Source organism: Taudactylus pleione, unplaced genomic scaffold (assembly GCF_031769625.1).
Source record: "Taudactylus pleione unplaced genomic scaffold, aTauple2 ptg000225l, whole genome shotgun sequence".
Taxonomy (NCBI): Eukaryota; Metazoa; Chordata; class Amphibia; order Anura; family Myobatrachidae; genus Taudactylus; species Taudactylus pleione.
In genome coordinates, this window is record NW_028284627.1 from 7959156 (window position 1) to 8103334 (window position 144179).

Below are 144179 nucleotides of genomic sequence, written 5' to 3' on the forward strand. Positions count from 1 at the left end.
AAGAAAAGGAAAGAAAATGGTGAAGAAGGAAAAGTTAGAAAGAGACAAAAGAGCAAAAGGAAAAAAGAATAAATGTAAAGAATGGAGAATGTGTCGTGTACACCTGGTCCAGAACTCCATCACTAGTCATGAAGTGAAAGTAATTGGGAGGTCTTGAAGCAGCATCCTGGTCTCATACCACAATATGGATTTAAAGCACCACTGTATTTGTTTTTAAGATCATGTAAAGTGTCAATAAAACTTTCCCAAATGAAAATAAGTGTTCTGTTTTGTCAGTCTTATGAAAGGATGATTCAATCCAATCCATTCTAAAGATAAAATGTACTTTCTCTTTGAATATAGAAAGAAGGTGGGGTGGGCTGAATCCATTGTTGCAGAATGCATTGCCTAGCTACAGCAGAAAGGATCAACAACTTTTTACAAACAAAAAGTATGGCTGTTGCTCACATCAGCTTAATGACTTTGCACAGGTGCTTGTAAAGAGCGGGGTTTACACTGAACTACAGAAAAAAAAGGGATTTGCCCTCCAGCACACTGCAGCAATATCAACAAAAATACTTGAATCCTACTTAATAATAGAAATTCAGAGGTATTAGTTACATACATTTGCAAATATATGAATAAGCGCCAGGCCAGTGTCAAGGCTCCTCTATACTGGCATCCCTAACATTATGGGGTTCACGTCCGAAGCACAGGGAACCCCAAAGAATCTAGTCAAGGACCATCCCCAGGGCATCACACGAAAAAGGTTAAAAAGGTGATAGTGAAGTGTAAAGTATAGATGTGTAAAGATAAATCAATAAGTGTTAATACAATGAGAAAGAGTTAAAATTACATAAATAATAGAGAAATATAAAAGTGATGAAATAATATCTATGTGAATTAAGTGATGATGCCCTGAAAAAGGCCCAGCCAGAGCAACTCCGGGGGCCCCACGCCCAAATGCTCACCCCATAATAATTGTTGCTACCTAATAGTAGCACCCACTCTTGGTCATGTAATTGCAAATTAATGTACTGCATGATAACAGCACATGTATAAGCCGAGAGCTGAGTCACCTAGGAGGTACCCCAGAAACCACCAAATGGCACTATACGGACCAGCTGGCTCCCTTCATGCCTCACAGAACTGCAAACAAAAAGTACGCTCACATCAGCTTAATGACTTTGCACAGGTGCTTGTAAAGGGCGGGGTTTACACTGAACTACAGAAAAAAACAAGGTATTTGCCCTCCAGCACACTGCAGCCATATCAACAAAAATACTTGAATCCTACTTAATAATAGAAATTCAGAGAAATTAGTTACATACATTTGCAAATATATGAATAAGCGCCAGGCCAGCGTAATTATATGACCCAGAGTGGGTGCTACTATTAGGTAGCAACAATTATTTTGGGGTGAGCGTTTGGGCGTGGGCACCCCGGAGTTGCTCTGGCTGGGCCTTTTTCCAATTTTCAAAATTTGCACCAAGCTATCTGGCTGACTAAGCTAAGCGGCAGCAGTGGGCAGCACAAACACCTGGCAGTTCAGCTTTCAACATGGCACATCAGGAAACAAATGTTTTTATTATTCAAGAGAGGCCTGAGGGAGTTGGAGTATGTATGTAGTTGAAGGCATGGCAGGGACAGGAAGGGTTGATTGGTAGTAAATTTTATTTCATTTTTTGATTCCAAAGAAAATTTATGAGGGAGAAGGGGAGGGGAGGAGACATTTACAAAAAAATATTTGACACATTCACATCAGTCCTTGCCCCAGTCGAATCCTTGGGGGCCATGCCTGCTGCTGCTGTTGGGAGTGGATTTTCTCATCCCAGAAGGTGACCAGGAAGACTTCTAGTAGTGCTTTCCACATGAAAAAGCATTTCTCAACCTGTACAGGGATATTAAAACAACATAATTAGTTAGTGGCCTCCAAACTGCCACTTAACCAGCACAAAGATATTAAGGGGTAAATTTAATTTACTAAAGTGAGAGTTTTTAGAAGTGCGTTTTAGAAGTGATGTTGCCCATAACAACCAATCATATTCTACTTAACATCACTTTCTAGAAGATAATAGCTAGAATCTGATTATTTTCTATGGGCAAGCAATATCACTTCTAAAACTCCTAAAATTTCTCACTTTAGTAAATTAATTTTACCCCCTAAGGTCTTCCGTTGTGTCTTTCTTGAGAATCCTGCACCAACTTCTGCTGCTAGGAGTGGATTTTCATCCCAGAAGGGGACCAGGAAGACTGCTTTCCAAAACAATGACTGTAAAATAATCCTTTGCAGAGCTTCCACATTTCCCAACCTGTACAGGCACATTAAAAAAAACATAGTGGCCTTAAAGTGCCATTTAACTAGCACAGATATGTGGACAAGCGCAAGATCTATGATTTAACGCAGAAGTAGCCAACCCTGGTCCTCAGGAGCTTCCAACAGTGCATGTTTTCCAGGTCTCCTCACATAATCACAACTGTAATAATTAACTCCACCTGTTGATCTTTTCAAATGTGGTGCTGAGTAATGAATACACCTGTGCACCTGCTAGGTGGTCTGGAAAATGTGAACGGTTAGTAGCTCTCGAGGACCGAGATTGGCTACCTCTGATTTAATGCCTTACGTTGTGTCTTTCTTAAGAATCCTGCACCTGCTTCTGTGGCTAAGAGTGGATTTTCATCAAAGAAGGATACCAGGAAGAGTGCTTTCCAAAAACAATTTACTTAAATAATCCTTTGCAAACCTTCCGAAAAAGCATTTCCCAACCTGTACAGGGACATTAAAAAAAACATAGTTAGTGGCCTTCAGTTCAACTGCCATTGTACCCACTGTCCACTTAACCGGAGCAGATATTGTGGACAAGCGGAACAGAGTAGCAAATACAACATTTAAGCTTTAAGTCTTACGTTGTGTCTTGAGTGCCATGCCTGCTGCTGAGAGTGGATTTTCATGCCAGAAGGGATGAACACATTGTTTTTTCTTCCCAACGGACACAGATCTGAAGAGATGTAAATAACTACTAACAGGAAAAAGAGGCCATTGCTTTACTTGAGCTGCCCACCTTCCAGTCTGTACTCAAAGAGTTTTGAGCACAGCCGGGAACCTTGTCAGTGATCGGCCTGAGACTGCTTCCCCAAAATGTGGAAAAGATGATGTCCATCAAAATGAACTACAAATTCTATGAGAAAGACAATTACCGTCAATTCCATGCAATAATTACAGAAGCACCTCTAGTGGTGGATTCCAGCAGGGACAAATTAATATTGTGATACATTTACCCAGTGGGCTGTCACAGTCATATAGTCCTTAATCTGCCCTGTTCCGCTTGTCCACATGTCCGTGGTTAAGTGGACATTGGGTACAACCGCATTTTTCAGGACACTGAGGACACTTTTTCTGACGTTTCTGTACAGTCTCGGTATCGCCTGCCTAGTGAAGTGGAATCTAGACGGGATTTGGAACTGGGGACACACTACCATCAATTGTCTAAATCCCACTGCACTAATGGCGGATACCTGACGCACGTCTAACACCAACATAGCAGTCAAGGCCTCAGTTATACGTTTTGCTTCAGGATGACTGCTGTCGTACTTCATCCTCCTCGCTAAGGACTGTTGGAGGTCAATTGTTTAGTAAAAGTAGTGGTGTTCCTACTTCCTCTCTGGGATGATGAACGACTCCCAGCAGCAACAGCAGCAGTGGCAACAGTAGGCGTAGCAATGCAGGATCCTCCGGAGGAATCCCGGATAGGAGAGTCAGTCATGCCAGTGACATGGCCTGCAGGACTACTTCCGATCCTGACTAAGGAGGAAATTGACGAGGAGGGAGTTGATGGTGTGGTTTTTAGGCGCTTGGATACAACAGGACAGCTAGATTTAGGTGTCCCTGGAATGCTTACGGTCTTAGCCAAAGTTTCTGAACTTGACAGTAACTTTTTATGAACGCGCTGCAGGTGCCGTATAAGGGAGGATGTTCCTAGGTGGTTTACGTCCCTACCCCTACTTATTTCACCTTTACATATGGCACATATAACAAGACAGTTGTTGTCCGGATTTGGATAGAAATATTGCCAGACCAAAGAGGTGGAATGTTTGGTCTTCTGCCCAGGCATGACCGTGATGGGCTTTTTCATCCCATGGACAACAACTGTCTCCCCCGGAGCCTGATTTAAACAAACCACATCACCATCAGAATCCTCCTCGCCAACTTCCTCCTCAGCGCAGCTACACCAGTATCCTCATCCTGTTGTACTTCAACAGTGACATCTTCAATTTGCATATCAGCAATGGACTGTGGGTGCTCCTTTCAGCACTTGCAGGGGGCGTGCAAATGGTGGAAAGAGCCACCTCTTCCCGTCCAGTGCTGGGAAGGTCAAGCATCGCAACCGCCACCACACTTGGACTCTCCTTGGGGATTTGTGATATCTTCTTAGAAAGCACAGTTCTTCGCTGTGCTTTTGCCAGCTTAACTCGTTTGATTTTTTTAGCGGGAGGAGGGCGTCCATCGTCATGTGAAGCTGAACCACTAGTCATGAACATAGGAAAAGACCTTAGCCGTTCCTTGCCACTCCGTGTCGTAAATGGCATATTGGCAAGTTTCCGTTTCTCTTCAGATGATTTAAATGTTTTTTTAAGGTCATTTTCCTGAACTTTGTCATTTGGGATTGTATGTGCCCTCTACAATGACATTGGGCATCGGCCTTGGCAGACGACATTGATGGCATGTTATCATCTATGTCATGACTAGTGGCAGCAGCTTCAGCACTAGGAGGAAGTGGTTCTTGATCTTTCCCTATTTTATTTTTATCGGAGAAAGTTTGGTCCTCCATTTAAGTTATATTGATATATACGTGCGGCTAAGGCGCACACAAACACAGAAAATAATTTTTTATTTTTGTTGGAGACTAGTGCACTTTGTGGGTTACACCACCCTTTAAGAAATGAGCCAGCCGGCTCTTTACTTATGGGACACAGGCGCACGCTTGGCACTACTTTGTTGATGCACATGCGGCTACTGCGCACACAATTCACAAACACAGAAAATATTTTTTTATTTTGTTTGGAGTGTTCTTTGGGGGTTACAGCACCCTTTAACGGACAAGCCAGCTGGCCCTTTACGTATGGGACACAGGCGCACGCTTGGCGCTACTCCTTTGTTGATGCACTTGCAGCCACAGTGCACACAATTCACAAACACAGAAAATATTTATTTATTTGGTTTGGAGTGCACTTTGGGGGTTACAGCACCCTTTAACGGTCAAGGCAGCTGGCCCTTTACTTATGACACAGGCGCACGCTTGGCACTACTTTGTTGATGCACGTGAGGCTACTGCGCACACAATTCACAAACACAGAAAATATTTTTTTATTTGGTTTGGAGTGCACTTTGGGGGTTACAGCACCCTTTAACGGTCAAGCCAGCCGGCCCTTTACTTATGACACAGGCGCACGCTTGGCACTACTTTGTTGATGCACGTGCGGCTACTGCGCACACAATTCACAAACACAGACATTTTTTTTTTATTTTGTTTGGAGTGTACTTTGGGGGTTACAGCACCCTTTAACGGACAAGCCAGCCGGCCCTTTACGTATGGGACACAGGCGCACGCTTGGTGCTGCTCCTTTGTTGATGCACGTGCGGCTACTGCGCACACAATTCACAAACACAGAAAATATTTTTTTATTTGGTTTGGAGTGCACTTTGGGGGTTACAGCACCCTTTAACGGTCAAGCCAGCCGGCCCTTTACTTATGACACAGGCGCACGCTTGGCACTACTTTGTTGATGCACGTGCGGCTACTGCGCACACAATTCACAAACACAGAAAATATTTTTTTATTTGCTTTGGAGTGCAATTTGGGGGTTACAGCATCCTTTAACCGTCAAGCCAGCCGGCCCTTTACTTATTACACAGGCGCACGCTTGACACTACTTTGTTGATGCACGTGCGGCTACTGCGCACACAATTCACAAACACAGAAAATATTTTTTTATTTTGTTTGGAGTGTACTTTGGGGGTTACAGCACCCTTTAACGGACAAGCCAGCCGGCCCTTTACGTATGGGACACAGGCACACGCTTGGTGCTGCTCCTTTGTTGATGCACGTGCAGCCACAGTGCACACAATTCACAAACACAGAAAATATTTTTTTATTTGGTTTGGAGTACACTTTGGGGGTTACAGCACCCTTTAATGGTCAAGCCAGCCGGCCCTTTACTTATGACACAGGCGCACGCTTGGCACTACTTTGTTGATGCACGTGCGGCTACTGCACAAACAATTCACAAACACAGAAATTTTTTTTTTTTTGGCACTTGGGGGGAGCACCCCTGATGGACAGAGCACCCCCTGGACAACACTACAGCACCCCTTTAGGACTGGGACACTGCACAGGACTTTGGAGTGGACACAGCCCCTATGAACAACTGACTGTACAACACAGTCCAGCCAGCCCCTATGGACTTTGGAGGAGTGAACACAGCCCCTATGGACAACAGCAGCACAGCACAACACAGCCAGCCCTTATGGACTTTGGAGGAGTGGACACAGCCTCTATGGACAACAGCAGCACAGCACAATACAGCCAGCCCCTATGGACTTTGGAGGAGTGGACACAGCCCCTATGGATAACAGCAGCACAGCGTAGCACAGCACAGCACAATACTACACTGCACTACACTACACAGCCAGCCAGCCCTAACTCCCACCCTCCCTCTTCACTGTCCACAGCTGAGTGAGAAAATGGCGCCGACGCGGGTACCTTATATAGGATCCAAAACCCGCGAGACCCAGAAGGCGGGATGATGACGTTTTGCCTCGATTTCAGATCCGAGTCAGGCGGGAAAAGTCGAGCCTGACTCGGATCGGCCTCGGATCGGGAGGGGCTCGGGGGGGTTCGGATTTCAGAAATCCGAACCCGCTCACCCCTAATATACATATGTGTATATACACAACTAAGCACTGCAAAGGGGTTCCAGCGTCAGCACGTATCTGCAGGTTGGTGCATGCTGCTGTGATTATTGGGCGAGGGGGTGCTCCTGTGATCGTGGGGGGGGTCTGGTGTGATCATGGGAGGGGGGCACCCGCGGGGTGGTGGACTGTAGAGTGATCGCGGGAGTGGTGGGGCATCCGCGGGGTGGTGGGCTATTGTGAACGCGGGAGTGAGAGAAAGGTCGCACGTCTGAAAAGGGGGTGTGACTTGTTGAAAAGGGGAGGAGTTAATGTTTTCGCCACTTTGGGGGCATGCCAAGCACCCTCCGAGATGCTGGGCAGCCCCCAGGAAGGCCATAAACAAGAGAACAGATGCCGTGCGCACGGCATCTGTTCTCCTCCTGGACACCCTTTGTTCAGTTTGTGCTTTCCCCAACTTCCCCCCTACCGCGGGACACCTCGGCCCGCGGGTGGGACAGCGGGATTGTCCCAGAAAAATGGGACTGTCCCGCTGGAAGTGGGACAGTTGGGATTTATGTGCGGGGGTGGCTGTTAATATAGCGGGAGGGGGGCACTCGTGGGGGGGTGGCACCCGTGGGGGCTGGTGTGATAGTGGGAGGGGTGAACCCGCGGGGTGGTGGGCTGTTGTAATAGCGGGAAAACGGGCACTCGCGCGAGGGGGGCCTTGGTGATCGCGGGAGGGGAGGCACCCGCGGGGAAGGTTTGTGATCGCGGGAGGGGGGGCTGTTGTGATTGCGGGGGGGGGGGTGTTGGTGCTCTTGTGGTCGCCTAGCACCTATGATGGGCAGCAATAGCTCCGCCCCCGCCTCCAGACAAATATCTGCTGCTTTACAGACACTAGAGTAGTGCCCACTTATCACACGTGGTTACCTTATTAGGGAGTTATGCTCAGCCGACAGCCAGACCGGCCCATCTTGGCATCGGCCCTTCTGGCATTTGCCAGAACTGCCAGATGGCCAGTCCGGCCCTCCCCCCATGCAACGGCGTTGGAACGCACTGGCACGCCTGCATTTCGCCTACCACTCCCCATTGCCACCCACAAACTGCACTTCCTGTCAATCACTCTGTGAAGGGTCTGCGTAGTCGCTGCGATCACAGTCGTGATCGCAGTGGCCAGTTCTCTCACGCGCACTGCGATGCATACGCATGCACAGAATGCAACAATCGCCCATTGCGTGTGTATTAGCAACTGCGTTCCAATCTGAATCAGGCCCTGTATTCGGAGCCGAGTGCTGCACTTACTGCCACAGTGCAGCACCCAGCTCCTGTCACTGAGTGGGAGTCGGCACCTTGGTGTTACCCCTCGGCAGGTGACACCCGGGTGCAGCCCACCCCTTGTGATGCCACTGTGTATAGTCAGTGACAGAATCAGATTGTTTTAAACTGCTGGATGTGAACATGCTGCTGTCTTTGCCGTCCAGGAAAAAAGTACAGCAAAGGGGATCTGACAACCTGTGTAGGCATTGCCTGACTACTACTATATACAGTAAATATAATAAAGGGTGAGTGCTATAAGTGGGTTCTTTTATAGCCATATTGCTCATTCTAACGCCCGTATTCAATTTGAGCCGAGCCGCGTTAAGTTAACGCAGCCCGGACTTAACGCCGACTTCACCTGTTTTGTAGGCGTTAAAGTATCGCGTGCGTGCATGCTTTACCCCGTATTCAATTTCAAAGTATGCGTAAACGGCACCCGGCGATACTGTAACAAGCGGAAAGTACTGTCATTTTTGGGGAAATCAGGCTGTCACCCCCCAAATGATGCTCTGACATGGGGGTTCCCTATGGTACCCCCTGATTTGGCTTGCTGAAGGTATTTGGTGTTTTTAAATGGGCTCAATAGCTGCTAAATAGCATTATTCTATACCTGATGCAGAATAGTATTTAGGAGTATTTTTTCCACAAAATAACTTATCCCAGCAAATTTGGGGTACTTGAAAATGGGGGTCAGCATATTTAAAGTTGAAAAAGTGGATTTGAAAAAATCATGAAAAATCCACCTGCCGCAAACACCTGAATTCTAAAAAACACCATGGCCATACTTGGGGATCCCCCAGAGTCAAGGTCGCTAGTTTTTAACTTTGTATCCCAACATTCTTTTTTTTTGCCCCCTTTTTCAAAGTAAATTTTTGGGGTGTCCATAAGTTTTTATCAACATTTTTTGGACACAGATTATCTTTGGGGGACTGTCTGAAGGCTGCACGGGGGTTCCCGCAACATGGCACCCCAAAACCCCAATTCTGCACTTTTTTCCGCCTGCCATTCATAGGCGATACTTTACCGCCTATTACATTGCATTGACTTTCCGCCTAGGCGGAAAATCTTTCAAATTGTATACGGGGTAAAACCAAAGCAGGCAATAATGACGTCATCGGCGGTAACTTAACGCGGAACCTGACTTAACACTTCAAATTGAATACGGCCCTAAATTTGATAAGAACTTAAGAAGCAATGTTGAAAACTTGAATTGGTGTAACACAACTGACACTGACCCAGTAATTCGCTAACAGTTATATGGAAAGTTTAATCAGAATGGTATGTGCCATGATTAGGGATGGTGTATAATATTTGGAAGTGGGTCCAGAATTACCTGCAATCAGGGCTCCAAGCACCGGTGGTGAAATGAGGGGAGCAGGGAAGCCATAGTCTTTACATGTATGACAATAATTATAGGGCTGTCATTTGTTACATGGTTGTTACATTCATTCTACATATAAACATTATGTACAACAGTTATAGAGATGCCCAATACATATGTAACCTAGTAATATCACAATGATAGCTGTGTGCAGGGTGCTGAGACAGCAGCCCTGTAGTGTATGTGATGTCACCTCCATTCCAGTGTCTGTGGTGTCACCTCCATTCCAGTGTCTGTGATGTCACCTCCATTGTCATATTACCTCATGACCACTTGGATGTTACTCAGAGAGTGTAGTGGGTTTGCAGTGCGTGTAGTGGATTATTTATTAGTGATATTAGTATTAGCTTTGTAGTTATTAGCGTTAAGTATTTTATTTTGACTTACATTTAGGATTAGTATTATAGTTAGTATTATAGTTTAGTATTAGTATTATATTATTAGGATTAGTATTATATTATTAGGATTAGTATTATAGTTAGTATTAGTAATATATTATTAGGATTAGTATTATAGTTTAGTATTAGTATTATATTATTAGGATTAGTATTATAGTTAGTATTATATTATTAGGAATAGTAGTATTAGATTAGTATTATATTATTATTAGAATTAGTAGTAGTTTATTAGGACAGGGACCCACCACCACTGCTCTGCCAGAGGATGAAGAAGATATTCTCGTTCCTTTGCGGCGGTATCGCCTCCAGATTGGCCTTTCATCCTCCGACACCTACGTACACTCTGCGGGAGATTGAGGCCCCTCCAGCCCAAGACCTGGCACAAGATGAGCAGGTGGACCCCACAGTCTGCCTACCTCCCCTGTGCAGCCTGCACCTGACAAAGAAGGCTGACTGGAAATTCTCTCAGCGGGAGCTGGATATGATCGATGTATTCCGCTGCACCACCAAGCGGGGAAACAGCCTAGGCTGCATGTATGTCCGCTGTGCCCCTGGGAGCCGGTACACGCTGCTCTATTCGCACGGCAATGCATATGACCTAGGCGAGATGTGTCGCCTGTACATTGCCCTGGGCTCCAAGATCAAATGCAACATTTTCTCATATGACTATTCTGGCTATGGGGTGAGCAGTGGCATACCAAGCGAGAAGAACATGTATGCGGACATCGATGCTGCCTGGCATGCCCTGAGGACCAGGTATGTATAGATGGGGTATATGGGTTTTGTCCAGCCCTCACACAATCTCTGCCTGACACACTGCGGGTGTTGTATGGGTGACCTGTATGTATGTGGGGGGATATGCTACACTAAAGGCACATGTGTATAGTTTAGAGGTGGGCAATAAGCCCCCAGCTGTTGCAGGACTACAAATCCCAGCATGCCCTGCCACAGTTTAGCTATTTGGCCATGCTAAAACTGTTGCAAAGCATGCTGGGACTTGTTGAATCAACAGTTGGAAGGCCACTAATTGCCCACCCCTGGTGTAGTTACTACATGGAGTGTATATGCTGTGTAATGTGCTCTTATTAATCTATATACTCCACTTACACATAAACTACTTAAATAAATGTAAATGGTGTATTGGGGTCTGCTTATATAGAGACAGTGGGCATACTATTGCTGGCATTATAGTGTCTTAGCCAAAGGGCGTAACTACTGTACTGCATACTTGCCTACTTTTGAAAAAGCATTTCAGGGAGATTGTGAATGCAACACCTACAGTATGAGCGCGGCGGTAAATGTACGTTTCCAGCTACATCTGAGAGGCATGTCATAAAATTTATTTCAATACAAATGTAAACCAGCCCCAAAGCAGTCAGTAAGATCTATTTGCTGATGAAACACAGTGATACTTTTCAGAAAATGCATGTAGCCATAGGGATCATTGGCCCTGATTCAGACCCACTCGCAAGCGGCTGTCCGCTCGCAAGTGGGTCGATGTTGTGCACTGCGCATGCGCACGACGGCTGGAGCTCCGTCGTGCGCATGCGCCAGATGCGACGAGCGAAGGACTTTCCTTCGCTCGTTGTGTCTGATCAAAGGGGGCGTGCTGTCGATGTTGATTGACAGCACGCCCCCTTTGGTGGGGGTGCCGGGGGCGTGCCTCCCAGACGGGGGCGTTCCCAAGGGAACGCCTACCGTCAGAAGCCGGCCCACTGACATCACTAGTGATGTCAGTGGGAGTGATTTTGGCTCTGTTAGAGCCAAAATCACTCCGGGCCTTGCGCTTGAAAAACTCAACCGCATGCTCCGGCACGCAGTGGCGATGGTCGCGATGGTCAAGACCATCACGGCCATCAAACTGCACGCTCGTATAGGCTGTGGGTGGTGACCCACAGCTATACGAGCGTCCAGGAGAACGCTCCATAATTATGGAGGACGGCCCTCATTCAGAGCGTGCGCTCTGCTCAGAGCGTACGGCTCTGAATGAGGGCCATTGTGTCTTATAACACATGCAGAGAAATTATACTAATGATCCCATTTAAATGTATATATCTCAGGGTTTTTTTTAATATAACAGCTTCATAATGGGGGTAAGGTGCAAACAGGGAGATTGTTAGACTCTTCAGGGAGTCAGGGAGATTACTTCTATTTCAGGGAGTGTCCCTGACAATGAGGGGGAGTTGGCAAATATGCCTCCCCAGCTTATGTAGAACACATCCCAGCATGCCCTGCCACAGTTTTGCTATTTGGCCATGCTAAACCTGTTGCAAGGCATACTGGGATTTGTAGTTCTACAACAGCTAAAGGGCCGCTTATTGCCCACCCCTGATCTAGCAGCATACTTGCCTACTCTCCCGAAATGGTTGGGAGCCTCTAGAAAATAGGGTGTCGATCCCGGCCTCCCGGATGGTGCCGCCCGCCAGCACCACCCTGCAACTCTCGCCGATATCTGCTGCTACCTTTGATAATTGGTCGGTCTAGGGGCAGCTGATGACGCGATTTGCGGGGCTGCAATAACGAGTTTGCGCAGTCATGCCCCTTGCCCTGCCCTCAAAATCGTGCCACGCCCCCCTAGCTGTGTGCCAAGCTGGCTGCCTCTCCCGGAAGGACAGCGTAAGGCAGGTGCAATCTGACTGAGCCAGTTTAAACTAGGGGTGTGCACCGGCCACTTTTCGTGTTTTGTGTTTTGGTTTTGGATCTGGATCTTTCTTCGTGTTTTGGATCTGGATTGGTTTTGCCAAAACCACCCTTGCGTGTTTTGGGTTCTGGGTTTTGTGTTTTGGATCTGTATTTTTTTGAAAAAAAGCATAAAAACAGCTAAAATCACAGAATTTGTAGGTTTTTCTGCTCCTATGCTATTATTAACCTCAATAACCTTACTTTCCACTCATTTCCAGTCTATTCTGAATACCTCACACCTCACAATAGTGTTTTTATGTCCAAAAGAATATTTTTATTGTTTGTGGAGCACACTTTGAGGGTTACACCACCCTTTAACAGACAGACGCACGCTTGTCGCTGCTGCTTTGAGGATGCAAGTGCGGCTACAGCACACACAATTCACAAAGACAGAAAAAAGAAGAAGAATATTTTAATTGTTTGTGTAGAACACTTTGAGGTGTCACCACCCTTTAACAGACAGACGCACGCTTGTCGCTGCTGCTTTAAGGATGCAGGTGCGGCTACAGCCCACACATTTCACAAAGACCAAAAAAAAAAGAACAATATTTTAATTGTTTGTGTAGAACACTTTGAGGTGTCACCACCCTTTAACAGACAGACGCACGCTTGTCGCTGCTGCTTTAAGGATGCAGGTGCGGCTACAGCCCACACAATTCACATAGACAGAAAAAAAAAGAACAATATTTTAATTGTTTGTGTAGCACACTTTGAGGGTGTCACCACCCTTTAACAGACAGACGCACGCTTGTCGCTGCTGCTTTGAGGATGCAAGTGTGGCTACATCGCACACAAGTCACAAACACATTAAAAAAATAGTTTTTTATTTTTTGGAACACTTTGAGAGTTACACCACCCTTTGACAGACGCACGCTTGTCGCTGCTGCTTTAAGGATGCAGGTGCGGCTACAGCCCACACATTTCACAAAGACCGAAAAAAAAAGAACAATATTTTAATTGTTTGTGTAGAACACTTTGAGGGTGTCACCACCCTTTAACAGACAGACGCACGCTTGTCGCTGCTGCTTTAAGGATGCAGGTGCGGCTACATCGCACACAAGTCACAAACACATTAAAAAAATAGTTTTTTATTTTTTGGAGCACTTTGAGAGTTACACCACCCTTTAACAGACAGACGCACGCTTGTCGCTGCTGCTTTAAGGATGCAGGTGCGGCTACAGCCCACACATTTCACAAAGACCAAAAAAAAAAGAACAATATTTTAATTGTTTGTGTAGCACACTTTGAGGGTGTCACCACCCTTTAACAGACAGACGCATGCTTGTCGCTGCTGCTTTAAGGATGCAGGTGCGGCTACAGCCCACACAATTCACAAAGACAGAAAAAAAAAGAACAATATTTTAATTGTTTGTGTAGCACACTTTGAGGGTGTCACCACCCTTTAACAGACAGACGCACGCTTGTCGCTGCTGCTTTAAGGATGCAGGTGCGGCTACAGCCCACACATTTCACAAAGACCAAAAAAAAAAGAACAATATTTTAATTGTTTGTGTAGCACACTTTGAGGGTGTCACCACCCTTTAACAGACAGACGCACGCTTGTCGCTGCTGCTTTAAGGATGCAGGTGCGGCTACAGCCCACACAATTCACAAAGACAGAAAAAAAAAGAACAATATTTTAATTGTTTGTGTAGCACACTTTGAGGGTGTCACCACCCTTTAACAGACAGACGCACGCTTGTCGCTGCTGCTTTAAGGATGCAGGTGCGGCTACAGCCCACACAATTCACAAAGACAGAAAAAAAAAGAACAATATTTTAATTGTTTGTGTAGCACACTTTGAGGGTGTCACCACCCTTTAACAGACAGACGCACGCTTGTCGCTGCTGCTTTAAGGATGCAGGTGCGGCTACAGCCCACACAATTCACAAAGACAGAAAAAAAAGAACAATATTTTAATTGTTTGTGTAGCACACTTTGAGGGTGTCACCACCCTTTAACAGACAGACGCATGCTTGTCGCTGCTGCTTTGAGGATGCAGGTGGAATCTAGACGGGATTTGGAACCGAGGACACACTACCTCCATCAATTGTCTAAATCCCACTGCACTAATGTCGGATACCGGACGCACGTCTAACACCAACATAGCAGTCAAGGCCTCAGTTATACGTTTTGCTTCAGGATGACTGCTGTCGTACTTCATCCTCATCGCTAGGGACTGTTGGAGGGTCAATTGTTTAGTAAAAGTAGTGATGTTCCTACTTCCTCTCTGGGATGATGAACAACTCCCAGCAGCAGCAACAGCACTAGGAGGAAGTGGTTCTTGATCTTTCCCTATTTTATTTTTATCGGAGAAAGTTTGGTCCTCCATTTATGTTATATTGATATATATACGTGCGGCTAAAGCGCACACAAACACAGAAAATATTTTTTTATTTTTGCTGGAGAGTAGTGCACTTTGTGGGTTACACCACCCTTTAAGAAATGAGCCAGCCGGCTCTTTACTTATGGGACACAGGCGCACGCTTGGCGCTGCTCCTTTGTTGATGCACGTGCAGCCACAGTGCACACAAGTCACAAACACAGAAAATATATATTTTTTTGGTTTGGAGTGTACTTTGGGGGTTACAGAACCCTTTAACGGTCAAGCCAGCCGGCCCTTTACTTATGACACAGGCGCACGCTTGGCACTACTTTGTTGATGCACGTGCGGCTACTGCGCACACAATTCACAAACACAGAAAATAATTTTTTTTTTGGTTTGGACTGGAGTGTACTTTCGGGGGTTACAGCACCCTTAACGGTCAAGCCAGCCGGCCCTTTACTTATGACACAGGCGCACGCTTGGCACTACTTTGTTGATGCACGTGCGGCTACTGCGCACACAATTCACAAACACAGAAAATAATTTTTTTTTTGGTTTGGACTGGAGTGTACTTTCGGGGGTTACAGCACCCTTAACGGTCAAGCCAGCCAGCCCTTTACTTATGACACAGGCGCACGCTTGGCACTACTTTGTTGATGCACATGCGGCTACTGCGCACACAATTCACAAACACAGAAAATAATTTTTTTTTTGGTTTGGACTGGAGTGTACTTTCGGGGGTTACAGCACCCTTAACGGTCAAGCCAGCCGGCCCTTTACTTATGATACAGGCGCACGCTTGGCACTACTTTGTTGATGAACGTGCGGCTACTGCGCACACAATTCACAAACACAGAAAATAATTTTTTTTTTGGTTTGGACTGGAGTGTACTTTGGGGGTTACAGCACCCTTTAATGGTCAAGCCAGCCGGCCCTTTACTTATGACACAGGCGCACGCTTGGCACTACTTTGTTGATGCATATGCGGCTACTGCACACACAATTCACAAACACAGAAAATTATTTTTTTTTTGGTTTGGACTGGAGTGTACTTTCGGGGGTTACAGCACCCTTAACGGTCAAGCCAGCCGGCCCTTTACTTATGACAAAGGCGCACGCTTGGCACTACTTTGTTGATGAACGTGCGGCTACTGCGCACACAATTCACAAACACAGAAAATAATTTTTTTTATGGTTTGGACTGGAGTGTACTTTGGGGGTTACAGCACCCTTTAATGGTCAAGCCAGCCGGCCCTTTACTTATGACACAGGCGCACGCTTGGCACTACTTTGTTGATGCACGTGCGGCTACTGCGCACACAATTCACAAACACAGAAAATAATTTTTTTTTTGGTTTGGACTGGAGTGTACTTTCGGTGGTTACAGCACCCTTAACGGTCAAGCCAGCCGGCCCTTTACTTATGACACAGGCGCACGCTTGGCACTACTTTGTTGATGCACGTGCGGCTACTGCGCACACAATTCACAAACACAGAAAATAATTTTTTTTTTGGTTTGGACTGGAGTGTACTTTCGGAGGTTACAGCACCCTTAACGGTCAAGCCAGCCAGCCCTTTACTTATGACACAGGCGCACGCTTGGCACTACTTTGTTGATGCACATGCGGCTACTGCGCACACAATTCACAAACACAGAAAATAATTTTTTTTTTGGTTTGGACTGGAGTGTACTTTCGGGGGTTACAGCACCCTTAACGGTCAAGCCAGCCGGCCCTTTACTTATGACACAGGCGCACGCTTGGCACTACTTTGTTGATGAACGTGCGGCTACTGCGCACACAATTCACAAACACAGAAAATAATTTTTTTTTTGGTTTGGACTGGAGTGTACTTTGGGGGTTACAGCACCCTTTAATGGTCAAGCCAGCCGGCCCTTTACTTATGACACAGGCGCACGCTTGGCACTACTTTGTTGATGCATATGCGGCTACTGCGCACACAATTCACAAACACAGAAAATAATTTTTTTTCTGGTTTGGACTGGAGTGTACTTTCGGGGGTTACAGCACCCTTAACGGTCAAGCCAGCTGGCCCTTTACTTATGACACAGGCGCACGCTTGGCACTACTTTGTTGATGCACGTGCGGCTACTGCGCACACAATTCACAAACACAGAAAATAATTTTTTTTTTGGTTTGGACTGGAGTGTACTTTCGGGGGTTACAGCACCCTTAATGGTCAAGCCAGCCGGCCCTTTACTTATGACACAGGCGCACGCTTGGCACTACTTTGTTGATGAACGTGCGGCTACTGCGCACACAATTCACAAACACAGAAAATAATTTTTTTTTTGGTTTGGACTGGAGTGTACTTTGGGGGTTACAGCACCCTTTAATGGTCAAGCCAGCCGGCCCTTTACTTATGACACAGGCGCACGCTTGGCACTACTTTGTTGATGCATATGCGGCTACTGCGCACACAATTCACAAACACAGAAAATAATTTTTTTTTGGGTTTGGACTGGAGTGTACTTTCGGGGGTTACAGCACCCTTAACGGTCAAGCCAGCCGGCCCTTTACTTATGACACAGGCGCACGCTTGGCACTACTTTGTTGATGCACGTGCGGCTACTGCGCACACAATTCACAAACACAGAAAATAATTTTTTTTTTGGTTTGGACTGGAGTGTACTTTCGGGGGTTACAGCACCCTTAACGGTCAAGCCAGCCGGCCCTTTACTTATGACACAGGCGCACGCTTGGCACTACTTTGTTGATGCACGTGCGGCTACTGCGCACACAATTCACAAACACAGAAAATAATTTTTTTTTTGGTTTGGACTGGAGTGTACTTTCGGGGGTTACAGCACCCTTAACGGTCAAGCCAGCCGGCCCTTTACTTATGACACAGGCGCACGCTTGGCACTACTTTGTTGATGCACGTGCGGCTACTGCGCACACAATTCACAAACACAGAAAATATATTATTTTTTTAGCACTTGGGGGGAGCACCCCTGATGGACAGAGCACCCCCTGGACAACACTTCAGCACCCCTTTAGGACTGGGACACTGCACAGGACTTTGGAGTGGACACAGCCCCTATGGAGAACTGACTGCACAACACAGTCCAGCCAGCCCCTATGGACTTTGAAGTAGTGGACACAGCCCCTATTAACAACAGCAGCACAGCACAACACAGCCAGCCCCTATGGACTTTGAAGTAGTGGACAACAGCAGCACTACACTACACTACACTACACAGCCCTAACTCCCACCCTCCCTCTTCACTGTCCACAGCCGAGTGAGAAAATGGCGCCGACGTGTGTACCTTATATAGGATCCAAAACCCGCGAGACTCGGAAGGCGGGAAGATGACGTTTTGCCTCGATTTCAGATCCGAGTCAGGCGGGAAAAGTCGAGCCTGACTCGGATCGGACTCGGATCGGGGGGGCTCGGGGGGGTTCGGATTTCAGAAATCCGAACCCGCTCACCCCTAGTTTAAACCCCGTGGTTGTGGGAGCAGTATACCTATAAGGACTTTGATGTTGGTGTCAATCATTAGTCTTAGCCTATAGGGATCCTTGGGGGTTTGGCCTTGCTGGTATATTAGGTCGGTTATCCAAAGACTCCGCCTCTCTGCTTCTTGAAATTTTCAGCCCAGAGATCAGGGAAGTGGTCTGTACAATTTGCATCTATAAAGTTTGTGCATAGTCTGTTTTCCTTTCTTTTTATTTATTTTCTAACCTTTCTATTCTCTTAGTTCCTCTTGTCCCAGTCTTTATTGTTTCCTCTTTCCCTTACTCTACCTATTTATTACCTTTTAGTTTGTTGGAGCATATTGCATTAACTGACCCCTATTGTGCAGTCCCTCGTGATGCCCCGTCGTCCACTCAAGCGTGCAGCCCACTCGGAGCGGAGCCTGATGAGACCCGCGCGGAGTGCGGTCACGTGGCCCGGCGCGACTCTGGGTCGCATCGCTGGTCACCGCTTGTGGCATCTGCGCCGGGGTCGGAGGCTGCTTCAGCAGCCCTGGCTCCCGGCAGTGTTATACAGCAGTGATGTGCTCCATCGCGCCGCATATTGTTGAGGGATGCGCCCCGCGCGGCTGCTGCGGGCACGTCCCTGGTGGCTGGCTCAGGCATGGCGGCGGGGACAGCGGTACCACTGTGGGTACAGGGCATAGTGCTGGGTCCCTGGTGCTGCTGTCCCCGGTAGGGGTCAGCAGCGTTTTGGGCCGGGGGTGGGACTAGCAGCCACCGCTGTCATGGCGCATAAGGGTTTTTAAGCCAGAGAGAGGAAGTAGGGCGTCTGTCCATGGACCTGTTGAGCAACCTGCAGGTCAGGCTGGCTCTCTAGACTACACCCCGCAGTTAACGCAGCACAGCGTGTGCGGAGGGCCCGCTTGCGTGATTCCCATGTTAAATAATTGGCACCATATTTTTTAACATGTATCAGCATTAATAAATAACCTGTGCACCAGCTAAGAGATCTGGAAACCCTGCACTGTTAGGGATGTGCTGCTATAGAGCCAATATATACATGTATGTCCAGGGCAGTGCTAGGACCTTCTGCTGTTCCACCAGACCCCCAGACTTGCTCCAATGATCTGGAATGCTGCCCACCTATGAAATAAACATACAGCCCAGGCAGGATGGCCCTACTGCCTCGTGTAATGGCTTATTGTGATCGCTGGTCCTGTATGTTTTGGGGCAGTGGCACTCGGTACACTGTGTGTGACACATATAGTGGTTTAGTGTGATTGGTCCTGTATATGCTGGAATTATGACACACTGGGGTATATGTACGAAGCCCAGAAGCGGTATCAGCGCACGTTATGTGTGCTGATACTGCTTCTCCCCAATGTATGATCGGGGGTCTGGGCGGTAAATGACAGGGGCGCTATGAGCCCCTGTCATTATCGGCGCTGCTATCTATAAAATAGCAGCGCCGAGCGGCAGGGCCATGTACGAACGGTCATACCGCATGACCGTTTGGCAGGCTGTAGCTGTCCTATCCCCACAGCAGGGACAGCGCTGTCCCTGCTGGGGTGGCTGCCGGCTCCAGGCTGCGCGCGGGGATCTCGCGATACTTGCGAGATCCCACGCATGCTCAGTGGAGCCAGCTGGGACAGAGACACAGCGCATCAGCACTAGGCTGATGCGCTGCTGTCTCTAGCGGGTAGCGTCGGAGGGGGGAGTTAACGCTCCCCCTCTCCGGCCGATGAGATGTTCTTACATCTGATCGGTAGTGCTTCCTGCTTCGCCTCGGTAAAGAGGCGCAGCGGTATAGCCGCACGTTAAGTGCCGCAATAACACATCTACCCCAATACACTATGTATGACATATAATGGGTTACTGTGATCGCTGGTCCTGTATATGCTGGAATTATGAAATACAATACACTATGTATGACACATAATGTGTGCGTTACTGTGATCGCTGGTCCTGTATATGCTGGAATTATGACACAATACACTATGTGTGACACATAATGGGTTACTGTGATCGCTGGTCCTGTATATGCTGGAATTATGAAATACAATACACTATGTATGACACATATAATGGGTTGCTGCGATCGCTGGTCCTGTTTATGCTGGAATTATGACACACAATACACTATGTATGACACATATAATGGGTTACTGTGATCGCTGGTCCTGTATATGCTGGAATTATGACACAATACACTATGTATGACACATATAAGGGGTTACTGTGATCGCTGGTCCTGTATATGCTGGAATTATGAAATACAATACACTATGTATGACACATATAATGGGTTGCTGCGATCGCTGGTCCTGTATATGCTGGAATTATGACACACAATACACTATGTATGACACATATAATGGGTTGCTGTGATCGCTGGTCCTGTATATGCTGGAATTATGACACACAATACACTATGTATGACACATATAAGGGGTTACTGTGATCGCTGGTCCTGTTTATGCTGGAATTATGACACACAATACACTATGTATGACACATATAAGGGGTTACTGTGATCGCTGGTCCTGTTTATGCTGGAATTATGACACACAATACACTATGTGTGACACATATAGTGGGTTACTGTGATCGCTGGTCCTGTATATGCTGGAATTATGACACACAATACACTATGTATGACACATATAGTGGGTTACTGTGATCGCTGGTCCTGTATATGCTGGAATTATGACACACAATACACTATGTATGACACATATAATGGGTTGCTGCGATCGCTGGTCCTGTATATGCTGGGGTTATGACGCACAGTGCACTATGTATGACATATAGTGGGTTGCTGTGATCGCTGGTCCTGTATATGCTGGAATTATGACACACAATACACTATGTATGACACATATAAGGGGTTACTGTGATCGCTGGTCCTGTTTATGCTGGAATTATGACACAATACACTATGTATGACACATATAGTGGGTTACTGTGATCGCTGGTCCTGTATATGCTGGAATTATGACACACAATACACTATGTATGACAAATATAATGGGTTACTGTGATCGCTGGTCCTGTATATGCTGGAATTATGACACAATACACTATGTATGACATATAAGGGGTTACTGTGATCGCTGGTCCTGTTTATGCTGGAATTATGACACAATACACTATGTATGACACATATAATGGGTTACTGTGGTCGCTGGTCCTGTTTATGCTGGAATTATGACACACAATACACTATGTATGACTCATATAAAGGGTTACTGTGATCGCTGGTCCTGTATATGCTGGAATTATGACACACAATACACTATGCATGACACATATAAGGGGTTACTGTGATCTCTGGTCCTGTTTATGCTGGAATTATGACACACAATACACTATGTATGACACATATAGTGGGTTACTGTGATCGCTGGTCCTGTTTATGCTGGAATTATGACACAATACACTATGTATGACACATATAGTGGGTTACTGTAGTTGCTGGTCCTGTTTATGCTGGAATTATGACACACAATACACTATGTATGACACATATAGTGGGTTACTGTGATCGCTGGTCCTGTATATGCTGGAATTATGACACACAATACACTATGTGTGACACATATAATGGGTTGCTGCGATCGCTGGTCCTGTATATGCTAGGGTTATGATGCACAGTACACTATGTATGACATATAGTGGGTTGCTGTGGTCGCTGGTCCTGTATATGCTGGAATTATGAAATACAATACACTATGTATGACACATAATGTGTGCGTTACTGTGATCGCTGGTCCTGTTTATGCTGGAATTATGACACAATACACTATGTGTGACACATAATGGGTTACTGTGATCGCTGGTCCTGTATATGCTGGAATTGTGAAATACAATACACTATGTATGACACATATAATGGGTTGCTGCGATCGCTGGTCCTGTATATGCTGGAATTATGACACACAATACACTATGTATGACACATATAATGGGTTGCTGTGATCGCTGGTCCTGTATATGCTGGAATTATGACACATAATACACTATGTATGACACATATAAGGGGTTACTGTGATCACTGGTCCTGTATACGCTGGAATTATGACACAATACACTATGTATGACACATATAATGGGTTACTGTGATCGCTGGTCCTGTTTATGCTGGAATTATGACACACAATACACTATGTATGACACATATAAGGGGTTACTGTGATCGCTGGTCCTGTTTATGCTGGAATTATGACACACAATACACTATGTATGACACATATAGTGGGTTACTGTGATCGCTGGTCCTGTATATGCTGGAATTATGACACACAATACACTATGTATGACACATATAAGGGGTTACTGTGATCGCTGGTCCTGTATATGCTGGAATTATGACACAGAATACACTGTATGACACATATAGTGGGTTACTGTGATCGCTGGTCCTGTATATGCTGGAATTATGACACACAATACACTATGTGTGACACATATAATGGGTTGCTGCGATCGCTGGTCCTGTATATGCTAGGGTTATGATGCACAGTACACTATGTATGACATATAGTGGGTTGCTGTGGTCGCTGGTCCTGTATATGCTGGAATTATGAAATACAATACACTGTGTGTGACACATATAATGGGTTACTGTGATAGCTGGTCCTGTATATACTGGAATTATGACACAATACACTATGTATGACACATATAATGGGTTACTGTGATCGCTGGTCCTGTATATGCTGGGGTTATGATGCATAGTACACTATGTATGACATATAGTGGGTTGCAGTGATCGCTGGTCCTGTATATGCTGGAATTAATGGACACAATATAATTTGTATGACGCATATAGTGGGTTGCTGTGATCGCTGGTCCTGTTTATGCTGGAATTTTGACACACAATACACTATGTATGACTCATATAATGGGTTACTGTGATCGCTGGTCCTGTAGATGCTGGAATTATGACACAATACACTTTGTATGACACATATAATGGGTTACTGTGATCGCTGGTCCTGTATATGCTGGAATTATGAAATACAATACACTATGTATGACACATATAATGGGTTGCTGCGATCGCTGGTCCTGTATATGCTGGAATTATGACACACAATACACTATGTATGACACATATAATGGGTTGCTGTGATCGCTGGTCCTGTATATGCTGGAATTATAACACACAATACACTATGTATGACACATATAGTGGGTTACTGTGATCGCTGGTCCTGTATATGCTGGGGTTATGACGCACAGTACACTATGTATGACATATAGTGGGTTGCTGTGATCGCTGGTCCTGTATATGCTGGAATTAATGGACACAATATAATTTGTATGACGCATGTTAAAGCTGGATAAGTGCTAATTATACTCTCTTCATGGACTGGCTTCCTGCTTCGCCTCGGTAAAGAGGCACAGCGGTATAGCGGCAAATTAAGTGCCGCTATAACACATCTACCCCAATACACTATGTATGACATATAATGGGTTACTGTGATCGCTGGTCCTGTTTATGCTGGAATTATGACACAATACACTATGTATGACACATATAATGGGTTACTGTGGTCGCTGGTCCTGTTTATGCTGGAATTATGACACACAATACACTATGTATGACTCATATAAAGGGTTACTGTGATCGCTGGTCCTGTATATGCTGGAATTATGACACACAATACACTATGCATGACACATATAAGGGGTTACTGTGATCTCTGGTCCTGTTTATGCTGGAATTATGACACACAATACACTATGTATGACACATATAGTGGGTTACTGTGATCGCTGGTCCTGTTTATGCTGGAATTATGACACAATACACTATGTATGACACATATAGTGGGTTACTGTGGTTGCTGGTCCTGTTTATGCTGGAATTATGACACACAATACACTATGTATGACACATATAGTGGGTTACTGTGATCGCTGGTCCTGTATATGCTGGAATTATGACACACAATACACTATGTGTGACACATATAATGGGTTGCTGCGATCGCTGGTCCTGTATATGCTAGGGTTATGATGCACAGTACACTATGTATGACATATAGTGGGTTGCTGTGGTCGCTGGTCCTGTATATGCTGGAATTATGAAATACAATACACTATGTATGACACATAATGTGTGCGTTACTGTGATCGCTGGTCCTGTTTATGCTGGAATTATGACACAATACACTATGTGTGACACATAATGGGTTACTGTGATCGCTGGTCCTGTATATGCTGGAATTGTGAAATACAATACACTATGTATGACACATATAATGGGTTGCTGCGATCGCTGGTCCTGTATATGCTGGAATTATGACACAGAATACACTATGTATGACACATATAATGGGTTGCTGTGATCGCTGGTCCTGTATATGCTGGAATTATGACACATAATACACTATGTATGACACATATAAGGGGTTACTGTGGTCGCTGGTCCTGTATACGCTGGAATTATGACACAATACACTATGTATGACACATATAATGGGTTACTGTGATCGCTGGTCCTGTTTATGCTGGAATTATGACACACAATACACTATGTATGACACATATAAGGGGTTACTGTGGTCGCTGGTCCTGTTTATGCTGGAATTATGACACACAATACACTATGTATGACTCATATAAAGGGTTACTGTGATCGCTGGTCCTGTATATGCTGGAATTATGACACACAATACACTATGCATGACACATATAAGGGGTTACTGTGATCTCTGGTCCTGTTTATGCTGGAATTATGACACACAATACACTATGTATGACACATATAGTGGGTTACTGTGATCGCTGGTCCTGTTTATGCTGGAATTATGACACAATACACTATGTATGACACATATAGTGGGTTACTGTGGTTCCTGGTCCTGTTTATGCTGGAATTATGACACACAATACACTATGTATGACACATATAGTGGGTTACTGTGATCGCTGGTCCTGTATATGCTGGAATTATGACACATAATACACTATGTGTGACACATATAATGGGTTGCTGCGATCGCTGGTCCTGTATATGCTAGGGTTATGATGCACAGTACACTATGTATGACATATAGTGGGTTACTGTGATCGCTGGTCCTGTATATACTGGAATTATGACACAATACACTATGTATGACACATATAATGGGTTACTGTGATCGCTGGACCTGTATATGCTGGGGTTATGATGTATAGTACACTATGTATGACATATGGGCCCTCATTCAGAGCCGCACGCTCTGAGCAGAGCGCACGCTCTGAATGAGGGCCGCCCTCCATAAAAATGGAGCGTCCTCCTGGACGCTCGTATAGCTGTGGGTCACCAATTGTACAGACCACTTCCCTGATCTCTGGGCTGGAAATTTCCAGAAGCAAAGAGGCGGAGTCTTTGGATAACAGACCTAATCTAACAGCAAGGCCAAACCCCCAAGGATCCCTATAGGCTAAGACTAATGATTGACACCAACATCAAAGTCCTTATAGGTATACTGCTCCCACAACCACGGGGTTTAAACCGGCTCAGTCAGATTGCACCTGCTTTACGCTGTCCTTCCGGGAGAGGCAGCAAGCTTGGCACACAGCTAGGGGAGCATGGCACGATTTTGAGGACAGGGCGAGGTGCATGACTGCGCAAACTCGTTATTGCAGCCCCCGGTACACAATGCTGAGATTACCAGCACTGTATTGCCAGGGGCGGGGCCATGATGACGCGATTCAGCGCAAATCGCGTCATCAGCTGCCCCTAGACCGACCAATTATCAATGGTAGCAGCAGACATCGGCGAGAGTTGCAGGGTGGTGCTGGCGGGCGGCACCATCCGGGAGGCCGGGATCGACACCCTATTTTCTGGAGGCTCCCAACCATTTCGGGAGAGTAGGCAAGTATGCTGCTAGATCAGGGGTGGGCAATAAGCGGCCCTTTAGCTGTTGTAGAGCTACAAATCCCAGTATGCCTTGCAACAGGTTTAGCATGGCCAAATAGCAAAACTGTGGCAGGGCATGCTGGGATGTGTTCTACATAAGCTGGGGAGGCATATTTGACAACTCCCCCTCATTGTCAGGGACACTCCCTGAAATAGAAGTAATCTCCCTGACTCCCTGAAGAGTCTAACAATCTCCCTGTTTGCACCTTACCCCCATTATGAAGCTGTTATATGAAAAAAACCCCTGAGATATATACATTTAAATGGGATCATTAGTATAATTTCTCTGCATGTGTTATAAGACACAATGGCCCTCATTCAGAGCCGTACGCTCTGAGCAGAGCGCACGCTCTGAATGAGGGCCGTCCTCCATAATTATGGAGCGTTCTCCTGGACGCTCATATAGCTGTGGGTCACCACCCACAGCCTATACGAGCGTGCATTTTGATGGTCGTGACCATCGCGACCATCGAAACTGCGAGCCAGAGCCTGCGGTTGAGGTTTTCAACCGCAAGCTCCGAAGTGATTTTGGCTCTATCAGAGCCAAAATCACTCCCACTGACATCACTAGTGATGTCAGTGGGCCGGCTTCTGATGGGAGGCGTTCCCGTGGGAACGCCCCCGTCAGGGAGGCACGCCCGGCACGCCCACCAAAGGGGGCGTGCTGTCAATCAACATCGACTGCACGCCCCCTTTGATCAGACACAACGAGCGAAGGACTTTCCTTCACTCGTCGCGTCTGGCGCATGCGCACGACGGAGCTCCCTCCGTCGTGCGCATGCTCAGTGCAGAACATCGACCCACTTGCGACCGGACAGCCGCTCGCGAGTGGGTCTGAATCAGGCCCATAGTGGGTTGCTGTGATCGCTGGTCCTGTATATGCTGGAATTAATGGACACAATATAATTTGTATGACACATATAATGGGTTACTGTGATCGCTGGTCCTGTATATGCTGGAATTATGACACACAATACACTATGTATGACACATATAGTGGGTTGCTGTGATCGCTGGTCCTGTATATGCTGGAATTATGACACACAATACACTATGTATGACACATATAATGGGTTACTGTGATCGCTGGTCCTGTATATCCTGGGGTTATGACGCACAGTACACTATGTATGACATATAGTGGGTTGCTGTGATCGCTGGTCCTGTATATGCTGGAATTAGTGGACACAATATAATTTGTATGACGCAAGTTAAAGCTGGATAAGTGCTAATTATACTCTCTTCATGGACTGTCTCCACTCACTCTAAAATCATGCATTTGGAACCCCCCCCTCTAGAAATCCTGCATTTTCCACCGGGGGGGTCACTTGGCACGGGGTCACACCTACACCCCGCCATTAGCACAATGTTTGCGGCGGGCGCGCTTAAGCAATTCACGTGTTTTTCCCCGATGGCTTTTGCTAGGTGATGCTTGCTCCTCCCAGTGTTGTGTTTTCTTTGATACCTTTCTTAAATAAACTATATTATTTTCTTACTGGATTGTACGATGACTGGCTAGTCTGGATTATTGGCCATTCATTCATTTGGGCCGGTACGTCGGCCGCTGCACATGACTTAAGCTCTTTTGCTGCGGCCCATGGTTTAGGTGGTTAGGTGTTAGAGGAATGCTGTGGCGTGAATTGAAGGGGCGTCTGTTCAATGGGCAACATCTAATTTGATAGCCCAAATTCAATATTTTATTAATTAATTATTAATAATCTGATGTCAAATACATTTTTAAACCCAACTATGTTCTTGAGTTTATTTTAGATAAGTTTTTAGTTGTGTTAAGTCTGTAAGGTATAGTGCACATATCAACCATAGGGAGTTTAGAGGCAGACAGTTTTTCGACAAGCCTGTCTAGCAGCATAAAGGGGTTATGGCTCACAGCCCCAGGACGCCTGGATCCGGGCATGAGTGGGTTTTGTACAGCCCTGATATAAGGTAAATACAGTCACAATAGGAAATCTATTTCTAATAACACAATATGTACAGGCCTGGAGCTATACTACATAATGTACTTTGCTACTTTTCCAGACTATTGTGATAAGATGTTGAGTTTACTTCGGGTCTGACACCATTTATAGGGTCTTCAGACAAGTACACAGTACTGGTTTCCTCAGTGAGCAGACATTTGTCATTAAGTGGAAAATGTGTCCAAATTAGCTGTGGCTGGGTTGTGGCTTCTGCCAAGCCCAGTATTACTGGGAGGTTTTCCCATCCTTATTTGTCATATTATTTCACTAGTCATTCAGTCTCACAATACATACTATAGTATAACTTCTTCCCACCTAAGCCCATGCAGACCCTGCCCCATTTTGTCATCTGCCTCTGTATGTAAATCATACTGCTGGCACCCAACGTTTGGGAGTTTTCCTCCTGATGTGAATGGACACATGCTGCCCCCAGCTCCTTAGAGGTCCTTGCTGGCTGTAACTAGGTACATGTGCATAACCTATCATTCCGCACATATACTGTTTATCACTGGCAGGTTCTTATAAGTGACCCATTAAGATATAAAGCCTTTATATAGAAGTATCTTGTAAAGAACTACAATAGAACGAAGTGATGCAATTAGATTGTCCTACATTATCTGCTTTATCTCTACAGATACGGAGTCCCTGAAGAAAATATAATTCTATATGGGTTTAGCATAGGGACTGTAGCTGCAATTGACCTGGCCACCCGCTACAAATGTGCAGCATTGATTTTAGAGTCTGCGCTCATGTCAGGGCTGCGGGTATTTTTCCCAAATATACGGAAGACCTACTGTTGCGATCCCTTCCCCAGGTAAGACAATGCTCTGTTTTTATCCTAAGCTGTGGGTTACCTGTGGGGTTTAGTATGTGTTGGAAACAAGCCCTGCCGGGGGCAGCTGACGTATAATAGAATCAGCCATGATGTATGCTTTGTCAGACAGACACCAGCTGTGTAGGCCCAATCTGTTTGTATGTATTGAAATATCCCCACCCACTACATAGGCAAACGCAGGGGGGGTTTCCGTCTGCCTGGAAACCCCCTCCTCACCCCACACCATGACAACAATAGAAATAGTAATAAAATAGAATTTTACTAGTGCTGCAAGTTCTTCACAGTATCACAAATGAAATAATTAGCACCACCTGTGCAACTTTTAACATGTATCAGTCAGTAATAAATAACCTGTGCACCAACTAGGAGATCTGGAAAACATTCACTGTTAGGGATGTGCTGCTATAGAGCCCAATATGTACATATATGTCCAGGGCAGTGCTAGGTTATTCTGCTGCTCCCCCAGACTCCCGGACTTGCTCTAATACTCTGGAATGGTGCCCACATCTAAAATAAAAACATTCAGCTCAGGCAGTATGGCCTTACTGCCACATTTAATGGCTTACTGTGATTGCTGGTCCTCTATATGCTGGAATTATGACACACAATACACTTTGTATGACGCATATTATAGCTGGATATGTGGTAATTATGCCCTCTTCATGGACTGGCCACACTCACTCTAAAATCAAACATTTGGAAACCCCCCTCTAGAAATCCTGCGTTTGCCACTGCACTATCTGAGGACAAGTGCGACATAGTATAAATCAGGCTTTCCATTCTAGGCCAGTTAGAAATTTGTGTTCCATTTGTCACTACTAAGACTGCAGACACAGAAGTTCTCTGCTTTATCTGAACGTTGGCCACATTGGGCCTGATTCACTACAGTTCATCTGCGATAGCAAGCCAATCCACTGCAATGGCAATGCAAACTCAGCACTACATAAGGATGCCCACGTTACCATACGCTCATCCGTAATACCTAGCAGAATAGCAAAACCATTGGTACAATCGAGTACCATCGCAGCCCAGTACGCAACAATCGGCCAATTGCATGCGTATTAGCAACTGTGATCCTTGCTGAATCAGGCCCATTGTCAGGACTCGGTGTCAGATTGCTTGGCGCACAATGTTGTAGCTGTGGTGATCTGTCCACATACTGGACCTCATTCAGAGTCAGTTGTTGCGGCCGCACGGTCGTACGCCACCGATGTTAGCTAAACTGTGCATGCGTAAAGTTCGCAATGCGCGTGCGCAAACTAGCCGCTACGATCAGAAATTTCTCTCTCCTTGAACACAGCCAGGTCGGTAGTTTGAGTGACAGATTGAGGCGTTTGTGGGTGGTAACAGGGGAAGGTGCTTGAAACCGGGGGAGTGGAGATCCGAACGCAGGCGTGCCTAATTATGCGAACGGCGTTTTATGGGAGTGCATAATTAACAAAGTAGTGTCATGGCACATGTGACATGGGAGGTTTGTACACTGACATGATCGTAGAGCTTAAGAGAGGGTATGGTCAACCTTAAGCTCTACGACCAGTTCCGATGGTTCCCGATGGTCTCGATTAATCCTTATATGCCCGGAGATGCCGTGTAATGCGTACGAGAAGGGGGCGTATTTTTTTGTCTTCCGGCCGCTTCCTCCCCTTGGTCGGCCAGCTACCAATCCGATCTTAGGGACGCAACATGCGAGTGCATCATTTGCATATCCGGCCCCTTTTCCCGTACGACCGTGCGGCCGCAACGACCGACTCTGAATGAGGTCCACTGTGCTGTACATGGGAGGCAGAGTTGGCCATGGGAATGTTCCCAGCTTTTACAGAATGCTAACAGGATAATTCCCTACCTGAAACCTCACCCCCAGAGCTTACTTTCTGGGGGCTGTCACCCTGTTTATCCTGCCAGTCACCTAACACCCGCATCTGCTACTGCTCCTCTTGCTGCTGCATGCTCTTATTGGTGAGCAATGTGCTGCCTGTCCATACCTCCCAACTGTCCCACATCCATGGGACAGTCCCGATTTTCTGGGACTATCCTGCTGTCCCACCCAAGGGCCACAGTGTCCTGCAGTGGGAGGGAAGTTGGGGGAGCACAAGGTAGAATAGATGCTGTGCGTATGCATGTAGGGAGATCCTGGGGACTGCCCAGCATCTCAGAGAGTGCTGGACACACCCCTATTGTGACGCCAGCAAAGGTGATGTGAGGCTCCACCCCTTTTCATTGCAGCTCTGCCCCTTTACACCCCCTTTTTGGGCGCAAGCTCCTACGGCACCCAAATGTCCCGGATAGACTTAAAAGTTGTCTTTCTGAGGAACAAGGAGAAGCCATCGATGACTGTGTACTTGTCTCACTGATGCTGCCCCAATGTATTATCAGACAGGCAGCACATTGTTAGATTGCAGGACCTGGCGTAGCAGCAGCGGGAGCGTGTACAACATTGAGGCAACTCTGTAGTATTCCCAATATACCATGGCTATTTATAAATAGGAAATATTGCACTAGTTTTATATTGTATACTGAAAACAAAATAAGGCGTCCATTCATTTATTGTGAAAAACATTATAACCTCTTATGCTAAGCTTAATTTCTAAAAGAAATAACAACACTGACAACAAGTGCATTGGTTCAAATCAGAATTAATGTATTTATTAATTGCAAATTAATTTTAATAAAAGAGGGTGGCAAAAGAAGGCGCTATCACATCCCAGCTCCAGCCAAAATACCTCGTACCACAAAAATGGGGGACGACTTAAACGCCCCCTCTTTCATTATGCGTAACCTGCGCTGTGCGAGTCTCACCGCCCCTTACTTTGGCACAGTCCGAACGCTTCCACAAAGAAAGCGCCCAATCGTCCAACTCGCATAAGTAGGACACACACGCCGTCCTTCAAAGGGGCAAGTGCCCCACATCGACCACTTACGCCACTTGTGGCCGCTGGTTAGTAGCGCCTTCCCGCCTAGTGGTTTAAGAATGTTTAGTAAAGACAAATAAAAGCACAGACAAACACACGGTTTTGGGGAGGGAGGGAGCGGCTTCCAACTGAAAAAGAGGCTGATCCTATTCAAATTCAGCCTTAAATAGCAAAACCTAAATGTACCTGCCCATATAAACCCTAATTGGCTGACCGCAAACTAATGAAAAAAGACCTCACAGAGTAGAAAACTGCCTAGCAACAGATTCTCTAAAACTAACAATCACAAAAAATTGATGACTCTTATATAGCCTCATGCTTGTACAGCCTTCGTCTAGTCTAAGGTATTGTGCATGACTTATTAGGCAATTTGATAGCACTTTGCTCTTTACCAACAGTACATTAATTGTCCCATATAAGTTCTGCCAAAGTATGTGATCTTCTACATGGGCAGCTTTGAATGTTACATGATGTATTTTTGCATTTTTCCAGTCTTTAAATTTAGTGGCCCTATTACATGTTGTTTCTGTTGTATAATTCCGTTGTACCATGTCCTTTCCAGCATTGACAAAATTGCCAAAGTGACCTGCCCTGTGCTCATCATGCATGGCACGAATGACAGAAATGTGCACTTCTCACATGCACTGGCACTATACAATCGCTGCCCACAAGCTGTGTGGCCACTCTGGATAAAAGGCGGAGGGCACTGTAACTTGGGAAATTATGAGAGATACCGAATGAGACTACAGCAGTTTATTTGGGAGGAGCTACCCAATATATGAAGTTTCCTCCGTCCTTCCTCCGTGAAAAACCAGCATCACAGGTACATGAGATTTCACTGATATATACAGTGGTGGCCAAAATTGCGGACACTTTTGAAATTTGAATGTTTTTCAACTTCGAATGCTTATAAAAACTGTTACACTTCATGCAGTGCAATGATTCATATATCAAATGAAAGGAAATTTAATGCTGAATTCAACACAATAAACAGAGGTCAAATATTTGCATTACAAGGGAAGTTATGCAGTGAAAACAACACTTAGGGTGAAAATTCCTGTGTACTTATGATGATACTGTCCTATCAGTATTTCGTTTGGTATCCTTTATTTTTCAAGACAACAGCACAGTGACGTGGCATTGTGTCAACCAATGTTTGGAGCTCTTCCTTCTTTATTATGTGGTGCCATGACACAATTATAGCCTCAATTAATTGTCTTTTATTGGATGGACGCCTCAGATGTACCAGTTTTTTCAAAAGGATCCACACATGTTCTATGGGTTTCAGGTCTGGGCTGTTTCCTGGCTATCCCAGCACCTGTATGTCATCCACCGTGAACCCCTTTTTGCATATCCATGCAGTGTGGCAGGGAGCTGAATCCTGATGGGAAAACAATGGGGCATTATCTGGACAAAGATCCCTGATAGAAGGTAGAAGTTTTGGTTGTAGGATGGTGTCAATGTACTTTATGCTGTTCAGTGTCAATCTGGATGTACCTCTTCCCCAATTGGACGTCTCACATATTTTCTCCCATCACTGCCTAATATCGATATCTTAGTTTCGTCACACCATATCACTTGTTTCCACTGACCTTCTGTCCATGCAATGTGTTCTTTTACCCACTGTATTCGTTTTTGCCACTTTTTTATTCAGCAATGTATTTTTTCAGGGGGAATCCTACCTTTTAGGCCCACCTCCGTTAGTCTTTTCTGTACCATTCTTGCACTGACAAAAACACCAGTTGCACTCAGTTCACTGCTAATGGCCGCAGATGACATCCTTCTGTCCCTGACGCAAATTTGTTTTATTCTCCTATCATCAACAGCTGTTGTGCACTTTTTCCGGCCTTTTCCTTCTTTGTTTTGTATAGATTGTGTTTCCTGATAGCGTAAACAAAACTTTCGTACTCCTGATGTTGTCACATTCCCACCAATTTCTCTCGCAATTGCTGCATACGATAGACCATTTACACGTAACAGCACAATCCTGGATCTCTTCCTGGGTGACCAGTCACCACTTTGTTGGACGACATTGTTGTATTTATTTTTTACACCGTCGGTAGCACTAAACAATTCACACAAACACCCAACCGTAATTGCACTTCCATAACCAACTTTATTCTGCAAAATGAAACCGCCAAACTGACCTTTCCCACCTTTGAACATGACCTTGCACCTGCTTATAAACGACAGCTGATTGGTCCTCAGAACGACGATTCCGATTGGCTGGGAGAAGCTGTTACTACAATCCGCTTCTTGAATCTCACGCATCTGTGCTTCTTTGTCTGACTGAAAGTAGCATAACTTCCCTTGTAATGCAAATATTTGACCTCTGTTTATTGTGTTGTATTCAGCATTAAATTTCCTTTCATTTGACATATGAATCATTGCACTGAGTGAAGTGAAACAGTTTTTTTTATAAGCATTCAAAGTTGAAAAACATTCTAATTTCAAAATGTGTCCGCAATTTTGGCCACCAGTGTAATTGAAGGCACTTACTGTAAGCCAGGGTTTCTCACCCGAGCCATCAAGTACCACCAACAGGTCATATTTTGTGGATTTCATTAATCTTGCACAGGTGAGTTAATCTATTTATCCAGCCTGCTTCCACACAGAGAAATCCTTAAAACATGACCTGTTGGGTAAACTTGAGGATTGAGGATCAGAACCACTGCTATAGAGTAATGCAGACGACACATCTACAGCCATAATTCCCCATTCTTCCTATCCTGTTAAATATCCCCAACCCCAATAATTTTTCAGTCGGGATCAGTGAATCGAGGATTTCCAACATGATAAATTTTCCCTAATTCCCCGACCTCACCGTTGGCAGAATGGGAAATTGGGGCGATACATTGCAGATCTATGGACCCCATAACACTGATGTTTTTCTGTGTCAGTTATAGCATCATGTTGATATAAGACAAAATAGTATAGGATACAGCAACATGAGAATTGCAGTAAAACCCCGAAATGCAGGTGTGACTGCATTTTTCATATACACCAAGCCTCGAAATGCGATGCCGTCCAGAGCTTTGATGCAGTGGGTAATAGATAACGTCTGCAGCATGTGGCCGTGTGCATTTGGATAAGTCAATCTTGCAATTGGCACCCAACTAGATTTTTTTTTTTTTGCAAAAATGTTTTTATTGAAAACACAGTAAATATGGTACATTTATAAAAAGTATACCAAAAGTAAAGATATAAATACCAAGAAGATATACTGGTCACAATATAAAACGAGTATGCAGTCAGGAAGTCGGCGGTCGAAATGCTTACCGTCGGCTTCCCGGCTGTGTAATCCCGGCATGGGACTAATGATAGGCTTTTAATTCCCAACACCTATGATTATCCCCATGCCAAAATCCCGATGCCCGGCATCTCGAACGAAGGTAAGGCTGGCGTCTGTACCGTTTAGCCGTGGAAGTGGGGGGAGGTGTGTAGGTTTATGGACTCCCGGGGTGACTTAGGGTTAGGCACCCCCCGGGAGGGTTAGTGGAAGGGGGGTTAGGCACCCCCAGGGGGAGGTTAGGGTTAGGCATCCCCTCGGGAGGGTTAGGTTTAGGGTGCAGGGAGGGGGGGTTAGGTTTAAGCCCCCCTAAGAAAGGGTTAGGGTTAATACTTACCTGGGTCGGCATCTCCACCTGCCGAACTTCCAGCGTTGGTATTTCATCCGCCGAGCTTACGTCTGGTGGTATAAGATACAGATTCCTATAAAACTATCACATTGTACATAGAAGAAAAGTAATCATGTCACTTAATACAATATAAGTGAAATATCAGTATCTTGGTGAACCAATACATATAAAATTTCTGTATTACATTAATAGTATTACAGATTAACATAGATAATAAAGCATACAAAATATTAAAGAACATTCTGTATATAATAAATCTTATTATTGCCTAAGATAAACATTGTCGGTATCATATTTAGATTCGAATCGGTATAAGGTAAAATGGATAAAAGAGAGAAAGCAAAAAGAAAAGGAAAGAAAATGGTGAAGAAGGAAAAGTTAGAAAGAGACAAAAGAGCAAAAGGAAAAAAGAATAAAAGTAAAGAATGGAGAATGTGTCGTGTACACCTGGTCCAGAACTCCATCACTAGTCATGAAGTGAAAGTAATTGGGAGGTCTTGAAGCAGCATCCTGGTCTCATACCACAATATGGATTTAAAGCACCACTGTATTTGTTTTTAAGATCATGTAAAGTGTCAATAAAACTTTCCCAAATGAAAATAAGTGTTCTGTTTTGTCAGTCTTATGAAAGGATGATTCAATCCAATCCATTCTAAAGATAAAATGTACTTTCTCTTTGAATATAGAAAGAAGGTGGGGTGGGCTGAATCCATTGTTGCAGAATGCATTGCCTAGCTGCAGCAGAAAGGATCAACAACTTTTTACAAACAAAAAGTATGGCTGTTGCTCACATCAGCTTAATGACTTTGCACAGGTGCTTGTAAAGAGCTGGGTTTACACTGAACTACAGAAAAAAAGGGATTTGCCCTCCAGCACACTGCAGCAATATCAACAAAAATACTTGAATCCTACTTAATAACAGAAATTCAGAGGTATTAGTTACATACATTTGCAAATATATGAATAAGCGCCAGGCCAGTGTCAAGGCTCCTCTATACTGGCGTCCCTAACATTATGGGGTTCACGTCCGAGGTGCAGGGAACCCCAAAGAATCTAGTCAAGGACCATCCCCAGGGCATCACACGAAAAAGGTTAAAAAGGTGATAGTGAAGTGTAAAGTATAGATGTGTAAAGATAAATCAATAAGTGTTAATACAATGAGAAAGAGTTAAAATTACATAAATAATAGAGAAATATAAAAGTGATGAAATAATATCTATGTGAATTAAGTGATGATGCCCTGAAAAAGGCCCAGCCAGAGCAACTCCGGGGGCCCCACGCCCAAATGCTCACCCCATAATAATTGTTGCTACCTAATAGTAGCACCCACTCTTGGTCATGTAATTACAAATTAATGTACTGCATGATAACAGCACATGTATAAGCCGAGAGCTGAGTCACCTAGGAGGTACCCCAGAAACCACCAAATGGCACTATACGGACCAGCTGGCTCCCTTCATGCCTCACAGAACTGCAAACAAAAAGTACGCTCACATCAGCTTAATGACTTTGCACAGGTGCTTGTAAAGGGCGGGGTTTACACTGAACTACAGAAAAAAAACAAGGTATTTGCCCTCCAGCACACTGCAGCCATATCAACAAAAATACTTGAATCCTACTTAATAATAGAAATTCAGAGAAATTAGTTACATACATTTGCAAATATATGAATAAGTGCCAGGCCAGCGTAATTATATGACCCAGAGTGGGTGCTACTATTAGGTAGCAACAATTATTTTGGGGTGAGCGTTTGGGCGTGGGCACCCCGGAGTTGCTCTGGCTGGGCCTTTTTCCAATTTTCAAAATTTGCACCAAGCTATCTGGCTGACTAAGCTAAGCGGCAGCAGTGGGCAGCACAAACACCTGGCAGTTCAGCTTTCAACATGGCACATCAGGAAACAAATGTTTTTATTATTCAAGAGAGGCCTGAGGGAGTTGGAGTATGTATGTAGTTGAAGGTATGGCAGGGACAGGAAGGGTTGATTGGTAGTAAATTTTATTTCATTTTTTGATTCCAAAGAAAATTTATGAGGGAGGAGGGGAGGGGAGGAGACATTTACAAAAAAATATTTGACACATTCACATCAGTCCTTGCCCCAGTCGAATCCTTGGGGGCCATGCCTGCTGCTGCTGTTGGGAGTGGATTTTCTCATCCCCAGAAGGTGACCAGGAAGACTTCTAGTAGTGCTTTCCACATGAAAAAGCATTTCCCAACCTGTACAGGGATATTAAAACAACATAATTAGTTAGTGGCCTCCAAACTGCCACTTAACCAGCACAAAGATATTAAGGGGTAAATTTAATTTACTAAAGTGAGAGTTTTTAGAAGTGCGTTTTAGAAGTGATGTTGCCCATAACAACCAATCATATTCTACTTAACATCACTTTCTAGAAGATAATAGCTAGAATCTGATTATTTTCTATGGGCAAGCAATATCACTTCTAAAACTCCTAAAATTTCTCACTTTAGTAAATTAATTTTACCCCCTAAGTTCTTCCGTTGTGTCTTTCTTGAGAATCCTGCACCAACTTCTGCTGCTAGGAGTGGATTTTCATCCCAGAATGGGACCAGGAAGACTGCTTTCCAAAACAATGACTGTAAAATAATCCTTTGCAGAGCTTCCACATTTCCCAACCTGTACAGGCACATTAAAAAAAACATAGTGGCCTTAAAGTGCCATTTAACTAGCACAGATATGTGGACAAGCGCAAGATCTATGATTTAACGCAGGAGTAGCCAACCCTGGTCCTCAGGAGCTTCCAACAGTGCATGTTTTCCAGGTCTCCTCACATAATCACAACTGTAATAATTAACTCCACCTGTTGATCTTTTCAAATGTGGTGCTGAGTAATGAATACACCTGTGCACCTGCTAGGTGGTCTGGAAAATGTGAACGGTTAGTAGCTCTCGAGGACCGAGATTGGCTACCTCTGATTTAATGCCTTACGTTGTGTCTTTCTTAAGAATCCTGCACCTGCTTCTGTGGCTAAGAGTGGATTTTCATCAAAGAAGGATACCAGGAAGAGTGCTTTCCAAAAACAATTTACTTAAATAATCCTTTGCAAACCTTCCGAAAAAGCATTTCCCAACCTGTACAGGGACATTAAAAAAAACATAGTTATTGGCCTTCAGTTCAACTGCCATTGTACCCACTGTCCACTTAACCGGAGCAGATATTGTGGACAAGCGGAACAGAGTAGCAAATACAACATTTAAGCATTAAGTCTTACGTTGTGTCTTGAGTGCCATGCCTGCTGCTGGGAGTGGATTTTCATGCCAGAAGGGATGAACACATTGTTTTTTCTTCCCAACGGACACAGATCTGAAGAGATGTAAATAACTACTAACAGGAAAAAGAGGCAATTTGGAGGCCCTTACACAAAACTGCCTTTGCTTTACTTGAGCTGCCCACCTTCCAGTCTGTACTCAAAGAGTTTTGAGCACAGCCGGGAACCTTGTCAGTGATCGGCCTGAGACTGCTTCCCCAAAATGTGGAAAAGATGATGTCCATCAAAATGAACTACAAATTCTATGAGAAAGACAATTACTGTCAATTACATGCAATAATTACAGAAGCACCTCTAGTGGTGGATTCCAGCAGGGACAAATTAATATTGTGATACATTTACCCAGTGGGCTGTCACAGTCATATAGTCCTTAATCTGCCCTGTTCCACTTGTCCACATGTCCGTGGTTAAGTGGACATTGGGTACAACCGCATTTTTCAGGACACTGAGGACACTTTTTCTGACGTTTCTGTACAGTCTCGGTATCGCCTGCCTAGTGAAGTGGAATCTAGACGGGATTTGGAACTGGGGACACACTACCATCAATTGTCTAAATCCCACTGCACTAATGGTGGATACCTGACGCACGTCTAACACCAACATAGCAGTCAAGGCCTCAGTTATACGTTTTGCTTCAGGATGACTGCTGTCGTACTTCATCCTCCTCGCTAAGGACTGTTGGAGGTCAATTGTTTAGTAAAAGTAGTGGTGTTCCTACTTCCTCTCTGGGATGATGAACGACTCCCAGCAGCAACAGCAGCAGCGGCAACAGTAGGCGTAGCAATGCAGGATCCTCCGGAGGAATCCCGGATAGGAGAGTCAGTCATGCCAGTGACATGGCCTGCAGGACTACTTCCGATCCTGACTAAGGAGGAAATTGACGAGGAGGGAGTTGATGGTGTGGTTTGCAGGCGCTTGGATACAACAGGACAGCTAGATTTAGGTGTCCCTGGAATGCTTACGGTCTTAGCCAAAGTTTCTGAACTTGACAGTAACTTTTTATGAACGCGCTGCAGGTGCCGTATAAGGGAGGATGTTCCTAGGTGGTTTACGTCCCTACCCCTACTTATTTCACCTTTACATATGGCACATATAACAAGACAGTTGTTGTCCGGATTTGGATAGAAATATTGCCAGACCAAAGAGGTGGAATGTTTGGTCTTCTGCCCAGGCATGACCGTGATGGGTTTTTTCATCCCACGGACAACAACTGTCTCCCCCGGAGCTTGATTTAAACAAACCACATCACCATCAGAATCCTCCTCGCCAACTTCCTCCTCAGCGCCAGCTACACCAGTATCCTCATCCTGTTGTACTTCAACAGTGACATCTTCAATTTGCATATCAGCAAGTGGACTGTGGGTGCTCCTTTCAGCACTTGCAGGGGGCGTGCAAATGGTGGAAAGAGCCACCTCTTCCCGTCCAGTGCTGGGAAGGTCAAGCATCGCAACCGCCACCACACTTGGACTCTCCTTGGGGATTTGTGATATCTTCTTAGAAAGCACAGTTCTTCGCTGTGCTTTTGCCAGCTTAACTCGTTTGATTTTTTTAGCGGGAGGAGGGCGTCCATCGTCATGTGAAGTTGAACCACTAGTCATGAACATAGGGAAAGACCTTAGCCGTTCCTTGTCACTCCGTGTCGTAAATGGCATATTGGCAAGTTTCCGTTTCTCTTCAGATGATTTAAATGTTTTTTTTAAGGTCATTTTCCTGAACTTTGTCATTTGGGATTGTATGTGCCCTCTACAATGACATTGGGCATCGGCCTTGGCAGACCACATTGATGGCATGTTATCATCTATGTCATGACTAGTGGCAGCAGCTTCAGCACTAGGAGGAAGTGGTTCTTGATCTTTCCCTATTTTATTTTTATCGGAGAAAGTTTGGTCCTCCATTTAAGTTATATTGATATATACGTGCGGCTAAGGCGCACACAAACACAGAAAATAATTTTTTATTTTTGTTGGAGACTAGTGCACTTTGTGGGTTACACCACCCTTTAAGAAATGAGCCAGCCGGCTCTTTACTTATGGGACACAAGCGCACGCTTGGCGCTGCTCCTTTGTTGATGCACGTGCCGCCACAGTGCACACAATTCACAAACACAGAAAATATTTTTTTATTTGGTTTGGAGTGCAATTTGGGGGTTACAGCACCCTTTAACGGTCAAGCCAGCTGGCCCTTTACTTATGACACAGGCGCACGCTTGGCACTACTTTGTTGATGCACGTGCGGCTACTGCGCACACAATTCACAAACACAGAAAAAAATTTTTTATTTGGTTTGGAGTGCACTTTGGGGGTTACAGCACCCTTTAACGGTCAAGCCAGCCGGCCCTTTACTTATGACACAGGCGCACGCTTGGCGCTGCTCCTTTGTTGATGCACGTGCGGCTACTGCGCACACAATTCACAAACACAGAAAATATTTTTTTATTTGGTTTGGAGTGCACTTTGGGGGTTACAGCACCCTTTAACGGACAAGCCAGCCGGCCCTTTACGTATGGGACACAGGCGCACGCTTGGTGCTGCTCCTTTGTTGATGCACGTGCGGCTACTGCGCACACAATTCACAAACACAGAAAATAATTTTTTATTTGGTTTGGAGTGCACTTTGGGGGTTACAGCACCCTTTAACGGTCAAGCCAGCCGGCCCTTTACTTATGACTCAGGCGCACGCTTGGCACTACTTTGTTGATGCACGTGCGGCTACTGCGCACACAATTCACAAACACAGAAAATATTTTTTTATTTGCTTTGGAGTGCAATTTGGGGGTTACAGCACCCTTTAACGGTCAAGCCAGCCGGCCCTTTACTTATTACACAGGCGCACGCTTGACACTACTTTGTTGATGCACGTGCGGCTACTGCGCACACAATTCACAAACGCAGAAAATATTTTTTTATTTTGTTTGGAGTGTACTTTGGGGGTTACAGCACCCTTTAACGGACAAGCCAGCCGGCCCTTTACGTATGGGACACAGGCACATGCTTGGTGCTGCTCCTTTGTTGATGCACGTGCAGCCACAGTGCACACAATTCACAAACACAGAAAATATTTTTTTATTTGGTTTGGAGTGCACGTTGGGGGTTACAGCACCCTTTAACGGTCAAGCCAGCTGGCCCTTTACTTATGACACAGGCGCACGCTTGGCACTACTTTGTTGATGCACGTGCGGCTACTGCGCACACAATTCACAAACACAGAAAATATTTTTTTATTTGGTTTGGAATACACTTTGGGGGTTACAGCACCCTTTAATGGTCAAGCCAGCCGGCCCTTTACTTATGACACAGGCGCACGCTTGGCACTACTTTGTTGATGCACGTGCGGCTACTGCACAAACAATTCACAAACACAGAATTTATTTTTTTTTTGGCACTTGGGGGGAGCACCCCTGATGGACAGAGCACCCCCTGGACAACACTACAGCACCCCTTTAGGACTGGGACACTGCACAGGACTTTGGAGTGGACACAGCCCCTATGAACAACTGACTGTACAACACAGTCCAGCCAGCCCCTATGGACTTTGGAGGAGTGAACACAGCCCCTATGGACAACAGCAGCACAGCACAACACAGCCAGCCCCTATGGACTTTGGAGGAGTGGACACAGCCCCTATGGACAACAGCAGCACAGCACAACACAGCCAGCCCCTATGGACTTTGGAGGAGTGGACACAGCCCCTATGGACAACAGCAGCACAGCACAATACAGCCAGCCCCTATGGACTTTGGAGGAGTGGACACAGCCCCTATGGATAACAGCAGCACAGCGTAGCACAGCACAGCACAACACTACACTGCACTACACTACACAGCCCAGCCAGCCCTAACTCCCACCCTCCCTCTTCACTGTCCACAGCTGAGTGAGAAAATGGCGCCGACGCGGGTACCTTATATAGGATCCAAAACCCGCGAGACCCGGAAGGCGGGATGATGACGTTTTGCCTCGATTTCAGATCCGAGTCAGGCGGGAAAAGTCGAGCCTGACTCGGATCGGCCTCGGATCGGGGGGGCTCGGGGGGGTTCGGATTTCAGAAATCCGAACCCGCTCACCCCTAATATACATATGTGTATATACACAACTAAGCACTGCAAAGGGGTTCCAGCGTCAGCACGTATCTGCAGGTTGGTGCATGCTGCTGTGATCATTGGGCGAGGGGGTGCTCCTGTGATCGTGGGGGGGGTCTGGTGTGATCATGGGAGGGGGGCACCCGCGGGGTGGTGGACTGTAGAGTGATCGCGGGAGTGGTGGGGCATCCGCGGGGTGGTGGGCTATTGTGAACGCGGGAGTGGAGGCACCCGCGGGCTTGCCTCCCAACATTTTAAGACAGCAATGAGAGAAAGGTCGCACGTCTGAAAAGAGGGTGTGACTTGTTGAAAAGGGGAGGAGTTAATGTTTTCGTCACTTTGGGGGCATGCCGAGCACCCTCCGAGATGCTGGGCAGCCCCCAGGAAGTCCATAAACAAGAGAACAGATGCCGTGCGCACGGCATCTGTTCTCCTCCTGGACACCCTTTGTTCAGTTTGTGCTTTCCCAAACTTCCCCCCTACCGCGGGACACCTCGGCCCGCGGGTGGGACAGCGGGATAGTCCCAGAAAAATGGGACTGTCCCGCTGGAAGTGGGACAGTTGGGATTTATGTGCGGGGGTGGCTGTTAATATAGCGGGAGGGGGGCACTCGTGGGGGGTGGCACCCGTGGGGGCTGGTGTGATAGTGGGAGGGGTGCACCCGCGGGGTGGTGGGCTGTTGTAATAGCAGGAAAACGGGCACTCGCGCGAGGGGGGCCTTGGTGATCGCGGGAGGGGAGGCACCCGCGGGGAAGGTTTGTGATCGCGGGAGGGGGGGCTGTTGTGATTGCGGGGGGGGTGTTGGTGCTCTTGTGGTCGTGTAGCACCTATGATGGGCAGCAATAGCTCCGCCCCCGCCTCCAGACAAATATCTGCTGCTTTACAGACACTAGAGTAGTGCCCACTTATCACACGTGGTTACCTTATTAGGGAGTTATGCTCAGCCGACAGCCAGACCGGCCCATCTTGGCATCGGCCCTTCTGGCATTTGCCAGAACTGCCAGATGACCAGTCCGGCCCTCCCCCCATGCAACGGCGTTGGAACGCACTGGCACGCCTGCATTTCGCCTACCACTCCCCATCGCCACCCACAAACTGCACTTCCTGTCAATCACTCTGTGAAGGGTCTGCGTAGTCGCTGCTATCACGGTCGTGATCGCAGTGGCCAGTTCTCTCACGCGCACTGCGATGCATACGCATGCACAGAATGCAACAATCGCCCATTGCGTGTGTATTAGCAACTGCGTTCCAATCTGAATCAGGCCCTGTATTCGGAGCCGAGTGCTGCACTTAATGCCACAGTGCAGCACCCAGCTCCTGTCACTGAGTGGGAGTCGGCACCTTGGTGTTACCCCTCGGCAGGTGACACCCGGGTGCGGTCCACCCCTTGTGATGCCACTGTGTATAGTCAGTGACAGAATCAGATTGTTTTAAACTGCTGGATGTGAACATGCTGCTGTCTTTGCCGTCCTGGAAAAAAGTACAGCAAAGGGGATCTGACAACCTGTGTAGGCATTGCCTGACTACTACTATATACAGTAGATATAATAAAGGGTGAGTGCTATAAGTGGGTTCTTTTATAGCCATATTGCTCATTCTAACGCCCGTATTCAATTTGAGCCGAGCCGCGTTAAGTTAACGCAGCCCGGACTTAACGCCGACTTCACCTGTTTTGTAGGCGTTAAAGTGTCGCGTGCGTGCATGCTTTACCCCGTATTCAATTTCAAAGTATGCGTAAACGGCACCCGGCGATACTGTAACAAGCGGAAAGTACTGTCATTTTTGGGGAAATCAGGCTGTCACCCCCCAAATGATGCTCTGACATGGGGGTTCCCTATGGTACCCCCTGATTTGGCTTGCTGAAGGTATTTGGTGTTTTTAAATGGGCTCAATAGCTGCTAAATAGCATTATTCTATACCTGATGCAGAATAGTATTTAGGAGTATTTTTCCACAAAATAACTTATCCCAGCAAATTTGGGGTACTTGAAAATGGGGGTCAGCATATTTAAAGTTGAAAAAGTGGATTTGAAAAAATCATGAAAAATCCACCTGCCGCAAACACCTGAATTCTAAAAAACACCATGGGCATACTTGGGGATCCCCCCAGAGTCAAGGTCGCTAGTTTTTAACTTTGTATCCCAACATTCTTTTTTTTTGCCCCCTTTTTCAAAGTCAATTTTTGGGGTGTCCATAAGTTTTTATCAACATTTTTTGGACACAGATTACCTTTGGGGGACTGTCTGAAGGCTGCACGGGGGTTCCCGCAACATGGCACCCCAAAACCCCAATTCTGCACTTTTTTCCGCCTGCCATTCATAGGCGATACTTTACCGCCTATTACATTGCATTGACTTTCCGCCTAGGCGGAAAATCTTTCAAATTGTATACGGGGTAAAACCAAAGCAGGCAATAATGACGTCATCGGCGGTAACTTAACGCGGAACCTGACTTAACACTTCAAATTGAATACGGCCCTAAATTTGATAAGAACTTAAGAAGCAATGTTGAAAACTTGAATTGGTGTAACACAACTGACACTGACCCAGTGATTCGCTAACAGTTATATGGAAAGTTTAATCAGAATGGTATGTGCCATGATTAGGGATGGTGTATAATATTTGGAAGTGGGTCCAGAATTACCTGCAATCAGGGCTCCAAGCACCGGTGGGGAAATGAGGGGAGCAGGGAAGCCATAGTCTTTACATGTATGACAATAATTATAGGGCTGTCATTTGTTACATGGTTGTTACATTCATTCTACATATAAACATTATGTACAACAGTTATAGAGATGCCCAATAGATATGTAACCTAGTAATATCACAATGATAGCTGTGTGCAGGGTGCTGAGACAGCAGCCCTGTAGTGTATGTGATGTCACCTCCATTCCAGTGTCTGTGATGTCACCTCCATTTCAGTGTCTGTGATGTCACCTCCATTGTCATATTACCTCATGACCACTTGGATGTTACTCAGAGAGTGTAGTGGGTTTGCAGTGCGTGTAGTGGATTATTTATTAGTGATATTAGTATTAGCTTTGTAGTTATTAGCGTTAAGTATTTTATTTTGACTTATATTTAGGATTAGTATTATAGTTAGTATTATAGTTTAGTATTAGTATTATATTATTAGGATTAGTATTATATTATTAGGATTAGTATTATAGTTAGTATTAGTAATATATTATTAGGATTAGTATTATAGTTTAGTATTAGTATTATATTATTAGGATTAGTATTATAGTTAGTATTATATTATTAGGAATAGTAGTATTAGATTAGTATTATATTATTATTAGAATTAGTAGTAGTTTATTAGGACAGGGACCCACCACCACTGCTCTGCCAGAGGATGAAGAAGATATTCTCGTTCCTTTGCGGCGGTATCGCCTCCAGATTGGCCTTTCATCCTCCGACACCTACGTACACTCTGCGGGAGATTGAGGCCCCTCCAGCCCAAGACCTGGCACAAGATGAGCAGGTGGACCCCACAGTCTGCCTACCTCCCCTGTGCAGCCTGCACCTGACAAAGAAGGCTGACTGGAAATTCTCTCAGCGGGAGCTGGATATGATCGATGTATTCCGCTGCACCACCAAGCGGGGAAACAGCCTAGGCTGCATGTATGTCCGCTGTGCCCCTGGGAGCCGGTACACGCTGCTCTATTCGCACGGCAATGCATATGACCTAGGCGAGATGTGTCGCCTGTACATTGCCCTGGGCTCCAAGATCAAATGCAACATTTTCTCATATGACTATTCTGGCTATGGGGTGAGCAGTGGCATACCAAGCGAGAAGAACATGTATGCGGACATCGATGCTGCCTGGCATGCCCTGAGGACCAGGTATGTATAGATGGAGTATATGGGTTTTGTCCAGCCCTCACACAATCTCTGCCTGACACACTGCGGGTGTTGTATGGGTGACCTGTATGTATGTGGGGGGATATGCTACACTAAAGGCACATGTGTATAGTTTAGAGGTGGGCAATAAGCCCCCAGCTGTTGAAGGACTACACATCCCAGCATGCCCTGCCACAGTTTAGCTATTTGGCCATGCTAAAACTGTTGCAAAGCATGCTGGGACTTGTTGAATCAACAGTTGGAAGGCCACTAATTGCCCACCCCTGGTGTAGTTACTACATGGAGTGTATATGCTGTGTAATGTGCTCTTATTAATCTATATACTCCACTTACACATAAACTACTTAAATAAATGTAAATGGTGTATTGGGGTCTGCTTATATAGAGACAGTGGGCATACTATTGCTGGCATTATAGTGTCTTAGCCAAAGGGCGTAACTACTGTACTGCATACTTGCCTACTTTTGAAAAAGCATTTCAGGGAGATTGTGAATGCAACACCTACAGTATGAGCGCGGCGGTAAATGTACGTTTCCAGCTACATCTGAGAGGCATGTCATAAAATTTATTTCAATCCAAATGTAAACCAGCCCCAAAGCAGTCAGTAAGATCTATTTGCTGATGAAACACAGTGATACTTTTCAGAAAATGCATGTAGCCATAGGGATCATTGGCCCTGATTCAGACCCACTCGCAAGCGGCTGTCCGCTCGCAAGTGGGTCGATGTTGTGCACTGCGCATGCGCACGACGGCTGGAGCTCCGTCGTGCGCATGCGCCAGATGCGACGAGCGAAGGACTTTCCTTCGCTCGTTGTGTCTGATCAAAGGGGGCGTGCTGTCGATGTTGATTGACAGCACGCCCCCTTTGGTGGGGGTGCCGGGGGCGTGCCTCCCAGACGGGGGCGTTCCCAAGGGAACGCCTACCGTCAGAAGCCGGCCCACTGACATCACTAGTGATGTCAGTGGGAGTGATTTTGGCTCTGATAGAGCCAAAATCACTCCGGGCCTTGCGCATGAAAAACTCAACCGCATGCTCCGGCACGCAGTGGCGATGGTCGCGATGGTCAAGACCATCGCGGCCATCAAACTGCACGCTCGTATAGGCTGTGGGTGGTGACCCACAGCTATACGAGCGTCCAGGAGAACGCTCCATAATTATGGAGGACGGCCCTCATTCAGAGCGTGCGCTCTGCTCAGAGCGTACGGCTCTGAATGAGGGCCATTGTGTCTTATAACACATGCAGAGAAATTATACTAAAGATCCCATTTAAATGTATATATCTCAGGGTTTTTTTTTATATAACAGCTTCATAATGGGGGTAAGGTGCAAACAGGGAGATTGTTAGACTCTTCAGGGAGTCAGGGAGATTACTTCTATTTCAGGGAGTGTCCCTGACAATGAGGGGGAGTTGGCAAATATGCCTCCCCAGCTTATGTAGAACACATCCCAGCATGCCCTGACACAGTTTTGCTATTTGGCCATGCTAAACCTGTTGCAAGGCATACTGGGATTTGTAGTTCTACAACAGCTAAAGGGCCGCTTATTGCCCACCCCTGATCTAGCAGCATACTTGCCTACTCTCCCGAAATGGTTGGGAGCCTCCAGAAAATAGGGTGTCGATCCCGGCCTCCCGGATGGTGCCGCCCGCCAGCACCACCCTGCAACTCTCGCCGATATCTGCTGCTACCTTTGATAATTGGTCGGTCTAGGGGCAGCTGATGACGCGATTTGCGGGGCTGCAATAACGAGTTTGCGCAGTCATGCCCCTTGCCCTGCCCTCAAAATCGTGCCACGCCCCCCTAGCTGTGTGCCAAGCTGGCTGCCTCTCCCGGAAGGACAGCGTAAGGCAGGTGCAATCTGACTGAGCCAGTTTAAACCCCGTGGTTGTGGGAGCAGTATACCTATAAGGACTTTGATGTTGGTGTCAATCATTAGTCTTAGCCTATAGGGATCCTCGGGGGTTTGGCCTTGCTGGTATATTAGGTCGGTTATCCAAAGACTCCGCCTCTCTGCTTCTTGAAATTTTCAGCCCAGAGATCAGGGAAGTGGTCTGTACAATTTGCATCTATAAAGTTTGTGCATAGTCTGTTTTCCTTTCTTTTTATTTATTTTCTAACCTTTCTATTCTCTTATTTCCTCTTGTCCCAGTCTTTATTGTTTCCTCTTTCCCTTACTCTACCTATTTATTACCTTTTAGTTTGTTGGAGCATATTGCATTAACTGACCCCTATTGTGCAGTCCCTCGTGATGCCCCGTCGTCCACTCAAGCGTGCAGCCCACTCGGAGCGGAGCCTGATGAGACCCGCGCGGAGTGCGGTCACGTGGCCCGGCGCGACTCTGGGTCGCATCGCTGGTCACCGCTTGTGGCATCTGCGCCGGGGTCGGAGGCTGCTTCAGCAGCCCTGGCTCCCGGCAGTGTTATACAGCAGTGATGTGCTCCATCGTGCCGCATATTGTTGAGGGATGCGCCCCGCGCGGCTGCTGCGGGCACGTCCCTGGTGGCTGGCTCAGGCATGGCGGCGGGGACAGCGGTACCACTGTGGGTACAGGGCATAGTGCTGGGTCCCTGGTGCTGCTGTCCCCGGTAGGGGTCAGCAGCGTTTTGGGCCGGGGGTGGGACTAGCAGCCACCGCTGTCATGGCGCATAAGGGTTTTTAAGCCAGAGAGAGGAAGTAGGGCGTCTGTCCATGGACCTGTTGAGCAACCTGCAGGTCAGGCTGGCTCTCTAGACTACACCCCGCAGTTAGCGCAGCACAGCGTGTGCGGAGGGCCCGCTTGCGTGATTCCCATGTTAAATAATTGGCACCATATTTTTTAACATGTATCAGCATTAATAAATAACCTGTGCACCAGCTAAGAGATCTGGAAACCCTGCACTGTTAGGGATGTGCTGCTATAGAGCCAATATATACATGTATGTCCAGGGCAGTGCTAGGACCTTCTGCTGTTCCACCAGACCCCCAGACTTGCTCCAATGATCTGGAATGCTGCCCACCTATGAAATAAACATACAGCCCAGGCAGGATGGCCCTACTGCCTCGTGTAATGGCTTATTGTGATCGCTGGTCCTGTATGTTTTGGGGCAGTGGCACTCGGTACACTGTGTGTGACACATATAGTGGTTTAGTGTGATTGGTCCTGTATATGCTGGAATTATGACACACTGGGGTATATGTACGAAGCCCAGAAGCGGTATCAGCGCACGTTATGTGTGCTGATACTGCTTCTCCCCAATGTATGATCGGGGGTCTGGGCGGTAAATGACAGGGGCGCTATGAGCCCCTGTCATTATCGGCGCTGCTATCTATAAAATAGCAGCGCCAAGCGGCAGGGCCATGTACGAACGGTCATACCGCATGACCGTTTGGCAGGCTGTAGCTGTCCTATCCCCACAGCAGGGACAGCGCTGTCCCTGCTGGGGTGGCTGCCGGCTCCAGGCTGCGCACGGGGATCTCGCGATACTTGCGAGATCCCACGCATGCTCAGTGGAGCCAGCTGGGACAGAGACACAGCGCATCAGCACTAGGCTGATGCGCTGCTGTCTCTAGCGGGTAGCGTCGGAGGGGGGAGTTAACGCTCCCCCTCTCCGGCCGATGAGATGTTCTTACATCTGACCGGTAGTGCTTCCTGCTTCGCCTCGGTAAAGAGGCGCAGCGGTATAGCGGCACGTTAAGTGCCGCAATAACACATCTACCCCAATACACTATGTATGACATATAATGGGTTACTGTGATCGCTGGTCCTGTATATGCTGGGGTTATGATGCATAGTACACTATGTATGACATATAGTGGGTTGCTGTGATCGCTGGTCCTGTATATACTGGAATTAATGGACACAATATAATTTGTATGACGCATATAGTGGGTTGCTGTGATCGCTGGTCCTGTATATGCTGGAATTATGACACACAATACACTATGTATGACACATATAATGGGTTACTGTGATCGCTGGTCTTGTATATGCTGGAATTATGACACACAATACACTATGTATGACACATATAGTGGGTTACTGTGATCGCTTGTCCTGTATATGCTGGAATTATGACACACAATACACTATGTATGACACATATAATGGGTTACTGTGATCGCTGGTCCTGTATATGCTGGGGTTATGATGCACAGTACACTATGTATGACATATAGTGGGTTGCTGTGATCGCTGGTCCTGTATATGCTGGAATTATGACACAATACACTATGTATGACACATATAGGGGGTTACTGTGGTCGCTGGTCCTGTTTATGCTGGAAATATGAAATACAATACTATGGGCTCTATTTACTACAATCCGCATATTGAATGCGGATTGTAGTGTGATATTATCGAGTGAATTCGCATTGCGAAATCAGGTAATATCACAGGGATTTACTATAAATCCCTTGCAGGGACAGAGCTTGCGATAAAGCTCTGTCCCTGCGGATCCCATCCGCACTCTAGTCGTGGTATTTTCGGAAAAAATACCGCGACCAAGAGCACGCGTATGCGCCGACCGACCACCGCTACTACCCCCCCACCGATGCTAAGCCCCCCCCCGGCGCTAAGCCCCACCCCCCCGCGATCGCGGACCCCCGCGACCCCCCCCTCCCCCCTCCCTTCATTACACTTACTTGCATCCTCCTGGCCTCCGGTGATCTTCTCTGGGCTTCCCGATCAGGTGATCTCCCATACTGCACTGGGACCCGATCACCTGATGACCGGGCCCCAGTGTACTATGGGAGACCAGCTGACCGGAGAGAAGCCATCACCGGAGGCCCGATCACCAGTCCCTGGAATCAGGTAAGTGAAAAAAAAAATGTTTAATTTTTTTTTTTTTTTTTTACAGCAATCAGCTTGCGGTCTCTTTAGACCACATAGCTGATTTCTGGTACCGGCTCCCGCCTCTGCTCACCCCGTTAGAGCAGAGTGGGAGCCCGGCAACCGGGGGAGACCCTGGATAACGCCACCTCCAGGTGGCGTTATTATCACAGGGCTTCCCCCGGTATTTTTTTACAATTTATTTTTAGTAACTTGCACACTGATCACATTTCCCATTACAGTTATGGGAAATGCGATCTGCTTTACTAAAAATAAGTGATACTGGGGGTTGGAGTAGAATTTTACTAATTCTACTCCAATTGCCCTGTAATAAATACAGGTGAAACTAAAATAATGTGAAAAGGGTGTGAAAACACCCTTTTTCACTTTATTTTAGTAAAAATAATGTTAATAAATAGAGCCCACTGTGTGTGACACATATAATGGGTTACTGTGATCGCTGGTCCTGTATATACTGGAATTATGACACAATACACTATGTATGACACATACAATGGGTTACTGCGATCGCTGGTCCTGTATATGCTAGGGTTATGATGCACAGTACACTATGTATGACATATAGTGGGTTGCTGTGGTCGCTGGTCCTGTATATGCTGGAATTATGAAATACAATACACTGTGTGTGACACGTATAATGGGTTACTGTGATCGCTGGTCCTGTATATACTGGAATTATGACACAATACACTATGTATGACACATATAATGGGTTACTGTGATCGCTGGTCCTGTATATGCTGGGGTTATGATGCATAGTACACTATGTATGACATATAGTGGGTTGCTGTGATCGCTGGTCCTGTATATACTGGAATTAATGGACACAATATAATTTGTATGACGCATATAGTGGGTTGCTGTGATCGCTGGTCCTGTATATGCTGGAATTATGACACACAATACACTATGTATGACACATATAATGGGTTACTGTGATCGCTGGTCTTGTATATGCTGGAATTATGACACACAATACACTATGTATGACACATATAGTGGGTTACTGTGATCGCTTGTCCTGTATATGCTGGAATTATGACACACAATACACTATGTATGACACATATAATGGGTTACTGTGATCGCTGGTCCTGTATATGCTGGGGTTATGATGCACAGTACACTATGTATGACATATAGTGGGTTGCTGTGATCGCTGGTCCTGTATATGCTGGAATTATGACACAATACACTATGTATGACACATATAGGGGGTTACTGTGGTCGCTGGTCCTGTTTATGCTGGAAATATGAAATACAATACTATGGGCTCTATTTACTACAATCCGCATATTGAATGCGGATTGTAGTGTGATATTATCGAGTGAATTCGCATTGCGAATTCAGGTAATATCACAGGGATTTACTATAAATCCCTTGCAGGGACAGAGCTAGCGATAAAGCTCTGTCCCTGCGGATCCCATCCGCACTCTAGTCGTGGTATTTTCGGAAAAAATACCGCGACCAAGAGCACGCGTATGCGCCGACCGACCACCGCTACTACCCCCCCACCGATGCTAAGCCCCCCCCCGGCGCTAAGCCCCACCCCCCGCGATCGCGGACCCCTGCGACCCCCCCTCCCCCCTCCCTTCATTACACTTACTTGCATCCTCCTGGCCTCCAGTGATCTTCTCTGGGCTTCCCGATCAGGTGATCTCCCATACTGCACTGGGACCCGATCACCTGATGACCGGGCCCCAGTGTACTATGGGAGACCAGCTGACCGGAGAGAGGAGCCATCACCGGAGGCCCGATCACCAGTCCCTGGAATCAGGTAAGTGAAAAAAAAAATGTTTCATTTTTTTTTTTTTTTTTTTACAGCAATCAGCTTGCGGTCTCTTTAGACCACATAGCTGATTTCTGGTACCGGCTCCCGCCTCTGCTCACCCCGTTAGAGCAGAGTGGGAGCCCGGTAACCGGGGGAGACCCTGGATAACGCCACCTCCAGGTGGCGTTATTATCACAGGGCTTCCCCCGGTATTTTTTTACAATTTATTTTTAGTAACTTGCACACTGATCACATTTCCCATTACAGTTATGGGAAATGCGATCTGCTTTACTAAAAATAAGTGATACTGGGGGTTGGAGTAGAATTTTACTAATTCTACTCCAATTGCCCTGTAATAAATACAGGTGAAACTAAAATAATGTGAAAAGGGTGTGAAAACACCCTTTTTCACTTTATTTTAGTAAAAATAATGTTAATAAATAGAGCCCACTGTGTGTGACACATATAATGGGTTACTGTGATCGCTGGTCCTGTATATACTGGAATTATGACACAATACACTATGTATGACACATACAATGGGTTACTGCGATCGCTGGTCCTGTATATGCTAGGGTTATGATGCACAGTACACTATGTATGACATATAGTGGGTTGCTGTGGTCACTGGTCCTGTATATGCTGGAATTATGAAATACAATACACTGTGTGTGACACGTATAATGGGTTACTGTGATCGCTGGTCCTGTATATACTGGAATTATGACACAATACACTATGTATGACACATATAATGGGTTACTGTGATCGCTGGTCCTGTATATGCTGGGGTTATGATGCATAGTACACTATGTATGACATATAGTGGGTTGCTGTGATCGCTGGTCCTGTATATACTGGAATTAATGGACACAATATAATTTGTATGACGCATATAGTGGGTTGCTGTGATCGCTGGTCCTGTATATGCTGGAATTATGACACACAATACACTATGTATGACACATATAATGGGTTACTGTGATCGCTGGTCTTGTATATGCTGGAATTATGACACACAATACACTATGTATGACACATATAGTGGGTTACTGTGATCGCTTGTCCTGTATATGCTGGAATTATGACACACAATACACTATGTATGACACATATAATGGGTTACTGTGATCGCTGGTCCTGTATATGCTGGGGTTATGATGCACAGTACACTATGTATGACATATAGTGGGTTGCTGTGATCGCTGGTCCTGTATATGCTGGAATTAATGGACACAATATAATTTGTATGACGCATGTTAAAGCTGGATAAGTGCTAATTATACTCTCTTCATGGACTGGCTTCCTGCTTCGCCTCGGTAAAGAGGCGCAGCGGTATAGCGGCACGTTAAGTGCCGCTATAACACATCTACCCCAATACACTATGTATGACATATAATGGGTTACTGTGATCGCTGGTCCTGTATATGCTGGAATTATGAAATACAATACACTATGTATGACACATATAATGGGTTGTTGCGATCGCTGGTCCTGTTTATGCTGGAATTATGACACACAATACACTATGTATGACACATATAATGGGTTACTGTGATCGCTGGTCCTGTATATGCTGGAATTATGACACAATACACTATGTATGACACATATAATGGGTTACTGTGATCGCTGGTCCTGTATATGCTGGAATTATGAAATACAATACACTATGTATGACACATATAATGGGTTGCTGCGATCGCTGGTCCTGTATATGCTGGAACTATGACACACAATACACTATGTATGACACATATAATGGGTTGCTGCGATCGCTGGTCCTGTATATGCTGGAATTATGACACACAATACACTATGTATGACACATATAAAGGGTTACTGTGATCGCTGGTCCTGTATATGCTGGAATTATGACAATCAATACACTATGCATGACACATATAAGGGGTTACTGTGATCTCTGGTCCTGTTTATGCTGGAATTATGACACACAATACACTATGTATGACACATATAGTGGGTTACTGTGATCGCTGGTCCTGTTTATGCTGGAATTATGACACAATACACTATGTATGACACATATAGTGGGTTACTGTGGTCGCTGGTCCTGTTTATGCTGGAATTATGACACACAATACACTATGTATGACACATATAGTGGGTTACTGTGATCGCTGGTCCTGTATATGCAGGAATTATGACACAGAATACACTGTATGACAGATATAGTGGGTTACTGTGATCGCTGGTCCTGTATATGCTGGAATTATGACACACAATACACTATGTGTGACACATATAATGGGTTGCTGCGATCGCTGGTCCTGTATATGCTAGGGTTATGATGCACAGTACACTATGTATGACATATAGTGGGTTGCTGTGGTCGCTGGTCCTGTATATGCTGGAATTATGAAATACAATACACTATGTATGACACATAATGTGTGCGTTACTGTGATCGCTGGTCCTGTTTATGCTGGAATTATGACACAATACACTATGTGTGACACATAATGGGTTACTGTGATCGCTGGTCCTGTATATGCTGGAATTGTGAAATACAATACACTATGTATGACACATATAATGGGTTGCTGCGATCGCTGTTCCTGTATATGCTGGAATTATGACACACAATACACTATGTATGACACATATAATGGGTTGCTGTGATCGCTGGTCCTGTATATGCTGGAATTATGACACACAATACACTATGTATGACACATATAAGGGGTTACTGTGATCACTGGTCCTGTATACGCTGGAATTATGACACAATACACTATGTATGACACATATAATGGGTTACTGTGATCGCTGGTCCTGTTTATGCTGGAATTATGACACACAATACACTATGTATGACACATATAAGGGGTTACTGTGATCGCTGGTCCTGTTTATGCTGGAATTATGACACACAATACACTATGTATGACACATATAGTGGGTTACTGTGATCGCTGGTCCTGTATATGCTGGAATTATGACACACAATACACTATGTATGACACATATTACTGTGATCGCTGGTCCTGTATTTGCTGGAATTATGACACAGAATACACTGTATGACACATATAGTGGGTTACTGTGATCGCTGGTCCTGTATATGCTGGAATTATGACACACAATACACTATGTGTGACACATATAATGGGTTGCTGCGATCGCTGGTCCTGTATATGCTAGGGTTATGATGCACAGTACACTATGTATGACATATAGTGGGTTGCTGTGGTCGCTGGTCCTGTATATGCTGGAATTATGAAATACAATACACTGTGTGTGACACATATAATGGGTTACTGTGATCGCTGGTCCTGTATATGCTGGGGTTATGATGCATAGTACACTATGTATGACATATAGTGGGTTGCTGTGATCGCTGGTCCTGTATATGCTGGAATTAATGGACACAATATAATTTGTATGACGCATATAGTGGGTTGCTGTGATCGCTGGTCCTGTATATGCTGGAATTATGACACACAATACACTATGTATGACACATATAATGGGTTACTGTGATCGCTGGTCCTGTATATGCTGGAATTATGACACACAATACACTATGTATGACACATATAGTGGGTTACTGTGATCGCTGGTCCTGTATATGCTGGGGTTATGACGCACAGTACACTATGTATGACATATAGTGGGTTGCTGTGATCGCTGGTCCTGTATATGCTGGAATTAATGGACACAATATAATTTGTATGACGCATGTTAAAGCTGGATAAGTGCTAATTATACTCTCTTCATGGACTGGCTTCCTGCTTCGCCTCGGTAAAGAGGCGCAGCGGTATAGCGGCACATTAAGTGCCGCTATAACACATCTACCCCAATACACTATGTATGACACATATAATGGGTTACTGTGATCGCTGGTCCTGTATATGCTGGAATTATGAAATACAATACACTATGTATGACACATATAATGGGTTGCTGTGATCGCTGGTCCTGTTTATGCTGGAATTATGACACACAATACACTATGTATGACTCATATAATGGGTTACTGTGATCGCTGGTCCTGTAGATGCTGGAATTATGACACAATACACTATGTATGACACATATAATGGGTTACTGTGATCGCTGGTCCTGTATATGCTGGAATTATGAAATACAATACACTATGTATGACACATATAATGGGTTGCTGCGATCGCTGGTCCTGTATATGCTGGAATTATGACACACAATACACTATGTATGACACATATAATGGGTTGCTGTGATCGCTGGTCCTGTATATGCTGGAATTATGACACACAATACACTATGTATGACACATATAAGGGGTTACTGTGATCGCTGGTCCTGTTTATGCTGGAATTATGACACACAATACACTATGTATGACACATATAAGGGGTTACTGTGATCGCTGGTCCTGTATATGCTGGAATTATGACACACAATACACTATGTATGACACATATAGTGGGTTACTGTGATCGCTGGTCCTGTACATGCTGGAATTATGACACACAATACACTATGTATGACACATATAATGGGTTACTGTGATCGCTGGTCTTGTTTATGCTGGAATTATGACACAATACACTATGTATGACACATATAGTGGGTTACTGTGGTCGCTGGTCCTGTTTATGCTGGAATTATGACACACAATACACTATGTTTGACACATATAGATGGTTACTGTGATCGCTGGTCCTGTATATGCTGGAATTATGACACAGAATACACTGTATGACACATATAGTGGGTTACTGTGATCGCTGGTCCTGTATATGCTGGAATTATGACACACAATACACTATGTGTGACACATATAATGGGTTGCTGCGATCGCTGGTCCTGTATATGCTAGGGTTATGATGCACAGTACACTATGTATGACATATAGTGGGTTGCTGTGGTCGCTGGTCCTGTATATGCTGGAATTATGAAATACAATACACTGTGTGTGACACATATAATGGGTTACTGTGATCGCTGGTCCTGTATATGCTGGAATTATGACACAATACACTATGTATGACACATATAATGGGTTGCTGTGGTCGCTGGTCCTGTATATGCTGGAATTATGAAATACAATACACTGTGTGTGACACATATAATGGGTTACTGTGATCGCTGGTCCTGTATATACTGGAATTATGACACAATACACTATGTATGACACATATAATGGGTTACTGTGATCGCTGGTCCTGTATATGCTGGAATTAATGGACACAATATAATTTGTATGATGCATGTTAAAGCTGGATAAGTGCTAACTATACTCTCTTCATGGACTGGCTTCCTGCTTCGTCTCGGTAAAGAGGCGCAGCGGTATAGCGGCACGTTAAGTGCCGCTATAACACATCTACCCCAATACACTATGTATGACATATAATGGGTTACTGTGATCGCTGGTCCTGTATATGCTGGAATTATGAAATACAATACACTATGTATGACACATAATGTGTGCGTTACTGTGATCGCTGGTCCTGTGTATGCTGGAATTATGACACAATACACTATGTGTGACACATAATGGGTTACTGTGATCGCTGGTCCTGTATATGCTGGAATTATGAAATTCAATACACTATGTATGACACATATAATGGGTTGCTGCGATCGCTGGTCCTGTATATGCTGGAATTATGACACACAATACACTATGTATGACACATATAATGGGTTGCTGTGATCGCTGGTCCTGTATATGCTGGAATTATGACACACAATACACTATGTATGACACATATAAGGGGTTACTGTGATCGCTGGTCCTGTTTATGCTGGAATTATGACACACAATACACTATGTATGACACATATAAGGGGTTACTGTGATCGCTGGTCCTGTTTATGCTGGAATTATGACACACAATACACTATGTATGACACATATAGTGGGTTACTGTGATCGCTGGTCCAGTATATGCTGGAATTATGACACACAATACACTATGTATGACACATATAATGGGTTACTGTTAGGGGTGAGCGGGTTCGGATTTCTGAAATCCGAACCCCCCCGAGCCCCCCCGATCCGAGTCCGATCCGAGTCAGGCTCGACTTTTCCCGCCTGACTCGGATCTGAAATCGAGGCAAAACGTCATCATCCCGCCTTCCGAGTCTCGCGGGTTTTGGATCCTATATGTGAATTGTGTGCGCAGTAGCCGCACGTGCATCAACAAAGTAGTGCCAAGCGTGCGCCTGTGTCATAAGTAAAGGGCCGACTGGCTTGACCGTTAAGGGTGCTGTAACCCCCGAAAGTACACTCCAGTCCAAACCAAAAAATATATATTTTCTGTGTTTGTGAATTGTGTGCGCAGTAGCCGCACGTGCATCAACAAAGTAGTGCCAAGCGTGCGCCTGTGTCATAAGTAAAGGGCCGGCTGGCTTGACCGTTAAGGGTGCTGTAACCCCCGAAAGTACACTCCAGTCCAAACCAAAAAAAAAATTATTTTCTGTGTTTGTGAATTGTGTGCGCAGTAGCCGCACGTGCATCAACAAAGTAGTGCCAAGCGTGCGCCTGTGTCATAAGTAAAGGGCCGGCTGGCTTGACCGTTAAAGGGTGCTGTAACCCCCAAAGTACACTCCAGTCCAAACCAAAAAAAAATTATTTTCTGTGTTTAGCCGCACGTATATATCAAATCGATATAACATAAATGGAGGACCAAACTTTCTCCGATAAAAATAAAATAGAGAAAGATCAAGAACCACTTCCTCCTAGTGCTGAAGCTGCTGCCACTAGTCATGACATAGACGATAACATGCCATCAACGTCGTCTGCCAAGGCCGATGCCCAATGTCATAGTAGAGGGCACATACAATCCCAAATGGCAAAGTTCAGGAAAATGACCTTGAAAAAGACATTTAAATCAGCTGAAGAGAAACGTAAACTTGCCAATATGCCATTTACGACACGGAGTGGCAAGGAACGGCTAAGGTCGATCCCTAGTATGTTCATGACTAGTGGTTCAGCTTCACATGACGATGGAAGCCCTCCTCCCACTAAAAAAATCAAAAGAGTTAAGCTGGCAAAAGCACAGCGAAGAACTGTGCTTTCTAAGAAGATATCACAAATCCCCAAGGAGAGTCCAAGTGTGGTGGTGGTTGCGATGCCTGACCTTCCCAGCACTGGACGGGAAGAGGTGGCTCTTTCCACCATTTGCACGCCCCCTGCAAGTGCTGAAAGGAGCACCCACAGTCCACTTGCTGATATGCAAATTGAAGATGTCACTGTTGAAGTACAACAGGATGAGGATACTGGTGTAGCTGGCGCTGAGGAGGAAGTTGGCGAGGAGGATTCTGATGGTGATGTGGTTTGTTTAAATCAGGCTCCGGGGGAGACAGTTGTTGTCCGTGGGATGAAAAAGCCCATCACGGTCATGCCTGGGCAGAAGACCAAACATTCCACCTCTTTGGTCTGGCAATATTTCTATCCAAATCCGGACAACAACTGTCTTGCCATATGTACCATATGTAAAGGTGAAATAAGTAGGGGTAGGGACGTCAACCACCTAGGAACATCCTCCCTTATACGGCACCTGCAGCGCGTTCATAAAAAGTTACTGTCAAGTTCAGAAACTTTGGCTAAGACCGTAAGCAGTCCAGGGACACCTAAATCCCGTTGTCCTGTTGTATCCAAGCGCCTGCAAACCACACCGTCAACTCCCTCCTCGTCAATTTCCTCCTTAGTTAGGATCGGAAGTAGTCCTGCAGGCCATGTCACTGGCATGACTGACTCTCCTATCCGGGATTCCTCCGGAGGATCCTGCATTGCTACGCCTACTGCTGCCGCTGCTGCTGTTGCTGCTGCTGGGAGTCGTTCATCATCCCAGAGAGGAAGTAGGAACACCACTACTTTTACTAAACAATTGACCCTCCAACAGTCCTTAGCGAGGAGGATGAAGTACGACAGCAGTCATCCTGAAGCAAAACGTATAACTGAGGCCTTGACTGCTATGTTGGTGTTAGACGTGCGTCCGGTATCCGCCATTAGTGCAGTGGGATTTAGACAATTGATGGAGGTAGTGTGTCCCCGGTTCCAAATCCCGTCTAGATTCCACTTCACTAGGCAGGCGATACCGAGACTGTACAGAAACGTCAGAAAAAGTGTCCTCAGTGTCCTGAAAAATGCCGTTGTACACAATGTCCACTTAACCACGGACATGTGGACAAGTGGAACAGGGCAGACTAAGGACTATATGACTGTGACAGCCCACTGGGTAGATGTATCACCTTACGCAGCAACAGCAGCAGCGTCACCAGTAGCAGCATCTCAGAAATGCCAGCTCGTTACAAGGCAGGCTACGCTGTGTATCACCGGTTTCAGTAAGAGGCACACCGCCGACAACCTCTTAGAGAAACTGAGGGAAATCATCGCCCAGTGGCTTACCCCACTTAGACTCTCCTGGGGATTTGTGATATCTGACAACGCCACCAATATTGTGCGGGCATTACATCTGGGCAAATTCCAGCACGTCCCATGTTTTGCTCACACAATAAACTTGGTGGTGCAGAATTTTCTGAAAAGCGACAGGGGCGTGCAGGAGACGCTTTGGGTGGCCCAAAAAATTTCTGGCCACTTTCGCCATTCAGCGACTGCGTGCCGAAGACTGGAGTGCCAGCAAACACTCTTGAACCTGCCCCGCCATCACCTGAAGCAAGAGGTTGTGACGCGGTGGAACTCAACCCTCTATATGCTTCAGAGGATGGAGGAGCAGCAAAAGGCCATACAAGCCTATACATCCACCTATGACATAGGCAAAGGAGGGGGTATGCACCTGACTCAAGCGCAGTGGAGAATGATTTCCGTGTTGTGCAAGGTTCTCCAGCCCTTCGAACTTGCCACACGTGAAGTCAGTTCAGACACTGCCAGCTTGAGTCAGGTCATTCCCCTCATCAGGCTTTTGCAGAAGCAGCTGGAGAAAGTGAAGGAGGAGCTAAGACGGAGCGATTCCGCTCGGCATGTGGGACTTGTGGATGAAGCCCTTCATTCGCTTTGCCAGGATTCCAGGGTGGTCAATCTGTTGAAATCAGACCACTACGTTTTGGCCACCGTGCTCGATCCTAGGTTTAAAGCCTATGTGGTGTCTCTCTTTCCGGCCGACACAAGCCTGCAGAGGTGCAAAGACCTGCTGGTGAACACACTGTCAGCTGAAGCGGAACGTGACACGTCAACGTCTCCTTCTTCATTTTCTCCTGCAACTGGGGCTGCCAGGAAAAAACTTAGGTATCCTAAGCAACCCGCTGGCGGTGATGCAGGGCAGGCAGGACCAAGTTTGGACATCTGGTCCGGACTGAAGGACCTGGCAACAATTTCTGACATGTCTACTGTCACTGCATATGATACTGTCACCATTGACAGAATGGTGGAGGATTACATCGGTGACAGCATCCAAGTAGGCATGTCAGACAGTCCATACCTGTACTGGCAGGAAAAAGAGGCAATTTGCAGGCCCCTGTACAAACTGGCTCTATTTTACCTGAGTTGCCCCCCCTCCAGTGTGTACTCCGAAAGAGTGTTTAGTGCAGCCGGGAACCTTGTCAGCGAAAGGCGTAGGAGGTTGCTTCCACAGAATGTGGAGAAGATGATGTTCATCAAAATGAATTATCAGCTCTTCCAGGGAGACCAGCCTCCAGAAGGTACAGAGGGACCTGTGGTGGTGGATTCAAGTGGGGACGAGTTAATACTTTGTGAGGATGAGGATGTACACACTGAAGAGGGTGAGGAATCGGTGGATGAGGAGGATGAGGATGACATCTTGCCTCCATAGAGCCAGTTTGTGCAGGGACACATTAATTGCCAGCTTGTTTTGTGGGGGCCCAAACGAACCAATCATTTCAGCCACAGTTGTGTGGCAGACCCTGGCGCTGAAATGATTGGTTTGTTAAAGTGTGCATGTCCTGTTTATACAACATAAGGGTGGGTGGGAGGGCCCAAGGACAATTCCATCTTGCACCTCTTTTTTTTCTTTGCATTATGTACAGTTTGGGGCCTAGTTTTTCAAACTGCCATCCTGTCTGCCACTGCAGTTTCACGCCTAGATGGGTCACGTGTTTGTGCCGCCCACTCGTGTCGCTTAGCATAGTCATCCAGCTACCTCGGTGCAACGTTTTGGACATAAAAACACTATTGTGAGGTGTGAGGTGTTCAGAATAGACTGGAAATGAGTGGAAATTAAGGTTATTGAGGTTAATAATAGCATAGGAGCAGAAAAACCTACAAATTCTGTGATTTTAGCTGTTTTTATGCTTTTTTTAAAAAAAATACAGATCCAAAACACAAAACCCAGAACCCAAAACACGGAAGGGTGGTTTTGGCAAAACCAATCCAGATCCAAAACACGAAGAAAGATCCAGATCCAAAACCAAAACACAAAACACGAAAAGTGGCCGGTGCACACCCCTAGTTACTGTGATCGCTGGTCCTGTTTATGCTGGAATTATGACAGAATACACTATGTATGACACATATAGTGGGTTACTGTGGTTGCTGGTCCTGTTTATGCTGGAATTATGACACACAATACACTATGTATGACACATATAGTGGGTTACTGTGATCGCTGGTCCTGTATATGCTGGAATTATGACACAGAATACACTGTATGACACATATAGTGGGTTACTGTGATCGCTGGTCCTGTATATGCTGGAATTATGACACATAATACACTATGTGTGACACATATAATGGGTTGCTGCGATCGCTGGTCCTGTATATGCTAGGGTTATGATGCACAGTACACTATGTATGACATATAGTGGGTTGCTGTGGTCGCTGGTCCTGTATATGCTGGAATTATGAAATACAATACACTGTGTGTGACACATATAATGGGTTACTGTGATCGCTGGTCCTGTATATACTGGAATTATGACACAATACACTATGTATGACACATATAATGGGTTACTGTGATCGCTGGACCTGTATATGCTGGGGTTATGATGTATAGTACACTATGTATGACATATGGGCCCTCATTCAGAGCCGTACGCTCTGAGCAGAGTGCACGCTCTGAATGAGGGCCGCCCTCCATAAAAATGGAGCGTCCTCCTGGACGCTCGTATAGCTGTGGGTCACCAATTGTACAGACCACTTCCCTGATCTCTGGGCTGGAAATTTCCAGAAGCAAAGAGGCGGAGTCTTTGGATAACAGACCTAATCTAACAGCAAGGCTAAACCCCCAAGGATCCCTATAGGCTAAGACTAATGATTGACACCAACATCAAAGTCCTTATAGGTATACTGCTCCCACAACCACGGGGTTTAAACCGGCTCAGTCAGATTGCACCTGCTTTACGCTGTCCTTCCGGGAGAGGCAGCCAGCTTGGCACACAGCTAGGGGAGCATGGCACGATGTTGAGGACAGGGCGAGGTGCATGACTGCGCAAACTCGTTATTGCAGCCCCCGGTACACAATGCTGAGATTACCAGCAGTGTATTGCCAGGGGCGGGGCCACGATGACGCGATTCAGCGCAAATCACGTCATCAGCTGCCCCTAGACCGACCAATTATCAAAGGTAGCAGCAGACATCGGCGAGAGTTGCAGGGTGGTGCTGGCGGGCGGCACCATCCGGGAGGCCGGGATCGACACCCTATTTTCTGGAGGCTCCCAACCATTTCGGGAGAGTAGGCAAGTATGCTGCTAGATCAGGGGTGGGCAATAAGCGGCCCTTTAGCTGTTGTAGAACTACAAATCCCAGTATGCCTTGCAACAGGTTTAGCATGGCCAAATAGCAAAACTGTGGCAGGGCATGCTGAGATGTGTTCTACATAAGCTGGGGAGGCATATTTGCCAACTCCCCCTCATTGTCAGGGATACTCCCTGAAATAGAAGTAATCTCCCTGACTCCCTGAAGAGTCTAACAATCTCCCTGTTTGCACCTTACCCCCATTATGAAGCTGTTATATAAAAAAAAACCCTGAGATATATACATTTAAATGGGATCATTAGTATAATTTCTCTGCATGTGTTATAAGACACAATGGCCCTCATTCAGAGCCGTACGCTCTGAGCAGAGCGCACGCTCTGAATGAGGGCCGTCCTCCATAATTATGGAGCGTTCTCCTGGACGCTCATATAGCTGTGGGTCACCACCCACAGCCTATACGAGCGTGCATTTTGATGGTCGTGACCATCGCGACCATCGAAACTGCGAGCCAGAGCCTGCGGTTGAGGTTTTCGACCGCAAGCTCCGGAGGGATTTTGGCTCTATCAGAGCCAAAATCACTCCCACTGACATCACTAGTGATGTCAGTGGGCCGGCTTCTGATGGGAGGCGTTCCCGTGGGAACGCCCCCGTCAGGGAGGCACGCCCCGGCACGCCCACCAAAGGGGGCGTGCTGTCAATCAACATCAACAGCACGCCCCCTTTGATCAGACACAACGAGCGAAGGACTTTCCTTCACTCGTCGCGTCTGGCGCATGCGCACGACGGAGCTCCCTCCGTCGTGCGCATGCTCAGTGCAGAACATCGACCCACTTGCGACCGGACAGCCGCTCGCGAGTGGGTCTGAATCAGGCCCATAGTGGGTTGCTGTGATCGCTGGTCCTGTATATGCTGGAATTAATGGACACAATATAATTTGTATGACACATATAATGGGTTACTGTGATCGCTGGTCCTGTATATGCTGGAATTATGACACACAATACACTATGTATGACACATATAGTGGGTTGCTGTGATCGCTGGTCCTGTATATGCTGGAATTATGACACACAATACACTATGTATGACACATATAATGGGTTACTGTGATCGCTGGTCCTGTATATCCTGGGGTTATGACGCACAGTACACTATGTATGACATATAGTGGGTTGCTGTGATCGCTGGTCCTGTATATGCTGGAATTAGTGGACACAATATAATTTGTATGACGCAAGTTAAAGCTGGATAAGTGCTAATTATACTCTCTTCATGGACTGTCTCCACTCACTCTAAAATCATGCATTTGGAACCCCCCCCTCTAGAAATCCTGCATTTTCCACCGGGGGGGTCACTTGGCACGGGGTCACACCTACACCCCGCCATTAGCACAATGTTTGCGGCGGGCGCGCTTAAGCAATTCACGTGTTTTTCCCCGATGGCTTTTGCTAGGTGATGCTTGCTCCTCCCAGTGTTGTGTTTTCTTTGATACCTTTCTTAAATAAACTATATTATTTTCTTACTGGATTGTATGATGACTGGCTAGTCAGGATTATTGGCCATTCATTCATTTGGGCCGCTACATCGGCCGCTGCACATGACTTAAGCTCTTTTGCTGCGGCCCATGGTTTAGGTGGTTAGGTGTTAGAGGAATGCTGTGGCGTGAATTGAAGGGGCGTCTGTTCAATGGGCAACATCTAATTTGATAGCCCAAATTCAATATTTTATTAATTCATTATTAATAATCTGATGTCAAATACATTTTTAAACCCAACTATGTTCTTGAGTTTATTTTAGATAAGTTTTTAGTTGTGTTAAGTCTGTAAGGTATAGTGCACATATCAACCATAGGGAGTTTAGAGGCAGACAGTTTTTCGACAAGCCTGTCTAGCAGCATAAAGGGGTTATGGCTCACAGCCCCAGGACGCCTGGATCCGGGCATGAGTGGGTTTTGTACAGCCCTGATATAAGGTAAATACAGTCACAATAGGAAATCTATTTCTAATAACACAATGTGTACAGGCCTGGAGCTATACTACATAATGTACTTTGCTACTTTTCCAGACTATTGTGATAAGATGTTGAGTTTACTTCGGGTCTGACACCATTTATAGGGTCTTCAGACAAGTACACAGTACTGGTTTCCTCAGTGAGCAGACATTTGTCATTAAGTGGAAAATGTGTCCAAATTAGCTGTGGCTGGGTTGTGGCTTCAGCCAAGCCCAGTATTACTGGGAGGTTTTCCCATCCTTATTTGTCATGTTATTTCACTAGTCATTCAGTCTCACAATACATACTATAGTATAACTTCTTCCCACCTAAGCCCATGCAGACCCTGCCCCATTTTGTCATCTGCCTCTGTATGTAAATCATACTGCTGGCACCCAACGTTTGGGAGTTTTCCTCCTGATGTGAATGGACACATGCTGCCCCCAGCTCCTTAGAGGTCCTTGCTGGCTGTAACTAGGTACATGTGCATAACCTATCATTCCGCACATATACTGTTTATCACTGGCAGGTTCTTATAAGTGACCCATTAAGATATAAAGCCTTTATATAGAAGTATCTTGTAAAGAACTACAATAGAACGAAGTGATGCAATTAGATTGTCCTACATTATCTGCTTTATCTCTACAGATACGGAGTCCCTGAAGAAAATATAATTCTATATGGGTTTAGCATAGGGACTGTAGCTGCAATTGACCTGGCCACCCGCTACAAATGTGCAGCATTGATTTTAGAGTCTGCGCTCATGTCAGGGCTGCGGGTATTTTTCCCAAATATACGGAAGACCTACTGTTGCGATCCCTTCCCCAGGTAAGACAATGCTCTGTTTTTATCCTAAGCTGTGGGTTACCTGTGGAGTTTAGTATGTGTTGGAAACAAGCCCTGCCGGGGGCAGCTGACGTATAATAGAATCAGCCATGATGTATGCTTTGTCAGACAGACACCAGCTGTGTAGGCCCAATCTGTTTGTATGTATTGAAATATCCCCACCCACTACATAGGCAAACGCAGGGGGGGTTTCCGTCTGCCTGGAAACCCCCTCCTCACCCCACACCATGACAACAATAGAAATAGTAATAAAATAGAATTTTACTAGTGCTGCAAGTTCTTCACAGTATCACAAATGAAATAATTAGCACCACCTGTGCAACTTTTAACATGTATCAGTCAGTAATAAATAACCTGTGCACCAACTAGGAGATCTGGAAAACATTCACTGTTAGGGATGTGCTGCTATAGAGCCCAATATGTACATATATGTTCAGGGCAGTGCTAGGTTATTCTGCTGCTCCCCCAGACTCCCGGACTTGCTCTAATACTCTGGAATGGTGCCCACATCTAAAATAAAAACATTCAGCTCAGGCAGTATGGCCTTACTGCCACATTTAATGGCTTACTGTGATTGCTGGTCCTCTATATGCTGGAATTATGACACACAATACACTTTGTATGACGCATATTATAGCTGGATATGTGGTAATTATGCCCTCTTCATGGACTGGCCACACTCACTCTAAAATCAAACATTTGGAAACCCCCCTCTAGAAATCCTGCGTTTGCCACTGCACTATCTGAGGACAAGTGCGACATAGTAAAAATCAGGCTTTCCATTCTAGGCCAGTTAGAAATTTGTGTTCCATTTGTCACTACTAAGACTGCAGACACAGAAGTTCTCTGCTTTATCTGAACGTTGGCCACATTGGGCCTGATTCACTACAGTTCATCTGCGATAGCAAGCCAATCCACTGCAATGGCAATGCAAACTCAGCACTACATAAGGATGCCCACGTTACCATACGCTCATCCGTAATACCTAGCAGAATAGCAAAACCATTGGTACAATCGAGTACCATCGCAGCCCAACAATCGGCCAAATGCATGCGTATTAGCAACTGTGATCCTTGCTGAAACAGGCCCATTGTCAGGACTCGGTGTCTGATTGCTGGGCGCACAATGTTGTAGCTGTGGTGATCTGTCCACATACTGGACCTCATTCAGAGTCGGTCGTTGCGGCCGCACGGTCGTACGCCACCGATGTTAGCTAAACTGCGCATGCGTAAAGATCGCAATGTGCGTGCGCAAACTAGCCGCTATGATCAGAAATTTCTCTCTCCTTGAACACAGCCAGGTCGGTAGTTTGAGTGACAGATTGAGGCGTTTGTGGGTGGTAACAGGGGAAGGTGCTTGAAAACGAGGGAGTGGAGATCCGAACGCAGGCGTGCCTAATTATGCGAACGGCGTTTTATGGGAGTGCATAATTAACAAAGTAGTGTCATGGCACACGTGACATGGGAGGTTTGTACACTGACATGATCGTAGAGCTTAAGAGAGGGTATGGTCAACCTTAAGCTCTACGACCAGTTCCGATGGTTCCCGATGGTTCCCGATGGTCTCGATTAATCCTTATATGCCCGGAGATGACATGTAATGCGTACGAGAAGGGGGCGTATTTTTTTGTCTTCCGGCCGCTTCCTCCCCTTGGTCGGCCAGCTACCGATCCGATCTTAGGGACGCAACATGCGAGTGCATCATTTGCATATCCGGACCCTTTTCACGTACGACCGTGCGGCCACAACGACCGACTCTGAATGAGGTCCACTGTGCTGTACATCGGAGGCAGAGTTGGCCATGGGAATGTTCCCAGCTTTTACAGAATGCTAACAAGATAATTCCCTACCTGAAACCTCACCCCCAGAGCTTACTTTCTGGGGGCTGTCACCCTGTTTATCCTGCCAGTCACCTAACACCCTGCATCTGCTACTGCTCCTCTTGCTGCTGCATGCTCTTATTGGTGAGCAATGTGCTGCCTGTCCATACCTCCCAACTGTCCCAAATCCATGGGACAGTCCCGATTTTCTGGGACTATCCTGCTGTCCCACCCACGGGCCGCAGTGTCCTGCAGTGGGAGGGAAGTTGGGGGAGCACAAGGTAGAATAGATGCTGTGCGTATGCGTGTAGGGAGATCCTGGGGACTGCCCAGCATCTCAGAGAGTGCTGGACACACCCCCATTTTGACGCCAGCAAAGGTGATGTGAGGCTCCACCCCTTTTCATTGCAGCTCTGCCCCTTTACACCATCTTTTTGGGCGCAAGCTCCTACGGCACCCAAATGTCCCGGATAGACTTAAAAGTTGTCTTTCTGAGGAACAAGGAGAAGCCATCGATGACTGTGTACTTGTCTCACTGATGCTGCCCCAATGTATTATCAGACAGGCAGCACATTGTTAGATTGCAGGACCTGGCGTAGCAGCAGCGGGAGCGTGTACAACATTGAGGCAACTCTGTAGTATTCCCAATATACCATGGCTATTTATAAATAGGAAATATTGCACTAGTTTTATATTGTATACTGAAAACAAAATAAGGCGTCCATTCATTTATTGTGAAAAACATTATAACCTCTTATGCTAAGCTTAATTTCTAAAAGAAATAACAACACTGACAACAAGTGCATTGGTTCAAATCAGAATTAATGTATTTATTAATTGCAAATTAATTTTAATAAAAGAGGGTGGCAAAAGAAGGCGCTATCACATCCCAGCTCCAGCCAAAATACCTCGTACCACAAAAATGGGGGACGACTTAAACGCCCCCCCCTTTCATTATGCGTAACCTGCGCTGTGCGAGTCTCACCGCCCCTTACTTTGGCACAGTCCGAACGCTTCCACAAAGAAAGCGCCCAATCGTCCAACTCGCATAAGTAGGACACACACGCCGTCCTTCAAAGGGGCAAGTGCCCCACATCGACCACTTACGCCACATGTGGCCGCTGGTTAGTAGCGCCTTCCCGCCCAGTGGTTTAAGAATGTTTAGTAAAGACAAACAAAGACACAGACAAACACACGGTTTTGGGTAGGGAGGGAGGGCCTTCCAACTGAAAAAGAGGCTGAACTTATTCAAATTCAGCCTTGAATAGCAAAACCTAAATGTACCCGCCCATATAAACCCTAATTGGCTGACAGCAAACTAATGAAAAAAGACCTCACAGAGTAGAAAACTGCCTAGCAACAGATTCTCTAAAACTACCAATCACAAAAAATTGATGACTCTTATATAGCCTCATGCTTATACTAGGGGTGTGCACCGGCCACTTTTCGTGTTTTGTGTTTTGGTTTTGGATCTGGATCTTTCTTCGTGTTTTGGATCTGGATTGGTTTTGCCAAAACCACCCTTCCGTGTTTTGGGTTCTGGGTTTTGTGTTTTGGATCTGTATTTTTTTGAAAAAAAGCATAAAAACAGCTAAAATCACAGAATTTGTAGGTTTTTCTGCTCCTATGCTATTATTAACCTCAATAACCTTAATTTCCACTCATTTCCAGTCTATTCTGAATACCTCACACCTCACAATAGTGTTTTTATGTCCAAAAGGTTGCACCGAGGTAGCTGGATGACTATGCTAAGCGACACGAGTGGGCGGCACAAACACGTGACCCATCTAGGCGTGAAACTGCAGTGGCAGACAGGATGGCATTGAAAAACTAGGCCCCAAACTGTACATAATGCAAAGAAAAAAAAGAGGTGCAAGATGGAATTGTCCTTGGGCCCTCCCACCCACCCTTATGTTGTATAAACAGGACATGCACACTTTAACAAACCAATCATTTCAGCGCCAGGGTCTGCCACACAACTGTGGCTGAAATGATTGGTTCGTTTGGGCCCCCACAAAACAAGCTGGCAATTAATCTGTCCCTGCACAAACTGGCTCTACGGAGGCAAGAAGTCGTCCTCATCCTCCTCATCCACAGATTCCTCACCCTCTTCAGTGTTATGTACATCCTCATCCTCACAGAGTATTAATTCGTCCCTGCTGGAACCACAGGTCCCTCTGTACGTTCTGGAGGCTGGTCTCCCTGGAAGAGTTGATCATTCATTTTATGAACATCATCTTCTCCACATTTTGTGGAAGCAACCTCCTACGCCTTTCGCTAACAAGGTTCCCGGCTGCACTAAACACTCTTTCGGAGTACACACTGGAGGGGGGGCAACTCAGGTAAAATAGAGCCAGTTTGTACAGGGACCTCCAAATTGCTTCTTTTTCCTGCCAGTACAGGTACGGACTGTCTGACATGCCTACTTGGATGCTGTCACCGATGTAATCCTTTAACAGACAGACGCACGCTTGTCGCTGCTGCTTTGAGGATTCAAGTGCGGCTACAGCCCACACAATTCACAAAGACAGAAAAAAGAAGAAGAATATTTTTATTCTTTGTGTAGCACACTTTGAGGGTGTCACCACCCTTTAACAGACAGACGCACGCTTGTCGCTGCTGCTTTAAGGATGCAGGTGCGGCTACAGCCCACACATTTCACAAAGACCGAAAAAAAAAGAACAATATTTTAATTGTTTGTGTAGCACACTTTGAGGGTGTCACCACCCTTTAACAGACAGACGCACGCTTGTCGCTGCTGCTTTAAGGATGCAGGTGCGGCTACAGCCCACACAATTCACAAAGACAGAAAAAAGAAGAATATTTTTATTGTTTGTGTAGCACACTTTGAGGGTGTCACCACCCTTTAACAGACAGACGCACGCTTGTCGCTGCTGCTTTGAGGATGCAAGTGCGGCTACATCACACACAAGTCACAAACACATAAAAAAAATAGTTTTTTATTTTTTGGAGCACTTCGTGAGTTACACCACCCTTTAACAGACAGACGCACGCTTGTCGCTGCTGATTTAAGGATGCAGGTGCGGCTACAGCCCACACAATTCACAAAGACAGAAAAAAGAAGAAGAATATTTTTATTGTTTGTGTAGCACACTTTGAGGGTGTCACCACCCTTTAACAGACAGACGCACGCTTGTCGCTGCTGCTTTGAGGATGCAAGTGTGGCTACATCGCACACAAGTCACAAACACATTAAAAAAATGTTTTTGATTTTTTGGAGCACTTTGAGAGTTACAACACCCTTTAACAGACAGACGCACGCTTGTCGCTGCTGCTTTGAGGATGCAAGTGCGGCTACAGCCCACACAATTCACAAAGACAGAAAAAAAAAGAACAATATTTTAATTGTTTGTGTAGCACACTTTGAGGGTGTCACCACCCTTTAACAGACAGACGCACGCTTGTCGCTGCTGCTTTAAGGATGCAGGTGCGGCTACAGCCCACACAATTCACAAAGACAGAAAAAAGAAGAAGAATATTTTTATTGTTTGTGTAGCACACTTTGAGGGTGTCACCACCCTTTAACAGACAGACGCACGCTTGTCGCTGCTGCTTTGAGGATGCAAGTGTGGCTACATCGCACACAAGTCACAAACACATTAAAAAAATTTTTTTGATTTTTTGGAGCACTTTGAGAGTTACAACACCCTTTAACAGACAGACGCACGCTTGTCGCTGCTGCTTTGAGGATGCAAGTGCGGCTACAGCCCACACAATTCACAAAGACAGAAAAAAAAAGAACAATATTTTAATTGTTTGTGTAGCACACTTTGAGGGTGTCACCACCCTTTAACAGACAGACGCACGCTTGTCGCTGCTGCTTTAAGGATGCAGGTGCGGCTACAGCCCACACATTTCACAAAGACCGAAAAAAAAGAACAATATTTTAATTGTTTGTGTAGCACACTTTGAGGGTGTCACCACCCTTTAACAGACAGACGCACGCTTGTCGCTGCTGCTTTGAGGATGCAGGTGGAATCTAGACGGGATTTGGAACCGAGGACACACTACCTCCATCAATTGTCTAAATCCCACTGCACTAATGTCGGATACCGGACGCACGTCTAACACCAACATAGCAGTCAAGGCCTCAGTTATACGTTTTGCTTCAGGATGACTGCTGTCGTACTTCATCCTCATCGCTAGGGACTGTTGGAGGGTCAATTGTTTAGTAAAAGTAGTGATGTTCCTACTTCCTCTCTGGGATGATGAACAACTCCCAGCAGCAGCAACAGCACTAGTAGGAAGTGGTTCTTGATCTTTCCCTATTTTATTTTTATCAGAGAAAGTTATATATATATGTTATATTGATATATATACGTGCGGCTAAAGCGCACACAAACACAGAAAATATTTTTTTATTTTTGCTGGAGAGTAGTGCACTTTGTGGGTTACACCACCCTTTAAGAAATGAGCCAGCCGGCTCTTTACTTATGGGACACAGGCGCACGCTTGGCGCTGCTCCTTTGTTGATGCACGTGCAGCCACAGTGCACACAAGTCACAAACACAGAAAATATATATTTTTTTGGTTTGGAGTGTACTTTGGGGGTTACAGAACCCTTTAACGGTCAAGCCAGCTGGCCCTTTACTTATGACACAGGCGCACGCTTGGCACTACTTTGTTGATGCACGTGCGGCTACTGCGCACACAATTCACAAACACAGAAAATAAATTTTTTTTTGGTTTGGACTGGAGTGTACTTTGGGGGTTACAGCACCCTTTAACGGTCAAGCCAGCCGGCCCTTTACTTATGACACAGGCGCACGCTTGGCACTACTTTGTTGATGCACGTGCGGCTACTGCGCACACAATTCACAAACACAGAAAATAAATTTTTTTTTGGTTTGGACTGGAGTGTACTTTGGGGGTTACAGCACCCTTTAACGGTCAAGCCAGCCGGCCCTTTACTTATGACACAGGCGCACGCTTGGCACTACTTTGTTGATGCACGTGCGGCTACTGCGCACACAATTCACAAACACAGAAAATAATTTTTTTTTTGGTTTGGACTGGAGTGTACTTTCGGGGGTTACAGCACCCTTAACGGTCAAGCCAGCCGGCCCTTTACTTATGACACAGGCGCACGCTTGGCACTACTTTGTTGATGCACGTGCGGCTACTGCGCACACAATTCACAAACACAGAAAATAATTTTTTTTTGGTTTGGACTGGAGTGTACTTTCGGGGGTTACAGCACCCTTTAACGGTCAAGCCAGCCGGCCCTTTACTTATGACACAGGCGCACGCTTGGCACTACTTTGTTGATGCACGTGCGGCTACTGCACACACAATTCACAAACACAGAAAATATATTATTTTTTTAGCACTTGGGGGGAGCACCCCTGATGGACAGAGCACCCCCTGGACAACACTACAGCACCTCTTTAGGACTGGGACACTGCACAGGACTTTGGAGTGGACACAGCCCCTATGGAGAACTGACTGCACAACACAGTCCAGCCAGCCCCTATGGACTTTGAAGTAGTGGACACAGCCCCTATTAACAACAGCAGCACAGCACAACACAGCCAGCCCCTATGGACTTTGAAGTAGTGGACAACAGCAGCACTACACTACACTACACTACACAGCCCTAACTCCCACCCTCCCTCTTCACTGTCCACAGCCGAGTGAGAAAATGGCGCCGACGTGGGTACCTTATATAGGATCCAAAACCCGCGAGACTCGGAAGGCGGGAAGATGACGTTTTGCCTCGATTTCAGAATCCGAGTCAGGCGGGAAAAGTCGAGCCTGACTCGGATCGGACTCGGATCGGGGGGGCTCGGGGGGGTTCGGTTTTCAGAAATCCGAACCCGCTCACCCCTAGCTTATACAGCCTTTGTCTAGTCTAAGGTATTGTGTATGACTTATTAGGCCATTAGATAGCACTTTGCTCTTTACCAACAGTACATTAATTGTCCCATATAAGTTCTGCCAAAGTATGTGATCTTCTACATGAGCAGCTTTGAATGTTACATGATGTATTTTTGCATTTTTCCAGTCTTTAAATTTAGTGGCCCTATTACATGTTGTTTCTGTTGTATAATTCCGTTGTACCATGTCCTTTCCAGCATTGACAAAATTGCCAAAGTGACCTGCCCTGTGCTCATCATGCATGGCACGAATGACAGAAATGTGCACTTCTCACATGCACTGGCACTATACAATCGCTGCCCACAAGCTGTGTGGCCACTCTGGATAAAAGGCGGAGGGCACTGTAACTTGGGAAATTATGAGAGATACCGAATGAGACTCCAGCAGTTTATTTGGGAGGAGCTACCCAATATATGAAGATTCCTCCGTCCTTCCTCCATGAAAAACCAGCATCACAGGTACATGAGATTTCACTGATATATACAGTGGTTGTCAAAATTGCGGATACTTTTGAAATTTGAATGTTTTTCAACTTCGAATGCTTATAAAAACTGTTACACTTCATGCAGTGCAATGATTCATATATCAAATGAAAGGAAATTTAATGCTGAATACAACACAATAAACAGAGGTCAAATATTTGCATTACAAGGGAAGTTATGCTACTTTCAGTCAGACAAAGAAGCACAGATGCGTGAGATTCAAGAAGCGGATTGTAGTAACAGCTTCTCCCAGCCAATCGGAATCGTCGTTCTGAGGACCAATCAGCTGTCGTTTATAAGCAGGTGCAAGGTCATGTTCAAAGGTGGGAAAGGTCAGTTTGGCGGTTTCATTTTGCAGAATAAAGTTGGTTACGGAAGTGCAATTACGGTTGGGTGTTTGTGTGAATTGTTTATTGTGTTGTATTCAGCATTAAATTTCCTTTCATTTGACATATGAATCATTGCACTGAGTGAAGTGAAACAGTTTTTTTTATAAGAATTCAAAGTTGAAAAACATTCTAATTTCAAAATGTGTCCGCAATTTTGGCCACCAGTGTAATTGAAGGCACTTACTGTAAGCCAGGGTTTCTCACCCGAGCCATCAAGTACCACCAACAGGTCATGTTTTGTGGATTTCATTAATCTTGCACAGGTGAGTTAATCTATTTTGCTGGGTCATTAATTATCCAGCCTGCTTCCACACAGAGAAATCCTTAAAACATGACCTGTTGGGTAAACTTGAGGATTGAGGATCAGAACCACTGCTATAGAGTAATGCAGACGACACATCTACAGCCATAATTCCCCATTCTTCCTATCCGCAATCCATCGGTGGATTGGGGAAAAACAGCATGTTAAATATCCCCAACCCCAATAATTTTTCAGTCGGGATCAGTGAATCAAGGATTTCCAACATGATAAATTTTCCCTAATTCCCCGACCTCACCATTGGCAGAATGGGAAATTGGGGCGATACATTGCAAATGTATGGACCCCATAACACTGATGTTTTTCTGTGTCAGTTATAGCATCATGTTGATATAAGACAAAATAGTACCGAATTCTACAAGCTGCCTGTGTGAATAGAGCATCATTTATACTGAGAGTGCAGCTTGTCTCCTGTGGCTCCATAGTGGCCTAAGGAGAGAGGACAAGTGACATATGACTATTGGCGGGATACAGCAACATGACAATTGCAGTAAAACTCCAAAAATGCAGGTGTGACTGCATTTTTCATTTACACCAAGCCTCGTAATGCGATGCTGTCCAGAGCTTTAATGCAGTGGGTAATAGATACGGTCTGCAGCATGTGGCCGTGTGCATTTGGATAAGTCAATCTTGCAATTGGCACCCAACTAGATTTTTTTTTTTTGCAAATATGGTACATTTATAAAAGTATACCAAAAGTAAAGATATAAATACCAAGAAGATATACTGGTCACAATATAAAACGAGTATGCAGTCAGGAAGTCGGCGGTCGAAATGCTTACCGTCGCCTTCCCGGCTGTGTAATCCCGGCATGGGACTAATGATAGGCTTTTAATTCCCAACACCTATCATTATCCCCATGCCGAAATCCCGATGCCCGGCATCCCGAACGAACGTAAGGCTGGTGTCTGTACCTCTTAGCCATGGAAGTGGGGGGAGGTGTGTAGGTTTATGGACTCCCGGGGTGACTTAGGGTTAGGCATCCCCTCGGGAGGGTTAGGTTTAGGGTGCAGGGAGGGGGGGTTAGGTTTAAGCCCCCCTAAGAAAGGGTTAGGGTTAATACTTACCTGGGTCGGCATCTCCCCCTGCCGAACTTCCGGCGTCTGTATTTCATCCGCCGAGCTTACGTCTGGTGGTATAAGATACAGATTCCTATAAAACTATCACATTGTACATAGAAGAAAAGTAATCATGTCACTTAATACAATATAAGTGAAATATCAGTAAATTACATTAATAGTATTACAGATTAACATAGATAATAAAGCATACAAAATATTAAAGAACATTCTGTATATAATAAATCTTATTATTGCCTAAGATAAACATTGTCGGTATCATATTTAGATTCGAATCGGTATAAGGTAAAATGGATAAAAGAGAGAAAGCAAAAAGAAAAGGAAAGAAAATGGTGAAGAAGGAAAGGTTAGAAAGAGACAAAAGAGCAAAAGGAAAAAAGAATAAAAGTAAAGAATGAAGAATGTGTCGTGTACACCTGGTCCAGAACTCCATCACTAGTCATGAAGTGAAAGTAATTGGGAGGTCTTGAAGCAGCATCCTTGTCTCATACCACAATATGGATTTAAAGCACCACTGTATTTGTTTTTAAGATCATGTAAAGTGTCAATAAAACTTTCCCAAATGGAAAATAAGTGTTCTGTTTTGTCAGTCTTATGAAAGGATGATTCAATCCAATCCATTCTAAAGACAAAAAGTACTTTCTCTTTGAATATAGAAAGAAGGTGGGGTGGGCTGAATCCATTGTTGCAGAATGCATTGCCTAGCTACAGCAGAAAGGATCAACAACTTTTTACAAACAAAAAGTGTGGCTGTTGCTCACATCAGCTTAATGACTTTGCACAGGTGCTTGTAAAGGGCGGGGTTTACACTGAACTAGAGAAAAAAAGGGATTTGGCCTCCAGCACACTGCAGCAATATCAACAAAAATACTTGAATCCTACTTAATAATAGAAATTCAGAGGTATTAGTTACAAACATTTGCAAATATATGAATAAGCGCCAGGCCAGCGTCAAGGCTCCTCTATACTGGCGTCCCTAACATTATGGGGTTCACGTCCGAGGCGCAGGGAACCCCAAAGAATCTAGTCAAGGACCATCCCCAGGGCATCACACGAAAAAGGTTAAAAAGGTGATAGTGAAGTGTAAAGTATAGATGTGTAAAGATAAATCAATAAGTGTTAATATAATGAGAAAGAGTTAAAATTACATAAATAATAGCCAAATATAAAATTGATGAAAAAATATCTATGTGAATTAAGTGGTGATGCCCTGAAAAAGGCCCAGCCAGAGCAACTCCGGGGGCCCCACGCCCAAACGCTCACCCCAAAATAATTGTTGCTACCTAATAGTAGCACCCACTCTTGGTCATGTAATTACAAATTAATGTACTGCATGATAACAGCACATGTATAAGCCGAGAGCTGAGTCACCTAGGAGGTACCCCAGAAACCACCAAATGGCACTATATGGACCAGCACATCCTCCCAATGCTGGCTCCCTTCATGCCTCACAGAACTGCAAACAAAAAGTATGGTGGTCGCTCACATCAGCTTAATGACTTTGCACAGGTGCTTGTAAAGGGCGGGATTTACACTGAACTACAGAAAAAAAAACAAGGTATTTGCCCTCCAGCACACTGCAGCCATATCAACAAAAATACTTGAATCCTACTTAATAATAGAAATTCAGAGAAATTAGTTACATACATTTGCAAATATATGAATAAGCGCCAGGCCAGCGTAATTATATGACCCAGAGTGGGTGCTACTATTAGGTAGCAACAATTATTTTGGGGTGAGCGTTTGGGCATGGGCACCCCGGAGTTGCTCTGGCTGGGCCTTTTTCAAATTTTCAAAATTTGCACCAAGCTATCTGGCTGACTAAGCTAAGTGGCAGCAGTGGACGGCACAAACACCTGGTAGTTCAACTTTCAGCATGGCACATCAGGAAACAAATGTTTTTATTATTCAAGAGAGGCCTGAGGGAGTTGGAGTATGTATGTAGTTGAAGGTATGGCAGGGACAGGAAGGGTTGATTAGTAGTAAATTTTATTTCATTTTTTGATTCCAAAGAAAATTTATGAGGGAGAAGGGGAGGGGAGGAGACATTTACAAAAAAAATTTGACACATTCACATCAGTCCTTGCCCCAGTCGAATCCTTGGGGGCCATGCCTGCTGCTGCTGTTGGGAGTGGATTTTCTCATCCCAGAAGGTGACCAGGAAGACTTCTAGTAGTGCTTTCCACATGAAAAAGCATTTCCCAACCTGTACAGGGATATTAAAAAAACATAATTAGTTAGTGGCCTCCAAACTGCCACTTAACCAGCACAAAGATATTAAGTGGTAAATTTAATTTACTAAAGTGAGAGTTTTTAGAAGTGCGTTTTAGAAGTGATGTTGCCCATAACAACCAATCATATTCTACTTAACATCACTTTCTAGAAGATAATAGCTAGAATCTGATTATTTTCTATGGGCAAGCAATATCACTTCTAAAACTCCTAAAATTTCTCACTTTAGTAAATTAATTTTACCCCCTAAGGTCTTCGGTTGTGTCTTTCTTGAGAATCCTGCACCAACTTCTGCTGCTAGGAGTGGATTTTCATCCCAGAAGGGGACCAGGAAGACTGCTTTCCAAAACAATGACTGTAAAATAATCCTTTGCAGAGCTTCCACATTTCCCAACCTGTACAGGGACATTAAAAATAACATAGTGGCCTTAAAGTGCCATTTAACTAGCACAGATATGTGGACAAGCGCAAGATCTATGATTTAAGGCAGGAGTAGCCAACCCTGGTCCTCAGGAGCTTCCAACAGTGCATGTTTTCCAGGTCTCCTCACAGAATCACAACTGTAATAATTAACTCCACCTGTGGATCTTTTCAAATGTGGTGCTGAGTAATGAATACACCTGTGCACCTGCTAGGTGGTCTGGAAAATGTGAACGGTTAGTAGCTCTCGAGGACCGAGATTGGCTACCTCTGATTTAATGCCTCACGTTGTGTCTTTCTTAAGAATCCTGCACCTGCTTCTGTGGCTAGGAGTGGATTTTCATCAAAGAAGGAGACCAGGAAGAGTGCTTTCCAAAAACAATTTACTTAAATAATCCTTTGCAAACCTTCCGAAAAAACATTTCCCAACCTGTACAGGGACATTAAAAAAACATAGTTAGTGGCCTTCAGGTCAACTGCCATTATAACCACTGTCCACTTAACCGGAGCAGATATTGTGGACAAGCGCAACAGAGTAGCAAATGCAACATTTAAGGTTTAAGTCTTACGTTGTGTCTTGAGTGCCATGCCTGCTGCTGGGAGTGGATGTAAATAACTACTAACAGGAAAAAGAGGCAATTTGGAGGCCCTTACACAAAACTGCCTTTGCTTTACTTGAGCTGCCCACCTTCCAGTGTGTACTCAAAGAGTTTTGAGCACAGCTGGGAACCTTGTCAGTGATTGGCCTGAGACTACTTCCCCAAAATGTGGAAAAGATGATGTCCATCAAAATGAAAGACATTTACCATCAATTACATGCAAAAATTACAGAAGCACCTCTAATGGTGGGTTCCAGCGGGGACAAAGTAATATTGTGTGAAGAGGATGATGTATACATCAACCCAGATTATACCATCACCCAAGCCTATATCGTCATCCCATCATGTGTTGTGTATAAATTACAGCTGTGCTCCCTGTTAGATTGGGGATTCATTGTCCGCTTTAGTTTACATGAGCTCCATTTAGTCAATATCATCACCACACCCCCTACACATCTTCTGACCTGGGCTACAGGGGGAGCAGCTGCACTCTGGAATACGGTTGCATGGAGTTGCCCCTCTGCCTCGCTGAAATTCAGGTAGAGGGGCCATGGGTAAGGACTGGGAGTAGGGATACTATAATCAGAGAACGCAGTTTTAGCTGCTTTGTTCCATTTTTTAAACCATATCCTCTAATTTCACCTTTGAAAATGTTTATGCAAATATCAGCAGAGGCATTTTGTGTTGTCATGGCTAACGCGCACACACACACACAAAACAGATTGAATGAATTCATTTTTTGGGGGCACTTCGGAGGGAGAGCACCCAAACGAGGCAGCAGCCTCTTGATAAATGACACAGGCAGCACCCCTGACACACACATACACACACAAAAAAAGATTGTTTGAATTAATTTTTGGGGGGCACTTGGGAGGGAGAGCACCCAAACGAGGCAGCAGTCTCTTGATAAACGACACAGGCAGCACAGCACCCCTGCACACCTTCGTTGCTGATAAATGTGGCTAACGTGCACACACAAAAAATTGTTTTTATTTTCTCACTGGTGGTGTGGCTAATACGCAATTACATACACACAAAAAATAGTTTTTATTTTTTCACTAGCGTGGCTAACACGCACACACACCAAAAAAATTATTTTTATTTTCTCACTAGTGGTGTGGCTAATACGCAATTACGCACACACAAAAAATGATTTTTATTTTCTCAATGGTGGTGTGGCTAACAGCCACACGCACACACAAAAAAATATTTATTATTTATTCATTGGTGTGGCTAACAAGCATACACAAAAAATTGTTTTTATTTTCACACTTTTGGTGTGGCAGGCTAACACTCACACACAAAAAAATTGATTTTATTTTTTTCACACATTTTTTTGAAGAGCACCCCTGACACAACAGTAGCCAGCCCCTATGCACAGCAGAACAGCACAGCTACCTCAGCACAGCTCCCTCCCTCTTCAATCTCCACAACCGGAATGATAAATGGCAGTGATCGCGGGACCTTTATACAATCCAAAACCCGTGAGAATCCGACAGCGGGATGGTGACGTTTTGCCTCGTTTTCAGATCCGAGTCAGGCGGGAAAACCCGAGCCGACTCGGATCTGACTCGGATCCCCTAAATTCGGGTGGGCTCGGATCCCTGAGATCTGACCCCGATCCTCTCTAGTTTTATTATGCGTGATCTTAATTTAGAAACCGTATTTTTATAACTCCACAATGTTTGTTTCATGTCAATTCTAGTGTCATATACAGAATATTAATGTCTGGATAATACTGTAGTAGATGCAATGAGTGATTGCGACAGTGTTTTAATTAAATGAAGAGACGTAAGGTTTGTCAGCATAGGTGACTCAGAGTTTGTCATTTATTGTGGAAATAGATGTAAATGTGATTATTTAGATTGGGCATTTAAAGTTCATTTACAGATGACTTTCTAGTAATGCCTTGAAAAGTAATTTTGCTTTTATTCTCATTGGTTTTATCTACCAACTAATATGAGTGCGTATTTTTCTTTAAAATATTTCACCATTTATATGAAAACAAAAAGTTAATAAAAACAAAGTTTACACATATAGACAGTAGCGTCCCTCCCCACAGTGTCACCCGGTGCGGGGAGGGACGTTGTCACCGCGCGGCAGCAAAAGGAGGCATGGCCTCACAGGAAGGGGGCGTGGCCTCACAGCTGAACCCCCGTTATCACTGGGAGGCAGGAAAGGGGGGTGCCGGAGGTGTGTGCAGTGCTGGCTAGCTCCCTCACAGTGTCAGGAGCCGAGTGCTGCACTTAATTATATAGTGCAGCACCCGGCTCCTGTCACTGAGGGGGAGTCTGCACCTTGGTGTCACCCCTCGGCGGGTAACACCCGGGTGCAGCCCGCACCCCCCTTGTGACGCCACTGTGTATATGTATATATATATATATATGTATATATACCAAAGTTTCTTGTCCAGCACTCAACCCCACTGTGCAGCATCTGAATCGGGTGCCCGTCCTGAAGTAATAATACAAAATCAGCAATGGACGGCACTCCAAAATAAAATATCAAATGAAGAGACAGACTCTGCTGTACTGGTTCACAGTCTATCTCTTCATTTGATATTTTATTTCGGAGTGCCATCCACTGCTACTTTTGTATGTATATATATTAGAGATGAACGGGTTCGTATCTCAGATCCGAACCCACCTGAACTTAGGGGATCCGAGTCAGATCCGAGTCGGCTCAGATTTTCCCACCTGACTTGGATCTGAAAACGAGGCAAAACGTCATCATCCCGCTGTTGGATTCTCGCAGGTTTTGGGTTCTGTAAAGGTCCAGCAATCGCTGCCATTTTTTCATTTTGGCTATTGAGAGTGAAGAGGGAGGAAGGTGGGAGCTGTGCTGCTCTTCTGTGTGGCTGCTGTTGTGCATTGTGACTTGTGACCACTACTAGGTTGTGCTGGGAGCTGTGCTGCATAATTGAGGTTGTCCTTTCCATAGGGACTGGCTGGCCGTTATCCATAGGGGCTGACAGGCTGGCTATTGCTGGCTGTTGTCTTGTCCATAGGGGCTGGCTGGCTGTTGTCCATAGGGGCTGGCTGTTTTGAGGTTGTCCTGTCCATAGGGGCTGGCTGGCTGTTGTCTTGTCCATAGGGGCTTACTAGCTGTTGTCCATAGGGGCTGCCTGGTTGTTCTACTATATTGTCCAGGAGGTGCTCTGTCCATCCCCAGTGTAAGAAAAATAAAAACTATTTTTTTGTGTGTGCGTGTTAGCCCCACCACTGTTGAAAAAATAAAAACTACTGTTTGTGTGTGCGTAATTGTGTATTAGCCACACCACCAGTGTAAAAATAAAAACTTTTTTTTGTGTGTGCGTGTTAGCCTGCCACACCACCAGTGTGAAAATAAAAACAATTTTTTTGGTGTGTGCGTGTTAGCCTGCCACACCACCAGTAATAAAACAAAAACATTTTTTCTGTGTACACCACCAGTGTGAAAATAAAAACATTTTTTTCTGTGTGTGTGTTAGCCACACCACAAGAGAGAAAATAAAAACAATTTTTTGTGTGCATAATTGCATATTATCAACACCGCCAGTGTGAAAATAAAACCAATTTTTTGTGTGTGCGCTAGCCACACCACCAGTGAGAAAATAAAAACTATTTTTTGTGTATGCGTAATTGCATATTAGCCACACCACCAGTGTGAAAATAAAAACAATTTTTTCTGTGCGTGCAAGCCACACCACCAGTGAAGAATTAAAATTTTTTTTGTGTGTGTGCGTAATTGTGTATTATCCACACCACCAGTGAGAAAATAAAAACAAGTGTGTGGTTGGTTGTGTGCGTTAGCCACGTGACACTGCTGTAAGACTGCAGTGAGTATGGAGGACAGTCACATGACAGGAGAGCAGGATCCACATACCAGTCTTGTAGCTGCTGGCAGCAGTCATGATGACGATGCAAGGCCGTCAACGTCATCTATGAAGGCCGATGTACCAGGGCTTAAGTCAGGCCAAAAAGTCAGGCTAAAAAAATCTACTTTTACCCTGTTAAAGAAAAAAAAAAACTAAAGCTAAGTCAGCTTTAGAGAAACAAAAAAATGGCAATATGCCATTCGTTACACGAAGTGGCAAGGAAAGGATAAGGCCTTGGCCTTTATTATTTATGACTCGTGGTTCTAGTGATGATTTAAGCCCCTCTGCTTGTAGGAGAGGTACAAAAAAAATTAGTCAAGACGAGTAAGACACCGGAACCAACTGTGTGCTCTGAAAAATCACAAATATAGAGGAGAGTCCAAGTGTGTCCACGGTTGCCACGTGTGAGCCTGACCTTTCTAATACTGTACTTGAAGAGGATCCTCGTTCCACCATTTGTGTCCCGTTTGCAAATGTGGGGATGAGCAGCACAAGTCAACATGCTGACGTAGAAATCGAGGATACTTCTGTGGAATTGCACCAGGAGGATGAGGAGAATATTTATGTAGTTGGCGATAACAACAAGGATGATGAGGATGTTGATGATAATGAGGATGCTGATGGCGAGGATGTTTGTGTAAAAACTGTAAATCAGGCAACAGTTGTTGCCCATAGTGGGAAAAATCCCATTGTTGCCATGCCTGGGCAAAGGACCAAAAAATCCACATCTCATGTGTGGAATCATTTCCACCCAGATCTGGACAACCATTGCCAAGCCATTTGTAACCATTGCCATGTAACAGTGAGTAGAGGTAAGGACCTTAACCATCTTGGAACGTCCTTCCTGTTACATCACTTGCAACTTGAAATTGGAAAGGGTATAGAAACTTTGTGGATAAAAAACTGAACAACAATCATTCCAGTGTCACCTAGCTGCTCCCTTCTATCTGGATCCAAGTGCCTGCAATCTAAACCACCAACACCTGCATCATCATCAACATCCTCATTCGTGATCGGAAGTAGTCCTGCATCCAATAACATAAGGACTGACTCCTCTCCTATTCGTTGTTCCTCAGAAGGATCCTTGAGTGTTACGCCTGCTGCTGCTGTTGCTATGAGTGGATCTTCATCCCAGAAGGGGACAAGGAAGAAGACTACTTTTAGTAGTTCAAGTTCAACCAAACAATTGACACAATCCATTGCATTGGCAAACAAGTATGATAGCAAACACACAGTTGCACAGCGGATTACTCACGCCATAACAGCTATGCTGGTATTAGATGTGCGGCCAGTATCCGCCATTAATGCAGTTGGTTTTAGACAGTTAATGGAGGTCCTGTGTCCCTGCTACCGTGTTCCTTCTAGATTCCACTTCTCTAGAATAGCAATTCCCAATCTGTTCAAGGTCATTAAAAAAAACCTTATTAATATCCTCCGAAATGCCGTTGTGCCCACTGTCCACTTAACCACAGATATGTGGACAAGTGGGATAGGGCAAACTAAAGATTACATGACTGTGACAGCCAACTGAGTAGGTGTATTGCCTCCAACATTGCAAGCAGCAGCATCTAACAAATGCCTGCTCATTCAGAGGCAGGCTACTCTGTGTATCACCGGTTTCACTAAGAGCCATACCGCTGAGAACCTCTTAGAAAAACTCAGGGAAATCATTGCAAAATGGCTTACCCCACTTGGACTCTCCTCAGGATTTGTGATTTCTGACAATGCCAGCAATATTGTGCGAGCATTACATCTGGGCGAATTCGAACATATCCCATGTTTTGCTCACAATGATTTTGGTAGTGCAACATTTAAAACAAAAATGAACGAGGCGTGCAGGAAATGCTCTCGGTGGCCCGAAAGATTTCTGGACATTTTCGACATTCAGAAACTGCATGTCGAAGATTGCAGTACCAGCAAGATCTGTTGAATTTGCCATGCCATCAGCTAAAGCTAGAGGTAGTAACGTAGTGGAATTCTACCCTCTATATGCTTCAGTGGATGGAGGAGCAGAAAAAGGCCATCCAAGGCTACACTGCGACCTATGATATAGGGAGAAGAGCGGGAATGCACTTTAGTCAAGCGCAGTGGAGAATAATTTCTGTGTTGTGCAAGGTTCTCAAACCCTTTGACCTTGCCACATGTGAAGTTAGTTTAGACACTGTCAGCTTGAGTCAGGTCATTCCCCTAATCAGACTTTTGCAAAAGCAGCTGGAGAAAGTGAAGGAGGAACTGAAATGGAGTGATTCCACGAAGTACTATATGTCGGACTTGTAGATCAAGCCCTTCATTCGCTTCAACAGGATCCAAGGGTCGTCAATCTCTTGAAATCAGATCACTATATTTTGGCGACCATACTTGATCCTAGGTTTAAGTCATACAGTACCTGGTGTCTTTCTTTCCAACAGTGAAAAAATTGTCAGCTCAAGCGGAACATGACACGGCAGCATCTCCTTCATTTTCTACAGCTGCCAGGAAAAAACTAAATTTTCCTAAGAAATCCACTGCTGGTGGTGATGCAGATCAGTCAGCAAAACCTCATGACGTCTGGTTGGGTCTTAAAGAACTGGCTGCAATGAGTGACATGTCTACCGTGACTTTGGGCCTGATTCAGACCCACTCGCGAGCGGCTGTCCGCTCGCAAGTGGGTCGATGTTCTGCACTGAGCATGCGCAAGACGGAGGGAGCTCTGTCGTGCGCATACGCCAGACGCGACGAGCGAAGGACTTTCCTTCGCTCATTGTGTCTGATCAAAGGGGGCGTGCTGTCGATGTTGATTGACAGCACGCCCCCTTTGGTGGGTGTGCTGGGGGCGTGCCTCCCTGACGGGGGCGTTCCTAAGGGAACGCCTACCGTCAGAAGCCGGCCCACTGACATCACTAGTGATGCCAGTGGGAGTGATTTTGGATCTGATAGAGCCAAAATCAGTCCGGGCCTTGCGGTTGAAAACCTCAACCGCAGGCTCCGGCTCGCAGTTTCGATGGTCGCGATGGTCAAGACCATCACGGCCATCAAACTGCACGCTCGTATAGGCTGTGGGTGGTGACCCACAGCTATACGAGCGTCCAGGAGGATGCTCCATAGTTATGGAGGACGGCCCTCATTCAGAGCGTGCGCTCTGCTCAGAGCGTACGGCTCTGAATGAGGGCCTTTGTCTGATACATTTACCATTCAGAGAATGGTGGATGGCTATTTTAGGGATAGCACCCAAACAAGCATGTCAGACAGTCCGTTTCACTACTGGCAGGAAAAAGAAGCAATTTGGAGTCCCTTACACAAACTGGTTTTGCTGTACTTAAGTTGCCCAGCCTCCAGTGTGTACTCTGAAAGAGTTTTCAGCGCAGCCGGGAACCTTGACAGTGATCGTCGTAGGAGGTTACTTCCCCAAAATGTGGAAAAGATGATGTTCATCAAAATTAATTACAAATTCCATGAGGAAGACCTTTTCCAGCAATTACGTCCAAAAAATACAGAAGTGTCTGTAATGGTGGATTCCAGCGGGGATGAATTAATATTGTGTGAAGAAGAGGAGGATGCACACACTGATGGGGATGACGATGACAACATCTAATCTAATGTATTGTAAAGCCAGTTTGTGTATGGGATCATTGCCACCAATGTCCACTGCACATTGGCTGCTTGTTTTGTGGGGGGGTCCAAACAAACCAATCATTTCAGCCACAAGTGGCAGTCCCTGTTGCTGAAGTGATTGATTTGTTAAACTGTGAATGTCCTGTTTCATATATACAACATAAGGGTGGGTTGGAGGGCCCAAGGACAATTCCATCTTGCACCTTTTTCCTTTCCATTATGTGCTGTTTGGGGCATTGCTGCCTGACATTTTTAATGTTATGATTTATGAATGTCCAGAAATTGTAATGGCCACAGACAGCATTTCCTGCATTTTTCATTTTTTTAAAGAAAAGTCTGAACCAACTCCTGCTTGTTGTGTCAACCCGGTGGCACAAGTCGCACAACAGTGACATTCAGCCAAGGGTTCTCAGCCCTCAAGGCTGCTACACGGCCCAAAGGCCGCGTCCTGCTTCACGGCCCAAAGGCCACCTGTCATCACTCCTCACCAGCCACCTGTCGTCACTCCTCACCAGCCCTCAAGGCTGTAAAAGCCGCAACTTGCCAAAAGTTCCAGCCCTCAAGGCTGTTGCAGGACTGATTCCTTCCTGATAGCTATGTATTCCACTATTACGCAGCCCGGAGGCTGCATCAACAATTAACTATCAACTATCAATTCTTCAGCCAGTGGCTGCACCAATTATCAAGTATCAACTCTTCTTACTTCAGCCAGTGGCTGCACCAATTATCAATTCTTCAGCCAGTGGCTGCACCAATTATCAAAGTATCAACTCTTCTTACTTCAGCCACTGGCTGCACCAATTATCAAGTATGAACTCTTCTTACTTCAGCCAGTGGCTGCACCAATTATCAAGTATCAGCTCTTCAGCCAGTGGCTGCACCAATTATCAATTCTTCAGCCAGTGGCTGCACCAATTATCAATTCTTCAGCCAGTGGCTGCACCAATTATCAAAGTATCAACTCTTCTTACTTCAGCCACTGGCTGCACCAATTATCAAGTATCAACTCTTCTTACTTCAGCCAGTGGCTGCACCAATTATCAAGTATCAGCTCTTCAGCCAGTGGCTGCACCAATTATCAATTCTTCAGCCAGTGGCTGCACCAATTATCAAAGTATCAACTCTTCTTACTTCAGCCACTGGCTGCACCAATTATCAAGTATCAACTCTTCTTACTTCAGCCAGTGGCTGCACCAATTATCAAGTATCAACTCTTCTTACTTCAGCCTGTGGCTGCATCAATTATCAACTCTTCTTACTTCAGCCTGTGGCTGCACCAGTTATCAAGTATCAACTATTCTTACTTCAGCCAGTGGCTGCACCAACTATCAATTCTTCAGCCAGTGGCTGCACCAATTATCAGGTATCAACTCTTCTTACTTCAGCCAGTGGCTGCGCCAATTATCAAGTATCAGCTCTTCAGCCAGTGGCTGCACCAATTATCAATTCTTCAGCCAGTGGCTGCACAAATTATCAACTATCAATTATGCAATCCTCAAGGGGTACCCCAACCATCATCTTTGCACAGTCCTCAACTCTATTTAGCACTCAGTTTTGAGCCAGCTAGCTGGATGCAACCTTTTGGCCCTTAACTAGATGAAAAAAATCAATATTGTGAGCTGTGAGGTGGTCAAAATTGACTATAAACGAGTGGAAATAAATGTTATTGAAGTTAATAATACTGTAAGAACAAAAACAGGCCCATTTACTCAAATTTTAGCTGTTTTTATGGTTTTTTAAGAAAAACTCCAGAACCAAATTCGAAAAACAAAACACGGAGCTGAGGTTTTGGCAAAACCAATCCAGATCCAAAACAGGGGAGCTCCAGTTCCAAAACACGAGGGTCAGTGCACATCTCTAATATATATATATATATATATATATTTATTTATTAGAGATGAGAGAGTTCGTATCTCACAGATCCGAACCCACCCGAATTTAGGGGATCCGAGTCAGATCCGAGTCGGCTTGGGTTTTTCCGCCTGTCTCTGATCTGAAAACGAGGCAAAACGTCATCATGCCACTGTCGGATTCTCGCAGGTTTTGGATTGTATAAAGGTCCAGCGATCGCCGCCATTTTTCATTCTGACTGTGGTGATTGAAGAGGGAGGGAGCTGTGCTGAGGGAGCTGTGTATAGGGGCTGGCTACTATTGTGTCAGGGGCTGGCTGCTTATGTCCATATGTGCATAGAGGCTGGCTAGGCTACTGTCGTGTCAGGGGCTGGCTGCTTATGTCCGTAGGGGGTGGAGCTTGCTGTTGTCCATATACTGAGGCTGGCTTGCTGTTGTCCTGTCCATTCCATAGGGGCTGGCTGTTGTCCATAATATCCATATATACTGGGGCTGGCTGGCTGTTGTCCTGTCCACTCCATAGGGGCTGTCTGGCTGTTGTCTACAGGGGCTGGCTGTGCTGCTGTGTTGTTCAGGAGGTGCTCTGTCCATCAGGGGTGCTATTAACCCCAGTGTGAAATAAATAAAGTATTTTATTTTTATTTCAGTGTGTGTGCGCACCTGTTAGCCACACTTATCAGCAATTAGGTGCGCAGGGGTGCTGTGCTACCTGTGTCTCATTTATCAAGAGGCTGCTGCCTCATTCAGGGGTGCTCTTCACCCCCAGTGTGAAAAAAAGAAAATATTTTTTTTGTGGGTGCATTAGCCTGCCACACCACCAGTGTTAAAACAAAAACATTTTTTTTGTTAGCCTGCCACGCACTACCAGTGTGAAAAAACACACCACCAGTGTGAAAATAAAAACAATTTTTTGTGTGTCCGTGTTAGCCTGCCACACCACCAGTGTTAAAATATAATCAATTTTTTGTGTGTGTGTGTGTTAGCCACACCACCAGTGAAATAATTAAAACATGTTTTGTGTGTGCGTGTGGCTGTTAGCCACACCTCCAGTGAGAAAATAAAAACATTTTTTTGTGTGTGCGTAATTGCGTATTAGCCACACCACCAGTGAGAAAATAAAAACAATTTTTTGGGTGTGCGCATTAGCCACATTTATCAGCAGGGGTGCTGTGCTGCCTGTGTCATTTTCTTTTTTCAGGTATTTTCTTTTTAGAGGTGATGGGAATAGCCATGGGGGCCAGGTTTGCCTACAGCTATGCCAATCTTTACACTGGCGCCTTTGAGGACGAACATGTGTGGGGAGGCCACTGGGGGGAGAACCTGGTCTTCTATGGCTATTATATAGATGCTCTCTTTATTATTTGGGATGGGGATGTTCAATCTGCCACTTCCTTTGTTGATTTTCTTAATTTGAATTCATACAATCTTACCTTTACCCACACATATAACAGGAATCAGGTAGATTTCCTGGATGTGACCCTAGAGACAGATGGGAAGGATATAATCACTTCCAATTTCACTAAGCCCTATAATACTAATGCTTATTTGCATTATAGGAGCGCACACTATGCCCCCTGGAAACAGAACATACCGAAAGGGCAACTGATGCGACTCCGTAGAAACTGTACAAATCTAGAAATTTTCTCTCAACAAGCTAAGGAAATGGTGAGTGCTTTTGTCGAACAGGGTTACCCTGATAATTTATTGGAAGATTCTTATAAAGAAGTTTATTCTATGGATAGGAAACATTTACTTGAAAATAACAAAAAATATGAGAAACAAAAGGGATTTATTAACCAAAAAGAGAAGGTAGGGGAAAATAGAGAAATTACCTTTGTATGTAAATTATGGGTGTGCACCGGCCACTTTTTGTATTTTGGGACTGGATCTGGTTCTTTTTTCGTGTTTTGGATCTGGATTGGTTTTGCCAAAACCACCCTTCCGGGTTTTGTGTTTTGGTTTTGGATCCGTAATTTTTGGAAAAAAGCATAAAAACAGCTAAAATCACTGAATTTTTTTTTGTTCCTATGCTATTATTAACCTCAATAACATAAATTTCCACTCATTTTCAGTCTATTCTGAACACCTCCCAATATTGTTTTTAGTCCAAAAGGTTGCACTGAGGTAGCTGGATGACTATGCTAAGTGACACAAGTGGGCAGCACACAGAACACAGGGCAGCGTACCCCTACACCACACAGGGCAGCCCCTGTAAAAATTATTTGGATGAATTAAATGACCCCTGTAAAAATTATTTGGATGAATTAAATCACCCCTTTTTTTTGGACTAAATATACACAGGGCAGCGTACCCCTACAACACACAGGGCAGCCCCTGTAAAAAATATTTGGATGAATTAAATTACCCCTGTAAAAATTATTTGGATGAATTAAATAACCTCTTTATTTGGAGTGAATATACACAGGGCAGCGTACCCCTACACCACACAAGGCAGCCCCTGTAAAAATTATTTTGATGAATGGCAGCTTACCCCACACAGGGCAGTCCCTGTAAAAATTAGGAGTGCATATACACAGGGCACAGTGCAGCGTACCCCTACACCACACAGGGCAGCCCCTGTAAAAATTATTTGGATGAAAGGCAGCTTACACCACGCAGGGCATCCCTTGTAAAAATTATTTGGATGAAGAGCAGCTTACACCACACAGTGCAGCCTCTGTAAAAATTATTTGGATGAAGAGCAGCTTACACCACACAGTGCAGCCCCTGTAAAAATTATTTGTATGAAGGGCAGCTTACACCACACAGGGCAGCTCCTGTAAAAATTATTTGGATGAAGGGCAGCTTACACCACACAGGGCAGCCCCTGTAAAAATGATTTTGATGAAGGGCAGCTTACAACCCACAGGACAGCCCCTGTAAAAAATATTTTGATGAAGGGCAGCGTACAACACACAGGACTGCCCCTGTAAAAAATATTTGGATGAAGGGCAGCTTTTCAAACTGGGGGTGGGTGAAGAGAGCACCCCTGAAGGACAGAGCACCCCCTGGAAAACACAGCACAACAGCCAGCCAACTCCTATGGACAGGACAACAGCCAGCCCCTATAAGGACAACAGTAGGCAGCCAGCCCCTATGTATATGGACAATAGTAGCCAGCCAGCCCCTATGGTCAGCATCAGCAACAGCTTCCAGCTCCCTCCCTCTTCACAGTATCCAGCCAGCAGTACTTTATTATTTCTAAGTAACACACAACACTGAGGGGCCTATTCATCAACACTAAAATAACGTTTTTAAGGACATTTTCCTTAAATAACGTTATTTTGGTATTCATGAACAGACTTAGCACAGGAGATATCACAGATATCTCCTTGCTAAGTTCCCCTGCGTTAATTTCCACACTCCCCATACATTAGTATGGGGATGTGGAAATTGTGGTATTCATCAAATTCCGAAAATTATGAATTTTCGGAATTTGATGCAGTTACTATTTGCCACTGTGAGGTGGCGAATAGCAGAATCGACTTACCTGTATCCGCGTGTGCAGGTCCCCCGACGAGTCCCTCTGGCGCTCTGCTCCGTCCTCAGCCTCCGGAGGCTGGTCGGACATGTGTGCTCCCCAGCAGAGCACAAGAAAGTTTAGAAAAAGAAAAAAACATTTTTTTTTTCTAATCTGTCATGTGATCTGCTGGGAAACCACATGACAGACCAGCAGGACGGAGCCGGAGGCTGCTGCGCGGACAGGTAAGTCGGGGGGGGAGGTGAGCGGAGGGGGGAGGTGGGTGGGGGCGGTCGGGCGGGTTACACTACCTTAATGCACCTTTAGGCAGTGCTGCGCATGCGCTGGTTTTACAGATGTAACAGCGCATGCGCAGCACTGTTTCCAGATGCGATAAGGTAGTGTAGGCAGGGAAAAGTATCTATTTCCCGAAAAGCTGTCATCGCAAAAATGACAGCTTTTCGGAATAGATACTTATGGAGAGGTGGAATGATGAATTCCACATATAATTAGGTAGAACTCCATGCGAGTTCTAAACCTAATTATCTCCATCGAATTTTTAGGTTTAATGAATAGGCCCCTGAGTGACAACAGTAGCAGCTTCCAGCTCCCTAACTCTGCACACTCCACAGTAGCCAGCCAGCAGTACTTTATTAATTATAAGTAACACACAACACTGATTGACAACAGTAGCAGCTCCCTAACTCTGCACACTCCACAGCCGCAATGAAAAATTGCGGCAACCATGTGACCTTTTTTTAGAATCCAAAACCCGCGAGAATCTGACAGTGGGATGATGACATTTTGCCTCGTTTTGGGAACAGAGTCTGGCGGGAAAACCCGAGTCGGACTCTGGGCCTGATTCAGACCCGGTCGCAAGCACTGAGCGGTGGCCCGGAGCCGGCTCCGTAGTGCGCATGCGCGAGACCCGGATAGCGACAGGCAATCCGTCGCTCCGGGTCTCGTACCAAAGGGGGCATGCTGTCAATTTTGAGTGACAGGGCGGGCCTGGGGAGTGGCTGCCCAAATGGAGGCGTTCCCATGTGAACGCCTCCGTTTGGGGCGGACCCACTGACTTGAGTGATGTCAGTGGGAGAGATTTCGGCTGTTAGAGCTGAAATCTCTCTGGGGCTTGCGGCAACGAGACCCTACCACAAGGGTCTCGTCGCAAGCCCGATGGACGCGATGGTCTTGACCATCGCGACCATCTTCCTGGCCGCTCGCTATAGTTGTGGCTGGTCACCCACAGCTATGCGAGCGGCCAGGAGGCCGTTCTAACAAAAAAATAGCCCGGCCCTGATTCAGAGCGAGCCCTCTGTCAGAGCGTCTGGCTCTGAACCAGGGCACTGTTCCCAGCTCGGATCGGGGAGGCTGGGGGAGGGGGTTCGGATTTCGGAAATCCGAACCTGCTCATCCCTAATGTAAATACACCAATAGTTCCAGAGAAATCAAAGATATCATTACCAGGAATTATAGGTTTTTAAGACAAGATAATGTACTACAAGACATTCGTCCTATTAAACCACGTTACCTTCCGGAAAAGTAGATTTCTGAAAACCATTCTTGTACTTAGTCATTTGAAAAGGGCCAGGAAAGAAGAAATACCAAGAAGTCTATGTTGGTTGCCTGTAAAACCATGTGGTTTTTTCAGATGTGGGAAATCTGGTTGTACCATGTGTTCCCACATGTCAAGGACAACAACCGAGGTTCATATTCCCACACATTCTGACATATACAAGTTAACTTCTTTTATTAATTGTGGTTCAAAATTCATAATGTATGTATTGTGCTGTGAATGTAAACTAATATTATATAGGTAGAACAATGAGGCCCCTACGGGTCAGATTCATAGAGCACCGTAGAAACATCATAAATCAAAACAGAATGCATAGTGACTCACGACACTTTCTAAATAAACATAATAGTAATCCGGCAAGTCTATCCATTATAGGTTTAGAATATATTCCTCCTATGGAACTGTCGAAACCGGATAATTGGCGAAGACAGAATCTGTTTGCAATTGGAATCTGCGCAATGCTATCTTGTAAAGGTCGACAAGACTCCATCTTAGAAATAAAATCTCACAACACTGTTTTGAAAATAAAAGGTACATAGTCAGCCTTCCTCAAACACAGGCAGACAGTGTTTAACACAAACACTAACTTATTAGCATTTGGAATCCCATACAAAGCCCATCCTGGAGAAAATCCCTATACCATAACACGACACAATATACCGTGGTGCTATGAGCATTTTTACATAAGAATATATGAGCTGTGGCAAATGTAATGTAGCCTAGCTATGGAGCTACACAATTGAGTCCATCCCCACAACCAAAACAAGCAGAATAAAGATTGGGGCTCCGACTTCACTGCTGGGAGCCTCCACCCTGTATGAGAACTAAATTCACTGTATAAACACATTTTGCAATTGCAGTTTAAAAACATCAGAAAAATACATGTGTGCTTATGTGTATGTATGTATATATATATATATATATATATATATATATATTAGGGGTGAGCGGGTTCGGATTTCTGAAATCCGAACCCCCCCGATCCGAGGCCGATCCGAGTCAGGCTCGACTTTTCCCGCCTGACTCGGATCTGAAATCGAGGCAAAACGTCATCATCCCGCCTTCCGGGTCTCGCGGGTTTTGGATCCTATATAAGGTACCCGCGTCGGCGCCATTTTCTCACTCGGCTGTGGACAGTGAAGAGGGAGGGTGGGAGTTAGGGCTGGCTGGGCTGTGTAGTGTAGTGTAGTGCAGAGTAGTGTTGTGCTGTGCTGTGCTGCTGTTGTCCACTACTTCAAAGTCCATAGGGGCTGGCTGTGTTGTGCTGTGCTGCTGTTGTTAATAGGGGCTGTGTCCACTACTTCAAAGTCCATAGGGGCTGGGTGGACTGTGTTGTGCAGTCAGTTCTCCATAGGGGCTGTGTTCACTCCAAAGTCCTGTGCAGTGTCCCAGTCCTAAAGGGGTGCTGTAGTGTTGTCCAGGGGGTGCTCTGTCCATCAGGGGTGCTCCCCCCAAGTGCTAAAAAAATAATATTTTTTATGTGTTTGTGAATTGTGTGCGCAGTAGCCGCACGTGCATCAACAAAGTAGTGCCAAGCGTGCGCCTGTGTCATAAGTAAAGGGCCAGCTGGCTTGACCGTTAAAGGGTGCTGTAACCCCCAAAGTACACTCCAGTCCAAACCCAAAAAAAAAATATTTTCTGTGTTTGTGAGTTGTGTGCGCAGTAGCCGCACGTGCATCAACAAAGTAGTGCCAAGCGTGCGCCTGTGTCATAAGTAAAGGGCCGGCTGGCTTGACCGTTAAAGGGTGCTGTAACCCCCAAAGTACACTCCAAACCAAATAACAAAATATTTTTTCTGTGTTTGTGAATTGTGTGCGCAGTAGCCGCACGTGCATCAACAAAGTAGTGCCAAGCGTACGTCTGTGTCATAAGTAAAGGGCCGGCTGGCTTGACCGTTAAAGGGTGCTGTAACCCCCAAAGTACATTCCAAACCAAATAACATAATATTTTTTCTGTGTTTGTGAATTGTGTGCGCAGTAGCCGCACGTGCATCAACAAAGTAGTGCCAAGCGTGCGCCTGTGTCATAAGTAAAGGGCCAGCTGGCTTGACCGTTAAAGGGTGCTGTAACCCCCAAAGTACACTCCAGTCCAAACCCAAAAAAAAAATATTTTCTGTGTTTGTGACTTGTGTGCACTGTGGCTGCACGTGCATCAACAAAGGAGCAGCGCCAAGTGTGCGCCTGTGTCCCATAAGTAAAGAGCCGGCTGGCTCATTTCTTAAAGGGTGGTGTAACCCACAAAGTGCACTACTCTCCAGCAAAAATAAAAAAATATTTTCTGTGTTTGTGTGCGCTTTAGCCGCACGTATATATCAATATAACATAAATGGAGGACCAAACTTTCTCTGATAAAAATAAAATAGGGAAAGATCAAGAACCACTTCCTCCTAGTGCTGTTGCTGCTGCTGGGAGTTGTTCATCATCCCAGAGAGGAAGTAGGAACACCACCACTTTTACTAAACAATTGACCCTCCAACAGTCCCTAGCGATGAGGATGAAGTACGACAGCAGTCATCCTGAAGCAAAACGTATAACTGAGGCCTTGACTGCTATGTTGGTGTTAGACGTGGGTCCGGTATCCGCCATTAGTGCAGTGGGATTTAGACAATTGATGGAGGTAGTGTGTCCCCGGTTCCAAATCCCGTCTAGATTCCACCTGCATCCTCAAAGCAGCAGCGACAAGCGTGCTTCTGTCTGTTAAAGGGTGGTGTAACCCTCAAAGTGTGCTCCACAAACAATAAAAATATTCTTCTTTTTTTTTCTGTCTTTGTGAATTGTGTGGGCTGTAGCCGCACCTGCATCCTTAAAGCAGCAGCGACAAGCGTGCGTCTGTCTGTTAAAGGGTGGTGTAACCCTCAAAGTGCGCTCCACAAACAATAAAAATATTCTTCTTTTTTTTTCTGTCTTTGTGAATTGTGTGGGCTGTAGCCGCACTTGCATCCTCAAAGCAGTAGCGACAAGCGTGCGTCTGTCTGTTAAAGGGTGGTGTAACCCTCAAAGTGTGCTCCACAAACAATAAAAATATTCTTCTTTTTTTTCTGTCTTTGTGAAATGTGTGGGCTGTAGCCACACCTGCATCCTTAAAGCAGCAGCGACAAGCGTGCGTCTGTCTGTTAAAGGGTGGTGTAACCCTCAAAGTGCGCTCCACAAACAATAAAAATATTCTTTTTTTTTCTGTCTTTGTGAATTGTGTGGGCTGTAGCCGCACTTGCATCCTCAAAGCAGCAGCGACAAGCGTGCGTCTGTCTGTTAAAGGGTGGTGTAACCCTCAAAGTGCGCTCCACAAACAATAAAAATATTCTTTTTTTTTCTGTCTTTGTGAAATGTGTGGGCTGTAGCCGCACCTGCATCCTTAAAGCAGCAGCGACAAGCGTGCGTCTGTCTGTTAAAGGATTACATCGGTGACAGCATCCAAGTAGGCATGTCAGACAGTCCGTACCTGTACTGGCAGGAAAAAGAAGCAATTTGGAGGTCCCTGTACAAACTGGCTCTATTTTACCTGAGTTGTCCCCCCTCCAGTGTGTACTCCGAAAGAGTGTTTAGTGCACCCGGGAACCTTGTCAGCAAAAGGCGTAGGAGGTTGCTTCCACAAAATGTGGAGATGATGTTCATAAAATGAATTATCAACTCTTCCAGGGAGACCAGCCTCCAGAACGTACAGAGGGACCTGTGGTTGTGGATTCCAGCGGGGACGAATTAATACTCTGTGAGGATGAGGATGTACACAACACTGAAGAGGGTGAGGAATCGGAGGATGAGGACGACATCTTGCCTCCGTAGAGCCAGTTTGTGCAGGGACAGATTAATTGCCAGCTTGTTTTGTGGGGGCCCAAATGAACCAATCATTTCAGCCACAGTCGTGTGGCAGACCCTGGCGCTGAAATGTTTGGTTTGTTAAAGTGTGCATGTCCTGTTTATACAACATAAGGGTGGGTGGGAGGACAATTCCATCTTGCACCTCTTTTTTTTCTTTGAATTATGTACTGTTTGGGGCCTAGTTTTTCAAACTGCCATCCTGTCTGCCACTGCAGTGTCACTCCTAGATGGACCACGTGTTTGTGCCGCCCACTCGTATCTCTTAGCATAGTCATCCAGCTACCTCGGTGCAACCTTTTGGATATAAAAACACTATTGTGAGGTGTGAGGTGTTCAGAATAGACTGGAAATGAGTGGAAATTAAGGTTATTGAGGTTAATAATAGCATAGGAGCAGAAAAACACATAAATGCTGTGATTTTAGCTGTTTTTATGCTTTTTTAAAAAAAAATACAGATCCAAAACACAAAACCCAGAACCCAAAACACGGAAGGGTGGTTTTGGCAAAACCAATCCAGATCCAAAACACGAAGAAAGATCCAGATCCAAAACCAAAACACGAAAAGTGGCCGGTGCACACCCCTAATATATATATATATATATGTATGTGTGTACATGTGGCCCATCATGCATGGACTTACGTGTATAATATCACACACAGGGCTCTATTTATTAACATTATTTTTACTAAAATAAAGTGAAAAAGGGTGTTTTCACATCCTTTTCACATTATTTTAGTTTCACCTGTAGTTACTATAGGGCAATTGGAGTAGAATTAGTAAAATTCTACTCCAACCCCTAGTATCACTTATTTTTAGTAAAGCAGATCGCATTTCCCATAATTGTAATGGGAAATGTGATCTGACCATAGTTACTAAAAATAAATTGTAAAAAAATACCGGGGGAAGCCCTGTGATAATAACGCCACCTGGAGGTGGCGTTATCCAGGGTCTCCCCCGGTTACCGGGCTCCCACTCTGCTCTAACGGGGAGAGCAGAGCTGGGAGCCGGTACCAGTAATCAGCTGTGTGGTCTAAATAGATCGCAAGCTGATTGCTGTAAAAAAAAGAAAAAAAAAATGAAACATTTTTTTTTTACTTACCTGAATCCAGGGACCGGTGATCGGGCCTCCGCTGATGGCTCCTCTCCGGTCAGCTGGTCTCCCACAGTGCACTGCGGCCCGGTCATCAGGTGATCGGGCCCCAGTGCAGTATGGGAGATCACCTGATTGGGAAGCCCAGAGAAGATCACCGGAGGCCAGGAGGATGCAGGTAAGTGTAATGAAGGGAGGGGGGGTCGCGGGGGTCCGTGATCGCGGGGGGTGGGGCTTAGCGCCGGGGGCGGGGCTTAGCATCGGTGGGGGGTAGCAGCGACGGTGGGTCGGTGCATGCGCGGGCTCTTAGTCGCGGTATTTTTTTCAAAAAATACCGCGACTAGAGTGCGGATGGAATCCGCAGGGACAGAGCTTTATCGCAAGCTCTGCCCCTGCAAGGGATTTATAGTAAATCCCTGTGATATTGCCTGAATTCGCAATGAGAATCCACTCGGTAATATCACACTACAATCCGCATTCAATATGCGGATTGTAGTAAATAGAGCCCACAGACTTATATTTGAAAAGTAGCAAAATTCCCTGCAACTCATACACACAATGTTAAACAGAACACAGTCAGCTTTTTAGTAATCCTTCCCAAAATCATACTGGCATGGCCACACACACACATAGATGCCCTTCCAGCTTAGTGCTGCTCGCTGAGTGCCCCACCGACCCTCAGACGCACAACGCAATTCAGTGCTGTTTCTCCCCGCATACATACATTTAAAAGCAATGGTCCCATAACGCAAAAAGGATAATTATTACTTGATTTAAACGCAATGTCAGTATATAAAGAAATGAATGTTTTCTGTAACTATGGCTTAGTAAATGACAATTGGACTGTGTTTGGTGCCGTACTGATCTACTCAACAGCGTTCCGGTGGCATCGGTGAGAAGATCAGAACATGCGGCTTCAGAACATGCGGCTATGAAATATGAATGTTAGAGAGAATAACTTCTTGAAATGTTGTATGCCATAGTTTTGACTAGATTTATTATGCAGCGGGAAAGTGGACACAATCAAGTTGTTGGAGGCTGGGTTGTGTCTTTGCACTGACCTATGAATTGTACCATAACGGAAGAAGCAAGAAGAGGAACCAATGAGAACCTGCCAACGTATTCTATTGTATTGCTTATCCCAGTACGGGTATATATGTGAGTGCTCTGAAACAAGATGCCTGTCTGCAGTGTTCCTGTTATGCTGTTCGACGGAGGTCTCATTATTGATGCCGGTAACTGGTCCCAGAGTGCACGCGTATGTATTGACTGTACCTTATGACCTAATGTTTGTACAATTTATTTTGCGCTCATTGTTAGATCATAGCGTGGTAACATCTGTACTTTTACCTGAAAAATAATCTTTAGCACGTTGGACCGCTATTCAACTGTCTTAGAGTTTTATTAATGGTATAATTAAACACAGCGCTAATTAGTGACATCTTGTGGTTTTAGAAGGTATAGGCAGGTTTTGTCTTAGAGGTTCTAGGCAGGTGAATCTTAGAGGTTTATAGGCAGGAATGTACTAAAGGTTTATTTACGATTCAACAGTTGGGGGCTTGTAGGTTTATCACGTTATCTGATACACGGTAACACTCGGTCAGTTCTCTCTCAGCAAAAGGGTGGAGGCGCCTTTTGAGAGACGCATTAGTCTTTCATTAACACAGTGTTGCTGAGAGCGTACTGACGGTTATTGTGTAGAGGAACGCTGATCAGAATCCAGGGACAAGAGAGGAAAAAAAGTTTTTTTCCTCTGTTGATAGAACCTTACGTTTAGAGGGGTGACGCAGTATTGAGTACGCGGCTGAGACGCATTTTTGCATATGCAGTTAAAAAGTCATTATACGGTTGTGTGGTAGTCGCATTATTGTATATGCGACTGGTCGCACAACAGCGTATACGTACTTCCGGTTGTGCTGCCACGTGTTTGAACAAAGCCATTGAGGTTTACATTTTTTTCTATTACCAGTATCTGGGTTAAACGTGTATTTTTCTGCGCAGGAAAAAAAGTGTGTAACAGTGACTACTTGTTGAACAAAGTTAAGGGTATCGTATGATCCTTAAGGGCTAGGTGCAAGGGTTAGCCTAGCCGCTCGGTAAGCAGCTTTACCATTCTATACACCGTAGCAGGTGTACATGTTGTCTTTGTTGTATAGAGGTGCGTGAGAGTAGCCGACATATAAACTCTCATAGGTTTGGAAGTTGCCTTACTAAATCTTATCCGGGTGTGGAAGTTGCCTTTTTCAAATCTTATCCAGGTGTGGAAGTTGCCTTACTAAATCTTATCCAGGTGTGTGGGCGCCGCCGACTTAAATCATCCACAGCTAAGTGAAAGTGTCTTGATTGTCTTTCACCGGCTTAAATCTTTATTGAAAAGCGTAGGAGTTGTCTCAGAATGGGAGCCACGCAAACAGTAGACATGTTAGGCAATGATGTGCTGCTAATGGAGGCTCCGATTGGATCGGCCCATCGTATTATGCATACTAAGTACGGTACTTATGCAATAAGGTATTGTGATTTATGGTTTAATATGATGAGGAAGAGTGTTAGACCGTTTCCCAGAATTGGTAGTTTTGATAAAAATGTGTTAGACAATGTCCGGGATCACATAAGTTTGATGCACTCCTGAGAGAATAAGGTTAAATATTTTGAATGTTTAAAACTGTGGCAGCACGAGGGGGAAATGTGGCTGAAGAATGTAGGCCTGTTTGCGTCGCGGGCCAGTCTCGGGCAATGCGCCGGTGACACTAAATAGCGCCGAGGACGCATCGCTTGATAGTGTGCACGCACTGCAAGGTAGTGTCGCAGAAGGTAGTACAGATGGTTCACGCACACCACCGCCGCCCTATGCGGATGGGGGTGTAGGTGCAGTCAATATAAAGAAAACCCCATAAAAATGTAACAAGCAACTTGTACCCTCAAAAAGCAATTATAAAGAAAATGTTTATGATATGGATGATGAGCCTATTGTAATGTCTGCCATTTCCCATGCTGTGCAAATGATAGATGCTGCATCACCACAATCACGAGTGGTGCCGCCATCTCCATCGGTAACAGCAAGGGAAGTGTTAACACACTCTGCACCCATAGAGGAAGTTCTTAATACCATACGTAGCAGCAGCAGATTAAACCCCCAGCCAGGTAACCAGGTCAAAGGTAGCAGCGCTACCGGTCTGCATCCCATTTGGACAATAACTGTTCCGAATGGAAATGCAGACGCAAACGGTATAGTGCCCACGAGGGAAGTAGTAATGCATTGTCCTTGGACAAGAGCAGAACTAAATTCCATCATAAATGATTTCCCCGATCCCAAAAAGGAATTAGCCAAATGTCAAAGAAATTTGGGTAGTTCACATGAATCCACTAATAAAGATTGGCGTGTGGTGTTAAGGGCCTGTCTGCCACGCAATACCGACGTGACAAAATTTATCACGGATTGTGTATTGGATGGTGACGTCCCCTTAACAGATCAAGTAAATCAAGGTAACATTTCCCGCATTGTAACTCAATTAGGTATATATTTTCCAGTAGTAGTTAACTGGAACAAAATTTTCACCATTAAAGAAAAAGAGAGTGAGACTGCAGAAGATTACTGCGATCGGGCTCTGCAGGCTATCACCCAGTACACTGGGATAGAGGATATTAAAGATAGCACTCACCAGAGGGGGATGATAGTTATGGTACTTGTGGACGGTCTGAAAGAGACTTTAAAAACTCGGGTTCAGACCTCACAGCCTGGCTGGCGGGGACTTACAATAGATACCCTCATAGAAACCGCCATTGAACATGATAAGAACATCTCCAAAAAGAGAGAAGCCCAGAGTGAGAAACTAATGGCTGTCAGTATACAAGCTCTGGAGGGAATGACGGTAACATCACAGCCAACAGACACACTTGCACGTATATGGCCGCTTTAAGCTACATGTCATAGAGTAACAAGCGGACCCAGCAAAGATGGCCGCCGCTGTATGTGGAGCCCAGAAGCACAAAATATAGAGACCGATTTACATTAAGTAATCAATGGACTGCAGGTAACAACAGACCAGGAACAGTGTCCACTGACTTCTACACTCAGTGCGGTACTGAGCATGCGCGCATACGATACCCGGAAGTGCGGCATCTACATCGCACACCGGAGTTTTGAAATCTAATTGGCATCCCTATTTAAGAGGAGAGGGGACAACATGAGACATTTGCCCTTGAAAAAGTCCCAAATAGGGACGAAACGCGTTGGGACACAGAGACTTTACCCATAGATCTTTTTAACCCATTCCATCACTACTGTACTCTGTACATTGTTGGATTTTTTTGCAAACTGAAGTTACAATAAATTATAATTTTATGATTGATTAGTATCAGCATCCATATCATATATACTCCCAATACCCCTCACTCACATGCATGTGCACACTGGAGGACGAGGGGAAGAGTGACGGACCAGCAGAGATACATCGTTTGGTAAGTACATTTCCTTACCTACACCACGCTGCTTCATAGTGTCGTTGTCACTCTGACACTACGTTCATATCCCCTGAGGTGACGTGAGCTGAGGGAAGGAGGAGCAACACGGTTATCAACCAAGCATCTTTACTGGTACTGAACACCCAGCCGAAAGTTTTTGCCCACCGAGCTATAGTGCGACTGGTTAAGCACAAACATCATTACACACTAAGTCTAATTAGGAACCTGGAATACACATTGAACACACAGCCGAAAGTTATTGCCCACCAGTTTTCCGAATATTGATATTCCCTCTCAATTTGGGACATTATATTGATTATCACGAATTCTCAGCCCCAAGTTTTTGCTGACCAGATATTTTATCAATTATTCATATTGACTATGATTTATTGACATTTTCAGACAGACATATATATCACTCCTGTATATAACTCACCACAGAGCGCTATTTCCCCCCCCCCTTTTTATGCTGTTATCTGTAGTCTACAGATGGTCAGGTTAACGGGAAGTACTAGGGAAGAACCGGTCATGATGGTTGATGTAGCTGGTACTGAATATCCTTTTCTTGTAGACACAGGGGTGACCAGGTCGGTGCTAAAATCTCCCGTTAATTTGCAGGTGACCAACGAGACAGTACCAACCATGGGTGTAACAGGTAAAGTGGAACATTATCCTTTAACAAAGTCCACAGAGGTTACTATTGGGCCGTTGCATACCAGGCATTCTTTTCTCCTGGCTGCTGCGGCTCCTACTAACCTACTGGGCAGAGACTTGTTATGTAAGATGGGATGTGTTATATATTGCACCCCTGATGGTGTATTTTTAGATATCCCAGAGAGAATGGAATACGAGGTGCGGGATATGTTAGACACTCCTCAAAGGATAATGTATCACTCTACAGTTTTAAATGAAACTCCATCACAGGTAGATGAAATGTTGTCCCTAATTCCAGATTCCCTTTGGACTAAAGATGGACAGGACACTGGATTAATGGCAAACGTAAGCCTTGTAATGGTAAATTTAAAAAGCGGAAGGCAAGTCCCAAAAATTCCCCAATACCCACTAAAACAGGAGGTAGAGTTAGGGGTGTATCCCATAATTGAGCGGTTATTTCAGCAGGGAATTTTAGTCCGTACAGCAAGTGTAGCCAACAGTCCCATTTTTCCAGTGAAGAAGGCTGGTGGGAGGGGTTATAGGCTGGTACAAGACCTTAGAGGGGTTAATAAGGTGGTAGAGAGCCAATTTCCCATAGTGCCGAATCCAGCTGTCATCCTTATGCAAATTCCACCAAATGCAACCCATTTCACTGTCATTGACCTTTGTTCTGCTTTCTTCTCTGTACCTCTTCATCCTGACTGTCAGTACCTATTTGCATTCACATACAGGGGTGTACAGTATACATGGACACGATTACTCCAGGGTTTCATAGACAGCCCCAGTATCTTTTCCCAGGCATTACACGATTGTTTACAGTCTTTTCAACAAGCCAATGGATCTGTTCTAATTCAATATGTAGACGATTTATTGCTATGTTCTGACTCGTTTATGTCATGTTTGAATGATACTAAACTTTTGTTGCTTCATCTCTCACAAACAGGACACAAGGTTGCTAAGGACAAACTACAGCCGTGCCAATCCAGAGTTAAATACTTGGGACACTGCCTAACCCAGGGGCTGCGACATCTCACTACAGATAGAATCCAGGCTATACAAAACATGACAATGCCACGTAACCAACAGCAGATCCGTACCTTCTTGGGAATGTGTGGATATTGTAGAATGTGGATCCCAGGTTTTTCTATTTTGGGCTTACCTTTACAGGAATTAGTCTCTTCCTCAAAGCCCGATCGTGTCATACACACAGAGGAATCAGAACAGGCTTTCCTTAATCTTAAGGATAGTCTGACAAGAGCTCCTGCATTGGGAATACCTGATTATGAAAAACCTTTTGATTTGTAGTGTACGGAAGCTGATGGTTGTGCTGCAGGTGTCCTTACACAAAAACATGGGGATGCCAGTAGGCCCATAGCATATTACAGTGCACAATTGGACACTGTGGCGAGATCACTCCCAACCTGTTTGAGAAGTGTAGCAGCAACGGCTCTATTGGTCAGCAAAAGTGAGGATGTGGTATTGGGCCATGATATGATTGTCTATACCCCACATGCTGTGTCTGCCCTGTTGAACTCTGCCCAAACCAGACACGTATCCTCAGCTAGATTCACCAAATGGGAACTAGCTCTAATAGCACCCTCAGACATCACTATAAAGCGGTGTAATACGTTAAATCCAGCAATGTACTTACCGTATGTGCATAAGAATGCACAAAGGGTGGAGAATGAGTCTCTGGTAGAAAGTGAGTTTTGCAAAGGTATTGATAAGCATGATTGTATGGATTATCTTAACCAGACCTTTACCGCTAGACCTGACATACGTGACATACCTTTAGAGAATGCAGATGTGAAACTTTACACGGATGGGAGTTGCCATAGACAAACGGACACAGGTGAGTTATGTACAGGTTATGCTGTTGTAAATGACACAGACATCATAGAAGCTGAACCTCTTGGTCCTCCTCACTCAGCCCAAGTGGTGGAGTTAGTAGCACTGAGAAGAGCGTGTAAATTGGCAGCAGGCAAATCTGCCGACATTTACACTGACTCTAGGTATGCGTTTGGGGTGGTTCATGATTTCAGAGCTCTATGGCGTCTGAGAAATTTTATGACAGCAGCAGGCACACCAGTCGCACATTCCAGACACATAATAGGATCATTAAAAGCAATTCAGTTGCCCAAAATGGTAGCAGTAATAAAGTGTAAAGCCCACACATATGAGGAAGATCCGGTATCATTGGGCAACAACAGGGCGGATGAAGCTGCCAAGTGGGCAGCAGGTTTAAAAACAAATGTACCCATAGAACAAGTAATGGTTTTCCAAACAGTTGACATGCAGAAATTAATTGAGATGCAAAATTTGTGTTCTACCCAAGAGAAAGCAACCTGGAAGTCTAAGGGATGTGGGCAAGAGCCCTCTGGACTCTGGAGGGACGGACAAGGTAAGCCGGTGGCACCTAAGGTGTATTACCCAAGCCTGGCAGAGGCAGCGCACGGACTGACTCACTTGGGAAAACAAGGTATGTGTAAGTTAGTGAAGGCATATTGGTGTGCACCGGGTTTTTCTTCACAAGCAGAAAAGAGAGCAATGTCCTGTCTGACCTGGTTGAGGAAGAACATAGGGAAAACGATCCCTACCGAACCATTCCACATTCCCCCGACTGACGGTCCTTTCCAGGTAATACAAATTGATTTCATCCAATTACCACCCTGCAGGAATCTTAAGTATGTGTTAGTTTGTACCGATGTATTTTCTAATTGAATAGAGGCATACCCAGCGGCCACTAATACTGCTGTATTCACTGCTAAAAAGATTGTACAGGAATTTGTATGCAGGTATGGTATCCCTAGAATGATTGAAAGTGATAGGGGTACCCATTTCACCGGGGACGTCTTCCAGATAATGTGTAAATTGATGGGTATTGATAGCAAACTCCACACCCCATATTGACCCCAAGCCAGTGCCAAGGTGGAGAGAGTGAACGGCACTATTAAAAACAAATTAAGTAAGATCATGGCTGAGACTGGACTAGCATGGCCAGAAGCACTACCTTTGGTCCTACATAGCATAAGGACCACTCCTAGGCCTCCACTTCATCTGTCCCCATTTGAAATACTGTTTGGTAGACAACCTCATTTAATTATAAGCCCACAGGAAGACCTGATGAGTAAAAGCGGGGTCACTATTAGGTATCTTATAACAATGAGCAAACAGTTGCAGCAACAACAGCAGAAATTGAAATTGTTGTCACCCGATATGCCAGAGATAAACTGTCATGATGTAAAACCTGGAGAATATGTTATGATCCGAAATTTTTTACGCTCAGGTTGCCTAATAGATCGATGGGAGGGGCTGTACCAGGTGCTGTTGACGAGCGCCACATCCTTGAAGGTGGCCGAGAGAGATACCTGGGTCCATGCCACTCACTGCAGAAAGGTTAATCAACCGGTGGAGAAGCAGGGCAGAGTTGAAGCAGATAATGAGGATCTGGCAATTGCGAACCTGTTCCGGGAAAATTAAAAGGTGACAGTGAGAAACCTGAGCTAAAAGAAAATTGTAGATCAGTGTCACAGCAAAAGAACCGTTCTGCTGTGTTCATGTGTGTACTCTTCTTTCAGAATTTCCATCATGATTGGTTTATCTGGAGATTCCTGGTTCTTGTGACAGAGGATAGATGGAGGAGGCGGGAGCTGATGCTGGTGTAATGGAGTGAAATCGAGAGGAGTGCTATACCAAACCAGGGGATTGCCGGTCCAATTTCAGTACAGTAAATTGTTGTGAAAATATGAATAACAATACTAAGGAAGAACTGTATTACAATCCTGAGTTATGATGTAGTGTATAACAATGTAGCCTGAGTTTGAGTGGTCGTGCATGGATATAACGTTTATGTTGTTTTAAGTCATCTTAGGTAATGCAGTCCCAACCCCTTTCAAGGCTCCCCTTATAGGATAGGTGCATCCCCACATCTTTCCCATGATCCCTTAAGGATCCGCGGTGTGCATATAAGGGCAGTTTTATGTCCCTCCCGGAGACACATTATCTGAATGGTTCAAATGACCACACTGTCATTCCATAATAACATTGAACGGTATATTTTCATGCATGGCTAAACAGATTCAGAACAGGTTGTGATAGAGCTTGATTGGCTATCAAAGGGTGGACTGTCGAAACTGGATAATTGGCGAAGACAGAATCTGTTTGCAATTGGAATCTGCGCATTGCTATCTTGTAAAGGGCGACAAGACTCCATCTTAGAAATAAAATCTCACAACACTGTTTTGAAAAAAAAAGGTACATAGTCAGCCTTCCTCAAACACAGGCAGACAGTGTTTAACACAAACACTAATTTATTAGCATTTGGAATCCTATACAAAGCCCATCCTGGAGAAAATCCCTATACCATAACACGACACAATATACTGTGGTGCTATGAGCATTTTTACATAAGAATATATGAGCTGTGGCAATTGTAATGTAGCCTAGCCATGGAGCTACACAATTGAGTCCATCCCCACAACCAAAACAAGCAGAATAAAGAGTGGGGCTCCGACTTCACTGCTGGGAGCCTCCACCCTGTATGAGAACTACATTCACTGTATAAACACATTTTGCAATTGCAGTTTAAAAACATCAGAAAAATACATGTGTGCTTATGTGTATGCATATATATATATATATGTATGTGTGTACATGTGGCCCATCATGCATGGACTTACATGTATAATATCACACACAGACTTATATTTGAAAAGTAGCAAACTTCCCTGCAACTCATACACACAATGTTAAACAGAACACAGTCAGCTTTTTAGTGATCCTTCCCAAAATCATACTGGCATGGCCACACACACACATAGATGCCCTTCCAGCTTAGTGCTGCTCTCTGAGTGCCCCACCGACCCTCAGACGCACAACGCAATTCAGTGCTGTTTCTCCCCGCATACATACATTTAAAAGCAATGGTCCCGTAACGCAAAAAGGATAATTAATACTTGATTTAAACGCAATGTCAGTATATAAAGAAATGAATGTTTTCTGTAACTATGGCTTAGTAAATGACAATTGGACTGTGTTTGGTGCCGTACTGATCTACTCTGTTTCAACAGTGTTCCGGTGGCATTGGTGAGAAGATCAGAACATGCGACTATGAAATATGAATGTTAGAGAGAATAACTTCTTGAAATGTTGTATGCCATAGTTTAGACTAGATTTATTATGCAGCGGGAAAGTGGACACAATCAAGTTGTTGGAGGCTGGGTTGTGTCTTTGCACTGACCTATGTATTGTACCGTAACGGAAGAAGCAAGAAGAGGAACCAATGAGAACCTGCCAACGTATTCTATTGTATTGCTTATCCCAGTACGGGTATATATGTGAGTGCTCTGAAACAAGATGCCAGTCTGCAGTGTTCCTGTTATGCTGTTCGATGGAGGTCTCATTATTGATGCCGGTAACTGGTCCCAGAGCGCACGCGTATTTATTGACTGTACCTTATGACCTATTGTTTGTGCAATTTATTTTGCGCTCATTGTTAGATCATAGCGTGGTAACATCTGTACTTTTACCTGAATAATAATCTTTAGCACGTTGGACCGCTATTCAACTGTCTTAGAGTTTTATTAATGGTATAATTAAACACAGCGCTAATTAGCGACATCTTGTGGTTTTAGAAGGTATAGGCAGGTTTTGTCTTAGAGGTTCTAGGGAGGTGAATCTTAGAGGTTTATAGGCAGGAATGTACTAAAGGTTTATTTACGATTCAACAGAACGTGGTGGTAATAGGTTTAATAAATTATGCTGTTGAGAGATGTTCTGGATGTGCAAATTTAATTCTCTTCACCCGGATGGATTGAATGAAACAATAGAGTTAAATTCGGTAAGCCAGCACTAAGTTAAATCTTACTCCATTAAGCAATTTTTCTGTTGTTATGACATAATCTCACTTAATTATTCGAGGTAAATTTTCTTTGTTTCTTTAACATCTCCCCCTTTGGTTTCCCCTCCCCTTTCCCCCCCTGGTGATTTATCCTAATCGATGTGTCTCTACTTTCCATATTTGAACTAATGAGGCCTCTCCTTTTCCTTTAAATTGTATGATTATTATTTTTTCCTTTTAATAATTCTATTATTAAGGATCAATACGTCACACTTTTATATATATATATATTTTTTTTAGCAACACTGATATAGGTAACATTGAGATATTCAAAATATTAAAACTTAATATCCCATTAGAAACCTGTGACTTTTTATCACGTGACAGCGTTGAGAAACTATACAAAGTTATTTAATTTGGAACTAACAGGTTTAACTCAGGTCACATGATCGGGAACGAACATAAGGACGGATTTTGTATAATGTCACTGTTTAGAAAAAAATAAATAAATATATATATATATATATAAGATGACGCTCATATGTCCCCTTATTAAATACTGATCCCTTCTGGTCTATACAGATTACTATTCTGAAATTTACAATTTCCATTTAATATCTAATTTATTGTTTCTGATTTTTGTTTGTACCTATTTCCCCTAACAACAATACTCACCAATGAGAACAAATATGACTCTCTCAGGGATATCGTCATTGTAACCCCTCAATTGACTATTTGTAACATGAAAATCTAGTGGCTCAATAGTGACATGTGACACGCGATCATATGATTCGCGATCACATGATTTTGCTCAGTAAATTAGATCATGTTACTCTATTTATCCGAAATGAACACGGCTGTTTCGGGTCACGTGATCCGGAATGATCACGTGGACGGACTCTGCAAATTGTGCTTATCTACAATTACATTTATAAGGTAACGTTTATTTGTGGGTGTGTTTTGTTTTGGATTTTACTCCCAGCAGCAGGCAAGGCGCTCAAGACACAACGTAAGACTTAAACCTTAAATCTTAAATGTTGCATTTGCTACTCTGTTCCGCTTGTCTACAATATCTGCTCCGGTTAAGTGGACAGTGGGCACAATGGCAGTTGAACTGAAGGCCACTAACTAACTATGTTTTGTTTGTTTTTTATGATCTTTTTTTTCAGATTTTCAAAATAAAAATATACAAATTGAAAGAATTAAGTATAGTACAAAATTGCAATACAAATTTGTTTTCTGCAAAAATACAAATACAAACTTTGCATATATATAACAAGGTATGTCTAAATTAATTATAGACATTGGTTTATATTAAATTATATATATTCACATTTTAATAGGTGCGAAGATATATACAGATTATACGATATTCCTAGCAAGTAGTATTCTTAGATACATAAAATTTAAATTAGATTAAAATAAACTTGAGTGAATGAAGATGATTAGATGAAAAACACATAAGGGAAAGAGGGGAGAGGGAGGGGGGTGGGCGTTCTATGAATTAAGTAGTAATTGTTGGTGAAGGAACCATTCTGTGGAACTGAATAATTTGAAAATTTGATTTTGTTCTTCAGAAGAAAGCAAGTTTATATAAAGACCCCACTTCCTATAGAACTTTTCCACTCCTTTATCTAGGTTTGGAATAGTAGCTCTGCGATCAAAGTATAGAAGTTGCATTAATTTCAATTTGACTTCGCCAATAGAGGGAGATGAGCTGGAGGTCCAATTAATAAGGATAATCTTCTTGGCCACTGTTACCAACATTGTTAATAAAGGAATGTAGGTTTTTTTTACCCAAACCTAGAGACCAGACAGTGAAGTTGGCACACAGACAAGCCAATGGATCAGGTTGGAGGTGAAGAGAGAATATTAAATTAATGAGATTAATCAATTTATTCCAAAATCTCTGGATTTTTCCACATTCCCAGAAACAGTGGAAGAAATATGTATCAGATAAATGGCACTTGTAACATTTACCAAGATCTGAGGCTACTATGTGTTTGCGTTGTGTTGGAGACATATAGGCCCTGTGTATAGTTTTTATATGCACTTCTTGTAGGTATGAGGACGGTAATATTTTCAAAGTTCCATCAAAATATTTGAATATATTCGCAATAGAACTAATCACAGGTATATCACTCTTCCATGGAATTAGAAGTTTATCCATAGCAGACAAAGAAATTGTGTTAGCCAATTCAACATATACTGTAGGAAGCTTTTTCTATAGGCAATAGAGGAGGGTAATTTTAGTACAGCACTTACAATATCTGAAGAAGGTACATCACGGAACAGATGAGATATAGAAGTTACAAAGTGTCTAACCTGTAGGTACATGTAAAAGTCAGTAGTTTAAATTCACATTGTATAGCAGTGAATGAAAATATTAAACCCCCTGGGTCGAATACCATGGATGCCAAGTTCAGTCCCTTATTCCTCCATGTGAGAAATGTGGCATTATACAGAGAGGGAGGAAAGGATGGGTTTCCCCACAAAGGGATATATGGGGTTATAGAATGAGATCTGGCCAATTTTTTGTTGAGCATGATCCATGAAGCACACGGTAGATAGGACTTTTCAACTTGTTGCGCAGCCGCAGTAGGAGCCTCTAGCAGGTGTAATTACTGTGGCTTCACTTGGCTGCACAAAGATGGCCATCGTTTGCAGGCTTTAGTGGTGGTGGGCTTGGGGGAAAGAAACTGGCGTTAGCTGCAGCGGGAGCCGACGGAAAGGCGTGGGGGTGTAGCGGGCGTTAGCTGCGACCAGAAACCCGGGGACAGTATCGGGCTTTAGCGGCGGCAGTGTGGACGGCGGTGGGGCAGGCTTTAGGATATGGGGGAAGTAGCAGCACATAGAATGCAGGCTCGGACCTGGTAGATCCATGATACCTGCTTCTGTGTTTAATTTTAAAACAAAAATGGCGTGGCCCCACACCCCAGAAAGCAACCAGCACCGGGCTTTGGAGCCCCAGTACTGGTTGTGCTAAATACAGGGGACAAACAACGTAGGAGTCCCCCATATTAAGCACAACCAGCACCAGGCTTTTCAGAACCAGTCCTGGTTGCCAAAATACGAGGGACAAATGTTTTATGGGTCCCCCGTATTCAGCATAACCAGCACTGGGCTCTGAGCCAGTCCTGGTTGTGGAAATACAAGGGGAAAAATGTGTAGGGTCCCCCTGTATTTACCAGAACCAGCACCGGACTCCTAGCAGGAGGGGTGATGCCACAGCCAGGGGATCTCTTTCACCGGGGCCCCCAGCTGCAGCATCACCCCTGACTGCTAGCCCAGGCCAGGGATCCCTGGGGAGCTGGAGACCCCTCAATAAAGGGGTCCCCCTCACCAGGGTGCCCCAGGCTCAGGCTGATAGCTGTGGGCTATCCCCAGCACCCCTGGGCGGTGGGTGCCGGGTTGATTATGTAAAGTGTGGTGCATATGAAAGAATTCAAATATTGGCTTTTGCTGTGGAACTACAGTTCCCAGCAAGCCTCCCCTGCATGCTGGTACTTGGAGAACCACAAGTATCAGCATGCGGGGCATTACGGTCCTGCTAGCACTTGTAGTTCCACAGCAAAAGCAATATTAAGAAAACACAACACACACCGTAGAAAAGTAAAATTTTATTAAAATATACTGTCATGGCTACAGACTCTTGAGACTCCTGAGGAGAAACAGGCTTAACAGGTGGTACAAACTGAGGGGGTTTAAGGAATGACCTTCTCATGAAATAGCACCGCCACGCAATGTTAAAAGTAAACAAGACTGTGCTGAAAAGTTCTAGATACTTAAGCATAAAGTCTCCATAAAGCAAAGTTCAGATTATCACAACAAGCAGGTGTCAGGATAGCCACGCAAGAACTAAAAGTTCATACAGCAGAAAGTTCATATCATACCAACTAACAGGTGCGGAGTTGAACTCCGTGAGGTGACAAAGATCCGGTATGGGGTGATGTGGGGTTGAGCCCCGAGACGTAACTGAAAATCCAGTATGGAGCGGTGCGGGGTTGAGCCCCGGGACGTGACGGAGGTCCAGTGTGAAGAGGTGCAGGATTGAGCCCTGAGATGAGGCAGAGGTCCAGAGTGAAGAAACTTTTATGATTTAGTTGAAGGTAAACATGAAGAGACCATGAAACGGCAGCAAAGCTAGGCTAGTAGTACAGCAGAGACTACCAACAGAGGGCCTGATTCAGAGCCGGACGCTCTGACAAGAGTGCTTGCTCTGAATCAGGGCCGTCCTACCTATTATTGGAGCGGCCTCCTGGCTGTTCGCATAGCTGTGGGTGACCACCCACAGCTTATGCGAGCGGCCAAAAAGATGGTCACGATGGTCAAGACCATCGCGACCATCGGGCTTGTGACGAGACCCTTGCGGTAGGGTCTCGTCTACCACAAGCCCGGAGTGCTTTTGGCTCTATCAGAGCCAAAAGCACTCCCACTGACATCACTACTGATGTCAGTGGGCCGGCCCCAGATGGTAGGCGTTCCCATGGGAACGCCTCCATCTGGGCAGCAACGCCCCCGGCACGCCCGCCAAAGGGGGCATGCTGTCACTCACCATCGACAGCACGCCCCCTTTGGTGCTAGACCCATAGCGACGGCTTGGTCGTCGCTATTTGGGTCTCACGCATGCGCACAATGGAGCTCCCTCCGTCGGGCGCATGCGCACTAGGGCAACATCGACCCGCTTGCGAGCGCTCAGCGCTCGCGAGCGGGTCTGAATCAGGCCCAAAGTTAGGTTTAGTATTGCAGCAGAGAGTTCAGTAGCAGCGCTGGGATCTGTAGTGCCGTCAAGCATCTGTAACAGAACCGGGCAAAGAGAGTCCACAGCATATTTCAAGTACAGCGAGGATCTGGCAGGAATCCAAGGAAGAACCTGAAGGTAACGTTGCACAGACAACAATGCTCAGTTAGTAACAGATTTTTATACCAGATGCATGAAATCCATTGGAAGTGTTAAAGCATGTGACCCAGACAGAACCAGGTTTAGAAAACCAAGTAATCACAGGCCCCAGCAAGCAGACGACACCCAAGGAATAGAGGATCACTTTAACTCTCTGTATACTCCATGCGATACACGCCAGCAACCCGGAAGGATACTCCAGCGACCACAACGGAACCTTGGCAAGTGTAGTTTATCTTTAAACAGGGATACAGTTCGGGTTCTGACACACACATGTACTCACACATATCATACACTATCTCACATACTCAGTATCCCTGATGCCAATCTGTCCTCTTCTCCAGTAGGTAATCCAATGGAGTACCTGTAATAACAATTCCATACTCACCTCCTCCTATGCTTGGATCTGTCCTCTACATACAATTCAGGGTCTTGGCAAAATAAAAAAACGGAAATATGTAGGCCCACGGTCATTAGTAGTGTTCTCTAAGAACACTACTACCCAAATGACAGCGCTGCCCGGGATTTCAGTCCAGAAATCCGGGTGCGGAGCGCTCATTGGCTGATAGAGGTGAGTCTTCCGCCTCTCAGCCAATGAGCTGTTCTCACCATTGACTTCAATGGTGAGAACCGGCGTGCCCTTTTCAAAAATGGTACCTCAGCGCCATTTTTGAAATTCAAAGATTACCGCCGCGAGCCAATCACGGCTCGCGATGTCATCACCCCGCCCTCTCGGCTGGCTTAAATACAGCCAGCGCAAGGCACCGTCCACAAAGTCCTCGGCCGGGAGGCAGCAGAGAAGAGCTGCCAAAGACAGAAGACGCCCGGGAAGCCCTGGATTGGTGGCGGCCGTGCAAAAGAGCTTAAAGGCCGCCGCCATCCATGTGAAGATGCCATAGAAGTCCTGGGGGAGCGGCAGCCATGTAAAAGAGCTTAAAAGCTACCACCCCGCAGGTGAAGGTGCTGAGAAATAAAATTATTTAAAAGACTGTCTGTTTGTTTTATTTTAATATTTATTTAGCAGGGGTACTATAGGTACTAGCAGGCCCTTAATGCCCCACCTGCTGGTACTTGTGGTTCTCCAAGTACCAGTATGCAGGGATGCCTGCTGGGACCTGTAGTACTACTACAAAAGACAATATTTATATTTTCATATGCACCACACAACACAATCAACCCAGCATCCACTGCCCAGGGGTGCTGGGGATAGCCCCGCTCTATCAGCCTAGGGTGCCCTGGAGAGGGGGACACCTTTATTGGGGGGTCCCCAGCTCATGTATCCCCGGCCTGGGCTGACTAGTGGTCAGGGGTGATGCTTCGGCTGGGGGGCCTGGTGAGAGGGCCCCCCTGGCTGTGGCATCACTCCTCTGCTAGAAACAGTCCGTTGCTAGTTCTGGTAAATACAGGGGGACCCTACGCATTTTCCCCCTGTATTTCCAGAACCAGGATCAGCTCAGAGCCAAGTGCTGGTTGTGCTGAATACGAGGGATCCCTACGTAATTTGTCCCCTGTATTTAGCACAACCATTACTAGGTCTCCAAATCCCGATGCTGGTTATTTTCAGGGGGGGGGGGGGGCCACACCATTTTTTTAAAATTTACACATTCAATTTTTAACATAGATGCGTAGATGAATCTCACTGCTGCGTTCGTGCATGTATGACTTATTGATTTGATTTTGTCAGGTGCATGCGCACTACCAGTGAGATCTCTGTCGCCCACTGATGCCCCCTTTGCACTGCACCACTGTCACTGCTCTGCACCACCACTGCTGCCGCTACCCCACACGCCTGCAGCCATCTCACACTCTGCACCTCCCAAACCATCCTCCTGTGAGCTGTCCTCTCTTCCACCTGTGTTTGTGTATGTATGTATATATATATGTATATATCCATAGACAAAAAACCTTACGGTTTCACATGTCCCATTAAGGCTGCTTAGACATGATCTGAAAATTCACAAAACCTAATTAATTTCTACCACTCAAACTCCAAAAAGCAATGAAATTACGATCGATAAGGCTGACGCCTTAATGGACGTGTTCCTTGCGCAATACAGATATGGTATGCCATCACACCCTTTGGTTAACTGCAGATTCAGCACTCTCACAGAATGAGATTGCTATCACTCACAAAATGGTGGAGCTGCTAATTCACAGAATTGTGTGTTCATTGGAATACAGACATGCAGCCTATACATCTGGGCACCCTAGAATAACTGGAACATGTCAGGGCTCCCTCTGGCAATCTGGGAAGGGGGACATGGACCCCCTCTGACCATCTGGGAAGGGGGGCATGGACTCCCTCTGACCATCTGGGAAGGGGGAAATGGGTCCCCTCTGGCCATATGGGAAGGGTTATATGGGCCCCTTCTGGCCATCTGGGAAGGGTTATGTGGGCCTCTTCTGGCCATCTGGGAAGGGGGATTTGGGCCCCCTCTGGACACCACACAGGAGTTTAGAGAGCACCTCTCACTGATAATTTCAGTTCTGTCATATCCTTCTCAGTGATAATGGCAATGCCATCGTATTGCATTCTGGAGCTTAGTACATATGGGGGAACAGGCCAGAACTCCAAAAACTGAATTTTTCAGTTGTACCGGGCTTTGAGAATCGGAGGGGCCCCTTTCCCTCAGGAATCACAGGAGCCCAGTTAATGTGTCCCCCTTGCCTCTGCAGGGCACAGAGATATAGACAATCAGAGTGAGTCGGGGGGAGGCCGACAACCCAGCCCTGAACAATAAAGTTTTTTTGATGCCGGCCTGAGCCTCAAGAAAAGAATTGCACAGTAGGCAGCAGGTAAGTGTTGGCTGGGGAGGAGAGCAACATTACGGGCAGTGGTTGGGGGAGAGCTCGAGATAAAGATGCTGGGGTGGGGAGAGCTGGAGATGAAGACGCTTGGGGGGGAGCTGGAGATTAAGATGCTGGGGCTGTGAGACACGGGCTGAGGGTTGTGAGACATGGGCTGGAAGACATGGGCTGAGACACTGGCTGGGTTTGGGGCTGAGAGACACAGGGGGTGGAAGACATGGGCTGAGACACAGGGAATGGGTTTGGGGCTGAGAGACGCAGGGGCTGGGTTTGGGGCTGAGAGACACAGTGGCTGGGTTTGGGACTAAGAGATGCAGAGGCTGGGTTTGGGGCTGAGAGACACAGGGGCTGAATTTGGGACTAAGAGATGCAGAGGCTGGGGTTGTGGCTGAGAGACACAGTGGCTGGGTTTGGGACTAAGAGACGCAGAGGCTGGGGTTGTGGCTGAGAAACGCAGGGGATGGCTTTGGGGTTGAGAGACGCGGGGTCTGGCTTTGGGGCTGAGAGACACGGGGTCTGGGGAATGAAGCTGAGAGACGCAGGGTCTGGGGAATGAAACTGAAAGACCCAGGGTCTGTGGGAATGAAGCGGAGAGATGCAGTGTCTGGGGAATGAAGCTGAGAGAAGCAGGGTCTGGGGAATGAAGCTGAGAGACACAGGGTGAGGCATCTAGCTGAGAGACTCGGGCAGGGAATGAAGCTGAGAGACACACATGGATGGTGCTGTAGAGACAAGGGTTGAGGCTGGTGCAACCGAGGTAAGGATGAGGCTGGAGAGACACAGGGGGGGGATAAGGTTGAGAGAGTTGGGGATGAGGCTGAAGAGACAGCTGGGGATGAGACAATGGCCAACTTGCATGTTCCTACTGGGAGGGGAAAGGGGACCCCAAAAACGTGAGTGTGATGGGCCCCAGATTTCTCTTGCTGGCCCTGGCTAGTCAGGACAGATTTAGCGTGCTGTAAATATAGTCAGGGACATATCACATTTGGGGGCATCCAGATCCCATGAGGCTATATCCATTGCATCATACTTGCAAACTCTCCCTGATTGTCAGGGAGACTCCCTGAAATAGCATCAGTCTCCCTGATTCCCTGAAGAGTCTAGCAATCTCCCCGATTGCAACTTATCCCCATTATGAAGCTATGATGTATATAAAAATCAGAGATATATACATTCAATTGGAATCACTAGTATAATTCCCCTGTATTGATTATAATAAGGCACAATGATCCCTATGGCTACATTCATTTTCTGAAAAGTATTAGTGTGTTATCATCAACAAATTGATCTTACTAACTGCTTTGCGGCTCATTTACATTTGGCTGTAAATCAATTATATGACACGCCTCTCAGATGTAGCAGTACACGCCCACTTTAACGCAGCGTTTCAGGTAGTGCTTTCACAATCTCCCTGAAATGCTTTTTCAAAAGTAGGCAAGTACTGTATGAATTGCATATGAAACACTAGGCATTAATGCTCCTCCAGCTGCTTATGTTGTACTGGGATATACCGAGCATTGGGACAAATGAGCCCCAAACTGGGACTGTCCCACCAAATCAGGACAGTTGAGTGGTATGAACTGACGAAACAAAAAAGTGAAAGCTTGTCAAAAACTTTGCAGATTCATTACAGAATTTTTTCCGACTAATAGCATCAAAGAACATGTAATTGGTTTTAAGGGCCTGATTCAGACCCGCTCGCGAGCGCTGAACGCTCGCAAGCGGGTCGATGTTGCCCAAGTGCGCATGCGCACGATGGAGGCGGCTCCGTCGTGCGCATGCGCGAGAACCGAATAACGACGGCCAGCCCATTGCTATTGGTCTCGCACCAAAGGGGGCGTGCTGTCGATGGTGATTGGGGCCGGCCCCACTGACATCACTAGTGATGTCAGTGGGAGTGCTTTTGGCTCTGATAGAGCCAAAAGCACTCCAGGGCTTGCGGCAGCGAGACCCTACCACAAGGGTCTCGTCGCAAGCCCGATGGTCGCGATGGTCTTGACCATCGCGACCATCATTTTGGCCGCTCGCTATAGCTGTGCGTGGGCTATGCGAGCGGCCAGGAGGCCGCTCCAAAAATTAAGAGGGATGGCCCTGATTCAGAGCGAGCGCTCTGTCAGAGCATCCGGATCTGAATCAGGGCCTAAGTACTTAACATTAACACTATATGTAAGAGGCATCAAGAAAGTTCAGTCTTAGTGAGGATAATCGTTAGTTACAATCGCTGTTGCCTTAACTACGAATAATAATTTTAAATCATAAAAGAATAATTTCTTTATTTTAAATTATATACCCTCATGGCTATTTTTGTTGCCGTTTTGTGGATATAACTAATTTTCATGCAGCTCCTGCTCATCACTGTATTAGGAACCAGTACATCATGAATATTAGTCAGGCAGTACCTCAATGATGTCACTGGTTCCTACCTAGCAGATTGATAGGCTGCAAACTTGTTCAATCCCAAAAAAGGGATGCCTTTGTTTTGTGTTAGGCATAGCCATCACTACTTTAAGCACATTAACCCCATTTTGACACCCACAAATATGCACATCAGTAGGTGTATAACAATACTTTTTCATAATGACCCTTTAAATCCGAGAACACTTGTTCCTAACAATGAATTTTGATTTCTGTTTTTTTTTAAGTAACTTTCTATATATATAATATGTTTACTTTACATTTGACAGTGTTAAATCTATGGTATTAGCAGTTATGACTCAACTTGGATCCCACAGAGTGGAAAACACTAACTAAACTCTAATATATTGCATAATGTAGGAAAATGACTAATGTAAAAGAAAAAAAAAAAACACCTAAAACTTCATGTAAAGCTCTGTCCAGTAGATGGAGACATTTTATCACATACAAAAAAACATTCACTGAAAGTTAATTTGAAACACATTTTACAACCTATGGGGATTGTCTGCTCAGTATAATGCTATAGAATAGGAAGCCTGTTATATACTATCCAATGCTAAAAGTCAACCCAAACGATAAAAACTGATAAAGGTGCACAGTGCTATAAGAAGAACACATCATATTATAGTCACCCATCATCTTTGTAACTAGGTCACTCAACAACTTTACTTAGGACATTGAGTACTTGTTATATTAAGCAATTATGATTAATCTGTAATTATCACTGTCACAATGTTCTGCAGCACTGATCAGGCAAGGAACAGGTGAATAAACAAATTATATATAAACTATATATATATATATATAAACTATATATATATATATATATATATATATATATAAACAAATCATATGAGAACAGTTGTTCAACACAACAGGACATGTGCAAATTGCCAGAGCAGGTGTCATACAGGGAATGTAATCACCAGGCAATGCCGGTGGACAGAATCCCGGCACCGGATTCCCGACAGCAGCCAGAATTCTGGCTCCAGAATCCCGACGGCTGCGATCCCAACGGTATTAGGGTTAAGGTGAGTATTGGGGTTAGGGTGAGTATAAGGGTTAGGGTGAGTATTAGGGTTAGGGTGAGTATAAGGGTTAGGGTGAGTATAAGGGTTAGGCACTAGGGGGAAGGTTAGGATTAGGCTGTAGATGGGAAGGGTTAGGCTGTGGATGGGGGAGGGTTAGGATTAGGCTGCGGAAGGGGTGGGGTAGGTTGTGGGTGGGGGAGAGTTAGGATTAGGCTGCGGAAGGGGTGGGTTAGGCTGTGGGTGGGGTACGGATAGGGTTAGGCTGCAGGAGGGAAGGATTAGGCTGCAAGAAAGGCGGGTTTAGGGGTAGGGTTAGGGAAAAGGTTAGATTACTTACCTGCTTGTGTCAGGATTTCTACCATCGGGTTTACGCTGGCAGGATTCTGACCTCCGGCATTATCAGCTCCGGGATCGCGTCCCAACCCCCCTCATAATCTTGGCTCTGGAATCAACATGATCAGCTCTGGAATCGCACCCAAACCTTCATAATACTGGCTCCAGAATCCTGACAGCTGCAATCCTGATGGTGAGTATTAGGGTAAGGGTTATGCACTAGGGGGAGGGTTAGGATTAGTCTGTGGAAGGGGAGGGTTAGGCTGTGGTGGGGGGACGGATAGGGTTAGGCTGCAGGAGGGGAGGATTATTCTGGAAAAGCAGGTTAGGGTTAGATTACTTACCTGCTTGCATCGGGATTTCCACCGTCGGGATTATGCTACCAGGTTTCTGACCGCCGGCATTATTAGCTCCGGGATCGCGAGCCCAATCCTCATACAGTATAGATGTACAAATCATACTACTCTAAAGTCTACTAGACCCTAATACCACTACCAAGAAGTCGTACTCCTGCATAGATTTTGCAACAAAACCTGACCTGGGCCAATTTGCCAATAATCATGTTATTGGCCTGATTTATGGTATAGTGTGTAGGTAAACGTTTTGGGGTTTCGGCGATAAACGTTTAAAAAAGCCCACAAACACATTCATGTACATTCTTGATAATCTGCCCATATTTCCTACGTTATCCCATGCCTACGTCATCCTCCTTGTGGGGGGACATATGCTAAATCAGCGTGGCGTGGCCGAAAATCGGTTACTTCTAATGAAAAAAAAAAACAAGCCAGAAAAATCGCCCCATTTGTTGGCTCAATCAAAAATATCAGTCAGTTTGTGCCTAGCTTTACCCTTACCATATCTGTTTCAGACAAGGCAACAACTCCTTAATTATTGAAAATAGGGGCGATATATTACTTGATTCTTGCTTATAGCAATAAGCACAAAACTAGTTTAGGCTATTGTAGCTTTCATGCTGATTCATAGATTTTGGGAACATCTCATATTTACAGCCAATCAGAAAGTCCCTTACAATAAAGCACTTAGGGCCTAACTCAGAGGTGGACACAAATGTCACTGCGGATACGACTTTGTAAAAAGCGGCTGCGCGACAATATGCAAGAGAATCAGGAGGCATCTTGAGTTTAAATACACCCATTGCACACTTCTCACATCCGCTGGCTGCGTCCAGAGATGCAGTATTGGATCAGCATCGCAACCACCGGGTTACTCTCAGGTTACTCAGAATGTCCAGCAAAACTACGCTGCCAGGGCCAGTGACACTGCGTCCGAGGATGCAGCCACTGGCTTCAGCACGCTCCAAAATAGAGATGACGCCTCTGTTTTGAGGAACGCTCCCAGGGATAAAGTAACTAAAGGACGTTTTTAATTGATTTAGAATCAATCTAAATCGATTAACATCGATGTTGTGTTTCTGGAGCTTAATCACAAATGCACTAACACTTATCACTTAACTGACGATTTTTCCAGCAGAACCCGTCAGAGGAGATCTGTTCTGCACACGTCTAGAACAAATTTCCTCTTCAAAAATCCTCCCCATTGGTTGTGCTCAGGGCCGCCATCAGGGGGGGACTGCCGGGTCTGGAGTCCCGGGCCCGGACACTAAGGGGGCCCGCCCGCTACTACCCTCTACTGCCACACAATAGAAGTGTGACTGCCCGCTCCTATTACCGCCGATGCCCGCTACCTCTATAGAGAGTGACAGGCCCGGCCGAGGGCCCCTCTCCTAAGAGCGAGCCGCCCACTACTATCACCCGACGCCACACATTAGAAGTGACCCATAGTGAGTCACTTCTCACATAGCTGCCGCACTCCCTCTCTGCCTCGCTGAGACTCCTACCTGCCGCAACTTGAGTCAGCGCAGCGTGACGTCATGACGTCACCAGCGCTGCGCCGCCGAATGAGAATGGAGCCGCGGTGTGAGGACAGAGGAGCCGGAGGCTGCAGCCAAAACAGGTAAGTGTCTAATTAATCTTCTATTATTGCAGCACGTCACTGTCAGTTGTTGCAGATGTGGGGAGTGGAACTGGCTAGGGGGCTGCTTTCTCCCAGCCAGTGGGGGAAAGGGGGGCTTGAGTGGGGGCTGGGGGGGAACCCTCCCTATTTTTGTTAGACCCAGGCCCCACACTTCCTGATGGCAGCCCTGGTTGTGCTGCATAGAGAGTAATACAGTCACTATGTAACATTAATCTTGGGTGTGGTATAATAGTGCATACACCCATAGCGATTTGAACGATAACGATATCATTATGTTTAATTTAAATGGTCCCTACATACTCACCATCGACCAGCGATGCGCGGGCACGTATGAACAATAGTGATATCGTCCATCAGCCGTGCATGCCGGTCAACTTGCTTGATATATCGAGCGGGTTACTAGTCGTCTTTAAGTTGGTGGTGTGCTGGATGATCGATATCGAACATCCAGCACACCAGGGAGGGTGCAGGATGATAAGCCAGCGATATCGTATCGCTGGCTGATTGCTACGTGTGTACGCACCATAAGTGATAGACAGTAAAAAGGTCGACAGAGTCTAGATAGATACCAGGGGCGAGATGCACCATTGATAATTTTCCAAAAACAATACTTATATATCACCAAAAGCAGACTCCACGTATGCAGCATACCTCTTAAACACGGTGGCGGTGTCTGTAATTACCGCGTACCCTTCCCTCTCGATCACCGGCATCACTGTGAAAAGACTCCATTGAGCCTAATGACATGCCCTTCTTCCGGGTATGCATCATTGTCAGGAGGCAGTGCATAACAATGCCATTTGCCAACTGGCGGTTGTGGGATATCAATAGGAAAACATCCGAGGGCCTCTACTGCACTTGTCACAACAATGGGCGCGCGCAGCCGGCGTCATTACAGGCGACTGAAAAAAAACATTGCAGGAGTATCCAATTCAGTGGCAAATGCAGGATTTCTAGAGGGGGGTTTCCAAATGCTTGATTTTAGAGTGAGTGTGACCAGTCCATGATGAGGGCAGAATTAGTACTCAACCAGTTTTAATATGCGTCATACAAAGTGTATTGTGTGTATTAATTCCAGCATATACAGGACTAGCGATCGCAATAAGCCATTAGATAGATCAGTAAGCCATCCTTCCTGAGCTGGATGTTTTTATTTTAGATGTAGGCACCATTCCAGACTATTGGAGCAAGTCCAGGAGCCTGGAGGAGCAGCAGAAGAACCTAGCACTGCCCTGGACATATATGTACATATTGGGCTCTATAGCAGTGCATCCCTAATAGTGCATGTTTTCCAGATCTCCTAGTTGATGCACAGGTTATTTATTACTGTCCGATACATGTTAAAAGATCCACAGGTGGTGCTAATTATTTCATTTGTGATACTGAGAAGAACATGCAGCACTAGCAAAATTCTATTATATTGCTATTTCTACTGTGGTCATGTGTGTGCTGGGGAGGGGGGTTTCCAGGCAGATGGAAACCCCCCCTGCGTTTGCCTATGCAATTACCGCAGCAGCCTCTTTGGAAAGAGAGGTTTGCTGCATACTAACGGGAAAAAAATGTTACAGTGGCGATTTTCGCTGTTAAATAATGCAATTTCACTTCTAATTTTGATGCATCCCACCCCAGATGTTAGACAGTCAATACTTTAGGTCGACTGGGACAAAAGGTCGACAATAAGAAAATGTAAACACACTAAAGATCGACATGTAAGAAGGTAGACAAATAGAAATGGTCGACATGGTCAAAGGTCAACACAAAAATGGCTGATGCATAATTTTTTTGTTTTCTAGCCCTAATTTTCAACCCTCCCATTGGTGCCTAATCCTAACTCTCCCTCCTAGTGCCTGACCCTAACCATTCCTTCTAGTGCCTAACCCTAATCCTCCCCTCCTGGTGCCTAACCCTAAAACTAACACAAAAAAGAGTCATGTGTCGACCATGTTTATGTCGACCATTTTTGTCGACATTTTGGCCTTGTCGACCATTTGTACATGTCAACATTTTGTCCCTGTCGACCTTTTGTCCCAAGCGACCTATCGACTGTCTAACATCTGACATTGTCGACCTTTTTACTGTCTATCTATGGTCCGAAACCCATTAATCTCAGGGACATTTTAAGACAAGAGGGGGCTTGTTAGCAGATTTCCCTGGTGGATCTGCCCTGAAAAAGTGGTGCTGGCACATTAAAGAACAAAGTCTCTTGCATTGTTCCAGAGCCTTGGAGAGAGATCAAATAAAGAAGTTGCCCAAAGCAACCAATCAGCCACTAACTATCATTTATCTAGCACAGTCTATGAAATTATGAAATGACAGTTAGAAGCTGATTGGCTGCTTTGGGCAACTTCTCCACTTTCTCTCTCTCCGAGGCTTGATACATCTTCCCCCGTGTGTCATATTCTAACCAGTACAATTTTCCAAAAAATAAGTTATGCTTTAGTTATATTACCAGGATAAACAGATTATACCCAAGGGGCTAATAATTACGAAAGAACCATCTTTTGGTAAAAATAAAGAAGGTTTTACTAAAGAATGGAATATTATTTTAAAAAAATGTTCACAGGATTTAATTGATCTCATATTAAAAGAGAGACAGTCTAATTTAATAGAAATTAATGAGGAAATAGACTCCCTAAAAATATTATTGGAACCCTTTTATAATTCAGAGAATGTAAAAGAAAGAGAAGCTAGAATTATAGAAAAATTAGAAAGGAACACTAGGGAACTTAAAGTAAAGAAAAAGAAGAAGTTTCTAAGAGATATAAATACAGGGGATCGGAATGTAGGGAGTCTAGATATATTAATATCTCCTAAACAAGTTGTAAATAATACAAAAAAGAAAGGATCTCAATTCAACTCTCCCAAAGAAACCCTTCTTTCCCAGAAATATGGGAAAAAAACAAGGGAAGATCCTTATAGATGGAATAAATGGAAGAACCAAAAGTGGGATAAACCAAAAATGAATGGGAATCCCCCAATAAGAAATAATAGAAATTACCAACAATGGAGATCTAATTATTAATCTAATTATAGAGTACCAACACGCAATAGATACAATCCACTTAGGGAAAATGGTACCATTGTTGATAACACATCTTTTTTACAGTGGGATCCATGCACCCCAAGGAGGGAATAACAATAGAAAGGGAACTGAAAGAGAGAAAGAAAAAAACAAAAAGGAGTAAAAGGGGAGGAATGAAAAAATGAATCACCCCAAAAATAAAAAGTAAAACATCAACAACCATACCTGAGGAAGGGAAGGTTTTTAATTTGAGTAATCATGAATTAACTGACAGTGAAATGAAAGTCCTCCAAAAAGGGCTGAAATTTGCTCCTACAGCCAGAGTTGACAATTTTGAATTGTTTATTGATTTGGAAAAATATGTCCGGAAACTTAGTATAAAGAAGTTTTTTCTAATGCAACCGACTGAAGAGAAAAATAATGATGAGAGTAATACTGGTGTTTTGATAACTCCCTATAAACCAGTCTCTAAATTTTATCCAAAACATGTAAAAAGTGGGAATATTGATTGTTTTGCGTCATTAGTGAGTAAAGAATTGAAGAATATCAAACCTTGTAAAAAACAGAATCTCACAAAGAAAGAATTTTTAGCAATAAAATCCTTAAAAAATGATGATGACTTGATCATAAAACCAGCCGATAAAGGCGGAAGTGTCGTATTAATGAGTAAAGATGATTACCTGAATGAAATTAATAGACAACTTGATGATCGTTTCACATATAAAAAATTAAAAAGTGACCCTACTCAAAGGATTTTAAAATCATTGATGGTGCTGACAAAAAAAGCATTTGAGAATGGAGTCTTAAATAAAAATGAAATGGATTTTATTAATATAGAAAAGCCTAATATCGCAACTATGTATGTACTACCCAAGATACATAAAGATATGACCAAGCCCCCAGGACGCCCGATAATATCAGGCACCAACAGTCTAACCTCCAACTTATCAGCAGTGGTCGACTTCTATTTACAACCATTGGTGTCAGGTACACAGGCATTTTTAAAAGATACTGGTGACATCCTAAACAAATTAAATCAAATAGAATGGTCAGAAGATTCCTTTTTAATAACTGCTGATGTAAGCACTTTATATACCATAATTGAAGAGGAACAAGGTTTACGGGCTGTAAAATATTTTTTGGATAATAGTACATATAATGACAATTTAAAGGATTTTATTTTGGAGGTCATTTCTTTTATACTGAAAAATAACTATTTTTATTTCAATGGAGCATTTTATTTACAGATTTTAGGCACCGCAATGGGCACCAGGTTTGCTCCTAGCTATGCCAATTTGTTCATGGCATACTGGGAAATTTTAACTATTAACCCAGTGAAAGAGGCAGGGGCAAACCTGGTGGCTTGGTGGCGTTTTATCGATGATGTGCTTTTTATCTGGAAGGGGGATTCCACCCATCTTAAGAATTTCTGTAATTTTTTAAATCTCAATACTTTTAATATCAAATTGACTTTTAATATTAGTCAGATTGAGGTAGTGTTTTTAGATTTGGTAATTTATATCGATGAAGGTCAGATTTGTACAAAAACCCACAAAAAAGTGACGGATTCAAACTCCTATATAGCAAGTAATGGTGAACATCACAATAGGTGGTTGGAGTATATACCACTTGGCCAATTTAAAAGGCTAACAAGAAATTGCACTAAAGAAAGCACTTTGAAAGTACAAATCGATGAAATGACTGAAAGATTTAAAATAAAAGGTTACTCAGATTCCCTATTAACTGTAGCCAAACAACAGGTGAAGCAGGGGAAGAGAGAAGAGCTTTTAAAAGGAAAAACTAATGCTTCAAAAAATAAAAATAATTATGAATGGGCATTCATAACACAATATGGTGCCCACCACAAACAAGTTGAAAATATTATAAGAAAAAAACTGGCATATTTTGAAGAATGATCCTATTTTAGGGGAGGTAATACCAACAAAACCTGTTTATATATATAAAAAGGCACCTTCCCTTAAGGATAAATTAGTAAGAAGTACCATTTCGGTAAAAAACCAAGTGAGCGATAGAACAAAAGGGTTTCACAGATGTGGCAGTTGTTTAATGTGTAGAACCACAGCATCTTCATATGGAAACACCCAAAAAATTACAGAGTATACCATAAAAGGAAAACCACATAAAATAAAGGATTTTATTACATGTCATTCGAGATATGTGGTATACATCTTAGAATGTACTTGTGGTTTATTTTATGTGGGAAGAACCAGCAGAAATGTAAAAGTACGTATGGCTGAGCATATTTATAACATTAGAAAAGGACTTACAACTCATTCCTTTTCGGATCATTTTTTAAAAGTACACAACAAAAATGAAAATGAAATAAAGAATTTTTTTGGTATCCAGCAAACTAAAACTGACTGGAGAACTAATGACATAGAAAAGCGCCTAGCCATTAACGAGATGAGGTGGATCTTTGAGTTAGAAACCCTGTCACCTAAAGGCTTAAACCTCGATTTTGAGTTAAAGTGGTTTTTAGATTAACATTTTATTCAGTTTTTAATTAGTATTGTATTTAACCTTATTTTTCTTTTTATTTTTCCCTTCATTTTTCTCTCGTACCACTGTCTCCAATTTATTGGGAGGACCAATAAGGAAATGTCTAGCTGGATGTTAGGGATGGACAGTGCCGGAATACGCAGTACGGCATAGTTTCTTTTTATCCAGCAGACACAGAAAAGTCCGATAGGATTTTATATATTTTGGATTTTGAGTTTACACAAAGATGGCCGCGATCGGAGCCTAAGTACTTATCCCCTAGTAACCACTATATGTGATCCTGAAGAGAGCCCTCCTTGCCGACTGGTGGAACGCACATAACTTCCGGATGTCTGAAGGAAGTTAGAGTCAGGTGGAACACATGAGACTTCCGGCCAACACCGGAAGTGACGCGGCTGCCGCACACGCCGACAACACGTGGGGACACGATGACCAATCGGATGTTGGATCCAGGGTTTAAAAAGGGAAAGCGATAGACAGCAAGTCACCTTCGCTTGAAAAAGGATCCTTTATTGATCCGAAACGCGTTGCAGAAAGGTGACTATCGGAAGGACCAGGAGGGACACGTTTTGGGAACCCAGCCACGTTGTTGGACCTTACACATTATCTGCGGTGGTGCCGAGTCATTAAGGCCCGGGACCCTTTGCTCATTCAGCACTTGCCCACCGCAGCACCTTGTTTGGGTGAGAAATTATTGTATGGAACCCTTGTCCCTTCCGTGTCATACCCTATGATATTTTATGATTTTGTTTTTCCTTGTATGTTATGTATAAATATGAATAAAGTGACATCATTTTATACCCAGGGATATCCTATTCATGTATCCCGATTTTAATTAGGTTTATTTCCAATCAGCGCTATCAGGGTACTTACATCTTTAGAAATATTCTAACCAGTGCTGATAAAACCATTTCTCTAAGTGGCATGTTCTGCTGATAAATCACTTTAATATATTGTAGACTATTTGGAGCAGATGTTTCAACCCAGTCCAGTGATGCTGGGCAGGCATTATAACTCACCAGTGATGTCATGTTGTCGCACAGCCCTATATGAAGGCTGGCTAGTCAGTAGCAGCCATTTGTGGTGATAGTTTGTCCCACAGCGCTACTCTCTGAGTAATTCTTATTTCATATAACTGATTTCTGCCAACGACTACTGGCTATGGATTTTGACAACGAGTTTGGATGACAATTTGGAACATCACCTTTAGATATCATCTTTAGGAGTCATCTTCAATTAACAACCAGTAACTATGACTAAACTACATGTTTGGTGTGATGTGGCTCTGTATGAAGAAGGCCATGCAAAATGACCCATCATGCTGCCTTCCAGCAAATTCATTAGAAACATCAAGGATAACCTTCAGCAATTGCAGCTGCTAAAAGAACATTTACCTGAGATCATAGACAACATGGCACCTGAACAACTTATGTACAAAATTGATGCGTTTAATGATGTCCTCCGCCACAAGTGGCTGTCTATGTGGGAGGCACACATTATCTTGGATTTTTACTTCTACGTGTTAGAAGTGAGGAAAGATGCAGCCATCTTGTTTACTGAGCATACTATAACTCTCATACTACATCTAATGGTGGAGGCAGAGCAGGCTGAGCGTGACTCCCCATGGCTTGTGGGATGTAATGTCCTCTTCCTTTTAGCCAGTCAATATATACAGAGATTACCTTCTGAGAGCTGCAAAAGTGCATACAGGCCTCCTCAGGCTCCCCTCCATAACCAGCCCTCACCATCTGATTCCCAGACCCAGAGAATTTTGTTTATGGTGATTCATAATACAGCTCTGACCATGGGACATACTAATATTCAAGAGTCCATAAAAGCAATATTTCACCAAAGCCTGTTTACTGCTCAACAACTGGGAAATTCAGATCAGTGATAACGTAGAGATTGAATATATAATAGCAACCACCATAACATAAGTAAAGGCTTTACTGGCTGAGCCATCTATGAGGAGCATAGGCCAAGAAAGACCCCAGAATGCCACTAATTCCTTTTGGCATTGGCGAAATAAATCAACCAGCTGCACCTGACATGGCGTCCAACAGATCTGTCTCTGCTGACGACTTTGCTCACAGCCTAGTTCAGACCAGGCAATGGCAGGAAATGTTGCGCCACCTGATGCCGTTAAGCAAATCGTGTAACAGTCATGCCAAAACTACCATCGCCGGTGTCTGCTCAGCTCTGATGGCGTATCTGAACTGTGTCACTGTCTGCTTGTATGACAGTGTCATTATGGAGATATTAGGCATGCTGGATAACACCAATTTTGACATTTGCATCAAAGTACTGGAATGCATCTCCCATTCCGCCAGGACATCCCCAGTGCAGACCCTGAGATACCGGGATGTCTTTATAACATCTATTCTACAAAAAATGAAGATGCGAAGCCTGAAACTGCTCCCTGCGCTGCTAAGAATGCTAGTGGTGGTAATAATGATGCAACATCATAAAACGCATCGGTGGTATAAAGAACTCCTCCATCACATTTGGAGAGCTAGTAGACAGATACAGTGTGTTCCCATGGAGTCCCATCACAAGGTTAATTAAAGAGTACAGCCGATTAGTAATGATCAAACTGCAGAGCCAGGATATGGACATTGAGTCTGCTGCGGTCATCTGTTTAAACCGATGCCTTCCTCACCTGGGCTGCAGAGCCATGGTACTGGAAGAGGGCACTGAGTGGCAGGACAGGCAGTACATACAGGCTATTTACCATAAGCTGGCAAATAAACATCTTCTGAAGCTGATGCTGGTAGGAGCAGTAGACCATCTGATCATATCTACGGATATTTCGGGAACATTGAGGCATATTAATGCTATCAGGGAGTATGTACCCTATGAAGAGCTGAATGCAGTTGACTACAGAGACATATGGTATGGTCTACAGCAAGTGCATAGCGCATACTATCCAGATGTACAGGAGGCCGCCAGGAGGGCATCACAAGATCTGGGAAGGAAGTGGAAATGCCTGGCAATGGTTAGCGACAAAAAAAAAGCTTATCTACAATGATCACTGGTGGCTACCTAAGGATCCCCAATGTTACTCTTTTCCACATTAAACTATATTGCTAGTATCAGGGCCAATTCTAGACCAAGTGGAGCACAGGGCGAAAGCTTCCTATGGTGCCCTCCCCCCTCTTTCCAAAAAATGAACATATCTCAAGTAACTGTGTAATGTGATATGCGGTTTTCCACAGCAATCTACGATTGTGGACCTCTCATCATCTGAGTGCCAGGATCTACACCTGCATTCTTGGCTAGTGTGCCAGTATGAGACAGTATGACATACGGGAATTCCTAATTTGCTGTCTCTAAAGTTCGTCCATAATCTGCAAGATTCTGACAGGATCCCCGAATCCCTATTCTCTGGCTGCTCCTCACACAGAACGGTGCTCATCTCTGAGTCCTAACAGGCATCTAGGTATCCAGAGCATCAGGTGTCTGGCACATCATCCCCCTGGGTATCTGCCAGTCATCAGTCATATGCCAACCCTTATGGGAGCGGGAAAAGAAAAGACTGCGCAAGAGATGAAACTGTCACGGCCAGGGTTTCTCGGCATGGTAGTCACCGGGTATTACCTGTGAGGTCATTATGGAGGGGGGTCTCTGGCAGCGGTGCTGGTGTTTGGCGAGGGGCAGGCACATTGTCACTAGGCCCTGTGATTCCGGCTGTCCAATCCTGGTAGGTCATGTGCTCATTCCAACCAGTCACAGCGCAGCACTGAGTATTTAGGAAGGTCCAGAGCCTTCCTTCCTTTGCCAGTGCAACGTGTTTCTCATCTGCGGCTGAGAGAGAGTACCTGTGTCTTACCTGCCTGCTTGTATACGCTCCTAGCATGAACCTTGCCTGCTCCAACCTGCTGGACTTACCCTGCACCCTCCATATACCTTCTTACCTGCCTGAGTACCTGAACCTGCTGTTTCCCTGCACCTTGCTTCATTCACTCCTAGCTGGACTTCACTACCTCTGCCTGCATCAGTTACAGCTCACCAAACCTGCATTCAGTTACAGCTCATCAAGCCTTCATTTAGTTACAGCTCATCATACCTGCATTCTGTTTTCAGCTCACCATACTTGTATACTGGACTGTTCCTGCCTGTCACTATCTGGACATTTTCTCATTAACCCCCACTACAGTTATCAAGTGCACTTTAGTGCTCTACCTGGACTTTTCATTTGCCGTTCCCATGTCTTCTAAGTCACCTACTAAAAAACCCACTTTTTCATTTAAGTCTGCTTCTGCGTCAGCTCCTAACACCACCCCGGGTCCACAACAAATTCAGAGCCTCACAGTTTGCACTGGCCCCATGGATCCGGCCACGGAACAGGAGTCAGGAGAGGATTTATTTTGCTGTATTGCTGGTCGTTTAGAAAACCTGGAAGCTATGCAACATCAAATGGCCCAGTTCCTACAGGAGATTTCTAAACGCCAAAATAATCTGCAAACCTCGTTAAACACCCCTGGGGTATTAGCAACTACACCTCCTCCTGTGCCTGGTAATACAGGGACCAGGGTATCCCCTCGTTTACACCTACCTATGTCAAGCAAATTTTGATGGCAATCCTAAACTCGGTCGTGGTTTCTTAAATCAGTATGACATACACTTTACCTTACAGCCTGATAACTTTCCCACAGCAAGAATTAAAGTGGCATACATTGTGTCCTTGTTGTCCGGCTCAGCTTTGGATTGGGCCTCCCCACTCTGGGAGCATTCAGACTCGCTGCTGGATAACTATACAGATTTTGTATCTTCATTCAGGAGGATTTTTCGATGAACCTGGATGCACAGTGTCAGCATCGTCCAGCATCATGACCCTGAGACAAAGAACCGTCCTGTCGGCCAATATGCCGTACAGTTTCAAATCTTGGCATCAGAGCTTAAGTGGAATGAGGAGGCCCTCACCTCAGCTTTTTGGCATGGTCTGTTTGACCGATTAAAAGATGATCTGATTACCCGTGACCTTCCTACCAATTTAAATGATATGATCTCACTCTGCAACAAAATTGACCTAAGCTTCAGAGAACGTCAGGCTGAAAAGCACAGAACTGACCGGCAAAGATCATTTACGTCTCCCTTGCCTAACCGTCCACCCCATCCTCCTATAGATGAAGAGCCCATGCAGGTGAACCAAACCCATCTCTCCAAAGAGGAACGTCAGAGAAGGATGCTAAAAAACCTCTGTCTGTACTGCAGAGATTCGGGTCACCTGTTGGCCTCCTGCTCCCGCAAGTCGGGAAACGCCCGTTCCTAACTGACCTTGGGGACATCAAGTTAGGAGTTAATTGCCCGTCCCCAAACACTAAAGATTTCAAGATTTCCTTAGCTTTGGATCTCAAGCCCAACCCTGTCTTCGGCTCTGCTCTATTAGACTCTGGAGCAGCCGGAAACTTCATGACTTCCAGCCTAGTTGATAAACTACAGATTCTTTGTTCATCTCTCAAGCAAGCAATTTCCCTGACTTCTGTAGATGGACGTCCTCTAGCTAAAGGAGTGGTCACCAAGGAAACTCAACCAGTATTAGTTCGTGTTGGGGCACTCCACTCCGAGTCTTTAAAATTCTTAGTGATACCAGAGGCTTCTCAAGAAATCATCTTAGGACTACCCTGGTTACGCCAACATAATCCCAGGATAGACTGGTGTTCAGTGCAGATTCTTTCATGGGGAAGTGACTGTCAGATATCCTGTCTTCCCAAAATACGACCTGTAAGAAAGACAGCTTTGTTACCATCTCCAGCTATACCCGAGGAGTACCAGAAGTTCGCTGATGTTTTTTCCGAGCAACAGGCGAATGTCTTACCTCCCCACAGAGAATGGGACTGTACTATCGAGCTGCTGCCTGACAAGATGCCACCCCGTGGTCGCACCTATCCTCTATCCGTGCCTGAGACTCAAGCCATGTCAGAGTACATCCAGGACAACCTAGCAAAGGGGTTTATTCAACCTTCCACCTCTCCCGCTGGAGCTGGCTTCTTTTTCGTTGCCAAGAAAGATGGAGGTCTAAGACCTTGTATAGATTATCGGGGCCTCAATGATATAACGATTAAGAATCGGTATCCTCTTCCCCTGATCACAGAATTGTTTGACAGAGTTAAAGGGTCCATCATATTCTCAAAGCTGGATCTGAGAGGGGCTTATAATCTCATCCGCATTCGTGCTGGCGATGAATGGAAGACCGCCTTTAATAATAGAGATGGACACTTTGAATACCTTGTGATGCCCTTTGGGTTGTGCAATGCCCCTGCCATGTTTCAGGGCTTTGTTAATGAGACTTTCCGGGACCTGTTGTACATCTCGGTTGTAGTTTACCTGGACGATATATTGATTTTTTCGTCTTCTGTAACAAAACATCATGAACATGTGAATGAAGTATTGTCCCGTCTGAGAAAGAACCACCTTTACTGCAAACTGGAGAAATGTGTCTTTGGAGTTTCCAGTGTGCCATTCCTTGGTTACGTCATCTCTGGCTCCAGTCTAGAAATAGACCCCAAGAAGGTGCAGGCGATTTTGGATTGGTCCCGTCCTCAAACTTTGAAAGCCATCCAGAGATTGCTTGGGTTCGCCAACTACTACAGACATTTTATTAAAGGATTTTCGTCTTTATTGGCTCCCATTACCGCGTTGACCCGAATAGATGCTAACCCTGCCGTATGGCCACCTGATGCAGATACTGCCTTCCAACTTTTAAAACAGGCGTTTATTTCAGCTCCAGTTTTACGACAACCAGATTTGGATAGGCCGTTTCTAGTGGAAGTGGATGCGTCTTCAGAGGCCGTGGGTGCAGTTCTTTCCCAGCGTTATGACGATAATCGAGTTCATCCCTGTGGGTTCTTCTCCAAGAAGTTTTCTCCTGCCGAGAGAAATTATGCCATTGGTGAGCAAGAACTTTTAGCAGTAAAGTTAGCATTAAAAGAATGGAGATACCTGCTGGAAGGGGCCAAGTTTCCCTTCACTGACTTCACGGACCATAGAAATCTTCTCTTCCTCGAGAATCTCCAGTGCGTGAGTCCTTGTTTGGCCGATGGGCAATATTTTTTGCTTAGTTCCAGTTCACCCTGACCTTTCGGTCTGGAGCCCTTAATCAAAATGCAGATGCCCTGTCCAGATCTTTCCGCTGTGATGACAAATCAGAGAATCAACAAAATACCCCTGTTTTGGAGTCAAGAGTCTTCGCCACCTTACAGCTACGGCCTCCTGCAGGGAAGTCCTTTGTGGCCCCGGAGATAAGGAAGCAGCTCCTCACCTGGGCTCATTCCTCTCGCTTTGCAGGTCGCTCAGGTACCCGGAAGACCTTGGAATTTTTAAAGAGAGGCTATTGGTGGCCATCCATGAAAGCAGATGTGTCGGAATTTATTTCCTCATGTTCTTCGTGTGCCCAGCATAAATCCTCACGTCAGGCACCGGCTGGTGAGTTATTGCCACTACCTATTCCATCATGTCCATGGATGCATCTCTCCATGGACTTCATCACGGATCTGCCGAATTCTCAAGGGTTCACTAACATCTGGGTCGTAGTAGACTGATTCTCTAAAATGGTCCATTACATACCACTAAAGAAATTGCCTTCTGCCCCTGACCTGGCTCACTTGTTCGTTCAACATATTTTCCGTCTCCATGGTCTTCCAGCTGAGATAGTCTCTGACTGTGGTGTTCAGTTCACAGCAAAATTTTGGAGAGCCTTATGTTCTGTATTGCAAGTAAAGCTAAATTTTTCCAAGGCTTATCACCCACAAAGCAACGGTTCCACTGAGAGGGTTAATCAAGACCTTGAGACTTTCCTGAGGATTTTTATGACATCTTCCCAGGACAATTGGTCTGCATTGCTACCATGGGCTGAATTTGCTTATAAAGCCTCCTACCACTCTTCCACGAACCAAACACCATTCCAAGTGGCCTACGGCCTTCATCCTCGGGTCCCTGAATTTCAAAGCCTGCCCGTCTTTGATGTCCCAGCTGTAGAAGACACTGTATGGAGATTTGCTTCAATCTGGTCTCAAGTTCGTACTGACCTGGAGAAGGCGTCCTCCCTTTACAAATTTCAAGCTGATAAGAAGCGTAGGAAAATACCACGTATGCAAGTTGGAGACCAGGCCTGGTTGTACACCCGGAACCTACGACTTCGAGTGCCATCCATGAAATTTGCTCCATGCTTCATTGAGCCCTTCTCCATCATAGAAGTCATTAACCCCGTGGCTTATCGCCTTCAACTACCCCCTTATCTGAAAATTCCCAATTCCTTTCATGTCTCCCTGTTGAAACTCCTGGTGCTAAACAAATTTCACAGAGTCCTGCCTGCTTCTCCCTGTGTCCAGACTGAAAGGGGCAAAGAGTTTGAGGTCTCCCAGGTCTTGGATTCCCGTCTCTGCAGAGGACATTTGCAATACCTACTGGACTGGAGGGGCTACGGCCCAGAAAAACATTGTTGGACCGATGCCCGAGATGTCCATGCTCCTGCACTCATCAAAAGGTTCCATGCTGCCCATCCGGAGAAGCCTGGTGAGTGTCCTGAGGCCACCCATAAGGGGGGGGGGGTACTGTCACGGCCAGGTTTTCTCTGCATGGTAGTCTCCGGGTATTACCTGTGAGGTCGTTATGGTGGGGGGTCTCTGGCAGCAGTGCTGGTGTTTGGTGCGGGGCATTGGCTGCATGTGGTTCTGTGTGGGCACATTGTCACTAGGCCTGGTGAGGTCTGGCAGTGTTTCCGTTCCATTGGCATGGGCGCTGCCATCTTGCGGCCATGTGATTTCGGCTGTCCAATCCTGGTAGGTCATGTGCTCATTCCAGCCAGTCACAGCGCGGCACTGAGTATTTAGGAAGGTCCAGAGCCTTCCTTCCTTTGCCAGTGCAACGTGTTTCTCAGCTGCGACTGAGAGTACCTGTGCCTTACCTACCTGCTTGTATATGCTCCTAGCCTGAACCTTGCCTGCTCCAACCTGCTGGACTTACCCTGCACCCTCCATATACCTTCTTACCTGCCTGAGTACCTGAACCTGCTGTTTCCCTGCACCTTGCTTCATTTCACTCTCAGCTGGACTTCACAACCTCTGCCTGCATCAGTTACAGCTCACCAAACCTGCATTCAGTTACAGCTCATCAAGCCTGCATTTAGTTACAGCTCATCATACCTGCATTCTGTTTTCAGCTCACCATACTTGTATACCGGACTGTTCCTGCCTGTCACTATCTGGACATTTTCTCATTAACCCCCACTACAGTTATCAAGTGCACTTTAGTGCTATAGATATTGTAGAAGAAAGCGCAAATAGAATATTGATTTGATATATTTAATATAGATTAAAAATGTTAGACCTTAATGGTAAAAACAAGGGAAGAACCACCTGAATCATATATATAAATCCACGAAATAGGTACATGAACTGTATAAATAATCAACAATAATAAAATAATGAAATGTAAATTATATTAAAAAATACATATAAAATAAAATAAATATACATATATAATTGCTGTGTAAATATATTGATCAAATTGTTCTAAATTTATATTCTTTGTGGGACATAAGCCTCAATCCGATGTTATAGGTATACAGTCGTTCCCAAATGATGAAAAGATTCTTGTTAGATGAATAGTGTAATCACTTGAGCATAATGCACTGAAATTAGTTAATTAAACAATGGTATTGTGCACAATACTAGCTGACCTGTTATGTAGCTCCCACCACCAAAACTGATTGGTAGCTCTATATTCTCTTCATGCAATGTTTGCAAAACAAGATAATGGGTCACAGGAGAGGGATCCCTCCAGATAAAATCTATACTCTAGGGAACAGGGTTAGGGGTAAAGGGTTTCAAGGGAGGGATCCAGTTTTTTGGAGTTCTCCTGTAAAGTCATCCTGAATTCAAAGACCTTCTGACAATTCTTGTCTTACCGCTGCGCTCCCGTTTATATTCCCTCCCTCTCTCTGTAACAGGCACAAATATTTCATACAGTTAAGTGCGGAATAACATTTTGCTTTTTATTCTTTAAAGGTAAAAATATTTTAATCCATGTTTTTCTCATGTGAAGTAGGTCTGGGAACCCATTTATTCAATGATGAAAGATCTCAGCTTACCGTGTTGTGCAACTGCTGCTATGCTTAGTCAGTGAAGACACAGAGGCTATATGGCGTCATAATGCCCAACATTCTGGGAGGATAGAGGAAGGCGCAACCTCACCCCCTCTAAATGACTGTGGCTGTGTCCCCAACCCCAGACTAGTACAATGCTAACGGAGTGACAGCAGGTGCCCTGTCAGCCTGCCCCTTGAGCTGCCCCTGTCTCCGATACCACCATAGCTATCAATAAATACAAGTACATTAACACCTTTAAATGACTTGTCTCAATTTTTTTGTATAGAAAACATACATACATTGCAGTTACCTCTTTCTTCCAGCTAAATAATCAAGAGACATCTTTCTCTTGAAACTATTTATACATGTCCGCATAGGCGCATCTGCCCTAATTTACACTTTACTCAGGAGGCTTGCACCGATCAAAATTGTAAAAAGTATAGGGGTTGATCAGATGTATGACATAGGGATTAGCAATCCCTATGCTTGCTTTTATGGCCTGTTCCAGCAGTTTGTATAATCCCAAATCAAGCAGAACTAACCTAATATAATGTAAACACATACACGTGTGTGAACGATCCATAATGCTTGCTGTGTACAATATGATTCCCTTCTAATTTGCATAACATATCACCAACATGGCAAATAAAAAAAATTATAAAGCTTCGTAATTACTAATTAGGCATTTTTAGCAACTGGTACTATGCATTAGTTAGAAAACGATAATGCATAAAAATAAAAAAATACTATACTATTTCTCGCCTGGAAAAGGGTAATCAGTCCGGTTATTTTATGCTAACTGTGCTTTGGAGACACGGTAACAGTTGTAATGGCATTAAAGCACCATGGAAGGTTTGGTGTCTGTTGCAAATGCTCAATAAAGTGTATTAATATAATAGCCCGTGTATTACATGAGCAAAAGGCGTGTGGCATAACAGATTGGTGGCTAGGTCACGGTAATATGACTAATCATAGAGCCACACTGCTTAGACCTAGCAATGATTGGGGTCTGCATCAATATTTATACAAATGTTATTGTAAGGAAAACACACAATGTTGGGATTGTAGTAAGTAAAAGAGCGTGCCAGTCTTAGTGTCCAAGATCTAGTAACTTGGCGACTGGCTATCCCCTGCCTATTATTATCATTATGCTGGGACACAGGTAGTGTAGTCACCAGAGGATGAACGGCAATATTTTGGTGACCAGATGTGATATCTGCAATATAGAATCTTGGCATGTGCACGGCGTGGCCTCAACCCACCTCCCTTAACGTTACTCACCAGGATCGGCAGACATCGATCCCAATTGTGTATGTGGGGGAGGAGCATCTCAGCAGTGACAGCGGGCGCTCCAATCCAGAGCTGCCACATCATCAGCCAGCCAGCTGCACCCAGGAAGAGGGGAGTGGTCTGTGCTGGGGAATTTTGGCTATGTGGGAGGCATGTCATGTACACCCCTCACCATGTGCGTAGCTATAGTTGGTGTAGGGGGTGCCATTGCTATGGGGCCCAGAGGAATAGGGGGCCTCAAACCCAGGTCTTATAGTTGTCTACCAAGTTCCCATAATTGCCTGTTAAGCAGTTGGGTTTGAACCATGGCCAGCGTTGAAAAGGGGAACTCATCAGCGCTTATATAGGTGACGGATGCTGGCAGATGGGACGATGCGAATGACAAATTGGACGTACATACTATACGATATATACGATATATTGTTCTGATCTGTGTCGGAGCAATATGTAATTTGATACACTGTATTTGGGCCTGATTCAGAGTTGGGAATAAAGTAAGAGAGAACAAGTATCTGCATCTTGGTAAAACCATGCTGCACTGCAGGAGGGATGTGTCCAAACTGACATCTAAATTGCAGTGTAAAAATAAAGCTGTCCAGCATGTGTCGGCTACATGCAAAGGCAGACGGTATTTACCCTGCATGCAAAAAAAAAGTATTTATTGCACCCCCTGAATTGCAACATGGTTTGTCCAGGTACACAGTTACTTGCTATTTCTTACTCTATTCCCAAGTTTGAATAAGGCCTAGCGTGTACCTTTGATTGTTTCTTAGGGCCCTATTTACTACAATCCGCATTAAAATGCAGATTGTAGTGTGATATCACTGACTGAATTTGCATTGTGAATTCAGGCAATATCACAGGGATTTATTAAAAATCCGTTGCAGGGACAGAGGGCCTGATTCAGACCCGCTCGCGAGCGCTTGCAAGCGGGTCGATGTTACCCAAGTGCGCATGCGCACGACGGAAGCGGCTCCGTCGTGCGCATGCGCGAGACCCGAATAACGAGGGCCAAGCCGTCGTTATGGGTCTCGCACCAAAGGGGGCGTGCTGTTGATGGTGATTGACAGCACGCCCCCTTGGGTGGGCGTGCCGGAGGCGTGGCTGCCTAGACGGAGGCGTTCCCATGGGAACGCCTACAGTCTGAGGCTGGCCCCACTGACATCACTAGTGATGTCGGTGGGAGTGCTTTTGGCTCTGATAGAGCCAAAAGCACTCCAGGGCTTGCGGCAGCGAGACCCTACCGCAAGGGTCTCATCGCAAGCACGATGGTCGCGATGGTCTTGACCATCGCGACCATCATTTTGGCCGCTCGGTATAGCTGTGGGTGGTCACCCACAGCTATGCGAGTGGCCAGGAGGCCACTCCAAACAGTAAGAGGGACGGCCCTGATTCAGAGCGTGCGCTCTGTCAGAGCGTCCGGCTCTGAATCAGGGCCAGAGCTTGCGATAAAGCTCTGGCCCTGCGAATCCCCTCCACTGCTTATCACTGTACTTTAAAAGAAAAAATACAGTGACTATTTGCTACGCATGCGCTGACCAGCCGGCGCTGGTCCCCTCCCGCGATCGTGACCCCCCTGCGCGCTGCCCCCCTGCGACGCCCCCCTCCGGTGATGTCCTCCGTGGCTCCGGTCAGCATTTGACAGTTGATGTGGCTCCCCTATTTGAATTTTGAACTGCGCTGCAGCCCCTTCTCTTACCAGGGAAGTCCAGGACCAGAGCATTGTGTCCCTCCTGGAGAGGGTCATGTTGACAGTCACAGTGCAGAATGGGAGACCAGCTCACGGAGGACATCACCGGAGCCCAGATCACCTGCCCTGGACTCAGGTAAGTTTTTTTACTATTCTTTTTTAGCAGTGATCAACTTGTGGTCTGTTTAGACCACACAGCTGATCACTGGGGCCGGCGCCGAGGTCTGCGCTGCCTGTTAAAGCAGAGCAGGAGTCCGGTAACTGGGAGAGACCATGGATAACGCCACCTCCAGGTTTTATTTATTTATTTTTAGTAAATTCCAGGCAGATCGCATTTTCCATTACAATTATGGGAAATGCGATTTGCATACTAAAAATATGTGATAATTAGGGCTTGGAGTACGAATTCTACTCCAATTGCCCTTTAGTAACTTTAGGTGAAACTAAAATAATGTGAAAAGGGTGTGAAAACAACCTTTTTCACTTTATTTTAATAAAAATAATGTTAATAAATAGAGTCCTAAAAGAGAGCCAGATTAAAATGGGTGTATTTACTAAAGTGTGGGTTTTTAGAAGTGGAGTTGTTACCCATAGCAATCAATCAGATTCTAGCTATTCTAGAAGGTACCAGATAAATGATAAGTAAAATCTGATTGGTTGCTATGGGCAACATCTCCACTT

The 144179-nt window shown here is 45.0% G+C and overlaps 2 protein-coding genes across 2 annotated transcripts; both read left to right on the forward strand.

The window, feature by feature from the left end:
* The first annotated feature begins 10232 nt into the window (after nucleotides 1–10232).
* LOC148517236 (alpha/beta hydrolase domain-containing protein 17C-like) lies at nucleotides 10233–32832 on the forward strand. The gene is made up of 3 exons (XM_088478966.1): nucleotides 10233–10723; nucleotides 28941–29120; nucleotides 32613–32832. The coding sequence occupies exons 1-3, from the start codon at nucleotides 10233–10235 to the stop codon at nucleotides 32830–32832; spliced, it is 891 nt and encodes a 296-aa protein (XP_088335092.1).
* Nucleotides 32833–46404: 13572 nt separating this feature from the next.
* LOC148517237 (alpha/beta hydrolase domain-containing protein 17C-like) lies at nucleotides 46405–76110 on the forward strand. Its single transcript, XM_088478967.1, has 3 exons — nucleotides 46405–46895; nucleotides 67779–67958; nucleotides 75891–76110. The coding sequence occupies exons 1-3, from the start codon at nucleotides 46405–46407 to the stop codon at nucleotides 76108–76110; spliced, it is 891 nt and encodes a 296-aa protein (XP_088335093.1).
* The last annotated feature ends 68069 nt before the right edge of the window (nucleotides 76111–144179 follow it).

Excerpts from the sequence above, each read along its gene's own strand:
- LOC148517237 (XM_088478967.1), top strand. The coding sequence starts at position 46,405 with ATGAAGAAGATATTCTCGTTCCTTTGCGGCGGTATCGCCTCCAGATTG. Across the intron at positions 46,896-67,778 it reads TGGCATGCCCTGAGGACCAG|ATACGGAGTCCCTGAAGAAA; the intron begins GTATGTATAGAT and ends TTATCTCTACAG. Across the intron at positions 67,959-75,890 it reads TGTTGCGATCCCTTCCCCAG|CATTGACAAAATTGCCAAAG; the intron begins GTAAGACAATGC and ends TGTCCTTTCCAG.
- LOC148517236 (XM_088478966.1), top strand. The coding sequence starts at position 10,233 with ATGAAGAAGATATTCTCGTTCCTTTGCGGCGGTATCGCCTCCAGATTG. Across the intron at positions 10,724-28,940 it reads TGGCATGCCCTGAGGACCAG|ATACGGAGTCCCTGAAGAAA; the intron begins GTATGTATAGAT and ends TTATCTCTACAG. Across the intron at positions 29,121-32,612 it reads TGTTGCGATCCCTTCCCCAG|CATTGACAAAATTGCCAAAG; the intron begins GTAAGACAATGC and ends TGTCCTTTCCAG.